The sequence below is a fragment of the Anarrhichthys ocellatus genome, unplaced genomic scaffold, assembly GCF_004355925.1.
Source record: "Anarrhichthys ocellatus isolate YVR2014 unplaced genomic scaffold, GSC_Weel_1.0 scaffold11, whole genome shotgun sequence".
Lineage (NCBI taxonomy): Eukaryota > Metazoa > Chordata > Actinopteri > Perciformes > Anarhichadidae > Anarrhichthys > Anarrhichthys ocellatus.
In genome coordinates, this window is record NW_022280041.1 from 12,501,017 (window position 1) to 12,638,905 (window position 137,889).

The following is a 137,889-nucleotide window of genomic DNA, read 5'->3' on the forward strand; positions in this document are numbered from 1 at the left end:
TCTCTTAATGGAATTAAATACCCACAATACAAGCTAACAAGTTATGAAAAAGGGCCTATAATAACAAGTACTGTACAGTCACGATAACAAAGTAAGAATACAGAATGATGTCTTATAGGTTGTTTTATACAACTGTGTCCACATTCTTTACAAAGTTAAACCATTTGTTATACAGCGATTAATCTCTATGTTAGGTAGGGTTCTGGACATCAATACAACAACTTCTATAGTGTCCTTGTGGAGCCTTTTTCCCATAGACACCATGTTTATCCAGAAATACAAAGTACAGATAAATCACTCAGCATCACTCAGCATTTTGGACTAAACAGGGATGCTGAGTATCCCTGTTTAGTCAGACAGTTACACCCTGTCTACACCAGCAACACATTCTCACTCTATCAAATACCAATGTTTAGTCAGTGGTCCTACGATTCAAACTGTGACGCCCTTGGTACCGCTTTACGTCTTTTCAAAATTAACTTCAGTTTTCACAGGAAACAACTTGGTTGAGTTTAAGAAAAGATTGTGGTTTGGATTAAAATAAGCATTTATGTTACGTAGTATAGAAGTCTATGTTATCTTCGCGCTAAGTAGTAATGTTACGTAACGTAGTTAAGGGGGCAACATTACAGAAGTGGTAAGTTTAAGTAATGTAATGTCAAAATAAGACTTGGTTTCACACTGGACACGTCCTAACCCAGAATAGATCATGGTTAGGGTTAAAATAAGTTTGTTTTGTAGTTAAGTAGGCTATGTTACTTTCACATAATGTGGTAAAGTTACGTAACATGGTTAACCCAAACATATGTCTCCTGGGTGAAAGTCCTGTGTAACAAAATGGCTTGGTTATGTTTAGGAAAAGATCGTGGTTTTGGTTAGGTTGTTACATAGGCTACGTTACCTGCACGAGATGTAGTAAAGTTACATAACCTATGATACCTAATGAAGTAGGCTACGTTATGCAAGTGATGTGGTAATACTACTTAACATTGCGTAACTTAAATTAAGTCAATGTTGACTTTTGGTTTCACAAGGGACCTGAACACCTGTTTCCTTGGTGAAAGTCCTATTTCATTTGGACCCAACCCCCTCCCTATGCAGACTTTACCACTTCCTCCTTTACTCCTGCCATAGCTATGGCCCCGTAGAGCATCATAGTTTGATGCGTGGGGTCACAGACCAGGCTGCCGTATTTGACGAGTTGGGAGTGACAACGGGCTGACACCAGACATGTTAGAGTAGAATTATTAAGTTGTTCTTCTCAGAAAAGTCTTCCATTTATTTTATCATGTTGCTATCTACGCTTGCTAAATACTGGCATGCACTTCTGTGGCAGGTGTAGACTGCCATATTGAATAAATGTTTAAGCATTGCATTAGATGTGTGTGAGATAGATGGCGGAAAAATGTAACTGAAACCTGTCCGGTGTGATGTCGTAGAACTGCCCGTTCTGGTTCGGAGTGTTATCAGCATTGCAGCAGCACTCAAATGATGCTGTTGAAGCATTTAGCAGCCAGGGTAGTATGTTATTGTTATTTATCTTACCGGCATGACTTGTAGAATTGTCCCATGTATTCACAAATATGAGGTAAAACCTGTGTTCTAAAATGTTAAAGATGCTAGATTTGCAAATAAATTTTTATTTTCAAAACCTTTCATCATTTTGTCACTTTTTTGGACAAATTGGTAGGATTTTACTAACGATCCTTCTCCAAGTTCACCTCTTGGCATTTCAGTGCTACATTGCTGTTAGCATTTTCAACATGATTATTTTTCTCCATGATGATTTCTTTAACTTAGTCATGCCACTGTTTGCCAAGTAAAGTACGCTGTGTGCACCTTGGGTCCTGCCAGGCTGCTGGACACTGTTTCTTGTTGTCTGGTGTTAAGGGCCTGCTCTTGTGCTTCATTTTTAGTGACTTGGTACAATCCTGGTCCAGCCTTCTCCTCTATCGTCAACTATCTGCCAATGGAACACTCTAGACCCGTCTTTAACTTGCTCTTCCATAGCCCCTACTTGCTGTACTCAGGTTTCATCCTTCGAAGGCACCATTTAGATGTACTCATAGGTGGTTCTCAGGACACTCGTCTTGATAGTGGTCTTGCCCTACCGTTCTCCTTCCTGGGGTTGCGCAATCTCCCTCGGAGTCCATCCTTCTTGCCTTGTTTTCCATGACTTGATGTTTGGAGTTGTCCCACCTTACTAGACAATGGATATACAATTTCTGGTATGTCTGGCTTGGATCTACATATTTCTGTTGATGTGGCATTTCACTACAGTCTTACACTTTCTCTATGACATCCTTGATTCAGGGCCCCATTTTGATAGTGAAATGCTTAAGGATAAAGCTGCCCTGCGTGTATGTGTGGCCATCTGTTAGTTCAAGCCATTCAGTCCCAGTAATCTTCTCTCTTTTTTTCAACCACAATTGGCACATGTGGTCCATGGAGGCTAATAGTAGTCCTATTCTTGAACTATATTCATAATCACAAAACAACTGGGAAGGTTGAAGCTAATGCAGAAAAGCAGAAAAGGATAGGGCACTGCCTCTGTATATGGCACGATGGATGCTACCTTTGGAAAATAAGTGTTCTTTACTTTTCTTGATGCTTCAGATAGAGAGAGACTTTAATGTCTCCAAGGATGGAATTTGTTTCCACAGTATGTGGACGGTATTCTGTATCTGTGTCTGATTGGGAGTAGCATAAACTATTGGATGAGGCGGTGACCAAGTTTATGTTTTATGGTAACAGCTATAAGTGTGATAGCTCTGGTATTGAGATTCACAGAAGATCACGTCTTAAGCCATTTTCTCATATCAACTCCGGACAAACACTGATTTGGACTTTTCCATTCTCACATACAGCTCCTCTAGTATATTCAGTGTTGCAGTGTTCTATTGACCGCCAGATATTGAAGATGTGTGTTGCATCGAATTAAAAGCTAGCTTGTTGCCAATTAAGGCACTACTCGAGACTGGTGTGGTTGGTCCTATAGTTGTTAGTTTCAGTTTTCCTTCACGTATTGACACTTGCTGTATATCTATTCAGTAATTGGATAGCTGGATGGTGGTCTTTCTTTGCCATCGTCTTTTGTGACATTGGTCACTGCTTTTATGGTGTGTTATTTTAGTCTGGCTACCAGTTAGAAACCCCTGTTTAGCAGTCTCAAAAGCCTCCATTATGGACCATCAACTGTGCGACTGTCTTTGAGCTAGCTTACTGAACTCTGTGTTGGACTTCAAGTACAATTTGCAGTCTCCTGCTCATTATACTTGTATTGATATCTCTCATAGCTAGGGCTGGGTACCATTGGAAAATGTTCATCATCATCAGTGCCAATGCAAAACCTCAGTGTTGCAGACAATATCAAAACATTACTGTGTCTGTTTATGTGCAGTTGTGGCACAGGGGTGAAGTTCCTGTCCAAAGACCTGTGGTTCCATTTAGAGTACCAGTAACTCCAGCTTGGTCTTGTGTTTCAATGAACACATTTTGATATGTTCATGGATGTCCATGCCAGTGCACTCCTTCTGTCCGGTTGGGGCACCTGCACACTGATGTCAGAACCGGAGGGGGATAACGTGAATCATCCATGCTTTACTCCCTCCCAATACAATGCATAATTGGCAGGTGAAAAGAAGCAAAGAAGAAACGGAATCACGTTAACCTATTTTTTTTTATTCAAAACATTCAATCAATGGGGGCAATTTTCAGCACTTCACATCTTTTGAAATTCATGTCAACAAAATGTTCCCAAAATTCAAAAACTATTGAGACTCTATACCCAGCCCTACCTATATGTTATTGTATGTTTTCATATTTTGTTGTATATTATCATATTGTATCACTTTTTTTGAATGGCTTCTTATGTTATGTTGCATGTTTCCTTTTAGCACAAGCTTGGTTTATTTAATTTGATCACACTGTACTGCATCATGTATTAATGCATTGTATCTAAACTTAATTAAATGCAAAGATCTTCATAAGAGCAAGCATCTTGTTTTTGTTTTCCTCGGTGCAGATCCCTAACACCTGGCACCTTTAGACTCTTGCTCAATATTATTAAATATTAGTTTGATTTGGTTAGAGGTCACTTTTCTGCCAGAACACTTGCGGAAGTTTGTGCACTCACTCCAGTGATCTTCACCCTATCTGATTACCCAACACATGTAGCATTTTATGTACCTTGATGTATCTTATTTGGATGTAGTTACTGTATTCGGCTTTCAGGGCATATGAAACAAATGTGTTCAAGGCGTTCTCCATTTGATCTTGTCTATTTAACTCTGTGAATTCTTTAGCCAAGCTCAGGACAAATGCCAATGTTTGTAATGTGGAGTGGGTATCAGAGGGTATTAGTGTATGGATTAGGGGGCTGAGGGTATGGATTTACAGGATTTATGGGAAAAGACTTAGGGATCAAGATAGGTGCCAGTCTTCCACTTCCTGTGTCTGTTGTCATTAATCTGTTTTTGGCCCAACTTTCTGTCTGTTTCTGCCTCTTCAGCCTGTCTCATCTAGTTTGTTTCCCTCTGTCTTGCATTTCTTTAGCTCTTCTGATTCATTCATCCAGCTTCCTTTGCATATACAGTATCTCTATGCTTTCTTCCTTAGGGCGCTCTCACAAGCCAAAGTCTGTTTGGCTAGTCCGAATCAGAGTGAAATCAATACTATTGGTTTGTTTTCTATTTAGCCTGATTCAGTCTCACACTGCACAAATTAAAGCGGACCAAATCTCAAGAACTGCCACTTCAATGTATGGAGTTGCGGACTTTGACATGTTTTTGTAGACTTCATCTGGCATATTCTGTATGTTCGGTTGAGAAGTCAAGCAAACATTCTGCAGAAGTCCTAGTCAGTCCTATCACACTCATGTTGTTTATCTGTACCCATCTTAGTAAATGCCGGCAGCCTGCGTTTTGGTTCACTTCCTTTTAATGGGTCTAATCTAATCTCACTGCAATCGAACCACACAAGGGTTTGCTTGGAAACTGTCCAAGACCACCTCTCGCAATAGGTTTTGGACCGGTTATTTTGGTCTGCCCCAGAGTGCGATTACTTACTCTCACTCACAACTGCCCAAACAAACCGCACCAGAGTTACATTAAAATGGACTTAAGGTTGACTTGAGAAAGCGCCCTTAATCTAATTCAGCTACATGGCACGTCTCTCTCCTGGCAATCATCTGTGGTCAGTTCTTTCAGATTGATTCAAAATGTAGTAGTCTGTCTTTGTGTTCATGGTTTTGTCACCTGCAGTTTTTTTCTTCTCCTGTCCTGCTAGCTATAAACAAAAACAACTGTTATCCAGGCGGCTATATATCTGAAGAAGCTTGTTTGTTGCTTTGAATCAAAAGATGTGCACTCTGTGTTTCTGCACCAACCAGAATTTGCCTCCTGTAAGGAATTCCTTGGTTAGAACAGTTCTTGAGCTCAATCCTGGTTTAAGAAAAATAAATACAATCTACAATAACCTCTCCCCCACTTTGTATCTCATCAGTTATTTCAAGATGAAGATCGATACCAGCCTGACTATGCTCCAGCTCCCAGAGGCCCTGTCCCAGGCAGGCCTTCAGTTCTCTGTGGCCACTGAGGAGGATTTTGATGAGATCATGGCCATGAGCCAGAACATCTATGGTGGCCTTGATTACCTGCCCACTCGATACACTGACTGGCTACAGGAGACCAACCGCACAGTCATACTGGCTCGCAAACAGGGAAAAGTGGTAAGTTCAATGAATAGCATGAACATATTTTAAAGTTATGTGTTTCAGAAAAGGCAGAATTGTTATATTACAGAAGTCAGAGCAAGTATGAAATTATTGAGACTAGATTTGTCTCAATGTGATGGTAAGGAATTTCATGACTTCCGGTTTGAAGGAATTAAGAAAACTTTGCAGATGCATGAACTGGGCAGATAAAGCTGAAACTATGTTTTCTGTGTCCATTTGGCCAAGATAGTCGACGTGATGTCCAGTAAGGTAGCCCAAGTGTCCTTCTCTCCAGCTTGTCTTGGGGTATCCCAAAGTATTCCAAGGGCAGATGGGATATGCAATCTCCCCAGCTTGTTCTGAGTTTCACTGGGTTCCCCTCGCAGTTGAAAATGGCCAGACTACAGCCAAAGGAAGGTGTGGAGGAAGCATCCCAATCAGATGCCTGAAGCGTATCTGAATCCTTTTGACAGCTTTTGTGGTTCTTCTCTGAGCTCCTTACTCAAGGGTGAGCCCAGCCGCCCTGTGAAGAAGAATCATTTTGGCCGTTTGAATCCGAGGCCCCATTCTTTCGGTCATCATCCAAAGGTCATGACCAAAGGTGAATTTTGGATTGTCCCAGTGTGCACTGGGGGTCTTGACCTGATGGCAACAGCAAAACCACATCATCTACTTTTTGCAGATGATGTGTTTCTTAAGTTATGTTGCTTAGTCTGCTGCCACCGCAACACAGATAGACACAGGAAATGGGATCGTGCTCTGTGCTGAAATAAATATGTTTTTGTCTCCTAAATCTCGTAAACAGGTCATGCAGCTCTGCCCCAGCTACAGGAATGATATAAAGTTCTAAAAAGGACATGTCAATGTGATTGTTTCTTTAGTCCGCCTTCTTCTGTGATACTCAACAGATTGCTCTGGAGTCTGTGTGTGTGATTGACGATGGGGAGACTATGCTGGTGGAAGGTCTACGTGTCGCCCCTCAGGAAAGGGGAAAGGGTGTGGCAGGAGTTCTGCTTCGCTTTTGCTGCGAGCTGGTCAAATCCAAGTACCCTGATGTTAAAGTAAGCCGCTTGACCCGTGATGATCAGCTTGGACCCAAGGACTTCCAGAAGTATCGTCTCATAACCAAGCAGGTACCAACAACAAAAGAAGACATTCTGTGTTTTGGTCTGTGCCTATGGTTTATGAATGTTGTTAATGATCAACATGCAAAATGCTATAAGCTTGCTTTCAGTCAGTGTGTTTACTTTTATGGTACTTTGTGAGCTCATACATTGGCTTTCTTCTCACAGGGTATTCTGTTGCTACGCTTCAGAGCTGAAGACCTCAAGCTCCGTCTGTCTGAGCTTGGTCAGGGTGGAGACATCCAATCCTCTCTGTCCACCTCCTCCAACCTTCCTCCATTGCGTCTTGACCATACAGCTGTCCACCGGCTGTATCTGACCACTGACCTGATGCATGGGGTTCTTCCTAATGCCACCATCATTCAAGACTGGCAGCCTTTCAAGCTTCTGCCCAGTAACATGGCTATCCTACTGAAGAAGGACATTGACTGGATGGTAGATGATGTGTCCAACCCTACTGTGGCCAGCCTCTGTACCTTCCCTTTCAGGGTGCCCATTGGAGATGACTGGTAATTGTTTTTTTTTTTATTCATAACTGTCCATAAGAAAGTATACAATAATGTAGTGGGGTGCACTGCTTTCTGCCATAGCATCTTTTGATAGTACCATGTGGGTGCCAGAGTTGTCCATTTATTAGGTACTACACATAGTGACTTTAAGATACTTGTAACTTTAAAAAATTAATAGTTATTCAAAATAATACATTATTTTCACTGTAACATTTTTGTTGAACCAGGTATTACCTGAACATTGACATGTTCGGTAAAGACCTGGACCTGGTTCGGCAGCAGTTCTTGTGCCACCTGCAGCGCCACACTGCCACCCTGAAGGGTCACGTGATGTGCCAGATGTTCCTGGACCCACCACTCTGGAAGTCCATGGCCGAATTCTGCCACAACACTTTGAGCGTGGAGCTGGTGAAGGAGTACACCGTGCAATGCGTGGTGGAGTCAGACGTCGTCTAGTTACAGAGGGTGGATGGAAATGAGTAGAAGATGAAGGAGCCAGAAAGGAATGAAGACAAGGGTCTAGACAACAAGGAATGGACACAACTCAATTACACTTAACATAAAAACACAACCCTCTGTACAGAGGAAATAGAAACCAAGCAAACTAAATGTAGTTTCTACAAAACAAAACAACTTCCAAGAGTGCAGTAAGATTTAACAATACACAAATAAATACAGGGTGTGGACATAAAACCATGAAAAAAACATGAAATCAATAGGTCTGTTACAAATACATTTGTAAAAATGATAATATTCAATTGGTGTTAGAGGTGTTGATACAACTTTATAGTCATTTTGAAGTACCATTTTAATGATGTAATTTTAAGGTGTACATAATATTTTGTACCCCTAATGTATTTAAAGAAGGGGAACTAAATAACACAAACCTCCGTTAGGAGAGGTCTTCACAGGTCAGCACTTTTGTACTGGATCAAAAACAGACCCATGGAAACTATGACCAAACCCAAAGTTCCTCTTTTTTTTTGACTGATCCAAGAGCAGTCAGACACAAAGTCAGTCAGTGTAAATTTTTTTTTGTACCAAAACATCACTTTTATGAATGCTGATATGACTGGACCCTAAAGCAGTCCAATGCAACAACACTACAAACTATGGCCTGAAAAGTGACTATAGAGTTGAATCATCACCATATTAGCTTATCTTATGATTTATTACAATGATTACAGGTTTCTTCTTTATTATGTCCACCCTCTGTATGTTTCATGACAAGGGAAGATGTAAAAAGAGTGATGAGCTTGGGGAGGCTTTCTCACAACGGTAGCAGTGATGTAACCTAAAACCTAAAAACAGTCAACATGCAAATGATATTCTTTAAAGACAAAAATGTAAGTACCCTGAGGGCATCTCAAACCTTTCACCTTTGTTCTTTCTGTAAATACGAACCTTCTAAATATGTACACAAGCTGAGTTGGGTTACTAAATCTGCACAACTCTGAAGGCACTTTATTAAGATTATACAGACAGGTTTTGTCAACGTTAGAATGAAAAGGAATAGTTCAGGATCAAATAAGGGTAATTTACAGATCCCATCCCTCTTATGTTGAGGGTTGCATCTATTAACTAGCATTTCCTTCGGAAAATCAACAAAAAATCTCTGCAGCAACAACAACGTTATTGAAATGAACATGCTCAGTCACAAAATGGCTGACAATTTATCCTTTGTTATGGTCAAGCTTTTGTCTTAGCTTTTGTCTTTTTATTATTTCAAATATTTTATTGTATATATATATGTTACTAATTTAATATGTTCACTTAAATGCTGCAAAAAGATTTTAACAGAAATGATTAACTTCTGAAGCTGTAAGTGAAATCTAGGCTTACTTTTGTAGATTGCTAGCATAATGCCAAACAAAATGCAACAAAATAGTGTTCTCTATGACTATACAAGAGCAGTGTTAAGAGAAGCTTTGGCCTTGTTAGAGCAAACTAATCTCTAGTTTATTGTCCAGACATGAACAGAATATTGTGGATTATACCATGGCCAACTGGCTAGTGTCCATTCAAATGATAACTGCATAGCTGTAGGGATGGCGGTTGGTGTAATGGTCCACCACTTTTTTCTAGAACAAAATATCTTGACAACTACTGGATGGACAATATGAAAGGCCCCCGGAAGATCAATCCTAATGACTTTGTTAGTCCCCTGACTTTTTACAACGCCACTAGTAGGTTCAAGTTTTTATTTATCCAGTCAAATGTCGCAACATACATGAATCGGAATAGCCCACAATTTAGTCCAAAATTAGTACACACATTCATGTTCCCCTCAGGATAAATTGTAATGACTTTGGTGATCTTCTGACTTTTCATCTAGTGCCACCATCAGGTCAACATTTCCATTTGTCAAATTTTTTGAGTTTATGACCAAATACCTGCAAAACTAATGACATTCCCATCTGCCTTAGCTCTAATTTTATTTAGTAAATGCTAATTCAGCATGCTAATATGCCAAAGTAAGATGGAAAACACGGTAAACATTAGACTTTCTTGTCATTGTTAGCATGCTCACAACGACAATGATACATTAGTATTTAGCTCAAAGCATCGCTGTTGCTACTACAGTCTCACAAAGCTGCTAGCATGACTGCAGACTTGTTTTTTTTGCTAAGTGGCCATGGTATAAGCACAATACCAAACACTGTTGTGTCTCCATTTACAAAATAAGGAACTTGGTGGAGGAAACGATGCTCTACTCCACACTCTGTCCTCCACCTTCATGTAGTCCATTATCACCTACATATTAACCTCTACTAGTGGCATCATAGCTACGTCTGTGTACTGGTATTTGATACCTTTTAAGTATCTACCAAAATAACCCAGTACCAAGTAGTATCAACAATGAGTCAGACCTGCAATTGATACTTATTGTATCGTTTTGCTCGCAGCCAATCATCAGGTGTTATTAGCCCACTACTGCAGCAGCTACAACCCATACAGACAGGATTTCATGCCTGCACACAACTATGAACACAGAGATATCTGAGCTGGCAGCAAGTAGCTCACGGTGCTAACAGTGCTAACAACGGCAACAGGCTGACAGAGCTAACAGTTACATTAGAGCTAACAATAACCTGGGGAGGTGGGCATTACACTTTCACAGCAACATGGTCCTGCCACCGTGGGTCGGGGGATGGCATTATCAGCGGTAACCGCTGAGCAGGCCTAAAACTGTCTTTAACATTTTTTGAGTTTTCTCTACTAATTAATTGCTCATTTGGCATTAAACTGACACCATATTGAGCAAACTTAGCACCGCACACACACCCGTTACACTCTAAATCTCTCTTTAAATGCCCATGTAGAGGGTGGGACACCATTAGTCTGATTAGTCTAGTACAGAAATATCTTGTATGAAAAACATCTCAGTTTGTACAAAACTATTTAACCTCCCCATTGCCTGGACCAGTTTGTATCTTGACTTTAACCCCCTTCTTCTTCGGGTATGCAATTTTCTAGGTGTGAGGATGACTGGGCCTATTTTCTGAAGAAAGCTAAATGATGAGTCAAATCCTTTCAAAGTTTAACAAAAAGGAACTAAATGATTAAATAGATTCAACTTTTTTAAATTATTAATATTCAAGGAAGGACCTATTAGAGTGGTCATCATCCTCAACATATACCACGGAGCATAACAAAATAGGATGACAACTATCTTTTCACCCTATTGTTTGTAACCAAAGAAAGTCACCACTCATCTAAACTGATGCCCTTTCATTTGCTGCCAGGAGTAAAGTGAAGATAAGATAGATTAGAGGGCAATGGGTGTAATTATTTTTACAGCTAGTTTTTTCATGATCGCAGTATATTTTTCGTAATCTATTTATAAAAATCTCTTGTTTTATTGTGAGCAAAGAATCATTATTTTGTGATCTTGACATAACATAACCCAAACTGTGTTCTCATGATTCTGATTCTGATATAACTTGTGTAATCAAGGACTGCCACAAACATTGGGCATTAGCAGATAACACTATTAGTTATTAGTGCACTAATTGCAGGGTTTACCTACTAGGGGACCCTGGTTCTAAAATATGCAGCTGAGCCCCTACTAGCCTGAAAGTACGAGGGTCTATAGCTGGATTTTAGGGGTCCAAGGCAGAACCTCAAGATTAAATAATATGCTGTCTGATCATGTCAGCTGATATTCTGCTTTGGTAGCTCATATTCTGGAGTACCCCAAAACAATTTAAATTACCCTAATTACCCCTACAATATCTTCCCTATAATATATCTACGTATATTTGCTTGATAGTGTGCCCATGGTAGTAGATAAGTAGAGTAGTTTCATTAAACATTCTATCCTATAATATCCCTAATAGTATCACTAGTTGCAAAGATAGTTTTCCAGTGGTAGGAAATGGTTTACAGTATAGTGACTTTGTGTCAGCTGACAAATAATTCCTATCTATCCATCCATCCTGGTCGCAGTGACAGCTGGCTAAGCAAGGTAGCCCAAACATACCTCCATTAGTAACATCTCCCAGCTAGTCCTGGGGGTTCCCAAGGCATTCCCCAGTCTGATGGGATATATATTCCCATCAGTATGTTCTTTGTCTGTACTGGAGTCTCCTCCTAGTTGGACATGCCTGGATACCCAGTAAAAAAAAAGGTGTCCAAGAGGCGTTCAGATCAGATGCCTGAACCATGTCAACTGGCTCCTTTTGATGTGAACGAGCAGTGACTCTGCTCCAAGTTCCTTCCAGATGTCTGAGTTCCTCACCCTTTCTTTACAGTTGAGGACAGACACCCTGTGAAGAAAACTTGTGTATGGCCGATCACATTCTTTGGGTCATTGCCGATCATTGAGGGTTGGGAAGTAGAGCAACTCGTAGATGAAAAGTTTTGCCTGAACCATGACAGTCCGGTACAGTGCCGACATCACAGTTGATGCAGTACTGATTTGCCTGTGGATCTTGTGTTCCATCTTGTCCTCACTTATCCACAGATAAGCCAGTCAAGAGAATTCCTTGATTTTCGGCGGTAACACTCTCTCAAGCTAAAGTAACCAATGACCATCATGACAGTTGAGGTGAAGGCTGGAATGTAGATGAACCGTTAAAACCAGTTCTTGGCTTTCAGGCTCATGTCCCTCTTCACCAAGATAGTTTAGTAAATCCATCTTTCACTCACTTTGAAACAAGACCCCAAGCTACCTGATACTCTATTTTTATGCTGGCAGCTCATCACTCCCATCCCAGAGTGAGCAATCCGACATTTTCCAGTAGAATACCATGACTTCATTGGACTTGGAGGTGCTAATCATAGTTGAATTGCCACACATGAATTTCCCCCATTTTTCTTCTAAATGATCATCAGAAGTCAGTTTGGTAGGTTTTGTTAATTTTGTTGTCAGGAAAAAACAAAGCTTGTTCATTTTGATCTGTTTCTTGTAATTTCAAGAGACAGAACAACAATCATCTTAAATGTGCGTTACTGCCTTCTGTATGAAGATGGAGAAATGTACATATGCAGCCCTTCTCCAAACACACACACAGTCGTGTTTTCATGACTTTTGAGGACATTGCATTGACTTTTATTAATTTCCTGGAGACTTACCCTAACCCTAACCACAATCGCTACCACCTTAATCCTAACCTTTATCCGAACTGTAACCTTAACCTTACTTTAGCCTAACCTTAAACCAAGTCTTCACCCTAACATGTAATGATTTACGTTACAGGGACATGCATTTTGTCCCCATAAGGACACACTACCAGTTAGTAGAGTTAAATCTAACCAGCTGAGTAATCTTTGAAACATACTCTATACAATTAGCTAGATACTTTCCTCACAATCAAATACACCCTCTGTTAAGTTTCACATAACCCTAACATAGCAAGTAGGAGTATCCTTCAACACATTATGATAAATATACTCATTCAATTATTTTTTTTGTCTTGTCATAATATGTAATACATGTAAATACTGTAACTTTTGCTGGAAAGTCACTGGAGCTTGTGAGAGGCCAGAATGAAGACTTAATGTTAACACTCAAATGGCCAAAAAGCGTAGGATGGCCTCATTCAGAGGAAACAAACAGTGGCCAGTCGTGAATTTATCTCTGAGAACATGTCAGCCCATCAATGATCACCTTACTTTTTATATGAATAAAACTTTCTATTTTCAATGTTCACTCAGTGCGCCCTGCTGCCACTTCACTTTGAGCACCATTTCAGCATGCGCTCTCTTGAGTCCTGCTATTATCAGCCTCACAGCAGGCAAAAGACATTAGAGATCTGCCATTTGTCCACTAATCTGGTAGATGGTTCAGGTTTTAAGATTTCTGGCCTTTTTCTTTGTAATTTATTCAGTCGGGGGAGGGGGGGTCATTGTTTCTAGACTTTCTTCCCCATCTACAAATCAACAATGCCTTGTGAAACTTTCATCCATCTAAAGGCCTCAGTATGCTTCAAAGAAAGTAGGTTGTACTAGAAAAGTGTTTATAGCTGTAACCAATTGCCACACCTGAAGGCGGGGCCAAAAAGCCTGCCATCATAGCATCTCTTTTTAATAACTCTGTCTTTTGCGTGTCTTTGTAGTCTGGATGTAATGACTCATATAAAAAGCTATACGCTTAACATCCCCCCCGGTCCCACCATCAGAAAAGGGCTTCCAGACACTTAAAAAAGTAATTTCTTTACAGCATACTGAGGCCTTTAAGTTCAGTTGACTTGTAAATCCATGAAGTTTTTTGTGTACCAACACACTTCTTTTTACCCCTCAAGTTGCTAGGGTCATGGCAATCCTAATAAATTGGCCTGGTCAGTTTCAATCAATTTGTGCTGCCATTTTGAGTTTTGTCATTTTTGAATTTTAGTACTTAATATAGATCCATTGTTGTTCTCCTTTTCCAGCAGTTGACTTCATCACATGTGAAAGAAAGCATCTTTTGGATGCTTTTATTATCAGCATTTTGACATTCCAAACCATTTGAAATGAATCTGGCAGAAGCTGTACCTTTTGTTTCTGTGTTTCTTTGCCTTGTTGATATTCCAAATTGTTCATTATCACCTACAAGTCCTCAATGCACATGCTTACATAATTCCCTCTAACACCAGAGCCAAAGGTGATGAGACTCCTTCAAATGTCTGAGGTCTTTAACTGGAAGTGCTTCACATATTAGAACAAGTTTTTGCCACTGAGTTCTGCAGATTGAGATCAATCCAACAGATGTGGTTTGATGAATTTCAGTGATCAGCATTTTAAACTTGAAACAGTTAAACACACAAAAATGAGCTCATTCAACCCAAGGCTTAGGAGTTTATGGCAGAATTGTGCTGAATGATTTGTACTCAGCCTTATGCATGTCTGCTTAGCCCCCAGATTTTGACATAAAGTTTGAAATTGGACTTGGCATAACTGCAGTGTGGTTTTGTATGAACGAACAACACATAGGCCAACAGAGGTCTTGAATTAACCCTTTTTAATAAGATTTATTTTTTAAAGTCATACTTTGCAAAGCATTTACAACATTTAAACTAATAGTTTTATTAATGTTAATACTAATTAAGTATTCTATTCATGCCTTAAAGGTCATTTCTAAAGACAGTATTTGAGGGTTGGGAAGTACTGTCTACAAGGCTACAAGATTGTGAAAAAACAATATGGTGTTCATCCTTCAGCATAATATATTCTTGATTTTGAAATAGCTCTTCAGGACTCAACGTATATTTTGGTGTGGCATAGTATTAAATCTCAATTTATTAGCAACTTGATTAGACTTGATGGTTTTATTAGAAGGTGAGGGCTGAAACACACTTCTCTGGGCTTTGGTTGTTGTGTCTTTTAGACTGATTTTGGGTATGTTAACATGTTTTACCTTTCCATTTCAGAGGCAGTGGCGCTCTTCTCTGCTTAGATCTGCAGAAATCAATGGTGTTTGGTTAAATGTAGGCACAGAGACTACTTGGTTAGGGTGAAAATATTGCGGTTGGGTTAAAAACAACTACTTCGTCAAAGTGTGGGAACTTTTTCAAACAAAGAGAAATTTGGTTTAAAGAAACAAGCGTTAAGTTTTGGTAGGGAATGGAAATGAACAGCGGTCACTTGTGTCGAAGCCAGACACTTTGTTGCCCCGCCCTCTACCCTAACCTCCATACCTCCAGGTATTGAAAATGTACAATAACAATAATTAAATGTACCGCTGCCATTGCTCCCGTACAGTCATAATTCACATGTTCAATAGATGTCCTCAAACGGTAAATATTGTATTAAGCATTTGAACAATTTATGCGGACGTTTTTACTGGGAGGACAGTCTTAAGGGATTTTTCACAACCTGATAATCCAAAAGTCCTGTGTAGAAATGTTTTATTACTGCTTTATAAAGCATGTATAAGTGATTTATTAACCATTAACAAAGCCATTAGTGACAACTTATAAAACTGCACCATTGTCTAATAGAGTACCATTCATAAGGGGTTTATGCTACCATACATCTAGAGGGGGCACGCATCACCAGCATGTACAAGTGAGGGATTCTAACACAGTGGATGTATTTGATGCTGAGGAAAAAAAGGTTAGATTAAAAGGGTTCGAAAACTCAGTTACAGACCCCAGTAGCGCCACCCAATCCCATTAATCAGGGAAAGTATCTTCAGCCATGAAGTCTCAGACGTGTTTCCACATTTCGTGTGTGCTGGATGCTTACTTCTATATATTGACAATACAGCACACAAATATACAATATGTTCAGTAGATACACTGGATTTATGCATAATATTTCTTCACTGGATGTTGATGCATTGTGTGCTTGAGGGAAGCTCTAAGAAGTGCCAAATTTCATGACTGCTAAACTTCCATGTTTGTCAATTAGCTCACGAATATTTATGAAAATGCAGCAAATTTCTAGAGTTTTTATTTGCAACATTAGCTTTAGTTGGAAAGTTGGGTTAAATGTTTGTCTTTTTTTCCGTAGCCCCACAGTACACAAAAATCAAAGGTGATATAACCAGTGGTTGAATGTGAAGCTGAATTGAATTATTGAGTTTTTGGGGTTACTTATAGCACTTTGTTTGAAAAATGTTATCATTGTATACGTTGTATACAAGTGAATAAAATGCTAACACATTGTGCTGCAGACCCTATACGCATTATAGGGTCAAGTGTTATATTAATATATGTTTTATGACTCACTGTACAAGCCATTGAGTTAGTGGGTAAAGCAGCATGCACTTTAGTTGTCTTTGGCAATAATAGATATAGCTCCCATCTCCTGTAAAGTAGCATTGACTTCAGTGAAAAACCCATGTTCTTGTCGCACATCTTGATGTCCAGAAACAATCATCCAGTGCCATGTGAGATAAGCCTTTCGGTTTGACAATGTTTCTCCAAAGCTGAACCATTTGACAAATGACATGTAGAGCAGTTTGTACATCAGTATACCGTGGCATTGAAAATAAGACTATATTTTAACAACTATAAGAAGTTGAAATGGCTGTGTTCTGAGGGAGTAATGCGGCTTTGGGTTAGTTAAGCCAAGAGATGATTAGTAATTTAGTATACTGGTTTTTAAGTACTTTACTTTATGTGAGTAATTCCATTTTGTGAGACCTTATACTTTTACATTTTAAATGGAAATATTGTCCTTTTTACTCCACTACATTAACCTGACAGCTGTAGTAACTAGTTACTTTAAAGACTAACGTTGTTACATGCAAAATATAAATAATATACACTGCTAGAGATTAAACTAGCCAGTGTGATGATAGTAATGTGTAGGCTTCAAAGATTTTATTTTAATATGCACTCGGTGATGCAAATCTTTATCTCTGTACATTTAATCTTTCTCTGTGCTTGATTTGTAGTGATTGCTTTATCATGGCTTGAATGGTAATGCCTTGGACCTCCAGAAGGGGGAACATGAACAAACCTTCCTCATTTGTTGTATTTTAAGTAAAGACAAGTGACGAGTCTGTGTTTTCTTTCACGTTATTTTCCTCCTTTTATAGGAATTGTTCAACATTTTTTGGAAATACTCTTAATTGCTTTCTATCCGAGAGTTAGCTGAGAATGTATAGGCCTATCAATATTACGTCTGTGCCTTAAAGAAATGGTTCAACTCTTATTTGCTTTCTTTCAGGGAGTTACATGAGAAGAACGGTATCAGTCATCTTTGTCATCTAACATCTTTGTGTTAAGATGGAGCTGGGTTCAGGGAGTGGTTAGCGTAGCTTAGCATAAAGACTGGAGGCAGGAGGAAACTGCTAGCCTGTTTCTGTCCAAAGCGTAAAAATAAACATTTCTGTGCAGTGCCGGTTAGCTCTGTACAGCCACAATTAGTGGTGTAATGGATCATAAAACAGTTTGGATCGGATCAGCACAAAAGAAAAAAGGGAGCATATATAACTTTTAGAGATCCCTGATCACGTTTTTTTGCCGCTGATACTAATCGTTGATCATTGATGACCCATATTGGATATACCCATATACAGATCCCTTTGTTGTTTGATTATAGGAGCTGGTCTACACGGTTCCATCCGTCATAAAAATCATTTGAACTGCTCTCTCTCTCTCTCTCTGAATTCTAAAAAGTTATCCTTTTTTACTTTGTTATCGTCATCTATAGTGTTTTTTTCTTCATAAAAACACAATTTAAATGATTAGAAAACAAAAGATTGTAATTTTATGGATTAAAACAAATCTTGTGATTAGTAGTTTTAGTGATGCTGCTTAGAGCTAGTGTAAATAGCTCATAATTAATCTCTAATATCTATTTATGTTGTTGTGAAAACATCTCTCAAGTTTCTCACAAACATTACATTTGACAAGATCACATGTAAACACATCATGATAACGTTATACTTTACCTCCGCCCAATACTCAATTTCACTGAACAGAGCCTGAACGCATCATGAAGTAACCGAACGGAACCTTCGTTCGTTAGCCGTTAGCAATGCTGACAACCTTACTAGCTCTTCTCCTGTCAATTTAAACATGGATTGGTTGTTTACAGTGTGTGTTCTAAATGCCGATGTCCTGAAAGCATATTTACTGAACGATCATCAGTAAAAACATTATTTCACACTGTGATTGTTAACCTTAAACTGTGTAATTAATCCGCGGTTCACATGAACAGTGAGGGGCAATTCGTACGGCTCACGGATCGACAGTGGTCCGTTACACCAGTAGCCACAATGGTACTAAACCTGGCAACCTCACAGACAAGTAGGAAAGCTGCGAACACTCGCTGCGAACACTCACTGCACCCGGCTGTTTTACAAAAAATATTTGCCTCGAAAAAAACACATTTTCTTTTTAATATGACTGTTTTTGTGCAAATTAAACAATCAAGATACAACATGTTAATGCGTAAACTTTAGCGGTCTTGTTAGGCTGAAGTGTTTTTTTGAATTTTGAACTGAGGCAGGCTCCATTTCCTCCTCCTTCCTTGTGCTAAGCTAAGCTAACAACATCCTGTCTCCAGCTCAGTACTTGACACAGACATGAGATTGATATCAATCTGAACATCCCACTCACTGAGAGAATGTAAATAACTATTTTCCAAAATGTGGAATTATTCTTTTAGGTAGGCCTACAGGGTCGTGAGTCAGGACAGGTTTAGCCTAGCTTAGCATTAAGACTTGGGGCAGGGGGACAGCTTGCCTGGCTCTGACCAAAAGTTAGACATAGATGAGTTCCTTAAAAATGTTGAACTATTCCTTGAAGGGTTTGACACCAACAGTATGTGGAGAAATGAGACATTTACAGAAACAGGTTAGTCCTAATGCAACAGTATTATAAAAATGTGAAAACACTCATGAGGACCCCTGATATTTTACTACATTTGATACTTTTTACTTGCATAAACTTCTGAGTGCAGTATTCCATTGTGGTACTGGTAGATTTACTTAAATAAAGGATTTATGTCCTTTTCCACTACTGTTTATTCATTCTGTGGCTATCGAACATAGTTTTCATGATTATAGTTTGATATGAAAGTATTTTTGTAGCACAACACTTGGATTGTTGTGCAGTGGCATGTGTATTTATAGAAAATATCCTCCCAAGCATATCAATAAATTTGAAGTCACAGAGAAAACTGTTCCTATCCTGTCCTACACAGAACAAATGCAATTCTCACTCTTTTTTTTCTGCAAATACACTTCACCTGAAAGTGGTGAGACCAATAATAGGAGTCTGTATGTAGAGAAATTTCTCACAAAAGTGACGAATGCAATTCATTTTGGTTGGTATTTGTGGATAGGAAGACACATTTGTGAACTCCACAAATTATCATATATATTTGCTAGCCACGCTAGCTTATCACTGAAAGTTAATGTTACTCTGATGGGCCGTGTTTTTTACCCTAACTTTTCAGCTAGTGCCAGCATCAGGTTTACATTTTACCTGCAAAACTAAAGACATTCCAATCAGCCTCAGCTGTACTTTATGTTTATTGCTAATAAGCAAATGTTAGCATGCTAACACACTACACTAAGATGGTAAACATTACACCTGGTTAACATCAGAGTGTTAGCATTTCAATTGTTAGCATGTTGACATTAGCATCGATCTCAAAGCCCTTTTGTGCCATCCTCAAAGGGCTGCCAGCATGGCTGTAGACTGTTCACACTACGAGCGATAGCAAGCTACAAGTCATTTTCAATGGAAGCCGGTGACATGAAGCTACAAACCTGATGCCTAACCTCGAAGTGTGACCATAGCATGAGTCAAGTTTTTTATGGACTCGCATGAGAGACAAAGAGAGAGAAAGAATCCAATGATTGGAACTATTTTAAAGGCTTTGGTAATGTCTCCTTTGGAGAGCTATGCAACGTCTGCAGCTAGTTTTATCAGTTTAATGGCATTTTCAGTTGCATAATGATGATGAATGGATGGACAGATATTTTCTCATAGCTATGCCTATTGGACTTGTACGGAAGACTAGTAATGGAGAGGACTCAAATGGGCCAATATACATACTCTTTATTTATCTCTTTCTCCAACAACTCAGAAACCTTTTAAGGCTTTTTAATGTGGACTGGAGATTGCCACGTAAGTAAAGGTTGGGGAAGTGAGGATCCAAACCCGTAATCCCTAAGAAAGACCCATGAGAAGGTGGTCTACAAACACAGAATAAGGGTGAGAGGACAGTTCGAATGCAAAAGATGCTGAACGACATCGGTTCTCTTGCCGGGATGGGATAATGCACGAGGGGCAGACCACCTTAGGGGTGATTGGCATGATTGTCAGCCTTGCCCATCAGTGGCAGGTGGGAGAGGCTGTGGGTGAGGTAGAGTAAGGCCCCGGTGGTTGGAGGGTGAAACAATAGTTTGTGGCCAGGCGGCAACCTCCGGTTCTGCCGAGTGAAGCCGATGCGGAAGTGTCTTAAAACTTACATTCTCTCTACTGATCAGCAGGTGGCAACTCCTCTGGTTGCAAAATAAGTCTGATTGTATTGAAGTCTATGAGAAAATAACCCTACTTCTCACTTAATTTGGAGACAGCGAAGTCACTGAACTCAAGGCTTCTTAACGGCAGTCTACATAACAATGGGTGACGTCAAGATTACTACGTCCACTTCTTATATACAGACTATATATGGGGCAAATAGGAGCGGTGTGACCTAATATCTCAGAGGTGCTGCTGGAAATGGCTTGAGCATCTCCTGCGATCAGAACTAGTAATTGGGACCAGTTCAGTTGAGTGAGAGAAAGTTATAAAGATTTGTGGTGTGGGCAGAAAATAATCCATCCATATTTCTGACTTAGCTCGACAATCAGTGTCAAATAAGTACCATTTTCGTCTACCCCTGGATAGACGCAGCAGAATATGTCATGGTAGATACTAAAGGCTTCTAGAAACTTACTGATCAATGAATCCCTGCTTAACCGGGGATCTGCAGAATGACCACTGTGATTCCCCATTAGCAATTATTTTTTGCTGGAAGAGACACATTAGTTTCTGTCTTTACTTTGCAGGATTTTTAAACTTAGACGAGCAGATATATTTGCTGCTTGAGGTTATTGGCCTACCTACCGGTGGGACAGGGTTGGCAGAGGCCAGAGAATATCGCTATGATGAGGTGGAAGCTGAAATATTTTCCAGGGGTTTCATGGCATTCATCAATGGTTTGGATGGAGTTAGCCAGAGACGGCATATCTCCTCTTTGGCCAAGGAGCTCGAGAAGGACCTGATCTCTTGGCCCTTTTGCTGCCACTAGCAGGAGTTGGGGGGCAAATTAAGCAGATGTGTCCAGGAAGTAGCGAATATTCAGCAGGATCAGATGGCTGCTTGATCCGCCAGCCAGCTCATGGAGACAGGGAGGCCTGGAGCTGGATAAATGCCGCGATCTTGGTACTGAGACAGAAAACAATCTGTCTCGTCGGTAGGGGAGCCACGACGCAAAGTGCTCCTGCTTCTCCCTTTTCTGTTGTCACAAATAGAATAAAGGTTTCACGAAAATGTTCAAAGTCTGTTTAAAGACTATTAGGTTTTTACTAATTAAATCTTATCACAGCCCATCTTATGGTGCCCAAATGGAGAATTGGTCACCTAACATCTCATATAGTTTTTCTGTCTGTGTTTTCTTTCATATCTCGAGTACGACTCATCCATGAGTATTGCAATTTTTTGCACTTTTAACACGCCACTTCGGGGCTCTACAGTCCAACATGTCATCGGCAGAGGTCGACCCGGGCTCAGTTTACTTAGGCTGCTGGATGTTGGATTTAGCCTGTAGCTAATGCTACACGAATGCCAGATAACTTTACAACCGTACTTTTCTTAATTTCCAAGGAGTCAACGAACACGAACGGATAGCCTCACAGGAATAGGGCCACTCTGACATTGCCATTCAAATAGTGTACGTTTTTGCCAAACAAACAACATTGCTGCCACCTTGGCCGATTTCAAGGCACCCCAACCACGACTGTTACCACGGAAGTATGCAAAGCAATGCCTGGGCGGGTTTCGAGGCACCCTGTAGTGGTTACCACAACTCTCTAACCCTAACCACTCATATTATCCCAAATTCTCAACTAAGTCCAAGCACAGGGCAAAGTAACCCTTGCAACAGCTGCAAGTGGTACTGCAGCTACCCTTCTGCCTAAAGGAACAACCTTTCATAGTAGGACCAGGTGCTCTCTTATTCTCCACTTACAACTTGAGCGTAGATAACAGCACTGCGGCACACATCAGAATGACACGTCATCATTCGTATTAATGATGTGCATTAGAGGCTGCAGGGTTCAGAAAAGCCATTTGGTGGCATCACAATGGTAATCAGCGGTGACTATAGACGAATCCTGACCATGGTGCCCCATGGTAGCCGCACTGAGATAGTAGGAAGATGCTTGAAAAGCTCATACTTCTGGAGGAATGTTGAGATTTTTTACATTACCGAAAAAAGGAGGATCACTGGAGAGCAACAGAACGAAGCAGATTTCCCCAAATTCCTGCTTGACCATGGCGAGGGAAAGATTCCTGTGATTCCAGAGGAGGGTGAATTTGCTGTTGAGCTTAGCGAATCGCTCACTCTATGCGGTGAAGCCTCAAGGATATCGTTAGTTGGGTGTATGAGGATATCCAGATCAACATTGCCGAGTGCAAGTGGCTATGTGACCGTGTCATTCTGTGCCCAACCAACTCTGAAGTTGACATGTTCAACGAGTACATGACAAAGATATTTCAAGGCAACGAGCATTTCTGCAGCAGTGTCGACACAGACGAATCGGACTGTCATCATGTGAGTGACCAACCTGAGTTTCTACATACCCTCTGCCCATCTGGCATGCCTCCCCATCGCATAACTCTAAAAGTAGGAATGACGATCTTGCTACTGTGAAACTTCCACCAGCACAGTGGAAGCTGCAATGGGTTAAGGTTTACGATTGATCAGATACTGCCTCATCTCTTGATTGCAATATCTTTGGTTGGTGTCTTCCCATTCACTCTGCAGCTTTAGCAATTTCTGGTGAATACCTGGTTTCCCATGACCATGAAAAATAATAGGGTCAGTAGCTACATGTGGGCTTCTGCACAAGAGACTTCTTTTGGCATGGTCAGTTCAACGTGCCAGCAAGCAGGGTTGGCAGATCAAGCAGGCTTTGCATTCTTGCTCAAGATGAAGAAACAAAAAAGAAGCACCGCTTTCTCAACAATGTTCTTTACGAAGAGGTGCTGACGAGATAAACGTAAATCTAAAGGATTGACAGGTACTAAATCATTGACATACGAATCCTGGACTCAACTAATCCTCCTGAGCAGTGGCGGCTGGCCAATAGAGGGCGCCGCACCCCCTTGAGCCACAAAAAATAAAGAATACAAATAATAATGATAATACATTATACAAATTGTCAATATTTGTGTTTTTGAAATATGGAATGCACACAGTAATATGTATAAAATATGATACCTGCGCAAAATATATTGCTTCTCTAGCTGTACACCAGAAAGGTTTGGCTAGCTGGATGCAGTCATGCTAATTTATTATTTATTTAGCTTTTTAAACGGGGACAGATCCAGCACGGACAGTTACGGGAGTGAGGGACGTGAAGCACCTGTCTGAGGAAGTTAGGAAACATGAGAACACCAGGGTACACATGGAGAACTCTGTCAAGATAGCCATATAGGCAAAGTGAACATCTTCTTCTACATAGTTGTCCTCAGTCTAATTTGCTTAACTTGGTCATGGAGGCATCAACATTTAATTGAGATGGTAAAATAACAGTGAAAACTCATCATAGCTTAATTTAACGTCAGTATTCCTAATTACACTTCATGTTTACTTCTCCTGATCTTTACCTCCCTATTGGTTTCCCAACAAACAAGGTCCATAGGGGCATCTCAATGAATAAACATGTTCTGTTATATTGTATTATATATATATATATATATATAATATGTTTTATATTATACTGAATATTATTATATGATATACTGTATATATTATTATATTATACTGAAATGCCTGTGAGGGTGATGTCCTGACATGTTTATGTTTATGTCTATGATGAAGTTCTGTTACTGCTGTTTATGATTTACAGTCCGCATGAACGGAAGTAAATCATTGACACAAGAATCCTGGACTCAACTAATCCTGCTGAAGTTCTGTTGCTGCTGGTAAAGATTTACAGTCCGCATAAACGGGAGCATTGGCAGAAAAACCCTGGACTCAACTAATCCTCCTGGAGTTCAAATGTTACTGTATTTTCTCATTAAGTGCTGATTTTTTGATTGCAAAGTTCTTACATTTTGTTAAACTGTGACATGAAAATGTCTGAGACAGTCTTAAATCATCTCGCTGCCCCCTGCACTCACCCTGTTACATGAAGTCTTTTAACATCATGTGTAAATACTTCTGTATGTTGTTTAGGGTAATATAATTAAGTGTTTTATTGTAGCATTTGTGTTCTAAAAAACAATAAAAACCAACTCTTGTGGTGTAATAGTAACACATCCGTCCATTGGGTGGAAGATTCCAGGTGCAAGACCTGGCAAGAGTGTGTTGGTTGTTTGCCAGATCACAAATGGTGTAATCAGTTAGTATGAACAACAATTGGCCAACTTACTAAGATGTTTGGCTTGTCATTTACAGTATCTAGTCACATGATGTTTTATTTGTGTTTGTCGTTTGCATTATGCAACATAACGTTTGATTTGTCTTCCTTGTTGTTGATTGTATTCACATTTCAGATTTCTTTCTGGTGTACATGACAGAGGGTCCACGTTCTCTGGACACAGTGTGCCTGTTTGCTCAACCCTTTCTGAACAGGCATGCTTTGAACAGGCATCTGACAATTTCTTATAAAACATATTCATTTTAGTTTGCTAAATTTCAGGAAAAACGTGCTAGGCTGTCTCCACACACTCCAATAGTCAAGTATGATATTCCATTTGATGTGTTTTGATGGTGCTATAGAAGTAGAATTGACATGACTTGACTTAAACATTTGTGCAACTCACAATGCCCCGGTTTTAACATTGCACCAATTATTAAAATATATATGGGTAGTTGCACACCTTTTATTTTTAGGCAAGGCAACTTTCTTCAGCAGATGAGATGAGAAGTAACCCTGAATCTAAAGAAAGAGAGTTTAATGAATGTATAGATTGCAGGAGGGAGAAACCAGATGTTCTGAACCTGAAAAATAATGGTTCAAACCAAATTTGGACTTTGTAATATGTAGCAAATAGGCGAGATAGGAAAGAAGAAAAAGGAGAGGATTATGTTACTTTTGTATAACAAGGGAAAGAAATGGAGTATTCGGTAGTGGGAGTGTGGGTTGAAAGAAAGTATTTGGTGGTGATGAATTATTATAATCCATGTTTGAGAATAGAATTAACAAATTGGAAGAAATAGAAAGGCAAGATAGGGCAAGCACAGTATGGTGTGGGGACTTCAACGAACATAACACATTATGAGGGAGTGCAATAACTGATGCAATGGTCAAGCCACAGAGGAACTACAGTATTAGATGAAAGGAATTCAGTCTGCCTAAAGGATGGAAGTAAAACAAGGATTGATGTCAATACAGGAAAGGAGTCTGTACTTCACCTAGCACTGGTTTCTAATAATATTGTCCTGGTATGTGACTGGAGGAACCATAAGCAGTGATCATTACCCAGTATTCTGTAAAATAAATATTCATGCATCAGTAACAGAAGTAGACAGGGGGGGAAAGGACTGGAAGAGGTTTAAGGAAAAGAGTGATGGTCAATTAAGTAAGATTAATGATAATATCGAAACCATAGCTCCTCCGCGAATCGCCACCTTAACGTGGTGGAGGAGTTTGAGTGGCTCAGTGATCCTGGGAGCTATGTTGTCTGGGGCATTAGCCCCTGGTAGGGTCTCCCAAGGCAAACAGGTCTCGGGGGAGAGCCCAGACTAAGAGCGGTTCAAAACGACCCTAATGATAAGCAGCCCACGGACTTCAGCCACCTCGCCCGGACCAGGGAAACCTGGGCACCCTCCCGGAGCCAGACCCAGGAGGGGAGCTCGTCGGCGAGCGTCTGGCGGCCGGGCCTTCGCCCATGGGGCCCGGTCGGGCTCAGCCCAAATAAACAGCATGGAGCAGCCACCCTGTGGACCCACCACCCTCAGGGACAAGCATCAGGGTCGGGTGCAATGCAGACCGGGCGGTGGGTCAGGCGGGAGGCCTGGGCGAGCCGATCGCCGGCAGCATAGACTAGCTCTAGGGACGTGGAACGTCACCTCGCTAGCGGGGAAAGAGCCAGAGCTGGTGCAGGAGGTGGAGCGATACCAGGTAGATATAGTTGGACTCACCTCCACACACAGTGCTGGCTCTGGAACCAAGCTCCTGGAGAGGGGTTGGACTTTGTCCTTTTCCGGAGTTGCCCAGGGTGAGAGGCACCGGGTGGGAGTTGGGATACTCACGAGCTCCCGGCTGAGCGCCGCTGTGTTGGAGTTCTCCCCGGAGAACGAGAGGGTCGCCTCCATGCGCCTACGGGTTGCGGGGAGCAAGGCTCTGACTGTGGTTTGTGCTTATGCACCAAACAACAGTTCAGAGTATCCGGCCTTCTTGGAGTCGGTGGGAGGGGTCCTGGAAAGCGCGCCGCCTACCGACTCCATAGTTCTCCTGGGGGACTTCAACGCTCACATGGGCAATGACGGAGAAACCTGGCGGGGGGTGATTGGGAGGAACGGCTTGCCCGATCTGAACCCGAATGGCGTCTCGTTATTGGACTTCTGTGCTTGCCACGGTTTGGCCATAACAAACACCATGTTCGAACATAAGGTGGCTGATAAGTGTACCTGGTACCAGAACACCTTAGGCCGGAGATCAATGATTGAATTTGTAATTTGATTTGCGGCCGTATGTCTTGGACACTCGGGTGAAGAGAGGAGCAGAGCTGTCAACTGATCACCACCTGGTGGTGAGTTGGATCAGATGACAGGGGAACCAGTTGGAAAGACCCGGCAAGCCCAAACGTGTAGTGAGGGTGAACTGGGAACGTCTGGCGGAGGACCCTGTCCGGGAGGTCTTTAACTCCCACCTCCGGAAGAACTTTTCACACATCCCGAGGGAGGTTGGGGACATGGAATCCGAATGGACCATGTTCAAAGTCTCTATTGTGGACGCGGCCGCTAGGAGCTGTGGCCGGAAGGTCATCGGTGCCTGTCGTGGCGGCAACCCGAGAACCCGGTGGTGGACACCGGAGGTGAGGGAAGCCGTCAAGCTGAAGAAGAAGACCTTCAAGCCCTGGTTGGCCCAGGGGTCTCCCGAAGCAGCTGACAGGTACCGGCAGGCCAGAAGGGCTGCAGCTGCGGTGGTCGCGAATGCTAAAACTCGGGCATGGGAGGAGTTTGGGGAGGCCATGGAGAAGGACTTTCGGTTGGCCTCAAGGAGGTTCTGGCAAACCATCCGACGGCTCAGGAATGGAAAGCAGGGCTTACCCCAGGCTGTTCTCAGCAGGGGGGGGGGGGACTGCTGAACATGCCTATTACAGGCATGCTGGGAAAGACAGAGAGTAACAAAGTTTTGGCAAAGCAACAACAAGAAGCCTGGGAGTTTCTGACTGAGAGTTTTGCCCTACTGTCATTTGGCCAGTAACTCCTGTTAGGTTGCTAAAAGATCCAGAGGTAGATATGGAATTGCTGCAATTTAAGGTAAGACATAAAAATGCAGATTTAGTGAAGGAGTTCTACGGGTATACAGATCAAAATTACATGTGCATGTTTTTACCGATGGATCAGCTACGGACAGTACAGGCTCTGCTGTTGCAGTACCTAGTCACAAAATTGAAATATTTAAACATACTTTGAAGTTTTTAGCTGAGTTGAGTTGTATGCAAATTTGTATGGCCCTACAGTGGGCAGAACAACACAGACCAGACAAAGTCCTTATTTGCAGTTATTCCATGTCTGCACGCTCTAGTCTGAGGTCAGGTGTGTCCAATATCTGTCTTTATGTCTGCCCTCCATGTTTATGTCTTTTTTTTGTCACATTACTTAACCAATTAAAAAAAGAATGGAAATTAAAAAGTGTACAAACTAGCTAAACAAGCACAAAAGAAAAAATATATAGACATCTGTATGAAGTTATCCAAACCAGAGGGAAAGGGCATCATAAGGAAAGAAATGTCAACAGAGTATGGCAACAGCTTTGCAATAACAATTACAGATGTACAATTTCACAAATTGTCAATGGGAAACGGCAAAATACATACATTCAAACTAACATGCCAGGGGGGCAACCGCAGAGGATAAGAGAGATAGAAATAAAAGCATAATAAATAAAAATAAAAATAATATAAAGAAAGAGAAAAAAGGGGACACTAAATTCTAATTGCGTAATTACATACGTATATCACAGACATGGAATGCATGTTGTTATGGCCTTGTTGGTACAGCATTTAATAGTTTATATACAGTTCAAACTCAAAATAGGTCTTTAGCTTGTAAACTTACACTTATGTTTATAGAATTAAGCAAGAAAGAACAATAGATGTATGATATACGTATGAGAGGAAGAGAGCTAAAGAATGTACTGGAGTGGGGCTCAAGTCATCTGAGGAGAAGGTGCTTCACCAACTTCTCGCGAGAAACGGGACCAATGGGGAACGTTTAGTAGGTGGGACAACAAAGGAACTGACTGAAACCGGAAGAGTTAGACACCACAGATGAAGAAGAAGAAGAAGAAGAAGACAAGATAAGAGGAGGCACCTCTGGCACAGTTACGAAACCTGGACTCGGGTATATTTTGACAAGCGGTATTAACAGGGAAAGTTGACACTGAACTATAAGGTAAGACTCAACGGAATTAGTTTTTTTTTAGCTGACATTTTAATAAAAACACACTTTAACTGCTGATATAACGTTAAATGGCCGTGTAACGTTAGTGTTTACAGTTTATTTAAAGCTACTACGTAACACAACCGCTAACTGTTTATAAAGACGTCAATTCTTCTTCTATCGGAACATTAGCGCTTTAGCTAACGTTACGTTCATATGAACAGTGTGTAACGTAACGTTAGTGGAAAGAAAAGACGTGTCACTTCAGTGAGAGTTTATAGTCTCTGTGAGTTTATCTCACTGGGACACAACAACCTGTCTGCACAGACTTTTCATGTCTTACCCAGAATTTCTGTTTAATAACTTGACGGATTAAACGCATTCATAAAGGTAATATTCCCCATATTATCAGCTATATTACTAAAGGTCTTGTTGCAACTAAATGTTGTCACGGAGACGCCCACATTCTCAAACTAAATTAAAGTTATTAAGATTGTTAGAGACTGTGTTGTACGGGTACTTAACTAACGGATCTGAATTCTTCTTCCACCACTGCTCTCATCTGATTTCTTCCCAGAGAGAGCAAAGTGCCTCGCGGTCCGGCATAGTGAACCTTTTCGGTCCGAACACCAGACGATGGATCATGAGGTGGCCGACCTCCCCAGTGGCCCGCTGGATCTCTACAGGAAAAAGGCCTCTTTCAGCTGGAAGGACATGCTCCTCTTCTTAGATGGAGAGGACATCCTGGCATTCAAGGTAGCTGTCAGCATCAAATGCTCTCTGTAGTTGGGACTATAGCTGCAGTTTCTTTGTCATTAAGTTAAATAGTTATGCAAATTACATTTTTTAGATTTCTTTTGAAGGGGCATTTACAGATGACAGTGTAGAGAGGCTGTAAATGGAGAGAGGGAGAGGAGGGGTAAGACATGCGACCAAAGGTCCCGAGGCTGGAAATCAAACCCGCGGTGATGTGGCACGCACTGTCGCCAAGCTGCTCCTGCCTCTGGTTTAATGTAGTTCATTAAAGCCCTGCTGTTAAGACCCCCACTGGTAGTATTTTAATAAAAAAGACACTGCAGCAGGTTAGCCACCAACACGCGGTTAACTAATCTAAACGGAACCACTTCTGAACAAGGTCGAGCTAACAACAATACTTTGTTCAGTTCAGGGCCTGGGTTGAAATAAGTACGTTGGTTACGTAACTTAAGTTACGTACGTAAGTAATGTGATGTTCCTGACAAGCACCTTAACTTTTACTAACGAGCACATTTTTGGTGCCCGAATTCATCTAAATGTTCCTCGACACATATCCTGTACATTTCTCTCCTTCTCTGTGCTGCAGCAACGCGTGTTAAAGACACTTGAGGATGACCCTCTGTTTGCACGTCAGCCCGGGGAAGACGTCCCTCTAGAGAAAATGAGAGAGCGGACCTTCCTCAGGTATCATCATACAGTAACATTTTACCACCAGCAACATCCTCTGTTATATATCGCATCTTCTTCTATATAATGTACACGGGGATAAAAAGATTCTGATTAAACATCCGCAGGGTGAAGCAGCTCTTCCGCTACGATTTCCTGACAAGAGACGAGGTGATGGCGAACCCCTGGAAGACTGTGGCTCTCAGTGACTGTCTGGGCATGTATGACTGGGCCATGTCGGCCAAGTACTTCCTCAACAAAGGGGTGAGTTTGCATTTTTTTGAGGTGTGCAAAATGAGCAAACAACCTGTCAATCACTGTGTATCCCCACCCTAAAGCATCCCCTGCTTTATGGTCTGTTTGACTCTAAATGGACCATCATTTACAAAATGAACATCATGCTGTATTGAAGAAGACTTGAAACTAGAGATTGAGACTATAAACTCATGTTTACAATGTTTACTGAGGGAATAAATCAAGAGAGAAGTAGTCATTTTCTCATAGACTTCTATACAACCAGAGGAGCCGCCCCCTGATGGCCGGAAGAAAGAATGCAAGTTTAAGGCACTTCCTCATTGGCTTAACTTTTCAGAACCCTTATCCTCCAACTGAAACAACAAAACTGGTTGTAATTGCCTTTATAAATAATCCATCTCACCTTTAAAGCTACTTAACCAAGTTTTAGTACAATTAATGCTAAATTAAGATGGTGAAAATGGAAAAATCATCCACGAAACATTAGCATGTTAGTGTCACAGAGCTGCTAGCATAGCTGTTGACTCCTAAATCTGTGAATATTTAAGTTGACTGTCCATTTTCTTCTTTTTTGGTGTGTAACGAGCATTACAGGTTCACTTCGCTGCTAGCATTGTCGGAGTATTTTTTCCTTCCCTTTTCATAGTCACCATCTCATCCCAGTAACAGATGCTAACATCATCTTCTGTTTCAGATGTTCAGCGCGATTATTGCCAACACAGGATCGGGAAGACACCGCAAGTATGTCGAAAGTACCGAAGACATGACGGTAAGAGTCCCGCACAGCTTTGCTCCGACAATAGCTCCACCTAATCTCACTCAGGTGACATTCATCATCATCACGTATGTTTGTAGACGTATGGTTGCTTTGCACTGACTGAGCTGAGCCACGGCAGCAACACCAGAGCCATGAGGACCACGGCAACGTATGACCCCGCCACCCAGGTCAGCACACGCGCACACATTCCTAAATGTCCGGCTGCATCCCCGGTTGCAGTCGAGCTTTAACTTTCTCCTCTGCAGGAGTTTGTGATCAACTCTCCGGACTTTGAGGCCGCTAAGTTCTGGGTGGGGAACCTGGGCAAGACCGCGACCCACGCCATAGTGTTCGCTCAGCTCTACACCCCGGACCAGGTGCACCACGGCCTGCACTCCTTCATTGTGCCGGTAAGACTCTTGACCTTCGACTCCTTCAACAAGTTACAGCTGGTTATTATCAGAATCTAATCTGATGTGATGTCACACAGCTGCAGATTATAAAACAGTGTTACCCAAGTCTGCGAGGGCAGTGCAGTGTGACAATGGGGAAAAATACATTGTACAAAAAAGTATCCAGAGAAGTCGACCATTTCTGGACTTGTTAGATAAAGTGTGATCGCTGAAAGCAGGTGAAGTGTTTCAAAGTAATGAAATGACATTTGATGTAACAAATCAGCTGAAGTTTTAAGTCGAGTTACAATTATTGATCCAGTTTGAGAGCTGCTGTGATACTCAGACCTGGTTCAAAGGTGAAATGCAAAGAATTCCGATGCCTTTAAAAAAAGATTTTGACCAATTTTAAATAGATGGCTGCTCAGCCGCCAGAAGTCATATTGGGGCGGACATCACTGTTTTACATAGAGGCTCCATTCACATAATGAGCTCCTCTTTTGCTGAAATGATCTCTGTTCATGGGATTAATAACTGATAATAATCTAAACAACTGTTACCCCATGAAATGACACTCGTATGCGCGACAGTCTTTGAATCATTCAACTGTTACTTTAGCTTCAGTTTAGCTTTCTCTCTTCCAACTTTACTTTACTTTATTTTACATGTAAATTTAATATGTTTCTACTTTGCACTGTTGATTGTTGTGAAATGTGATGCACCTCCCGTCATGTCAAATTCCTTGTATGTTCAACATACCATGGCAATAAACGATTCTGATTCTGATTCTGAAATAGTCCGGACACAAGAGTTCTACTTAAGCATTAATCATGCGCCCTACACAACAATTTGAATTTATTTTTGTACAGACTGACTTCACCATACTTAACCGTTGTACTGCAGGTGAGAGATCCCAAGGCCCTGCTCGCTCTGCCTGGTGTGCTGGTTGGAGACATGGGCAAGAAGCTGGGCCAGAACGGACTGGATAACGGGTAGGTGAGCGCAGAGGGAGACATCGGGACCTCACCAACACAGTCCTTCTTAAGTGGCTTGCACAATGATTTAGGTGTTGATCATTATCCTGTCTGACTCCATAGCCCAACATATAGTCTTATATATTGTCTTTTTAACGTGTGCTTATCGGACACTGTTACAGCCTATGTGTTACAGGGTTCGTACGGTCATGGAAAACCTGGAAAAGTCATGGAATTTTAAAATGGTTATTGGAAAAAAATAAAATCCCCAAAGTTTTGGAAAAGTCATGGAAATGTGTTATATTCATATTTTCATGTCGTTCATTTACGGTGAGTTGTCAGCCAGCGTTTCTCAGATTGGAGTGAGACGAGGAGAAAAGGTGATGTCGTGATCTTCACAATAGAACATCTTTGATGTGATGAGTCTTGGCCAATCAACGTTCAGATGTCTACAGCGTCTTCATTTCCCTCCGTTACAGTTTAAGTTCCGTTATGTTCTGTTAAAGTTCAGACTTGCTGGGTTAAGTTAACGTCCACTGCATGCCGAACTTTGTCGACTGTTAACGTTCATCATTATCGCGAATTAGAAGGAAAAAACGTAACGTGATGAAACATGCAACCCCCCCGTGTTCCGGTTCAGTTCACGCGGTCACTCGTTAACGTTAAACCCGAACACCGGCGCATCTGGTTGCAGGTTGTTTGTTTTAACTCAAAGTAGAATGAGGATGATTTCGTGGTCAGAATAACTTTCATGACCACGAAACATGAGGCCCAGATACTGATGAGATGATGAGGTCAAAGAGCTTAATGAAGAGGAGGCTGTCTGTGTAGCGCAGCTTGATGCTGAGCTGTGAGTGGAGCTGGGCCTGGATAAAGGTGGAGGTCTAAACAGACGTGAGTACAGCTTCCTGCTGTCACAGTATTTTAAATGCATTGGTAAGGCAGGGTATGCTAAATGTAGCCTCTGCTCCAAGGAGATGAACTACAGCAACAAGGGCTCACATGCCCTCTCATCACACTGTACACACTGTTCACTGTGATGACCACAGCCAGTGTACTAACAGTCCCAACAGTCCCACGTTGCTCTCAAGAACCCTGAAGTAATGAGAGGGTTAAGGTGCCTGTACCTTCATTTCAGCGGGTTGCTAATACAGAGGTGTGTATAGATCACAGCTATTATTTTACTCTTGATAAACTACCATAACCAGGGTAGATTATCATTTTAATTTAAATAATTGAACTGGATTGAATGCATATTAATTGCAAATAGAAGATGGGCCACAATTCCAACAGCTGTACAGTAACAGTGGGAGTTGATATTCAGCCATACAGTAACAGGGTCCAATGAATAATTTGTACTACAAAAGGGAAAGCAATATGTGCACTAGCTGGATGCTACTACCTACTAAAGCTCTTATTGATGTGTCACTTATGAATGCCTGTCAACCAGAGTATATTTGTAAATGTTTATTCTTTTAATCAAACGATTGTCTCTCATTCGTTTGTGTCATTTAAGGTATACTGTATGCTTTGGAATTCTCATTGTTAGTTTAAATACTACATTTTCTCACTTTTTCATGTATACACTGAGATTTCACAAAATGTTTGGTCATGGAAATTTGGTTTAGAGTTATGGAAAAGTCATGGAAATCCATTGGTCAAAATGTGTATGAACCCTGGTGTTATGTCCAAGGGAACACAAGGACTAACATAACGCGTTAAAACAAAACATTTACGAAAATGGAACCAAAATAAAGAGTAGGTTGCTGGAACACTTTAAAAGTAACGCTAAACATTTACTGACAGAAAATTGATTAACAGAAATAAAACAAATACAATCGCTGAAGTGGAGTGAGTGTCCAAGGCCAAAATAAACCCCTACACTAACTAGGTAACAAACAGAAAAACAATACCATCAGACAAGTGGGTCAGAAATCTTCTTGCCCAAAGTGATAACAAAGACTTCAGTTAATTGTCATATTTTAACAGCTTTGCTCTCAAAATTGCAGCAAACTGCACAATACATATGAGAAGAGAAGAGATTGCTTAAGTTTCATATTTAGTTTATCGATGGCGCACATTTAAAAATACAGTGAAGTTCACCAAAGGGCTGTACAGTGGTAAAACAACTATCCAATGTAAGAGAAGGCTCACTCCTCAGTTCATTCTGGGCAGGTGAGTTGCTAGATTTACCTGAGGTGATGTTTTACTTGCCCCCAAGCAGGCAATCCTTATTGTTGAGCTCTGAGGTGCTGAGGATTGTTTGTTTATTTAGTTACTCTGCTGTACTGTAAATGAGGTCTCTACCTCAGTGTAATTCCATATTTAAATAAAGGTTGATGAAATGATGGGGGGCTGTTGAGTACAAGACAGTATTGACTGTCGGCTCGTGGTGACCCTTCTATTATTAGCGAGACCTCTGGATCTTTTCTTCTAGATATTTCATAGCTCACTCATTTGCGTTCTCTAGCGCAGGATGCCCTCTGAGATCCAGATCCACACGCGTCTCTTCACATTTTTCTTTTGAACCAGCTTCCAACACAATTTTACTGTTTAACTTTTCCGCTGCGTCTTGCTTGAAGCACCATTTACTTCCATTCATCGATGCAGAATAGCTTTTGGCTCACGGTGTGCATCAGCCATGATCTCGCTCAAATGGGAACAGTTCAAGCCTTCAGTTGAATGGTCGGGTTTTACAACCCAATTTACTTAGTGGGTCCGACTTGATCAATAATTTACAAATTATTTATGAATTTGCAGAGACAAAGAGGCTCATGCGGCCATCTTGAAACAGCACTTATGCTTCTGTTATAATTAAGTGCTGTGGTTTTATCCATCCTACACACGCCCCTCCCCTTCTCCTGGTCAGTACCTCAGTGAAGCAGCTAGGTGGAGCTACATTCAAAGTTTAAAGCAGAGGAAGGTCACTGCAGGACACATTTGAGACCGCTACTAAAACATGCAGAAAAGCAGTTTGCTCCATTATATCTCATCAAACGGTCTTATACAGTGTGGGGAAGTCATTTATACAATTCAAATATCTATTGGGTCAAGCTTCTTGAAAAGTCACAGTAAATGAGGCTGGTATTAAACCTCAGCACTTGTTCTTCTACTGATACTTTGTCAGGTGATAAATCAGAAGATGAATATAATTATTTTTTTGATGTAATTTGAACGTCTTCTGTTGTAGTTCTATATATTCTTGGGTCGTTTTGTGTAAAGAACTTCTGAATATTGCTAAAGAAATACTATTATTATTATTATTATTATTATTATTATTATTATTACATTTTGCTCAATGCTGATAATGGTCAGTTACCTGTTCCTGTAAATAAAGATGTAACATTATGGTCCCTAATGTTGTCCTCGAGGTGAATTGCAATTTGAAGCTTTTTGAAATATGTATCTCCTTTAGTGTGCACCTGGGCTTTGTCTGCTGATGCGTAGACACACAAAGTGGGCGATGAGTTGTGTTCTGTTTGAGCTACTTGAAGGTTTAAAGAGGTTTCCAGCCCTGTCCTATCAGATCCTGTCAAAGGTCACAGCAGCTTTACCAGGTTGTGACATTGAGGATGAAATTGTAACTGTTTTATTCCCTTAGTCCCTGGCTGTCTTTTAACTTTGGTTAGGTGTCCTGCTTCATTTCAGTGTTTTGGGCCAACAGCGTTCAGTAGCAAAGTACTATTATAACACTGACACACCTCAAGGTTTATTTACTGTCGTTCTGCAAAGGGTTGCACAATGAAATGAGGAAAGAAGCTGCGCTGTTGTCTGGTGGTACGGCAGTGGAGAAAATTTGCCTTAATAAGTTTGCTTTAGAAATACATTGACATTATAGTGGTTCTGTATCTCCTGCTTTGGTGTTACGCACATATTATCAGTATGTTTTTAACCAAAGGCCTTTCCATCTTCTTCCCTTCAGGTTTGCTTTGTTTCATAATGTGAGGGTCCCTCGGGAGAATCTGCTGAACAAGACTGGAGATGTTACTCCTGATGGCCGCTACGTTACACCGTTCAAGGTTAGTAAGATTTCCACTGGTGGCTAAAGAAACTCGGTAAAGGTTCCAAGCCTTTTAACGGTAGTTTAAGTGTTTATTCCCTGGCAAATGATCTGTTGCCGAGCAAAGACACCGGCTTGCTTTGCAGAGAGGACACAAACCCAACAGGCACGTTAATTACACATGCGTGAGGCTGAGGTAGCGATGCCGCGGACGCTTACAGCAAGACGAGAGAGAATGAAGTGGAAGTGCTGGAGAAAACCTCAGGCAGAATATCAGGAGCTTCTCCTACAGAATATTTCCGGAATGGAAAGATTAGAGATTACTCAGTTTAAGGCATCGGGAGGAGAGAAGAAGGATGAAGCTGCCAGCTCATCAGGCAGTGTGTGAGGAGGCATCACCTGGATGCAGTATGGAAAGCAACCAAAGACTCTTTCACAACTAAACTAAAGATATGCAACCGAAAATTCACAAAATGACATTAAGATATCAGAAATGGATCAAGAATACAAAGATGGCTAAAAATCTTTTCTTGCTGAATAAAATGATATTTGGTTTCTTCTCCTCAGAGGTTTGTTCAGAAAGAGGTTTTGTTTTTATTTAGGTTGAGAAATAGACAATGAAACTTATTTCAGGAACAAGAAGAATAGAAAGAATAGAAATATACTTTATTCATCCCCAAGGGGAAATTTGTCAAAGTACTGTTATGCTTGAAACTCATAGACGCATTATTCTCCCCACAACAAGCCTCTATCTGGAACAACACGTGTGCTATGTAATGGCAAATCTCTCTACTTGAAGCATTGCATAGACTTATGATAAAATGTTAATAACAATAACTGCAACCTGTCCCATCTCTTTTACCATTGAATATACTCGGCATTCTGGGAGGATTTGGAGGACTGGCTGACCAAAAAAGCCAGTTAATGAGTGTCGGGCCTTAGTGACGGAGAACATTGCTGAAGAACTAGCAGACTGAGGTGGACAAAACATAGTGAAGTGAAGAAAGGATGCGATTTGGTTTGGCTTCATTTCAGCTGATACCTGTTCATTAAAATGCACCCAACTTTACAGCCTGAGCCACAGCTGGCCGGCTCAGCCAAGGCAGAAGTCTCAGAGATGGAGACCTGCACACATAAATCTAAAAACATTGAAGCAGTCCAAGTACGAGTGAAACGCTTTTTTCTTTTGTTAATTAACTTGTGTTCTCATTTGTGTCCCTCTAAATGAGGTCATTGTATGTTTATTTCGTCTTGGGAGGAAGCTGTGGGAGTGGAGGGATCTGTTATGGAGAGACAAGGATTTAACTGCAACTATTCTGTATGTAGATTTTGGGATTTATGAACTACAGAATTGCAATAATCAGAAGTTAAAAAAACTCTAATACGCATGCATTTTCTACAATGCTTATTTCGGCCGCAAATCCCAATTACTTCTTTTTGCAAACGCATGCAGGCACAGATGTGCATAAACGAATGAAGTAGACAACCTTTGACCTTTGGGCAGTCAAACGCTGTCTTCACATTATGGCTGCTCTTTCACTGCTGCAGTGATTTAATGAGCTCCCACATGAACGTTGTGAGAAGATGCTGGTAATGACAACAGCCCTGGACGATTCCTCTGGTACCTCATGAGAGGAGTGAATAGCAAGGACAGGCCAGAGGCTTGCACCACCAAGCTAGACAAGTTGGTCAGCCAGCTCTCTTGGAGCTGAACATAATCTGATGACCCGGTGGCACCGATGATGAGCATTGGGAATAACCATTTAGAAATGGACAATCTTCTTGTCTTGTTTACTTATAAAGATCATATTGAGGGATCAGTATTAAATTGAGACTGTACAGATTATCTTGAATGTCGTTCCCTGCTTCCGTTCACACATGAGCGCATGCAGGGAATGTTCTTGAACATTTCAGGGATTGCCTGCATCCCAGGGAAGGGAACATCCCACCAGGCTGAGTAAACAAAGACAACATCATTTGAGTAACACCGTGGCACACCTGGACATGGAAATGCTGTTGGACAGGCGAAAGAGCAACAGTCATTTTGTTGTCACCAAAATCTTGTAGGCTTGTGATAAAACCCAAGGGAAATTGTAAATATTGAATTTTTCTCTTTTATTCTGTTGTTCCTCATGTCTCTACGTCGTATCTTGTCTCTTCTTCAGGACCCCAACAAGCTCTTTGGGGAGTCTCTTGGTGCCCTGTCAGGGGGCAGGGTGTCCATCACCAGGATGGCTCTAGTCAACCTGAAGCTGGCTCTGATTGTCACCATCCGCTTCTCAGCCACCAGGAGACAGTTTGGACCCAAAGACACGGAGGAGATTCCTGTTCTGGAGTACCAGTTACAGGTCAGGATGCGAGGGAGTGGATTTGAATGCAACTGTACCTTATCAAAGTAGAGAGTACCGTGTCAAAGTTACAAAAGGTATCTAAATCTATGTTACTTATGTACATCCCTCAGTTTTGAGTGTGACACTTCTTTTTATTTCTTTATTTTTTCAGCAATGGCGTCTGATCCCGTACCTAGCAGCAGCATATGCTCTTGAACACTTCTCCAAATCCATCTTCATGAACTTCGCTGAGTTTCAGCTTGGACAGATGATGAGGGACAAGAGTGAAAGACAGGTGAGTTAAGATGAGGTGCAATGTGTGTGTCCATATCCAGAGATGTCCCCCTGTATGAACTATGGTCTCGTGTGTGTGTGTGTTTTGCAGGCAGAGATGGGCAGGGAGATCCATGCCATAGGCTGCTCCAGTAAACCACTGGGCTCGTGGACCGCTCAGAGGGGGATCCAGGAGTGCAGGGAGGCGTGCGGTGGACACGGATACCTGGCCAGTCAGTCTATAACACACATGCACGCACGCGCACACACACACACACACACACGCTCAGAGACCTAACTACCGTCTCTCTCTTTCAGTGAACCGGCTGGGTGATCTGCGTAATGACAACGATCCAAACTGCACATATGAAGGAGACAACAATGTGTTGCTGCAACAGACCAGCAACTACCTGCTCAGCTGGCTCCATGCTAAACACCGCGGTCAGTCCACCGTACACTGAGGGATTCTTACAAGCCTTTAGTGTCAGTTGGAGAGACGTAGAGGATCATCTTAAAATTGAGTTCTGTTCAAGGGTTGAATGGTGATCACTTATTGGTCATAAGGGGTGCCTCACTTATCAATGATATTGACATGATTATCTCCCGTTGCTGGTGCTGATGCGCCTGTTAAAGGGATAGTTTGAATGTTGTGTGGTTGTACTTCTACATGGTCAGTGTAATACTTTACACTAGATGGAGTTTGGAGTACCAGCACGGGAGCAAAGCAATGTACTGCTACGGACAGACAGCAGCTACATCTATTTCAGATACCTAAAAATCAGTCAATATCGGTTTAAGTGTACGCTATATTTAAAATACTTTCTCTGCTTTATCTTGCCCTCAGCCCTTTTAAGACGGTAGGTGAAGCTGTTATCTTCATCTATAATGTCTCTTTCAAGCCACCAGACTGCTTAGAATAGAAACACGTCATTCTACCTCACAGAACACTGGAGTTCTGCTGTATCGCTGCTTCGGTTTGGTTTGTCTTACTGTGCGAGTTTCTAAACAATCCCTTAAAGACACAATAATACAGGCAGCGGTAGACCAGCAACTCCTGTGTTCTTCATGGTAAAATGACTGTTTGCTGCCATTTTGGTACTCTTGTCTGTTCTCCGAATGTGGCCTGCCATAGTTTCCTGACTGAGCTCTGAAGACTCAGCTGCTGTGTTGTCTGCTTTCAGACGGTGTGCGGATTGAGTCTCCTCTCCACACTGTGGATTTCCTGGATGATTCCCACACGATCCTGGAAAGCAAGTTCACGGCAAGAACAATGGAGGAGTGCATGGACTCTGCAGGTACTCCTAGAATTCAGAAGGGGTTATTCCCTGAAGTCAACAGGGTTTCTAAATCTACCTCAACCAGTTATCTAAATATCGCAGATACAGTGGGTTCTCAGTTTAACCTCGTGAATATACTGTTTTTTTGTCACATCAGTGCCACTGGCAGCTTATAAGTGGCTGGTGTGTTTCCTGCTGGAAGAGAGCCGGGGGAGGCTCGAACAACAGAGGGCCTCGGGGAAGGATGATTTTGAGGCCCGCAACAACAGCCAGGTAAGACCCTCACACCTCCCTCCTTCCTTTGGGTTGTCTATCGCGTCCGATGTTTGTTAGGAGTCCTTGATGGAGTCCTGCAGAGTTTAACACGGGACGCATGCTGTCTTCTCCCTGGAGCATTGTTATCAAGCTGTGAAGACATTTTATATATACAAACACCTTTTTGGATGATTTGGTTCTTTATTATCTCATGTGTATTTATTCATTTCCACTATCCCTTCTTTCAAATCTACTAGTTTTCAGGAATTATGAGAAGATAAGACACAATGTTTCATGTCTCCAGACCAGCTGATCAGAAACAGAATAAATGGTGTTGAGCTAAACGGGAGAGTTTCATCTGGTTTGCGTTATTATGTCACAAATGAATATGCTGCAGGCTGGAGGTCACAGTGTCAGACGGGCGTGTGTGTCAGTCATTGACTTGTTTTGGTTAGCATTAATATGACGCGCGCTCATGCTTTAATGTTCATTGTAGAAATGTAACAGTTTCTAGAGAGTTAAGCATTCAGTATGTTGGAACTCCTCCACAGTCCAAATGTGGTCACTGGTTTGCTGGTTGCAAAAAAAACAAGATGGTGATTGCCAAAATGTCAAATTTGAGGCTTCAAAACAGCAGTCCACAAACCAATGGGTAACGTCAGGATGCTACGTCCACCTCTTATGTACAGTCTATGGTTTATCCCACAAAGATCTTGGACTCGTGGAATACGGTTTCTGAAAGCAGAAATGCAAAAACAACAATATTGCATGTTTTTATGCCTCTGCGCTGGCAACAGCTTCAAATATTCTGTGTGTGTGTGTGCGTCTAGGTTTACTACTGCCATTCCCTGGCCATCGCCTACATAGAACACAACTGCCTCCAGAGGTTTCATGATCTGACCACTGATGAGGACACACCTGCTGGTCTCAGACCTGTATTGAGCAAGCTGTGCGCCCTGTATGGGCTGTGGAGCCTCAGCAGACACATGGCCACACTTTACCAGGGTGCGTACCGTACTCCACACACCGCGTGCATCCATCTAGATAACGCATTGCATTGATATTTGTAACGTAGTCTTGTTCCCGTACAGGTGAGTACTTGAGTGGAAGGAAGCCCTCAGAGTTGGTCCAGATGGCCATTCTCACTCTCTGCACCCAGGTACAGAAACACTCCATCCTCTTATACTGTTTCATGGTGTGTGTTGTTATTTGGCCTCTTTCTTGTGTCCTTCTATACTTCCTACCTTTGTAAAGTTATGGCTCTGGTAGATTCTGCTCCTCTACCCGACATTCAGCTCAACCTAAACTGCTCTGTCTCATCCAGCTGAAGGATGATGCCGTAGCATTGGTGGATGTGTTTGCACCTTCTGATTTCATTCTCCACTCGCCCATAGGCAACGCTGATGGACAGGTAAAGACACACACACACACATTAAGCCTAATTATATTATATTAGACATTAAGCCTGATTATAGCTCAGTATTTAAAGTCGTGAGCATAAATAATGGAAGAATTGTCATACCATGACATTTTGAGAGCTTTGACAGGTGAGAGGGTGCCTGTGTGTCCACAGCATCTATTTTGTGGTTAAAGGAGCTGCCGTAAGACGGTGGATAAAACCATTTCACTTTCTAAGAATTCTTCACGATAAAAGTTATTTTTGCTCCTTCCTCTTCCTCCCTGCAGTACGAGTAGTCTTGTTTTATTAAAAAATAGCCGCTAATTCGCTGACAAAACGCTTTTCTATAAATTCTCCACAATAAAAGTAGCCTATTATTTTGTTATTTAAAGGCTTTTGTGTTAATATAGCAAAATCAGGAAATGTTTGTTTTTCATCCGCAGTAATTTAACAGAAATCCGAGACTGAGATCTGAACTTGATACAAGCCAGACCACCTCGGCATGTGGTCTAGGAGCGTGCAGACTTTATATTTGATGACAAAAGTCGCATTGCTGAGAATATTATTGTCCGATAAATAAATTAAATTATTATGTTTCCGATAATGGAATTTATTCTATTTTTCTTTCATATGATTATTACAGACACGTTTATATTAAATGATTGTATTTTTATTGTAGGTATGATGAAGGCTCTAAATACTGTTGTATTAGAAAAATTAACTTGTCACTCTAAAAACACACACACACACACTGACCCACTCTGAGACACTAAGTCACTCAGGTTAGGTCACATTACTGGAAGAGGACAGCAGAGCTTTGGCTGCTGTCTCTCCCTCTTCCAGGAAAACATATACAGCGATGAGTTTGCTCATGAATTGTCATTGACTGTTGTTGACGGCGACCTGCTCTGCACTTCCTTGTTCACACAAAAGGCTCAACTGAGGTTTGTTTTTCCTGAGGGATGAAGACCCGCTGTGTATTCTGTTCCTCAGCCTCAGGGTCGCTCACGTTTATTTTTATAGAGAAATTGGTTTCTAGATGTTTCATCTGTAATATTTGGCTAGTTTGACACAGTTTATAGTTTAATAGCACTGACTTCCTTTCTGTCTCTGCTGTATTACTTTCTACTTCATCTTCCTTTGAAAAACATTTCTGCATGTGTGCGAGGGTCTTCATTATGGGTAGGTCACATATGAAGCAGAACTAAGTAGAACAAACATCACTAGGCAGCATAAGGTTTGAGTCTCACTTTTTAATTATCATGATGTTTGAATCGAATCTTGTTCAAATGTAGTTTTCGGCGAGAAATAATCGGGTTGCTTGATTTGAGCAACCTGTTTCTTTAATTTAAAGCTGTTACCAGAAACCAACTGTTGCACAATTAACATGATGCCTCTGGGTGTCTGAGGCCTTAAGGTAGCTGCTGGCTTAATAATGCAGATTGCTTTGGATATGAGTCATGATAAATCTTAATTAAATCTAGTTGCTTCCCAACAGCATAGGGGGAAATCCAATTACACATAGCCCAGCTCTCGGCCATGGTCATGTGTCATGTCTTCCTGTAAACTTATAACAATGTAATGATCAGAAACACCATCACGTTAATCCCAAGAGATAAACGGCGTGAAGTCAGAGTTACTCAGCCGGGCGTCCTGCTGTGAATCTCCGGATTAATTGAAATGTAACCACACAAACAAACTTCCTGTTCAGCTGCGGTCCGGTACAAATAACATAGCGAGGCTCCGAGCCATAATTCATCAAATCTGTTTGGGTTGTTTGTCTGACATGTGGAAGGGGCTAGTAGTGTGTTGACAGTGTCCTTGAGATGACCGCGGTGCCTTTTGTGGTTAATGCGGATCCAAAACGATGCTTTGATTGCATGTCTGGTTAGACAGGAAGTGATGATGGCGGCTCATATTAAACAGGGAGGATACTCTATCAGATCAAGACAAGGTTTGAAACAGATGTACACCCACACTACAATCCCCTTATGTGTTCGACAACACCCATCAGTCCTGTTAGAAAGGTGGATTAGGAAAATGGTTCCAGTTCCAGAGTTCTTCTGCTGAGATGTTTGGATCAGGACATTTATCAGAGATAAGAACCTTCTCTCCTTGTTTCTCCTTCACGCAGCTTTACAAGAATCTGTGGGCGACAGTGATGCAGGGCAGCCAGGTGCTGGAACGGCCTTCCTGGTGGAAAGAGTTCTGCTCAGACAAGCCCGTGGTCGGATCCCTCCGTCCGAAACTCTAGAATCCACTCATGACTACGACTACTGTCTGAAGTTGAAAATGTGTGCTGCCCTTAAAGAGATTCCAACTCCTGCAGCAGATAAAATCAAGACAGCACTTTAAATCACGTTGAACCAAACTTTGAAGTGTAAAAAAATAAATTGCATTTAAACCAGTTTTTGAGCAAAATAATCAATTTCCTCTAAGAAAGTTAAAGGACAGACTCAACTCATTTGAGTTTTATGATGCTGATGCTAGTAGTGTTTATGGATTTTAATTAGCATTATTCTAATTCACCATTTTTAATTGTGCAACAGAGAAATCTCCATTTTAAACTAGTTTAATGAAATGAAGTAATGCTTTTGAATGAGCTACTAAACAAGCTTTTGGTAATTAAAGAATTCCGATAAGACATTTTCAAATCATTTGACACATTGTTCTGTCAGTACAAAGAAGGGGAGACTTTGGGTTTTCAGTTGGAGGCCACACTTCATGGATTAATATTTGTGTGTCAAAGAAAGTCGATCACTAACATTACCGATCATCTGTTCTGTTGGACGTAAACTGTGATTATGTGAATTCTACATGTGAATAATCACTTTTCCACATTTCTGTCCTTAACACAGCAATAATGCCATTCCAAGGATATTTATGTATATTTTAATTTGATTTCATATTGAATGAAATGATGTAATCTAAACAGTGTTGAAGTGATAATTGAAGATAGATTTTGTCAATGACTTTAAGACGGATCACTTAAAGTCTCACCTTTGAGCCCTAGATTTTGGGGCAACAGCAGCGAGGTTTATTCAGCTCTCGGCAGCTCTCCAATTAACCCGCAACACCAGAGCAATGAATAGATGTTAACAGACTCCGCATTGCAAAACGAGGAATGATGTGTTGTAAGAGTCGCAGCCAACAATGTGACTCATATCAGATTACACACACTTTCAGTTATTGGTGCGGCCCCTTCTTTCAGAGCCTTATATTATGCCTTATAAAAAGGTAATTATTATTACCTTTTTAGTCAATTTGATAAGGGGTGTAAAAGGAAGGTTATTTACTTAAAACTGGTTTAGGGCCAATCACATAAAACATGCAGCTCGTTTCCCCATCATGTTTATTGTGGGACATGTGAGTTTGGATTGCTTTTACCAAGGTTATGTTTTCGGTTTGGTTTGTTTTTTTGTCTTGCGGACAAAATACTGGCCCGATTTTCATGAAACTTGGTGGAAGGGTGACGCATGGGGGCCAAGGAAGAACCCATTCACTTTTGGAGTGTTTCGGCTGTATTTACACAGACTTATTGACATATTTATTAGACCCCTAACAAAGGCAACTCTTAAAAAACTGGCCCAAGTATTTCACAAATTGTCATCCTGTCGTTTGGACAAATGGATCCAAACTGAACCACTTCAGCTATTTCATCAGCAAACTTTGGGTGCTTCCCCCACATGACAGATTTTAGGACAAAGTCCATGGTTTTGTGGCTCTCATTGCCGCATAGCAGCAGATGGAGCTCTACAAAGCACAGTTCATCAACACTACCATAAAAGCTGGTCTACATATGGGAGTAACAAAAACCAGTTGCCTTTAAACATATTGGACATATTTTAGTTTCCTGCACTTTGGTTGGATTTGCACAGCTGTCCAACATCGACTTCAATAGGAGTCACAGAAAGCATTCCACGGATTTGTTTTCACACTTTCACCAACAGAGTCAATAAATGAAAACAGACTTGAGATTCATCACCAACCAGCAATACAATAACATGCCTATATTAACACCCACTGAGTCAGTGTGGTCAGCTGGATGTCAACATATGCACAGTTAGAAAACCCAACAATTGACACTTCCAGCCCTCTTGTTCATGTTTTTATAGATCGTAGACGTTTTCACTGTTTCCCATGTGTGAGTGACTTTCTTTTTATGCAGACGAGAAGAGACAAATTATCAGTTTACTTCATATATTTATTGGTACCCAGCTGTTTTTAAAACGGAGGCCGATTGCTGGGCTCACATGAATCTTAGCCACTGGCAGCCAGTGTGAAAGCCTGTTATCATGGTCTCATGGGCCAGCACTCATTCATTTCTCTGGCTGGTGACATTTATAGCCACTGTATCGCCACATAATACCCGTTTGAACCTACCACAGAACGAGTCAGCACAACCATGTCTGCTTTCCCCATATTGAGGTTATCGTCAATGTTTGAAACTGTGTTTTTAGACCCAGCTGAATAATGTGGTCTCTAATTACAGGACGTTTGCTCATGGAAACAAGGATGGTCTTTACTGCTAGGGAGACGGCAGAAATAGACTTTTAGACTTGCAAGGTCGCTCAAATGTCCCAATTCATCCAGCTCCTTCTAGGGTATCCTGAGGTGTCTTTGGGCCAGATGGGATATAATCTCCTCAGCATGTTCTGGGTCCTATAGTTGCACATACCCAGAATACCTCCACAGGGAGGTGTCCAAGAGGCATGTTGATCAGATGCCTGAATCATCTCTACCAATTCCTTCCAGTGCAAAAGAGCAGCAGATCCCTTTTTCGGATGTCCGAGCCCCTGACCCTACGCTTGAGCTCAGACACCCTGCAAAGGAAAGTCATTTCACCAATCCACCTTCTTCCGATTGAGTACCATGGCCTCAGACTTTGAGATGCGCATCATCACATCTGGTTGCAAACTGTCCTGGTGCACACTGGAGGTCACAGTTTATGCTCGCCACTCCTCAGGTACATCTGGGGGTTCTCCCAATGATATTCATAAGAGGAACAACCGAGGCAAACTCCAACACCCACAAAGAAAATGTTTTTTTGGTTATACAAGAACTGGATAGAGTATCACAGGCTACCCGTATTTGCGCGGTTCCCAGTGGGACACGATCACACACCTACAAATAAAAAGGTATGGGACTGGATGGGCAAATTCCCATGACCAGAGGTTCCCTCAAACCTGGAGCTTTTTAACAATCTCAGTGACTGCCGCCAAAGTTGAGATCATTGTGACTGTTTGTTGGTGGCTCAGTGAGAGAGCGGGTCGTCCTTCAATAAGAGGATAATAATAATAATAATAATTGATATAGCACCTTTAAAAACTGAGTTTACAAATTGCTTTGACAGACAAAGCAGCAAAAGCGAGGCGATAAAACAGAAAGCTCAACAAAGCATGAAAAGGTAAGAGTTAAACCCGGGTAAAACTTTACAATAGATGAAACGAAAGAAAAACAGTCAATACGATAAAAATACACTAAGAAATAAATAACAAAATAAAATAAATTTTGTAAAAGAAATGTAGTAAAATCTAATAAAAATAAAGCAGTAAAGCGACGACATCGCATAAAAGCCAGTCTGTAAAAATAGGTTTTAAGAAGTGATTTAAAAGAGATTACTGATCCTGCGAGTATGAATGTTAGCTGGTCCTGATGAACAGGTGGCACCTTGAATGGTAGCCCCGGTCATCGGTGTATCAATGATGAATGATGACATGTTGTGTTGAAGCGCTTTGAGTGTTCGGAAGACTAGAAAAGAGCTATACAAGTACAAGTTAATTTACCATTTAGGCTTAGTTGTAAATATCTTAACTCCTTGCGTCAACTGCCAACACTCACAACTGCCTTCTCTTGCTCCGAAAAACTCACTCAGTGTGAGGTTTGTGGGCTAACAGCATACTATACTACAGAATGGAACGGTGGAAGTAAGATCTATACCCACCAAACATCTGAGGAATTGATTAGTGGGTTGGCCTTCATTGCCTCAACAAGTTGCTGCTTTGTCTCGACATCCTTGCTGTTCTTGCATTCTGACTTTGTGCCAGTCATCTGCAACACAACTCTATCCAGGATATAGGTCAGTGTTACTCCACTCTAATGAATCATACTGTGAGTTTCTCACAGTTGTACGGCCTTCTGCAGGACACACTTCAGATGAGAGTTCTGTACTATACATATACTGCAGCTGTAAAAGTTCATTTCAATGCTCTGATTTATAATTTATGCTTTTCTTACCTCTTGCGAATGATATCTGTAATATTTCAGTAAGAGCAGGGCCGTAATTATGTTTGAAGGCTCCGAGGTCTGGCCCTTGGTACTCAGCTCTACAGAGGAAGAGCAGCACTGGCACAAACCAGCAACTGTGGCAAGTCTGAGAATAATGTCATTATAATTCAAATACCAAAACACACTAATTACATACACTCATTTCTGTATGGTAGAGAAAATGTCTTTGACGTCTACAAAACCAAAGCAGAGTTCTATACTATGACATTTTCATTGCATGCTGTAACAGGATTGTACGGAGGACACAGGAAATAGTGCCAGCACAGCATTTAGAGGCAGAGTCAGTTCTGCAGTTTTCAGGATCTTTAATGAAATAAACTCCAAGTAACACAAAAACTGAAAAACCTAGCTCAGTCCAGAGCTCTAGCACAAAACTAAACTGTTTCAGCCGGGCTGCTAGCCGGCCTACCGGTCTCAATCCTCTCCAATCGGAGACCTTAGGAAGGCGTGACCCTGCTCCTCCCGCAGCATGCTCTCCGCATGCTCTCTCTGATCAGCTTTCCTGCGTCACCTTTATTCATCTCCCTGATGAGGAGATCAGCTCCAGGTGTGTTCCTTCCCACACCTCATCCCAAAGCTCTCCTGAAGGAGTGGGTGGAGCCTTCTGGCTGGAATGTATACGCCTCTAATTACCCTGGAACTCAGCCCCTTACAATACCTTGAGATTTAAAAAAATATATTTTTCATTTCTCCTTATCACTTCTTTATGGCTTAAAATATGGCTATGACATATGACAGGTTGCAAGGCTGAGACAGACAACCATTCATGCTCACGTCACCTACAGGCAATTTAGAATCATCAACTAACCTAAGCTGCATGTCTTTGGACTGTGGGAGGAACCCGGAGAGAACCCACGCTGCCACAGGAAGAACATGCAAACTCCACACAGAAGGCCCGTCTACCCGAAGCCTGGCTCCTCTTGCAGTGAGGCGACAGTGCTATGTTATGACTATACTATACATATATACTATATTATTCATTTGATCACATACTCGTTATGTAAACATTTTTTAAGACCCAAAAGCAGGACTTGCAAAAGCTTGCAATTTGAACATGGTTTGTTGATGGTGGAAGGAGCAGGCAGAGAGAGCTTGAGCTGTACTACTATGACATCATTTTTTATGGCACACTAAATGATGTTTATACAAAACTTTTATGGTATACTATACAGTGAAATTCTTTATGATATTTTCATGCCATACTATATTTTTTATATTATGCCCCACCCATCAGGACTTAACTAAGCATTCACACCCACACGTATCCGAACACATGTCCACTGAACGAGCAGTTTGCAGTTCAAAGTTTGCTCAAGGACACGTAGACATGGACTGGAGGAGGCGGGGATCGAACCACCAGACAACCCAATGTGTGAAACATGTTGAACTTCTTCAATTCAATGTTGTTGAAATGTTGTTCTGTTTTGTGAAATGTGTCGTTTCCTGAAATGTTGCATTTTTTTGTTAAATGTTGTGTTTTGACACTCAAACCCAATGCCAGTTGATCGGGAAAAATGGCAAAACAGGAAGTGACTCAATTTATGACATAAAATAATTAATTTGAATATAAATTAAAATATTAATATAAATTGAATTAATATATTTTGTAAGATTGTAATTGCCTGTCGCGTGAGTACTGAATATATTTAGGATTCCTACATAAAAGGTATTAATGTACTACATTAGACATTTAGAATAACAAAGACAGTTCTAACATATTGAGTTCAAAAGTTGGTCTTTTTACTTTTACAATGAAACAGAAAATGTTGGCCACGTCGCTGTGCGAGACTGCCCACTGTGTTAAATAAAGTCATGACCTGTCGAGAGCTGCAGGAAAGATTGATTGTGTCTGAAAATGATCACCGTCTGTCTGCAGAGACTTTATCTCTGAACCCCAAAAAGAGTTTCCTTCCTGTTTTCACCCCTCTGCATTCCAGCATGGGAGGCTTGTTTCCACTTCGGAATGTTTATGGCTGGCCATGAGGAGAGCTCAGCCATGTTTCCACACAGTGAGGTATTGTACTACTGTGCTGCAAAGAAAGTCCCATGAGTCATTGCCTGCGACCTAGATTTGAAGGCTAAATGATGAGGAATTTGGAATTCTGCCCCTTCAAGACTACAGATAATAATAAAACACTTTTGCTTTGTGAAAACTTTATTTGGTGGAAAAAGCAACTGCCAAAAGCTGATATAGAGAAATGCCTTGTTGGCGACGTACATGTAAACATTTGGTTTCATACTAAAAGCACAAAGGGTCATGAACCAGAGCAGCCGCAGTGGTGAGACTATGTCAAAAAATCTGCTCACATTTTCTGCTCTTCATTCCAACAGAGTACATCGTTTAAACTTAATCAGCACATGTGGTTCACATTTGGTTATGGAAGGACAACTTACAGCAATAAAGAAACCTGCCAACCAACAACCATAGATAACATCACAATGTTTAATATCTGCTCGAACACTCTCTCAAACTTACACGTTGAGTTCACTGTGGTACCTGAAAATACAATTTGACACAAAGCATCAAATTTGGCAACTGCACTCAAATTAATATTAGTGTTTTACAATTTGTAATTCACCCTACTAAATGTTTACCGTGTGTTTATTATAGAGGCCCAGCAGCTGTGGTGCAGTCTTTTGCATGTGACAACGTCATGGAAAATGACCCATTCCCTACTTTCGGTAACATAAGGGGACATGCCTTTGTTGGCCAACAATTAGACAAAAGTTCAATTTCATCTCTGTGTCCAGTACGGAGATAAGTCTGGGATTATTCTTAGCTTGAGCACAAACAGTCAGTCTTAAAGCTATGCTAAAGCAGTCGTTCTATAGTAAAATGGATCAAATGAGTATATGAAAGAGGTCACTCCTAGTGACGGATCCACAGAGAATTAACACTTGTACATCTCCTGCCCAGCACCAAACTAAGCACTGTTTTCTTTCCCCTGCCTCCTGGTCCAGCCTCGCTCTCAGGCTCATTCACATGAATGGAGGAAGGAAGATAACTCTGGATTTGGCAATTAGTGTATTTTACAACTTTTAGGACCTGATCATTTAAATAATGGCTGTTCATTTGTTCGTACTGGGCAGTTGGTTTACCTAAAAACGTGACGGACCCGGAAATTGTAATTCCACCATTTGGCCACTGTGTAAAATTGCTCCAAAGCCTGGTGCTTCCCTGGAGGCTTGAACAAGTCAAGCTCACTGGGGGTCAGGTAGGCCCACAACCTTTTGTCCTCTCATCCTCAACCAGAGGGGCGAGACATGATGTATCATTCAAATGGAGAAAACGGCACAACCAATCCTCAAAGACATCCGTAGTCTTGTCCTCAGTTGTTGAAAGGTGACTCACATATTTAAGTAAAAATGAAGAAAGGGGGCTTGAGGGAGAATTTCAAACCCTGCCCATACCTATATGAATTGTTCATACTTTTACAGCCCACCTAAATCATAACAAAGTTGGGGGAAGATGTTTCAGGCAGAGGTGAGACCAAGTCATTGTCTCACAAATCACAAGAGTGTCTAGTCTTTACACTCAAGTCCCAAGTCAAGACAGGCAAGTCCTGAGTCAAGACTGACAAAGCCCTAAACTTTGAGTTTTGAGTCCTAAAGAAGTCCTTATGTGCTCTTCGCCCAATGAAATGCCTTTTTAACAGAGTAAATGGCACCAACTGGTGCTGTGTAACGTATTGTTAGTTCTTCATGTTTTTTCCTGCAACTTGTTGTCGGATTGGTTAAAAACAAAGTGGATCTGGGGAATTAAGTGTCAACTTCTGGGAATGAATAGTGTTAACGTTAGTTGATTCACTAAATGAAGGGAAATGAATTGATTCGTGGTGTAGAGGATTGCCTATTTGTTCTTGGGGTGCTAGCCAGATGTTCATCCAACAATTTCATGTTTGAGATTTTTTTTATGGTTAATCCCCCACATCAATACATGAATCATGGCCCCATACAGCTGCTTCTCTGAAATCAAGTAAAACACTATATCAGAATGCACTCAAATAATCAAGCAGTAATCAGAGCCACAATGCAAAGCTGTACCGGAGGTATAATGTAAAACCACACCCTACAAAAGTCAAGTCCTGATAATCAAATGCAAGTCCTAATAATATTCACTAAAAAACGGAGTCTAGAGTTGAGAGTTCTTTTTCGGGGATTTGGCAATACACACAAAAAAAAGTTTGTTTAGTTATTTCTCCGTGACTAAATTATCGTTCCAAACAAATCAAGTAAATTAACCCAACATCTCCGAAGCAGTCAGAGTCATCTACCGGTACCGGGAAGTTGATCAGTTTCGTGCGCATGCTTTTTAAATAACATCATCTTTCATCTTTGGGTTTGAGGGAAGTTATCCATTTTCAGGTGACAGTGAAGTCACTTGGAGTCGTTGGTGTTAATCAAGTCGAGTTGAAAGTCTTTGTTAAGTCATTTTTAAAGTCATCAGATTTGTCACTTGAGTCTGACTCGAGTCCAAGTCATGTGACCCGAGTCAACGCCTCTGGTTTGGGGACTGTTAGATGATCTGACAAGCACAACATACTGATGCCTCAACTTCCAAAGAAGTGTAAACTCAAGTTGTTAACTGGTAAGTTCCATGATATGCAGGTTTATGAGTTGTCATACGTTGTCAACATGATGGAACATTGCCAAAACAAATATTAAATCGAGGAAGCTATGCATTGCCTGTCTCGCATGTTTTTGTCGGATTATTTCTTTAAGGGTTTTTAGGATTGAGACCTAGAACAAGGAAGTCCATTAGAACCAATGTATTTCAGAGGTGATACAACTTTAGGGCTCAGATTGGATGGATCTGAGATACACCTTCATCCAGCCACACTCAAGCTGTACTACAGCACTTTGTTTGGGGCTATAGGAACTTATCTTCCAGCAAAAGATACAATGCAAGTCATCGTCATTTACAATAAAGGGTTTTAAAGTTTTGTAATGAAAGCTGCCTGGCCTAAATTCATTATCTTTTAATCAAACCTAAAATAAATCAGGTTTCATTGCAGGTTTCCCCAACTGTTAAGCAAACCCCCCCCCCGCAGCACTCTGTAATGGTTCCTCTTAATAACACTCACTCGTTGAGGTCAGGGTCCGTCCATCATATCTGCAGTGGACCACACTGGCTGATGATTAAATGCCAATATCGACAAAACTAAAACTAAAACCCTTTCTTCCTTTTTTTTGTGAATAAATGGTGCAAAGTGTAGTCCACTGTGCAAGACACAAGACACTTTGTTAAGAATCATCTATAGTCAAATGATAAGTGATGAAAGCAGAGTTGATGAAGGTGACTGAATTGTTAGGATTGCACTACGTTTTTAATGTATAATGACTTGAATACTTTGACGTACACAGACTTGATCTTATTAACCTCTATCATTCAATACAATTCTGTTTGTTCATTTGAAATTGAAGTTGCCATTGGTGCATTTATTTTTGGGTCAGACTGGCAATCACAAGCCACACCCAGTGACTCTCAGTATCCATCCATCCATTCAGCAAAGTAGTACAAAAACCAGTTCTGATGGGAAGCAATGCAGATTCTGGATGGACACTAGAGGGGTCATTGGAGTTTTGTGGACTTGTATTTATTTATGGAAGCTTTTGACCATGTCTGCCAGTCAGAAAACTGCTTTAGAGCAAATTCACCATAATCACCATCGTTTTAAAAATAAAATTATGGGAAATTATCAATTCAACTGTACATTCATCAACATTGCTTTTATCTTTTTGTGATGTGAATGATGTGAATGTGAGCCATGATTGCTTCATATGAACATCAGATTTCTGAGATACTTGTACAGCAAATGTGTCTACTGGTTCAACAATGTATAATCAAAGTGAAACATAACATATATTATAGGGTTTGGGTTTATGCCATTCTGTAGGGTGTACATGGACATGTTCCAACGTTGACCTGGTCTGAGCAGATGGAAGGCACAGCTGTACATCCTGGATACCAAAACTGCATTGCACCATGGGCTTCTTTTACTTTGGTACCGTTAATAGCCAGTTCCCAAAGTACCAGAAGAAGTGTGCGCTTGACAAAAGTTCCACTGCACTGATGCAGAGCTTCCACCATCCACCGTGTTCTTACATGTTGATCTAACTCCACATGAGAGAGGCGCTTCCGATGTCTACTGCATGATAACGTCAGGTTCGATGTTGAAGAGCAGATCATCATTGTCCCTCCTGACCTCCAGCAGAAGGGCTGTCTCCTCCTGCAGTGCCCCCTGCAGGTCGGCCGTGGCCATCAGCGGTTTGCCATTCAGTTTCACAATAATGTCACCATCTTTGATCCCGCCTCTGGAGACAAAGAGAGGAGTGAATAGAGCCTGTTACAAGTAAAGCATTCATTTTACTTCAGAAATGAGTAACAGACTGGATACTGCTTTGGTTTGAGGAATGAATATATAATAAAAACCTACTTCTGTGCAGGTGAGTGAGGTACAACTTCATGAACATAAATCCCACTGGTAACATCGGGGAAGTCTGGGTTCTGTTTAAGCTCTTCAATCAACCTGGAACCAACAAATATTATTATCATTATCATTCATTTCATTCATTATCATCTAAACAAAGTTCAGGAACCACAAGGTGTATAAATACTAATACATACTGTGTCTTTATTTAACCTTTATGTATGAGAGCCTCATTGCCTTGTTTTCAAGTGTCAGAGTCCTGACTCAGACTGATAGATAACACAAAATATGAATTTAACAAAGATAAAAAATGTTTGACAACTAAATTTTCAAATTCAACACATAACAGATTTAATTATAGGAGCGACCCAGATGGCACCCTAAAACCACCCATACTTGTCCGATCTAAAATCATAAACCAATGAATAGCACGAGTCTAAAACACACACAATTCAATTTACACAGAGAGAGAAAATGTTGCAATTTAAGCTAACCTCTAAATACAGACAGTTTCGGCGAGAGGCAGCGGTATACATGAAGCTTTTACCAAGTTTACAATATACAGAATCAAAGGCACGTAAGCACTGAAGAGATGCATGTAGAGTGCATCCTCATGGTCAAGCAAAGACGAACAAAATGGCTGAAACAAGCTACCATTAAGCTGAGATATGCCTGGTTTCAAAAATAAAAACTGAATTGCCTGTGAAAGGAGAAACATTCCTCATAGTTAGCCACGGCCTGTTACAGTGGTTGGGTGGTCCAATAACTTCAAGAGCTGTGGATTTAGATGCTGCTGCTGTAACCTGCTGTGAGCTGGAAACCTGTGGTCTATTATGTAACATACTTTGAAAAAGGGCAGCAGTTGAGTATTTTGACAAAATTGAAAATTGATTATTCAATTAACAACATAAGATGCCATCACTCTATTGTTATCTCTTTTCCTATTCACACAATAGTTGTCATTAGTTTAGACTTACGCTGGTGTGATGGTCAGCATCCTGATTCCAATGAAGCGTTTCTTTATTGACCTTACATCTGAAAGAGACTCCAGTTAGTTTCTGTATATTCAGCGGGACACTTGAAGATGTTTAATCCTGGCCCAATGACATCACTGTCAGACACACCTTTGCTGTGCTTGTCGAGTGAATCGTTGAGGAAGCGAGTGATCCTGTCGGAGGGAATGGCAAATGAGATTCCTGCTGCAACCTTCAGGGTGTTGATGCCAATCACCTCCCCATCCTCAAATACAGAGACGCAGCAGGACAAAGTCAATGACCATTTACATTTTCAGAATGTTAGGGTAATTTTTTTATCTCAAGGCAAATTACAGATAGTACAACCGTAGAAAAGGTTTCTTAGGTTGGTGTGATCGAGAATAAGCTGTTAGTGCAAAGCCACCAGCACGAAGCCAAATGCAGTGGTTGTGCAATTTGTATTTGAAGTGAACAACCAAACCCAGGCGAGAGAGAAAGGTATTTTACAGCAAACAAGCTTTGAGGTAGGAAACCAAAAGCTCACCAAATTGACAAGAGGTCCTCCTGAATTCCCATACTGTGAAGGAAAACACAAAACAACAGTACTGTAGTGTAAAAACTGGACAATCTCACAACGTACAATATGGCATTTTTACAACTTACTGCACCGCTAAACAATCATTTTGACTCAAAGCACATGTTTTCTGCCTTGCTGTATTCTCACGTTGATTATAGCATCCGTCTGGATGTAGTCCATGTCGGAGTCCCTGAGGCCCAGCTCCTTGCCGTCTCTCTGGGCGGTGCTGACGATGCCTGTGGTGACGGTGTTCTGGAGGGCGAAGGGGCTGCCAATGGCAACCACGAACTCCCCGGGCCTCAGGTCTGCACTGTGGCCCAGAAACAATATGGGCAGTTTCATCTGGGAGGAGGCACAAAGGGTAAGATAACGCTGTAGCAGGATGTAGGATATTAGTTTCAAGCCTGAAAGCTAACCAGGTACATCTCGCTGTAAATAAAATAGCGGCGTGCACCTTGTTGAACCCAGAGGTCAAAACCAGAGGTTGCACTGCAATGTAAAAGACAATCATAAAGTATTATTGAGGCAATAACTTTTAATGTTCACCTCCATACGCAGTTTTTGTTTTTCCGTCTCTTCAACATTATTGGTCATAAAATGTGCATGCTTAGAGAGCAAAAGTACAAAAATATAATACTGCTTGTGAGAAATTGAACTTTCCGTTAATCTGTGCTGCATTCCTCTTTCACAGCTGCTCCTCTGCTCATGAATCTTCCATACGCAAAATGACACAAAATGACCTTGTGCCAGAAGCCTGTACATTTACACGTTTCACACTCAGGAAATACAACCCAATGTGTGTTAAAACAAAAACTGCAATGACTTCAGTTTGTGACAGACAAAAGTTTTAACTGCTAATTTAACAGTTCCAAGAACCCAGTGTGCAAGTATAGCAAATAGAGGTTATAAAACCTCACATGAGCAACAATCTGTCTGGAACATGAAGACAAATTAAATGAAGTATGGAAAACCATGAATAACAGCCTGATGATGATGATAACGGCTGTAAAACATACACAGTCAATAAAAGCACATCTGTAAAGTCCAACATGACCTTAAGTATCACTATGCAGCAATATACTGTGCGATATATACCAAAGAAAGCAGGTTGTAAGGAGACACAGGGAAAAGGGGGAGGGGCTATGACGAGAAGACGGGAAAGGGAGAAAAAGGAGCTGAGTAGAAACACATGCTGAGCAGACAGATGGTGTGACTAAAGGAGAGGAGGAATGGGCAGGAAGGGTTGCTTTAAGGTGGAGCACTTTTGGATCGTGTTTCTCTCTCTCACTCCTCCCTGTGCTGGTCCCGATCCAGCTCTCTCAGCTCTAATGCAGAGATGTCAACTGAGGTTCAACTCATATTGGTTTTCGAAAGCAGATATTTTTGTACTGGATAACCCACCCATCGGTGTCCTTACCTCTACAAACACATCTTGTGTGGCGAAGAATTGTCCAATGATTGTTCAGTGATGTATATATACATTACACAGTATATATATATATACTGTATACACGGTATACTTTCACTAAACTATTGGAACAAGATGATAGGGTGATCAAGGTGGAACCGATTAGAATTTGGTTAGTAATTAGAGATTTACTTTTACAGCAAAACTATATGCAGGATGCAGTCTTCAAAAATATTATTGGAAAATTAAATAAATATCTCACATGAGCATAAGATGCAGTAAATCAGCAAACTAATACAATTTGGGAATTGAGCAGACTAAGAAAAAAGCCTATAATCCCTGAGCTGGTGCGAGCTGTGGGTGTTGCTGTGCAGTCTGCTGGAAGTATTCGGTGTCACCTCAAGGGTGCTTTGGATTCTGACTGTTGGTCAGACACACACTGTAAACACACATATTTAGTCTGCTGATGTTGGCGAAATGCCAGAAAAGTCTCATCACGCTGCTGGAGTTCTACATCATTTTAAACAGACACTGGTTTGTTTACATCCACAGTTTATCCTTAAAACTACAGTTGATAACTTTAATAAAAATAACTTTTGATCATATTTGGTCAAGCTGTCACTATGTAATGACAGTATTACATGAGACAGATATTCCTTTTAATGCTCCTAATGGCATTAGCAAGTATCCACCACGCACAGAGCTTGTGAACCTTTGTGAACTCTGGTCAAACTGTCAAACTAGGCTAATCATATATGAATAAAGAATCTCTTACTGCATTGCCTTTCTCTCGCCTCAAATGTTTTCTGAAACATATTCTAGTGTTTGGATGTAAAATGAAATAGTTGGCTCTACTGGGCCACCATGTTGAAAACAGTCAACATGATAATTATAGGAGATCTAAATACATTTTCAGCCAATATATAAACTTCCCTGCTTGACAAAAATCCTGGAATCACTGGTAAATAACCAATGCAAAGCATTTCCCTCCAAATATCCTGTTTTGAGCCCCCAGTCTAGTTTCAGATCTATAGTACCATACCTCTGACTCTGTACAACTTGCTGTTGAGAACCTACAACTTTCCTTTAGTGCTTTTTAAAATACAATAGTCCATTTTTAGCTAGTCCTTGATGCAGGCTAAACAAAGCTAATGCTTATTGATTTGAACAATTTTCACCTATGCACATTGATTGGTAGGAATACTGAGAGAGTAGCAGAGTATGAATCCCGAGGTATTTTTCTTGAAGAATCATTTACATTTAAATACATTTACATATCCTTTTAAAAATCTCATCAACAAACTCGGTCAACAACTTAACATCAACAGAAAGAGATCCACCTTCCTATTGAAGTGCAGAACAAAAGTTGAGACAGTCTCAGTCAGCGGAGATTACTATTGGTCTGTCCTCTCTGGCAAACAGGCGTAATCGACACCTGTATCTTTCCATCTATATGTCCCTTATTGGACATTCATCACCCTATATAACGTCCATGCTATGGAACATTTACCCTGATGCATATCCCCACTTTACCTCCACCAGTACTTTTTTAGTTGAAGGTTCTGTGTTGCTTGTTTATTCTCATGTGAGTAGATGGTCTATCTCAGAGCGGCAGCAACACTATTTCATTCCGTTCTAATCTATTGCTAGTTGAGAACATCCCATAAAGCTGTGCACTTACCTGTGAATTGATTTTGATGGTAGCGATGTCTGACTTCTTGTCAATGTCTTTGATGTTGGCTTCATATACATCACCATTATGCATCTGGACCTGCAAGGAAGAACGGAAGAAATGTAACATCTCAAATGAAATCTAATTCATAGAATAGGATTTGGTTTGATTCGTATTTTTGAAGTTAGCTTTGTATCAGATATAGTATTATCCAACACTCAATGTTCTGCAGTGCCCTATGCATCTTCTAAATAACCGAGCTAAATTGTGTTTGAGCCAATGGTGGTTCAACCAGATATCATCTTTTAAGGTCATTGCCAACATCTTGAATTTGCAAATAGCCAGTATTTGGTGCCAATGTTAAACGTTGATATATTCGTCCATTTGAGTGCTAAACATTGACAAGTATTGAGGATTTAACATCAAATTGTTAACCCTGTTACAATGGATGAATCCACGAAAGAAACCTGAATAACAATTTAAAAAACGTGCATTCTCATAATTGTTTTCTTTCTGAGAGTTAGAAGAGAAGATCCATATTAACGCCTTGTACAGAACTAGAGTCAGGACGCAGTTAGCCTAGCATAGCATAAAGAAGTGGAAGTAGAGGGAAACTGCTGGCCACTAAGATAAACTGATGTTTTTTAAGAAATAGTTCCAGCATGTAACTCCTCCTTCAACCAAAATGTGTCGTTTTTACATTCCTGTTTGTGTGCAGATTACATAGAAGATACAACATGTTCATCAGTGAGCCTTAGAGGTATTGGTAGGTGTATCTTTTTACTGTGGATGGAGTCAGGCAAGGCCGACCATGTCCTTACTCCAGCTCTGTTTTTTCTAATTCATCCTCACAGTCTTCTTTTCACCCAAGGATACTATTGGCAAATCAATTTCAATACAACTTGAGTTGACTTAGTAAGGACTAAGCATGTGGGAAATGTGAGCATTTAAAGTGAAGCATAAATGATTAAAACAGTATTTCATTACCTTGAGGTGCTGTTGACCGGACACTGGTGTGGTGCTGGATACTACGTGGGCGTTGGTAACAATCAGTCCGTTATCTGACATCACAAACCCAGATCCACTAGAAAGAGGGATGTTCCGACCGAAGAGAGGATGCCTGGGGTGTGAATAAAACAATGGTTTGTACTGAAATGCTAACACAACCCCTCCAAACACACGTACACACAGCCAGTACCTGAGGAAGAGTTCGATGTGGACCACAGCAGGGGCGATTTTCTCCACCACGTCGGCTATGAAGTTGAACTTGTAACGAGGACTGGCAGCATGTGAAGGACCTATACTGGCAAGAAGAATTATGTATTTCAACACTTTGATATAGGGATAATCAAATAAAATGAAGACTGGTATAAGCAAGAAGAAAGCCTGTTCCAGTAATCTAATAATAATCATGGGTAACTTTCTCAATGTCGTGAACTGGAAGGATTGATGTAAAGGTGGCAGGAAATGAGCTTTTTGTGAACTCAAACATAAACACAAGTCAAAACGGAGTCCTAAATTCTTGCACATCGGCATTAGATGGCTAGATAACGGAATGTTTTGACAATAACAGTAGAAAGATTAGCAAAGATTAATATCTCAGATTTGTTTAGGTTCATCCAGTCTACTGAAATGATTAGGATTAAAAGAAAGGCACACCTCCAATACTAGCATGGGAATCAAGGACTGACCCCTGCGCTACTCCATTAAACACTGGGTGGACAGTGTAGGAATAGTTACCAATCATGACAGAAACCTTCATGTCAGGTGAAGTACACCGAGTACGATTAGAACCACACCACTGACCCACAGCACTTAAATGGAACAGCACTTCCCAGAATGTTGCATCCATCAGACTGTCATAGTGGCACAAAGCAGTGTTGCTTGTGTTGTACGGTGATGTTGCCAGACTGACATTTTAAAATGAATTGTTTGATTGTATGTGGTTCCTAAGAAGCTGCTCAGAGAGAGCTGCAAGAGTCGTGAGCCGATTCGGACCAATAGTAATAACTTCCGTTTATAAAGTGGAATCCACACAAGATGATACATACTAGGCAGCTAGCTCATTTTGACCCTTTAGGGCCTCCATACTTAACAACCTCTGATGGTGGCAACTAAACCCTTTTTCACGGAGTTCTCTGGCTGACTTCCTGATGTGCAGTGAACACAGTCGAATGTAAGGAGAGTTAATCTGGGTCAGGACATTGCAAAGCAGTCCCCTCTGTTCCACGACCCAAACAATAACAAACCCACCTGGTGGCACAAACCTGGCAGCACTGATGGAAAACCAAGTTAGCTTTGCCAGGATCATAACCTCCTTCACTGCTCCACCAGTAATGATGAGTTACACGTTGTTGCTAAAGTACTGTACACTGCTGAGCCAAGTTGGCTTTCAGGGTTTGTGATTTTAGACTGAAACAAGATTCTCAAATGACAGACAGTATCCAAACCAAATGCTGTAGCCAGTGGGTTTATGTTTTTGACATAACTGGTCTTTAGGATTTCACATTTCTTAATACACAGCCTTTAAATATCATTCAATCACCATTCAAATATTTTCTTCAAAGGGAAAAACCTAATCAATTAATAAATCTCCACAAAGCTAAACTGCAGAGTCTGCGATTATTTCGCTACAAGCCTTTCATCTCACACGCAGTCTTTTGATCCACTGGTATTAAGTGCAGCTTCAATTTCCACATTGCCGTAGATCCCCATGGCAGGAGTAGAGCCCTGCCCCAAGTCAAAATGTTTGTTTGTTTCCATTAATAAGGTAATGTTCACTTTCATAAGAAAGAGAGAAAACACTGCTGTTGCTGCTGGTAGAGAGTTCAAATAAATGAGCAGAGGGGCGGGTGTTTAAAACAACACATGCGAAAACTGTCATGACCTGCAATGGAGTTAGAATCACTTACACGAGACATTTGGGAAAGACCCAAGAATACAACTGTACTAAACACATTTAAGTTGATTAATCGAGGTTTTAAAGCTCCGCTACTGATTTGGGGGACAAACTTGCTTGGTAAAAGAAAATGATGCTGAATGATTTACCACAAGCGATTTGGGAGTTGGGACTTGCAGGTCAGTCACCCATATATTTTTAGTTAGCCACGCCCGTAAGCATGCAACGCTCCAGTGACATGGTGTGTGTGTGTGTGTGTGTGTGTGTGTGTGTGTGTGTGTGTGTGTGTGTGTGTGTGCCAGCCACATACCCTTTAAAACCTTGACAAAATAAAGGGTTTGTGATCAAAGGGAAATGTAAATAGAGTCTGCCACAACTCTGGGCTGCAGGGACTTCCTGTTTCCTCAGTTGATATCTCACATTGGTATGTGTGTGTGTGTGTGTGTGTGTGTGTGTGTGTGTGTGTGTGTGTGTGTTTCAGATGATTGTAACCCCTTGAGCAGGGGATTGTGGGGATGATTGTAACAGTCAGCAGCAATCTGTTTCATTCATCAGCACCGAACAGACGGTCTGTCCGTCTGTCCGTCCAACGCATCGTATCCTGGCCCGACATGTACTGTGGCTACGTGTTGTACTTAATAGGATGCTTCCAAATGTTTTCTCTGACTGTTCCTTTAACGTCAGCATCAGGCAAATGTAACAATTAATTACAACACATAGCTACGTTTTGAACAAAAACATAGACTATTGCCTGACAAATTGCAGGAATTAATCAGCTGATGATGATCACAGAAAGGAATTTGATTTTATAACTCATTACATTCGTATGTGTATTACAACGTGTGGAGTCAAACTGTAGAATTCTCTGGGGAATTCAATGTTATTCAATGTAAGAAAATACAAGCTTGACGAGTGAAGTTTGCGCTTCGTCTTTTAGCTTCAACACACTAAAGCTCGTAAATGTAAAAGACAACAAAACTGTCTGCAAGTGGCCTTTCACAGTGTGCAGAGCTGAACTCAGTGGCTGGAGGAGATGAAACTGACCCTCTCCCTTTGTTTGGAACAGTGTGGTGAATGTATTTAGCTGCAGTCTGTGAAACGCTTCCTCCAAGCAGCCGTCGTGCTCTACTTTTACAAGTTAAGCTTGTGAGAGGGAGAGATGGTGAGAAAGTGAGACAAACGAAGAAAGTAAAACATGTAGTGAAGGAAGGATGATTATTTAACGGCCAGTAACTTTTCTCCCCGCTATGTTTTGAATGGTGACGGCAGTCTAATAAACTGGAGAGCTGTGGGTAGGAGCCTGTATATCAGTGTGACAGAGGAAATGAGGAACATGTGCAGAAGTGTGGACAGGAGAATGACTGTAAAACAGCAGATGCTGGAACTGGTCCACAAGATACTGGCCATGTGTGTGCTTGTATGTGTGTGTGTTTCTGCCATCATGCACACCATATTTATTATCTCTGCCAGGTCGTAAGCCTGTGGGGAGATTATGCGTTCGGTCATGTGTGTGTGTGTGTGCGTGTGTGTCTGTCAACAGCTAATCTCCCATACTGCTGGACCCATCAGCCTGATATATATTTTTTATGCTCCTTTCAAGGCCCTCTAATAGTTGTGGTGATTCACAATTTTTGAAAAACATTTTATTGACTGTTTTATACCGTCATTGGCTGCTGACTCCTCACTCCTCTTAACCGGCCGGTCGGGGTCGCAAGTAATAAACAATCGCTTAGGTAGCAAAAGGCATTTCCTGCAATCAGCTCGGTTAAAAACAATAGTTAGGCACAAATTGGTATGTATAAATCTGCAACTTTTCAGTGCTAATTAATACTGGGAGATCATCGAATCAGATCAGATCATCTTTAAGTTTCATCCTCTGGGGACAACCAGTCTATGTACAAAAGTTCTTGGCAATCCACCCAATAGCTGCCAAGATATTTTACTCCAAACCAAAGTGGTTCGATGTATCAACTGACTAATATTGCTATCCATTATAAACTTCTAGAATGTAGATCTGGTTGCCCCTTACATGAGGAACGTTGTTTACGGAGAAAGGCCTGTACATGAACTCTGTGTTTGGGTTGAGGGAATTATCTAGGTCAGTCTCCAGGACAGACGAACATCTCTTTACAAGAGGTGTGGTTCATTCCAAATAACTGGTTCTGGGCCGCTTTAACAGGCTGTTAAACCTGCACCTGCCCTCTAACCAGTATTTATTGCTGCTGTGAATCATTACTCTGGTGACCTTATTAATCTGGCTCTTATTAGTGTGGAGACAGGGCGGTTTGTTGAGGTGGGGGTTAAGGCCCGGACCGCACACTCTACCGATGAGTCAACATGATTGTGGGAAACACATTTCGACTCTAATGACAGCAGACTGAGGCTCACTTTTGGCCTCAGAAATAGCAGCAAGTAAAAACAACTGTTATCGGTGAAGTGCTAAAGTGCAGAAGTTTTTTTTTTCTGGTGTTTTTTGTTCCCAAACAGAGGAGGGCCAACCCTGATGTACCACCAACAGAGACTTACGTATGTGGCTAAGTGTAAATGAAAGTGTCTTAAATCTCATTTGGATTTTATCCGGATACATTTAAGATGACGGATGGATTGGCACATAATGTTTCTTTTAACGGAGACATAACATAATTAGTTACATAAAAGTCAACAGGTTGTCTACTCTACTGGGAAGGCCAAAGCTCTGCTCTATTGATGCCCCAGTGACTTATTGGCAAACAAGGCAACTGTTGTACTGTACTTTGATGCAAACATCGAACCATCAGAGAAGTATTGGACGAAGCATTTTGGTTTCGTCACCAGCGATGGGAAAATTGTTGGAGAAGGTATTGCTGTTTTTCTACAACATATATTTTTATTTTTATTTTCTCCTTTTTGAAATAAAAGTTGGCTTATTAATATAATTGCTCGGTTATTTTATTTTATTACATTGTATATATTGTGCATTTTCTACACTTAATATTTTTATTTTATTGTGTAACCCTGTTTGCTGCTGCCACAGACAAATTTCCCCTTGGGGATGAATAAAGTACTATTCTATTCTATTCTATTCTATTCTAATTTATTTCTGAAGATAATATAACAGAAAATCAAAGTAGTTTTTGTAAAGGGCTCTGCTTAGGGTCCTACAAATATCTGGTCCGGCCCTGCAGTGCTTCACCGACTGTCTGATTAACTAAATGATGCCATCAATGCGTAAATCGTACCTGTGCTGTTCTCACACGGTCCCTTCTGGACCTGGGTGATGCCCGTTAGTCCCTGCTGCAGCGCCTTCCAGCTGTTCGTCTTCAGCTGGCACACGTTGCCGTACGTCTTCCCGTCGCTGCCGCACACGTCCAGGCGGAACCTGCACCGACAGAAGCCCTTGGAGAGCCGCTTGCCCCCCGGGTGTTTGCACTCCAGTCCGTCCCCACAAGGCAGGTCGTCCTTGCGTCCGCACATTTCTCCCTCCGCCTGGGCGCACACCAGGCAGCAGTTGCAGCGGTCCGGCACGTAGCCGCTGGGGCAGCCGGGGCTCGGACAGGTACTCACATCGCACCGCGTCGGACACTTGTCTTTTGGCTGTGCGCCGGCGGACTCCTTGAGGTACAGGAACACGGCTGTGTATAGGAGGACTTGCATTCTTAATGGAAGATTTTCAGCGGATAGAGACGAAGAGAAGAGAAGTTTACGCGGAGATCACAATCCCTGGCTCCGCACTGCTCATCACTTTCTGGGGACGTTGCAGAAAGAAATCCACACACACGGAAGACAGAAAGACAAACGTCCCCTTAGTTTTGAAAAATACATCAGAATAAAGCGATCCTGATATTTAAAATTGGACAGTGAGTCTGTTATTGTTATTTTGCAGCCGTGCGTAATTGCGCGTCCAGCGGCGAACCAGCTGTTGGTAGAAAGCATCCAGTGAAGTGAAACTGGGTGTTTTCTGTCTGTCCAATGCACATCCACTCAGTTGGCAGGAGGAGCGCCTCTAGCAGCGAGGCTGGAGAGAGGGAGGAGATGTGGGAGGGAGCTGCGCTCTTGGAGGCGTGGCGAAGGAGCTCCGATGTTACCGTGTATGACCTCAGAATCATCCTGCCGTCATACATTTTTGGCAGGTCTAGTGGGTGCAGTAATGAGGGAGGCTGTTGAAGTTCTGAGGTCCCCTTAATGCACCAACGATTTTCTATCAATTTTAATAGATTTCATGTATTATGTTAAAATAGCAATAGCAAAGTTTTTTTGCTTTAACTTCTCATTATGAATTACCATAGAACATATTTGTATTGCCTTGATTGTTTTATAGTGTTTTGTATTCAAAGTTGTGAGAAACTTTTAACTGGTTATGAATCAGTCTCAGTTTAATCCTGATCCTCTATAAGACCTCCATCAGTAAATGAGACCATGGTCTATTTCTATATAGTTATTATTAATTCTCGTCATCGGTGACACCGCGTCAGATTCCGCACAAAATCAAATGAAACTATGCAGGTTCACCAGAAACTCCTCCGGTCCCCGCTGGTAGCCAACACCAACACCACATTGCCAGAGCCCCAGGCCGTATTGCTGGACCTGCTGGAGGGAAGGGAGGCACTGGGAGAACCAGAACCAGGACTGAGCATGGAACACTGTCAGACATCCTGCAGTAAAATGAGAGTTTTTCTAAAGGGAGTCTGGTGCTCAAAAACACCACCATGGGGACGGCCAAATATCATCAAAAAAGGAAAGTTCCTGGTAGTAACTTTAAACTTTCCATAAATGAGGAAATGTAATTTGTAGATTCTAAAAAAATGACGCAATATTGGTAGTTAGTTAGTGGTTGGCGGGTCAATGCACCGACATACATTATTTTCCTTTAACCCCAACTCCAGTCATTCTTTTGATGGATCGTCTGTTCAGGAACATTTGAGACATCCTTAAATGTTTGACGTCAGCAGCCCATGTGAGCCAAATTATGGCGTAGAACTGTAAGCCCTCTCAACCAATGAGTCGGCTCCACTACACAGACCCTTGAATCCCAGAGACAGAACTCAGCTTCATGTGCTTGCTGCTTTTCTTTTTTCCCCCCTTTTTTTCCAAAACATGAAGCCATTCTTGGGTGCAGACTGGGGATATGTGGACGACTGGACGTGCTTTCATACTGTCCCCTTGTAAGGGCAATTTAAGACGACCAGACCATGCAGTCACACACAAGCACACGCACACACACATTTAAACCTACTTTTAAAGGTGCTGGTTCACTCCAGAGGTGATTCCGACTTTTGTTTTTCTACTTCCTGTGAGAAAAGGAAACCTAGAGCAGCTGTGGCTAAACCTAAAGTTTTTCATTTAACATTACAGACCGTTATCCCAAGATAACAATGTAGCTATCTTGAGTCAGAGTTTGATGTGGCGTGAAGGTCAGTGGTGCTGCCACTTTGTGGCTTATATACTTGTAATGAGATGGGGGCCCAAAAAGCATTTTGCCCATAGACCTCCATTATAAAAAAGACATTTGTAAAATTGTTGACAGCACACCAACAGCAAACAAAAACATTAATATTTATTTTGTATTACCATTCAATGTGTGCATCATGAAGGTTTAGTGTCATTAAAAACTTTACAGACACTAGAAAAACAACAACCAGGAAGAGAGAAAACCCTTTAGCGTATGTATGGACTTGCAACTTCAATTGGAAGAAATGGGTGCCATCTTTGAGTCCACCCAGTCCTCAACATACATCCATGAATATGACCACAGGAAACGTGTGGTCTGGTAAAAGTACAATGTGTTCGACATTTATTCTCATATCAAAGCCGGCAGGGGCGTGGCCAGCTCAAATAAAAAAAGGCCATGTCACTCGTTATGGCCAGCTTAAGAATCATTGATTGGGGTCACGCAATACTTCCTTTTTAACAAAAAAAAAGTTTCTCTTTCACAACTTAATTCCACTTTGCTGTCAATGAAATTTTTAATTTCCATCAGAATTTTATACATAAAAAAAAACCATCTCGGGCTGGAAAACTTTTACTTTGAAACATCTATGTTGAGTTACATTGATGGTCGCATAACATCGAAAACCGCAAAAGTGACAGGAGATAAATAGTCAGTCAGAACATCATTTTTGTTACAGGAATAGTTTGACGTTTGGGAAATATATTTTATATACTTTCTTTCTCGTTGGTCAGATTTCTGGTCAGAATAAATACATTTGTTACGTAGTTGAGTAAGTTACCTTGCATTCACGACATTAGGTAAGAAGATTGCATAATGTAACGTTATGTATTCGTGACTTGAACTTCGACTTCAATTTAGTGACGTTTCAGATAAGACACCAGCAGTGGTCTACTGGGTTAGCGTATTTCCCAACTTTTCGAAATATTTCTTAAAAAGAAAAAGGGTTCTCAGCAAAGCGGAGAGTATGACCGGACTGTTGTTGTACTGATGGAATTAAGGGTTGTGGAAATGTACCAATGGGCAGAGTAAGGCTGTAGCAGCAAAACCCCTGAGTGGATCGCATTTAGCAAGGGTGTGTTTTATTGCTTCTACTCCCAAGAGAAATAGTGTTATTCCTATTTTCAAAAGTTTAGTCAAAAGTTTCACTTAAAGATGGGTTAGATAATATGTTTAAACTGTTTTTTCAATTGCCACGTGCACTCTGCCTCACAGAGTCATTGCGTAAATGAAGGTAAATGAAGCTGATGTTTTCAGAGCAGCCAAGAACGACGGTCAAAACTACAAAAACAATACTTAGGTTATAAAAAAGATAAATGTCCCTTGGTCCAAAATGACTTCACTTAGAAAAAATGTTGTTTCTCTCGGGGACTTTAAGCTGCTTCTCACATGGATAGCAGTATATTGTCCGAACCCTCCCATCGACACGCTCTCTACAGATGTGAGGCTGTTTTTAATTCTTGCTTCCCTCCGACAGGCTGACGGTCACGGAGGGGAGGCTGGCTGTGGATGGCTCATATATACAGAAAGACGACCGTCCAAGTTTGTTTGGACAGACAAGAGGGGTGTCGATGGAGACATGTGTTTCTCACCCAGCCGTGGGTGTGTTTATTTGAAGCAGTCACCTGAGAGAACACTGAGCTCCTTATTCAGCAGAAACACACAGTTTATGAAGGTCATGGAGGAATGCATACAGCACTTGGTAATATTTATCCGGCTATTTGACACATTATGACTCATTAACTAAGCACTTCAGGTGATCATTAAGTGATCATACCAAACCAATAATTCAATACTAAATAATAAAATACAAAAACTTAAGCCAAGTCTTCTGGTATATTTTTTGTATCATTGTCACGACTCGTGGAACCACAGGGAAAAACAGGACTCAAACGCACGACCCAGACAGCAGGCTAACGCTACTGTTTCCATTTTAAAACGCATGACTTTTGCTACATTTACGCCTAGCATCCACACTACTCCGGAGTTTTAACCCCCAAAAAACAGAGGGGTTTGGAAATTCAATTGATGCTAAGTTAGTTTGAAAACTCCAGGGTGTACTCGTAGTGAGGACCGTGGAAACGTAGACCTTCAAAAAACGATGGTGTAGAGTGTTTGCTACTTGATTTGGTCTTAGCAGTCATAACGTGTCCTTTCTGAGAAAACAAACAATAGCCTTGATTATCGATCAACATGGAAAACAGATTACAGGCATTGCTGAACTTGTTGTCTGTACTAGCAGCTATTGTGCAGCTAAATGCTATATTTTTTAAATCTACTACTGCCAACATGCAGAGGAAGCCTGTTATTGGAGCAACGTCTGAAGTCACAGTTTTCTTCCTTTTCTTATTTATTGTGAAATTCACAAAGAAACTAGAAAGGAACAAATGCACAAATGCTTTCAAGTACAACAGGGACTTCAGCCAGCCGCGGATTTACGAGTGCGAGAACAAACAACAATGAAATCGATGAAGTCTTCATTTTAAAGTGAATTTAATGTGTGTGTGAGTGAGAGAGATTGAACAAGACCTGCAGCTTTGTAACCAAGTTTGAAAAATATTTTTTTGTTCCACGAAATTTGTCCGTTTGAGTATATAGAGGAAGATTATAGAGGAAGGTCTTAAGTATCAAGCACGACCTTTTAATATTAAATAAAACTACAGCACTCTGTAACTAAGCAACCAATCTACTTCCTGTTTACACCAACACCCGCATGCGCAGTGTACGTGAATAATCATGTGATATTGGTTGTCAGGAGTGCTAGTATGGATGGAAATCATTTCGTAAAACGATGGTGAAATGGCCGTGTGCACGAAGATGGTTTTCGTTTTAAAACCTGGGTTTTAAACAGAAATGTATTAGTGTGGATGTAACCTAAGGTGGATAAAAAACGGTCTTTATTGATGAAAACAGGTTCAATATGCTGGAGATCCATCAGAATATCAGGCAAGCAATTCAGGTAGGGATGAGTCAAAAACAATGTCAGATAAAAAGAGGAATATGAACACTAGGAAATCGCTGGACTGCTTGACACAGAGGACTGAGACAAACTGGCACAGAGACAGGAGGACACAGGGATTAAATACACTGGGGAGGTGTGGATGATTAGGCACAAGTGGAACCAATCAAGAGCAGGGCAGACAATCACAAAGGTGGGAAACATACAAAGGCAGGACGCGAAGGCTCTCAAACAAGAGGAGAGGTATGGAAATGCTGAAATGACAAAATAAAGTAAAACAACTGGAGGAACAGGACGAGACATGACAACCATGAAATATTTCTACTGTTTACCTGGCTATTGCTGAGACGAAGGAAAAAAAGATTGTTGCCTGGATAACTTTCTTGAGTCTTGAGAGGTTGAGAAGGCTTATAGTTCTACACCATGCTGGCTGCTGATGTCAAACATTACAGAATGTATAAATTGGGACTGGATTTATTTCTTAAAATACATGATTCTTGGGCAAGTTCTGAAGTGTTTTTTCTATGATTTCTAAGCAGATTTATGGACGTTGTTACGATGTTATGGAGGTCAGATATATTGATATCCTCGGCAAGTGTAAGTCACATGATTGATATCCATTTTGTTTCATGTCTTTGTGTCCTTGCTTGACTGAGTTATGACCTTGTGAAGGAGAACGATTTTTTGACTAGAATCAGATCTTACGCTAAGGTGACTAAGGTCGGGTCAGTATGACCAATGACAGCAGACTGTGAATCCATTTTGCTGCCGGTTTTCCAGCTTACCCTCTGCAGACAAAAGTGACTTCACATTGTCTCATGGCCAAACACGGACGCTGCAGCAGACTCCTCGACTGATTTGTGGCCGTTGATCAACATGTTCAGCGGTTCAGCTGTCAAATTCTTCCAGATTAATTGAGTGAAGATTGTAGTTATGGTCATCATAAGTAAGTCTGTCATTAGCGTTGCATAATCCTGTAATGATTTAGCCGTCCTCTTTCAAGAGAGTAGACCCACATCTGCTCTTATGCTCGTTTATAATTGTGTCTACAACCTAGAGCAGACACTTGTTTGTTCAGATGGTTCATGCTGAGACAGAAACAGACTAACATACACAGCAGGTACGTATCATTCTATGTGTTGTTATTCAAAGGCAGTAGTGAAGAAACAGCATTGTTGCTCTTACAGACTTATTCCATAACTTCAGCTCAGAATAATATGAACATTTGTGATGGCCTTTCGATGAGAAAAACTATAACACACTGTTAATCAGCTGCTGGTAACTTATAAAATTTCTGAAAAAAAGACCATATCCATTATTAACTTGTCTTCTCCTCCTTCAATGGCAAGAGGAACAATCTTATCAAACAAAATAGCAAAAAATACTAAAACTATATATTAGAGAAGTGTAATAACTTATTTTAACTTTACATTTTATTACGCGGATAAAACCCTGATGAACTAATCTGCTCCTCACGGTTTGCATATTCAATGTATTACAGGCGTCACAAAAATGTCTGAAGACCTCTTTTGAACACTGTAGTCATTGAACTCAACACTACAAGAGGGACACTACCAGAAATCATGAAGCATTTGACTGTATGGTGTGGGAGTACTAACGATGAAAGAATTTACTTTGGGAATATTTCCACTGATTGAGTCAAGTTACACTGTGCATTTCTGTTTTTATTGCCTAATGGTTGTCATGTCAAGTACAGAACAGGGTTGTGTCCTGTCTCTTACTTTTTGCTTTCAGTCAAGCCTCTAGAATAAATAACCAGCTAAAGGGAATTCAGACAAGTACCAGAACATAAGATGTCATTATATGCAGATGATGTACTATTGTTTATGAGTGATCAGTTGTAATCAGCAGTTCTTTTTCTTGTTTAAAGAATTACAAAAAAGAAACTGAAAAAGTAGAAATCATCAATGACACATCTATCCAATCTTTAAAGACAGTGACTGTTTTCTGGTTTAGTACATTTATCTTTTCCCTGTGAATATTCAGAGGCCTGAGTAAAGTTGAATCGTGAATTCTGAACACACAGTTTCACAATGCAATAGATGAGTTGATTGGACATCTTGGGCACCCTGGTCCCTTAATTATCTCTTCAAAGTAAAGTCTTAAATATGGGTTTTCTGGGAACAGTTGAATCAGTTCTGTAGTCTTAATGCTTAAGGCATAATAATTCACAAGGCTTCTCATGAAACATACATTTCTGTACCAAAATAAGATTCATCCAGCCATTCAAACATTCATCCAGCCATCTGCTGAAGTTTTTGTTGCACTAAGAAAAAATACATTTTTTCTTGTAAAACAAATACTTGGCTTCCCAAAGTGTATGTCCTATTATCCGGTGCTCTTGTACTGTTGGGTGCTGCTACACTGCTGATCCGGTGAGATATTGATCCTCCTCACGTTCAGCTCTGCAGCAAAGGCCCGAGCCTTCTGGTAAAAGAAGAGAGAGAGCTCCCGGTCTATTAGGAAGTTGTGGTAGATGGTGGCAAGGCGGGTGCACAGCTGAAGCTGAGACCTCTTGTTGCCCAGATCCATGGCTGCAGCAAGAGCCAGGTGGTAGTAGCCTGCAGCATCAAATGGGTCCTGTAGAGATAACAGCAAAATGTACTTCCCCTTAAAAATGTGTAATTTAGTCACAAGATAAAATAATATACAACCACCTGTTTTCTGCTTCCTTAAGTGAACTCATGTCTGTACTCTAAAATATGTTATAACTCTGGACAAACCCAAGGTGACTATTGGGTGTCTTGATAGCTAGCTTTCAAGCTAACAAGACAATAGTCCCCTTTACTACAGCACCACAGCAGCTCATCTCAGGAACTAAACTAGTAGTCCCCTTTGTGCGTTCCCTGATACTTGGCCATCAGAAAGCACAAACCCCACAAACAGGTATTCTTGGGGACAAGGAACCATGGCTGGTGAACTATATTAAGACCATGTTTCCTCCAATGGAAACTAACTAGAACATCCAATAGAGCTCTAATTCAAGTAAAAATAACAAATAAGAAATGTCACATATTTGCAAGGATTCAAAATTAAATGTTAAGAAGCTCAAGAGCAACTATTTTCAACTGATATTCTAAGATATATATATATATTTTTTTTAATGTTTCACATAATGAGGGCACTACCTCTGAATGTCAGTGTCTGTGCGTGTCACATTGTGCTAGTAGTAATTAACAGATTGACATATCTATCATTTAATCCCTTACCTTCAGGTCATAGAATATGATGTCCCCCAGCGTCTGGTACACCCTAACATAGTACAGTGTTTCCTCGTCAAACAGCAGAGGTGTTGGACAGAGGGTCAGGGTTTTCAGGTAATAGTGTTCAGCCAGTTCATACTGGTCCAGACAGTGGTACAGAGAGGCTAGACGATGGTAAGCCACACGCTCATTCAGATACTCACCTGTATGTACAACCACACACAAAGATAGACACAGTTATTCTGTTATGGCACATGACTTCAAACTCATCAGGATATCTGGAAGTTCAGTTATCAATTTGCCTGTGCACCACTGGTTTAGAGCAACACATACCAACAACTACTAGCCAGAATACCATGACATTTCATACTGATGTTTATGGTTCAGAGAGGAAGATTTCTAAAGGCTCAAATGCACAGAAAGCGTCTGAAGTGCACGTTTTGAAATACACGTATTGTTTTAAATGGCCAAACACGCACCAAAAGCTAGCTGGTTGTGGTTGGCAAATTTTTATTTTTAGGAAACTAAATGTAATCTAATGGGCAGGAAATTAGCTAAGCATGGTCCCTAGAGGATGAACCAGTCATGAACTTTCCTTTTGCATAAGATATCTTATAATTATTTTTATGAATTGCCATTCAATCTGTTGATCGCATTCGGGGCCCCAAAGGACTGACCCTTTAGATTTTCTTTCTGCCCCACCAGCAGGATACACTTGACATTTTAAGTTCCACTGTTGGCAATTAGCTAAATCATCAGTATGTTGTTTATTCCTGAAAACGTAACTGTTGTGGACTGTTGGTGGATTTTATTGGTGATTTAGTGGACATTTGAATAGGTCTCCCCGACATGGAAACATAGGATTGAAAAATAAAAATAAAAATTCCGATTTTTATGAAACTTGGTTAAAGGGTGTAGCATTGGCAGAGGAAGAACTCATTAAATGTTAGAGCAGAACCAAGTCACAGGGCGGATACATGCATTCTGTTTTACTCACGGACACAACCTTAGCAGGGATCTGCGCTTGCCGAGTGTCCTTCTAGTTCATTAATACTTTTAGGGGCGCGTTCACAAGCCAAAAGTCCATTCAGCTAGACCGAACAGCGTGCAATTGATACTTTTGGTTAATTTTCTATTTATTCTGGTTCGGTTTTACAATGCAAAATTTGAAGCAGACTAAATAAGAAAATAATTTGCCACTTTCTACGCAGGGAATCGGGACTATAAAACACTGCTGTCAAAGTTGTTTCACTTTGACTCTTCACTGATCTACTTTGCACATGTATCCCTCTCCAGATTTATGTCCAGTGACTTTATAAACCTCACCAACTTTGTGGACTTTATTTAGCACATTCTGTATGTTCTCTTTGACCCAGATGTCAAGCAAACATCGGACTTTTGCAGAAGTGAACCGCACCACAGTTCCATTAAAATCGACTAAATGTCGGCTTGTGAAAGCGCCCAAAGTAGGTCTTTCTACAGATAATCTAATGTATTACTGATGGATGACAGTAATTGGACCATGTCTTCCTTTAAAATAATATCCTGAAATAATATGTAAAAATCAAAACTTTGTGTTGGAGGTTTTCCGTACCCAGAGTGATACTGATGTCCAGTGCAGTCTGAGCAAACTCCACAGCTTCCTCATAAAGCTTGAGACTGAGCATCAGTTCCGTCAACTTATTGCACAACCTCAGCCTGGAACGTACATTGCTGCTCTTCACTGCGATGGGCAGAGCACGGTCCTACATGGTGGATAAACAAAGATGCACAGAATATTTTAGCAGGCTTCTTACTTTCTTAGTTTTGACCATCATACCAAACAATAATAGTAATACTGTGATAGCACAAAAAGGCCATAGAGTGTATGTAAGAAGTGGACGTAGTCACGATGACATTGGTTTGTTGAATGCCATCTTGAAGCCTTGAGTTCGGTATTTTGTACATGGCCAACTTGGGTTTTGGTTGTCGCCATCTAGTTTCTTTGCAACCAGAAGTGGCATGAGAGTAACATCATTTTATCTTCCATTCAATTAGAATTATTTTTGGAACCGAAAGAGTCGCCCCCTGCTCTAAAACATGGATAAATAGTCCAAACCTACATCCAAACTAACTTGGATTCTGATAAAGGATGCCGTATTATGCCGCCACTGGAAGATGAGACTAGTAGATGTGATTGTAAATTGTAAGGTAACGATAAAGTAACATGTTTAAATATTTGTATCGACTCAGTGTTTTATCCAGTCCATACCCTGTAGAAGGTGATAGCCTTGTCCCGGTCTTGGCTGCTGTTGAAGAAAATGTCTCCTGCAGCTTCCAGAAGCTTCAGGATGAACCCGGTGTCTCCTGTACTCAGAGCGACATCCTGAGCTACCTGACAATGAAATCGACAAAAACACATTTAGTTTATCCGTCAAAGACAGCACAAAACTGAAACTAACTGAGCAGCCACTTCAATAGGGCACCAAAAACATAAATTACAACCGTGACAATCTCTGAATCTTCGAGCAGTCGCTGAGACTAGAAAAGTGCTATATTAATTTAGGAAGCATTCATCTACTCATGGACAAGAGGCTCTTGCTTGTGACGTAAACATTAATGGTGTCATCCTCAGCTGAGCTGTAACGTTACCTAGCTCAGTGTGCTAGGTGAGCTAGCCTCATCGAGTATAGATGCACGCTTCCTTCTGCACGGTGATATGGTGAGTGTCGTTTGGTAGAAAGAAAATAGTTCCGAGATGAAACTGCTAACAACCAGGTTGACGATTGAGTTATACAAGTTTCGTAGATTGTGCCTCAACTGATAAACACGATCACAATAGTTGCAATGCCTACACAGCTGCTCTCAGACCTGAACGTAAAGGTCCACAAGTTCAGTCTGGTCCACCAGGCGGTAGATATTTCCCGCTTGCAGCCAGCCGTACGCTTCCTTCTCCCTGCAGCCCAGGTCGATGAAAATACCCAGACTGGTCTTGGTGTAGTCGAGAGCCGCCCTGTATGCCCTGAAAATAGTCAGAGACTTAGATTAGTCCTGTAGGAGCCAATATGACTGTGCATTTTTTTTATTTTTACATTTGTCGCCTATATCAAGTGTGACCACAGGTGGCAGTGCAGATTAGTGTGGCAGGTGAATTGTAAAATGGTAAACTCAAGTTTAAACTCGTCATTAACAATGTCAAACTAACAGCTGAGTTTCATTTTCATAATGGTTGCATTTTGAAAACACAAAGTCTACTAAAAGATAGTGGCTTAAATGCTTACACTTTTGTATACTCATCTGAAAAAACAACAGCATTGTATTTAGCTGTTTTATTGGAAAAACCCTTTTTGACAAGGGCAAATAAGAGCATAAGTACATTTTGTATTGGATCTATTCCAGCTACACACACACACACACACACACACACACACACACACACACACACACAACCCTATATACCAAACCCTATATACCCTAATCTTTGTGAGGAAACTCATTGACATAATGCATTCCATAGCCCCTTACCCTAACCTAATCCTAATCTGAACCTTAAAACCCTTTGAGGTAGTGAGGACTGACCAAAACTTCCTCTCTATAAAAAATGTCCTCACTCTGAGGGTGTCTAACGAACACTGGTCCTCACAAAGATAGATGTACAGGTACACACACACACACACACACACACACATATACACACACACACACACACACACACCTTTCTGTGCCCAGAGTGAGATAGAGCTGACTGATGGCTACCAGTGCTTCTCCCTCCTGTCCTCTGTCTCCTGTGTGTCTCAGCAGCTGGACCTGGTGCTGGCTGTAGATGATACACTGGGCCTGGTCTGGACTCTCACACCCATACAGATGGCACAGGTGTCTGGTTGCAGTGAGCTGGCCTGGCAATGAGTGAAAGTCCAGTCCAGTTCATTGAGAGGAGCTCAAGTAATAAAAAAGACACACAGTGTGTAACTTACATACTTACAGTCTAACAGGTTGGCATTGATGGCCAGCAGCATAGCCCATTCGTAGCATCCTTTCCCAAAGTCCAGCTGGTGCTGCTTCACATAGTGCTGACCCAGCTCCAGCAGCACTGTGATGAAGTTCGCCTCGTGACCTTCTTCGTCCAGCTCAGAGAAGAGCTGCACGGCCTCAGTCAGGTGTCTCTGCGCCAGTCCTTTAGCTCCAGCCTTTAGACATAACAGCCCTTCACGAGGAGGAAGTAGAGTCATTTCAGAGGACTGAAGTTCATTGGAAGAATCATGAGTTAAGGGGAGACACTACAGGTGAATAAGGTAAAAAAACAACAACTAATAGATACCACCATGAAACTTCTCCAGTTGATTACTTGCATTAAGACAATATTTTTTGTATCTTTAGACATGCAAATGAGGCATTATCTAAAGTTAACTTTTTGGTGAATAGAGAAGAAATTTACAGACGCAAATAGACTAAAAGTAGTAAAATAAACACCAAACTGTGTGTTTTTGATGTTTTCTTTCCACTAGTCTTAAAGAAGACATGTTATGGAAGCAAAATTGACCAGTGCTTGAGAAACAATGTTTTGCCAGTAGTGTCTCCCTTGAAGAAGCATTTATTTTCTTACCCAGGTTAGCCTGAGCTTCAGCCCAGTTCGGTATGTCCTCATACTCTTGGCAGATGTCCGCAGCAGCCTGGTAGCTCTCTGCCGCCCTCCGGAGGTCACCCATGCACCGAAATGCCACGCCACGCATGTTGAGGACCACACCTTTGGGTTAAATCAAACACATTTACTTTAAGCGTTATGAAATAGCCTGCTTTTAAATCAGTTGTTGCCTGCCGATCGACACAGATTATTGTATTTCAATCAATCATATGTTTACATCTTAAAAAAAGTTGGCCAATTTCTTCTGTTCAAACATAGTCCTACCGCGGCCTATATAAGAGTCAAAATAATACCAGAGGCACCAGTCATAATATGTTGAGCGTTGAATTAGGAAGTAGTTCAATTAACATTAATAACAGGCAGTTAGGTAACAACTTTAATGTTGGAATTATTTACTTTCAAATTAGTAGTTTAATTTCTTAAAACAGGAAATCTTTTCCAGGGACCTTTTCTCAGACTGGCTTAGTTTGTTAGCTTATCAGTGAACATGAAAAACCAAACATATATATTTCAGTCTGTCAAATACAGTTACGTTCTAAATGAATAACAATAAAACAGCCGCACTGCAGTTTGGAGACAGCCGAAAGTTTTCAGTGCCCTTTTCCAACTCTGCTTGTCTCTTTTAACGCTCAACAGTAAATACAAAAAATGCACATGACGTGTTGAAAATTGCGCGTCAAACAACATTTTTTGCCTAACTGTCAGATTCCTAGATTATTGTCAGTAACGGAAATGCAACCAGGAATGCCCAAATTAAACTTGTCGAGTATTTGACTTTAATTCCTGTGGCTCATGATTAGTTCTTGGAAGTATTTGCTTTTAAAACACTGTAACTGTTATTCTTTTTTTAACACAATCAAGCCCACCGACCTTCCTGAGGGGTAGTGCAGTGTTCTGGCATGGAGGCGAGGACTGAGTCCAGGATATCCAAAGCAACATCCGGCTGCTTGTTGTCAATGTGAAGCCATGCCAGCCAGATGAGGGTACCGTTTCTCTCTGGGACTGAGATGGGGGGTCTCTGCGAGGGTGGATTGCTGTCGATGAGAGTATGCATGTGGCCGATAGCGCGTCCAACCATTCTGTGCTTGCAAAAGAGTTGGCAGAGACAAACAGTAAGCTGGTGGCTCAAAACATGGTGCTGATCAGTTGCTCCTCCTTGAGCTTTGTTAGAAGAGAGGGCTTGGTGTAAATAGGGAGCCACTTGAGGTGGGATAGTGGCTTCCTGTTCTGCGATCCCATTCAGTCTGTTGACATTGTCCAAAAATAGAACCATGCTGCTAAGGCAGTCCGTCAGTGTGGCAGAGGGCTGCTGAGAAGCTCTCCTGGCTGAACTGACACTGAGGTGGGGAAGTTGGAGTTCAGTGTAGAGCCTTCCCAGGGCGAGGTATTCATGACTGGGAGAGAGGCCCCATGTTCTTTGAGCTTCAGCGCAAAGAACAAGCAGTCTCTCAAGATAAGGAACAGCTCGTACTCCTTCAGCACGAGTCCAGTGGTGCTTCGCCAATAGATGACAAGCCTGGGCCTCTGCCATCTCGTTGTGGGACAGAACAGCTTTCTTGAGGATGTATTTAAGAGCAGAGTTGTCCTCTAAGCATTCCAGGCAGTCTGGGATGCCCAATAGCAAGGCAACAAGTCGCTCTGTGAGAGCAAAGAAACTTTCTGTATTTTTCTGCAAAAGGTATATGGTGACCAGGTTGGAGTAGATGCTGGCCAACAGCCTGAGGTCCACGAAGCCTTCTCGTGGCACGCTGAGGGCTTCTTCAAAGTAGACCCGGGCCTGGCTGAACTTTGACCTTCCAGCACAGAGCTTACCCAGCAGAAAGCACAAACGAGATTGTGACCAAAAGAGTCGCTTCTTCCTGGCTGTTTCCCTGGCAACACCCAGGAAGGCAATCAGCTCGTCCTCGTCCGAGTGACCGGTGAAGGCGGAGGAGGCCAGGAGTTCAGAACTCAATCCATACAGGGTGCCAAACTCTATTTTGTAGTCTTGTCCCTCCAAGAAAGAGAAAAGCACAGTGAAGATTTCAGTGTTGTTTTCTCCTTCTACAACCGGGTGAACAATGAAACAGGGAGGACTTTTTGCTTCTGAAGCCAGGACAGAGTCCTCTAGAGACCCATTCACGGTCCGTATGGAAGGTGGCAATGCGTCTTTTCCTTGATCAAGAAACCTCTGAATATTTCTCTTCAAGTCAGTCTGCTGAGGTTCAACTTTGCTTGAAGAGCTGACTGTAAAAGAATAATTGAAGGAAAAAAGTTATGAAATATATAACACAGTTATTTGATATTTACCATTGGTGCCAATACTTACGTGATGTTTCTTTCTCAGAGTCTTGGTAACTGATCATATCTGAGATTGAACAACACAAAGTGCAAGACTGTGAATTAGAAAACACCCTAACATCTTAACAATTGGTAATTAAAGCAAGTCAATGTCAATCTGAACGCTGTGCAAGTCGTTCTTGCTGTAAGCTTTATATGCATGGTATTAATTTAAGCTACTTTTCTCCAGTTAGACTGTAGCATTAAGTGTTCTAGTTATGAGTTTAGAATAGTAGGTCGGGATGGATGGTTGAATCAACAAAGCTAACACAGGAGACTAACACTATTTATGTTGTGATTGTCATGGAAATCTCTACATATATTCATGGTGCTCAGTGGAGGAATTCCACTGACTTTGGTTTTCCTCTAGTGGCACGAAAAGATTGACATTTTAGTTTTTTTGTGATTGGACTGGTTGCATTGAAATTTTATAAAGATGTCCATGATACCATACAATGATGAATCGTAATTTGGTTATATCTTGACTATTCATTTAGCACCATCAACAGGTCAAAGTTTTCACTTATTCACTTGACTTTCTCAACCACTTCCGGATGAATTGCCATGAAATTTGGCGCACACGTTTATGTCCCCCACAGGATGGATTGTAATAACTTTGGTGACCCTCTGACTTATCACCTAGCGCCATCATCTGGTCGAATTTCAGTTTGTCAAATACTGTTTTATGACCAAATACCTGCAAAACTGGTGACATTCCCATCAGCCTCAGCTGAGTTTAGTGCTAATTAGCAAAGTTAGCATGCTAACACGCTAAACTAAATTGGTGACCATGAAAAATATAATACTCGTCACATGTTAACATTGTCCTTGTTAGCATGTTAGCATGTTGACATTAACATCTAGCTCAAGGCACCACTGTCTCTAAGTCGAGCCTAACAGAGCAGCAACAGAATATTTTGTTTTTATAACAAATTAAAATATATTTTGTGATTTAGTTTGGATAACTTGTTGGATTTTTTGGACACATGGCACAGATATGTATAAATCAGTGTGACCTATGAGTCCTTTCTGTCTCACCAAGTTTGTAGTTTAGACCAATATCATTTTGAGATTTCTTCTTCAATAAGGCATTTGTTTCCTCTATGACTTTGTCCTCTTGCAGACTGATGAATGTCCCTTCCTCTCCGTCCAAATAAATATCTGCTGAGCTGGAAGGGTGACAAGAGTAGAATAAGATACAGTAATTACATATACTCTATTGAAAAACAATTTTACACACAGTAATATCAGTGATACACTCACTCATAACTGTCAGCGGACGGTTTCACCAGGCTTGTCTTGACGAGACCCACTGCTCCTGTCGCCTCCTTCCTCCCTGTGAACCAATCAAAACAAGATACCAGAAGTCCCACGATGATGATGCGATCACCGGGTGCCACGCTGAGCTCATCTGGGCCCTCAGCATCATACTCCACTGTGACCAGACAGGTTCCTCTGGCTGAACAGAGGAAAATGATAATATGAGACAAGATGTCCCACAACTTTCAGTAAACACTGATCACAAAATATCACTAGGGAACTTAAAGGGGTGTTGTTTACAATAATAAAAATGGTTGAGATGTCAGCTGGGTTGTAATTACTGAAAGCAGATAACCTCTCAGTTGAATAATAAGATGTAGTGTACATACTGAAAATGTTAAAGTTGTGGCAGTCTAAAAGAAAATACTGAAGAAAGTTGAAGTGGCAGTAGAGCTAAAATAATTTGAATATTTTCTTTATTAGTGAGTTTCAATTGAAAAATTAGCCTTCAACATTTTCTCTTATTTGTATGTTTCTGAAATTCTTTCTGGGTGAAACTATCCTCAATAGATTTTACTGCACTTACCAAACTGCAGAGGGAATCCACAGGAGGGTTTGCCATCACCAACTAAAATGCTCTCTGCACAGGATTTGAGAAACCATCTGTGGACAGATGGGATCATGTGAGCACCTCATATTTTCTACTGTAGGGTCTCGGATCAGAGACACCAGACCTGTGTGTGGATGGGACTTACTGATGAAAAGGGACAACCGGCTCTAGACCAGGTTTGGGTGCAGTGCCTCGGGCTCCATCGGCCAGGCAGAGGACGGTCCACCCTGAGCCCAGGAAGGGAGGCTCAAACTGGGCTATGTCTCCCTGTTCCAGGTACAGGTCACCTCCAGAGGTGGAGCTGTCAAACATCTGGTTGGTACTACAACTAGCAAACAATGAACCTGAGGACACAGAGAGAGAAATGTCAGCATGTCAAGTATTCTAAAATGTATAGTTTTTCAGTTATTTACTAGATCATTTTGAGGTAATGATCGGCAGAGGTGGGTTGTAACAAGTTAAATTTACTCCGTTACATGTATTTAAGTAACCTTCTTGAGTAAATTTCTAATACTCTACTGCGTTCTGTTGTAATGTAAATAATCAAGCTAGCGGTGTGCAGTTAGCTAGTCATGCTTTGTGTAGCATGAGGTAATGTTGCAACCACTGATGGTCTTCCTCAGGTCAAAGTGAAGAAGTGAAAACACCTGTATTTAATCGGTAATCAATATTGAAACATCACAGCCTGTATGAGGCATCTGATACGAGACATTCCCAGAAAGCTAAGAGATGATTTGTCCACTTCTCTAATCGAATTGTATTTATGTGACTGAAGACATGTTGACACTCTTTACTTTTTGACATTACAGAAACAATCTACAAACGTACTTATTTTAACCTAAATCCCGATCTTTCCCCAAACCTAACCAAGCAGTTGTTGCCTAAACCTAGGCATATGTTTGTTGTTGATTCAGCAGTGGTCTTACATTGGGGTGGGACTTCCATCAGCTACTCTTGTAACTAGAGACAAGGAGGTACAGCAGAAAATATAGCTGTCCACGTCCTTCATACCTTCCTGCATGAGAATGCCTTTGTAGATCAGGTTGAGAGTGTCCTCCTGAATGGAAACCTCGATTGCGATGTCCTCCTCCAAAGAGCTGAGCCAAAACTTCTGGTCCCACAACAGATTCTCCATGCACTGACCCAGGAAACCTGGAGGAGAGGAGATGTGAGTGAATCCACTCCTATTCTGAACTGTAACCACTGGCATCATCTTTACAGCAGCAGCACTAGCAGTAGTAGCAGAAGCAGCCCTATCCAGTGCGCCATAGCTCACAAAGTACATTCCTGCATTCCTTCCTGCAGAAGTTAACTACAATACCCAAGAAAAAAACTATGTCAAAGCTATTTAATTATACCATAATATCACTAGAAATGTGCACTCAGTAGAGTGCAGATCTCCGCCAGGTGTGACTCCCACGACCACTGCTGTATTGTCCATACAAAATATAGACGCAGTCTCTGCAACTCGCTTTTGGAGCCAGCGTGAAGTGGCCATTTGAAGGACTGCTGGCTTCATTTCTCAGCACCGGTAATTGTGTATTTGAATGAATACAACCCATAATTGGTAGCTGGGGGTCAACGATGCACTAAGCTGCGTTATCACCAGCGGCCCCTATTGGCCGAGGGCCGGTTCAGAGTGGTGAGTGGGAAGTCAGTAGTTAATGGCAGTATAAAACAGGAAGTAAAAAGTGTTTTGAGAAAGTGTCACCACACAGCATATGGCTGGCCATTCACAATAGTATGCAGTTTGCTGCAGCACAATGTGAGATACACACAGACACACAGGTGCACACTCACTCACAGACACACACACGCGACTGATGGCATAATCCTCCTGGCAGAAATAATAATACAATTATTTTATTTTGCTTTTTTGCCTTATTGCAAATACTTAAGTTCAAATCCCACTGTTAGTGACAACTACAACTACTACTGTGATCCAAACCTACCTATTGTGTAATATGTGGTGAACTTCCATATTTCCTCAAATGTTTTGAATGTCACAAAAATAACTTTGTCTTCACTGTTGATGGAGATGAGATGAGTAGACAGCTCCTACAAACAGAGAAAAGAACAGAGTTTCATAAGTTATACTTCTAAAAAGAACATTTCAAGCTTTCATTTTTATAACATCTTTGTATTATTTGTATTTCCAGAAAATAACACATGGAAGTTCTGTGTTTTTTTCCTGATGCAAATAAATGATTAAAATTTGAACACAAACTTTATTCTCATTAAAGAGCCTGTAACTAAGCATCCTTTTAACCTTAACATAACTACTTTTAACACAACTTTAAGCTGCTTGAATTCTGGCTACTAGAATGCAGACAGACAGCTTTTACAACCTGATTCATTCATAATTCATGGAGGAAGTGGACTTTGCTTAAAGCTCGGAGCTGAATTTAGGCCTGTGTGAGTGTGTCTGTTTGTGTGTGTGTGTGTGTGTGTGTGTGTGTGTGTCATGAGCTGTACCGCGAACAGAGCGTTGACCTCGGTGCCGTCAGTTTGCAGAATGCGCAGTTTCCCTCTCAGCATTTCCTGCAACTCCTCGTCTGCAGGAAGACGCTCCGGACCCCCGACCACATCGAGCAGCAGCGGCAGAGCTGAACACACAGAACACCATCACCATGTGAAATGTACCATGTTTGTCCTCCGGTCAGTTTGAATTGTATGACAAGTCACATCACATAGTGTGTAAAGGTGTCTATGTGAAAACAAAGGTAACTTTGGAGGATTTGGGGCGTTATAACGATGTCAGAGACTTTATCATAACTCTCTTTACTTCATTTAAACACACAACATGTCATTGTCTGCTGCTAGAGGTCTCTCAATCAAAACAAAAAGTTTGGTGATGTGGTGAAGTACAGCTTGGGATCATGGGAGTTGTTGTCTTTGGTGCAGTCATCTTCTCCCGGTTAGGATTCCTTAGGATTCAGTAGATTATTTTACCACAGAGGTCTCCTCCTCCTCTCCAAAACAAACGGATCCGCTGATTAAAACCAGTAAAAACACTGAATAAAGCAGCTTCACGTTTAAAAATATGTGTTGCTCAAATGCTGTGCGAGCCGAACATTTGCTCGGCTTGTTTCTCTGATAGATCAAAACGTGCAATGTCTAAAATCCTTAATCTGCTTAAAATATAAAGTTAAAAAAACCACCACGATCTAAAAAGTGAATGGTACAAATGCAACTTAAAACTAATTAAAAAGTCAATTTATGATCAGCTTCTCACATGACTAAAGGGGATATGGGTGACCGAATGAATCTCACCTTCATTCGTTACCTTCATTAAAATGACAGATTTCTTTAATTTGAAAATTGTTGGAATCATTTGGGACAATGTAAGCGCACAACTCAACGAAATATATAAGGTCTAGTCTGTTTCAGACATTTGAATGCGTTACACATTAAACCTTTAACTCGCAGTAGCCTATAATATAGACTATATTATTAATATATTAATATATACTCCATGAGTAGAGTCATTTACTATGTTCCTAACATCACAGGCCGTTAGAGGACACTACCTCTCTTTGTTAATGTTTGCTAAAATAAAGAACGAGCGGAGCAGTTTCTGCTGCTGTGGTGAAAACACTTAACTAGTGTTGGAAGAAAAGATGGTTCTGGTATTTGTAGAACTGAGTTTTTACTGACACCAGGTGGTCCTTTATCCCATAAGATACAGTAGAGATTGAGGACAGAAAGTAGGAAAGAGAAAAAGAGAAAAAGAGAAAAGAATGCATCACACTGACAATGATGTTTCATTATGTGGTGAGTTTGATGACTGCTGGGACGGATGTTGGGGTTTGACACTGAGCTCCTTCTGATCATCAAGTAATCAGAGTCTATGACGGCAGCCTGACCGACTCACAGATTAATAAGTGACTTCAGAGGAACTCACAGGTTCAAGGTATAAAACATCTCCCACATGACTTTCCACTGAGGTCAGGTGATGTGACGGTGCAACTAAAAGCAATATTTTACGAGGCATTTCTTTACTCTTATTATTTCCTCTCCAAAATAACAGGAAGGAGCAGCTAGCAGGACTTCAGTGGCCCTGTTTGTTCTATAAACGTGAAATGTTAAATATTTAGTAATAACCATAGACTGTGTAAATTATAAATAAATCTTCATCTTGACAGCTTAGCTACTGGCTAGTCCAAAAACAGGCAAAGCGGTGGATCGTTGGTGAGCTGAGGCGGGACCAGGGGACTCAGCAGACTCCTAGCTACCTGAGACGGCACTCACCTCACTCAAAGCGGCCATGCCCTTAATTATTCAAAACTATAAATCCTTAATATCATTAAAACGGGTGAGTTACATGAAAATTACCACCCACCCTATAAAGTTGTCATGAACGGGGAAATTACCTATAAAGACCAAAACCTTTTTTATATACTAGGCTACAAACATTTATGCTGTAAAGTTGGGCATTTTAGCCATAGACACTGTATAAAAAGTGGACGTAGTTGTCGTGACGTCACCCATTGGTTTGTAGAGTGTGGTTTTGAAGCCTGAAGTTTGGCATTTTGACCAGCGGCATCTAGGATTTTGGCCTTCGCCATCTTGTTTTTTTGCAACCATGTACTTAAAGTCATCATATTCGGAATGCGGAGAAGTGACGTAGGGATGCCGTATACAGCATAGCTACCTGTCAATCACAAGGTAGTCATGCTCTAAAGCATACTTTACTCTAAATATACCATAATTTACTAAATGAACATCATGCTGTATTGAAGAACACTTGAAACTAGAGATTGAGACCATAAACTCATGTTTACTGTAAAATGGGGGTCTATTGGTTTTGACTTGCTTTTGAAGCCAGACTCAAGCAGCCATTGGCTTCTCAACACCGGAGGTTGCTGCATGGTAGTAACATTAAAAATAACATTTATGGCACTGAGAGGCTCAGATTGTTATAAGTGTCTGACAACATTATGGAAAGAATCCTACAGAGAACTAAAACCTTTTAATTTACATTTCTCTTGATCCTGTCTATTAGATGTTGTGTGTCTTTCTGGTAGAAGTCTCATTCTGAAATCTTGCTCGAGGCTTAGGCCTCATTCCCACTGTCAATATCAGCTAAATATTTAGCCATGACATGGAAGAACTTTTAGATAACACTAAGCTATGCTTTCTGAACCCCAACACAACAAACCCTGACAACACCGGCAAAGAACAAGAACTTTTGGAGTTGACCAAAGTCATTGGGATTTATTTTCTCAGCACCATGGGTATACTGTATGTACTGAATTGTACGTCAATGCCGAATGGTTACAGCCCCAACCACATAACCACGTTCCCAGTCTGCCTTTACACTTCCATCCGTCCAATAAAGGCCAAAAAAATACATTATTTTAAACTCATCTCAAGCAGAAGAACAAGTTACCTGTTGGGACGTTTTCCTCACACGTTGACACAGTTCTCCTCAGACTTGAAGAATCTCTGGCGAAACCACGCACTGTTAAAAACATGAAGAAGCTTACTGTCATTTAAAGCACGATTACAGATCGCACTTTGGGAGATTTGATAACAGTCAGGTGAGATCGTGCACATCTTTTTGATTCAACCTCCAACTTTCCCCCCCTCCATGTCTCCTCCGGGTCTTCATAAGTTAGCTCATTGATAATGATGTAATTTAGATATTCTAATGTGGTTTGAATTGGTTTATTTTCACATTCATCTGCTGAAGGAGAAAACCTCAAATCTCAGGAACACGTGGACGCAGCAGCAGGATTGGTTCAATTCAATTAAATTCAATTAATTTTGTATCATAAATCAAAATCATAAATCACAAATTTGCCTCAGAGGGCTTTATAATCTGTACACATTCAACATCCTCTGTCCCGGGACCCTCGCATTGGAAGACATAGGGAACATCACAACTGGTTTGGAGCCAACTATGGTCTACAGTCCAGTATGCAGCAGTGGAACCTTGAAGCCTCTAATGACACACTGTATCTTGTGGCCAGCAAAACCAAAAACATAAATATTCATTAATTCTGGATTTTTCAATGAGGGAGTATTGGAGGGGATGACATTTTTAGATTTTTAGAACAGGGTAATTTAAATTGATTAGACTTTTATACTTTACAGAATATATTTGTCTTACAGAATGTCTAGAGGGGATCTTTAAGATATTATAAAAAATAAAAAAAAAGTAATTAGAGTGGACATTCAGGGATGGCTTTCATGCTAATTTGGTGCATTTGTTACTGTAAAAGCTCCTGAAGCAGAGGATATACCTATAGTCCATCAATCTATATGACCCTTTTCAAACAAAACAAGATATACAGATACTTTTTTATAGAATAAAATATTTTATAGTAATAATACGTTATTATATTATAAAATAATATAGTTTTTTTTTTAAATCCACAAAATACTTTCATACAAATATTAGGCCATGGCTTCAAAACGACTTTTATAATTTGATTTATTGAGACATTGATATCATATCGCTGTGGCTCTGAAGTTCCTAGTATTATAATATTAATAGCCTCCATACCTCTTCTGCTGTGTCGGTTGGATTTCTCTGCCACCTGCCGGTGCTGCTGGCCGTCTGTAGAGATCTTTCTCCGGTACCCGCAGTCTCGGTCCGACATGTTCAAAACAACCGTGGAGTCTCCCCCGATTCCCGGTGACCAGTCAACACCTCACCATCACATGCTCACTGCGCGGTGCGGCCAACAGAAGTCCGCTCCAAGAACGAGAGACAGGAGCGTCAAGCTGACCACAGCAACTGTCCTGGAGTGTCTTTTCAAAGTAAAAGTCCCTTTGATTACAAAAAAACCGACCTCGACTGAATAAGCCAGTGGTTTGCGTCCGAGGTTTCTAAAAAAGACAAATTGCACGAGATCAAAATTGAAACACCTCTTTGGTGAAGGATTTTATAAAATTAACAAGTTTAAAAAATAGATTGTTTTCATATATTCTCTATATTTACACAACTACTAACAATGGAAAAACAAACAAATGAATAATAGCCACCTCTTCAAAACACTGTGAACCTGGAGATTCAGTTTATTAAAATGTGACCAATAATTATTATGTTTTATCAAATATTAGTTATTTTCTATGTATTTATAATATTATTAATTCAGTCTAACAAAGTTATTCTATCTGTATTTATGAAATTGCTGTATTTTATTAATTCACACTCTTAACTGTCTATTGGGGTTTACATTGGTGGAAGTTGATATTTTGGCCTTTTTTATTCACCTGTTAATTTATTTATTTATTTGTATCTTTATGTATTTGTTCTTTTATTGATCGGTATGTATTTACTCAGTTTATGAAGCTGGCTATGGACTTAAGTAGCACACAGATTTTTGGCAGCAGCAGTTTTGTGTGTGCCGGAGGGGGAAGTTGCATTCACTGAATTTCCTTGTAATACTCCGGTTAACTTGACTCAAACTCTTTACTGTGATATCTGAAGCACTACGGGCCTCAACACTTATCAATACAATCTGTTTGTGGTATTTATTCTGTTGGTGTGTTTTTAATTCATATTCATGATGCAGGTTGTATATCTGCATATCCCTTCAAATAACAAGATCCATTCTTTACTTTTAGGTAGATCCAAGTATGAAACAGTTCCTAAAATCCCTCCTCCAAATCCAAGTGTGCAGCTTTCAAGTTAATAATCACTCACTGAACAAATAAAGCTCAACCTCTAAATGGGACTGTGGGGGACACAGAGCTTTCTATTCATGCTCATACATAAAGACCAGCTAGAATCATTTCCCACACATAACCTTGTATTTTCTTACTCAGTCTATCCTAAAAGTTCCCCCCAAAGTTTGCCTCTCTGTGTGGCTGCTGTGTGTGTGTGTGTGTGTGTGTGTGTGTGTGTGTGTGTGTGTGTGTGTGTTTTCCCTTAAACATCCCAGGAACAGACTCAGCATTTCCTTTCCTCCAGTCAGTTCCTCTGTCAGCTCAGCAATGCAGCCGAGCAGCAGCGGCGTTGCTCTAAAACTGCAGCATTTATAACAGCAGACAACAGAGAATCACAGGGACGGAGTCACAAGATACACGATGGCTCAGCAATTAAGTGATACGCATTCTGCAAAGCGTCATATAAAATTTACTCCTTTTATTATTTTACTCCACACATAGCAGTTGTCAGATGACTGAGTGGTGTAAAGTACAGCAGTCTTTATACGTGAGTGTAAATCCCTCAACGAATGATCCCTGCTTCACTTTTTAGACACCATGGAATGAGGTGAACTTTCACTGACTTCACAAATTGATCATTTACTTAAAGCTGCATCATCACATTTTCCAGCCATGGAGAAAATGTCAGCAAACGGCCGCCAGCAGACACATTAGCATTCATTTACAGTCATTTTTGTGTCCACCTGATGAATTTAAGGGAAATATTCTCTCACTTTTTGCTCTGTTTTTGGTCTCCACCAACTCCAGAGAAAAATATCCATCTCTTTAGCTGCTAAATGCTCCACGATGTTCACGATGTTCACCAGCTATCCTACAAAGCCGAAGTTATACTTTCTACACGAGTACGTGATGGTCCGCCAATAAGAAAAAAAAACTTTCAGTTGCCAGGTTGTTAAAAATTGACTGGTTAGACCTGCACCTGCAGCCACTCTCTGCTGAGCAATCAGAAAAGTGTATTTCTTTAGAATAAATTTGCTTTTTTTTTGTTCATCATTGATTTCAACAGATAGACAAATTATTTTTTGTTTTCCTGATTGTAGTTTAGTTGTCTGTGTATGTCTTTGTGTTACTTATTTTGAGTCTACAATGGTCTATATATATATTTCCATTTGTGTTCAGTTTATGAGGTTTGGTCTGTTCAGTTCCATTCAGTTTACGATCAGCTGTCATGACCTGAGTTCAGTTCTGTGTAGTTGACCTCTGTTATAGGCTCCAAGCTTTTTGTTGCTCATTTTATAACTCCATCTTTACAATGTATTAACATTTACAACTGCAAAATTGATGGTTCAAACCCACAGTTGGTTTCCTACTGTATACTTTAGGGGGCGCTACCTATGAGAACCGATCTAACTCTGCCGAATCCAGCCATCACTGCAACTCTGTTGTGTATATGTCAAGTAAATTGGTATCAAAAACTATACGTCCTTTTACGGTTTTCAAAATAAAAGTCTCATTGGCCAAGCTACGTCTGGTCAGTTGTTTGACATAGCAATGCTTTTGTTTCGAAGCCAAGTTTCTCCTACATCCGGTACTACTCTGACAAACATAACTACTGTCTTTCAGCATCAGCCAAACATTAGCTTGTAGAGTAGCTTTTAGCTAACCAAACTCAGAAAATAGAGCTCCTAGCCAAGCTAATTTATGAGTCGCAAACGAAACCACAGTTTCGTCGAAGCCGGCCTGTCCCCTGAGCTCCACGGCGCCTTCATGGAGCCCCCCGGGTCAGCGAGCCGAGCCGAGGGCGATTTCCTGGAGCTCGAGCACGACGAGGAGCTTCTCTGCTCGGTCAGCGACATCACCGAGCACCTCGGCAGAAACATCGCCGCGGTGCTGGAGACGGCGCTGTCGGAGATCCGCAAAATGGTCAGCATCAGGATACGAGTCCTGAAGATGGAGCTGCGCGAGAAAACCGAGGAAATCGAGGTGTTAAAGGTGAGACTGGATACAGTCCAGAGGGACGGCAGGGACCCTTTCCCCGGCGTTGCGACCATGGAGCCGTCTGCAGATGTTGCCTTCAAAAAACATGACTTCGGCTCCGGCAACAAACACAATAGTGTCGATCCAAGGAGAGCCAAGGCTGTCATGCCTGGTGTGAAGAAGGAGAATATAGATGCTATCTGCGACTATCTGATGAAAGACAAGAACTCGAGGGGGGGCGCTGACATGGACGGAGACCAGAGCAGCCAAGCCAGCGGCGACAGGGAGACTCACCCAGATCCGGACACGCACTCCCTCAACCTGTGGCCGGACGGCAGCATGGCCGGCTCCGGGCCTGGACACGGAGACTCCGAGTCCGCCACCGATGACCTCTTCAGTATGCTCCCCTCCGGCAGCAAGCGGATGTACGACTACGAGTGGATAGCACCGATGGAGTATTCTTCAGACCTGAAGGGTGAACACAGTGTTACTACACTCTGAACACATACAGTGTTTATACCTATAAACTTTATCCTTATTACACACAATACCAAAACACTCATCTCATCAGAACGTGGATTATGTTTTTATAGTTTAACTCATTAACGCTTTTGTAATTGGTTTTACACAAAATATTTCACTTACAGGTAGACTAACGCAACTTTATAGGTTAAATATTCATGAGATACTATTTACTTTTGATATACATATATTTTGTGCTCATTCATAATTTGGACTTCACTCATTTTGAGTTAGTATCTCATAATTTTTGTTTATTACACACACACACACGCGTATATATATATATATATATATATGTACATATATATTGTTTTGCGCGTGTAAGTGGCCTCCATAAAGTGCCACTAAGTATCTGATAGAATTGGAAAAACACAAAGAGTAAATTCATGCAGTAGTAATTGTGATGTGATCATATTTTCCCTCAGTCATGAAGGAGCCCGAGTGTGAGGACATCCCGACTGGCGAGACGGAGGAGGATGATGAGGAGGAGGATGAGGAGGAGGGAGACGTGTCGCCGAGGAGGGAGGCGGGTGAACTGGAGCAGGCCCAGGCCCCGCTGTCACACGTCCAGCCCTCTGAGTTCAGCATGGGGCCCCAGAGCTCTCCAGGGGAGGGAGGGAGTCCGCTGGAGGGCAACACAGACCGGCCTGTGGCAGGTTGGTAAGAACATGACAAAAACAAGACCGGATTAATGTGTTATACACTTTTTTTTTTTCCATCTCCCACTGGATTCCAAAGTCTACCAGCCACTCAACAGGTTAACCATGGTGTATTATGGCTGGTGATTGAAGTGAATCTTAGAGTGGTTGAGGAAACTCAAAAAGCTTTTTATAAATGCAAATCCATTTAGACTTTTAGCTGAACTCAAAAGAAACTCTTTGTAAGAGTTATTAATACGTCATTGATTTGAGGGAGAGCTCTTTATTGAACGCCAGCTAAAATGGAGACATTTTATCCTCGAAACCCCGTAGATTCAAGGTCAAGAAGACGTTTAGTGAGGATGCTGCACAAAGCTCTCCAACTAAACACTGTAGCTATGGAAACCAACTAAACGAAGCAAGAGGTAGCGGTTTAAATGTTTCAAACCCTTTGGTTGATCAGAAGTCATTCTCAAACATTTTCAGCAGCTGTTATTAACCTCTTTGCCTAAATAAAGTACAATAATAAAGTACAATCCTATTTATGAAATCAAGAACTATGTGTTCCTAGAAGTAAGTAAGTAACTTTGGGGCCTTGATGTCACAGACACATTTCTATTGATGTATTGAAGTAATAATCACACGTGAGCACTATAAAGCTGCTCAGATCCCCTCAGTCAAAACCTTTTATTGCTCACATCTCTAACATAGTACGTTCTACCCTACACTGTCATTCATGCACCGCACCTTCCTTTATTCTACATATATTCTTATTTTACTTAGCATGTACTATTGTATTGTACTATAATAGTTTAAAACATCAACTCGGAAAGAAAGTTCCTTGTTGTAACATTAACAAATATGAAAGAATGACATCAAATTAGAATAACAATTAAAAAAGTGTCGTCAGTTCTCTGTTTTAAAATCAAACTCTATTTATTCAGTTTTGATATATATATATGAATACTTTTATATATATATCTCTTCTTAAATACACCATGCTTTATTTACGCCTGTATTCATTCGGAGTTCCTGTTATATGTTGTTTAAATTATTATTAAATAAATTATATTAATGCTCTTTTGTGTCATTTCAAATCTATGATAATCTTTAAGTCACGTGATTGATTGATCGACTGCAGACACCACTCTGAAGACCAGAATGAAGCACGGTGGAGCAGAGTTGTGTGATTTGTAGTTTTGCTTTCATCAGCTGCTGAAATAATGTTTGTTTGTGTTTCAGGCCAGCAGTTCCCTGGCCACACCTATATCTGCTCTCTTTGCGGAACCTTCTGCCCCGACTCCGTGTTCCTAGAGGAACACGTCAAACTGATACACTCGGACTCCGCCGGCGCCCAGGCCCTCCAGGCCCTGCAGTCCACCTGCTCAGCCACGCCCGCCATGGAAGACGGAGGCCGTGACTCCAGGAGGAGCGGAGGGGACCAGGACCAGGACGAGGACACAGCAGAAGGGGCTGGTGCGGGAATAGGGGCTGGCGTGGGCCTTGGGCGGGGAGCGGGCGTGGTGAAAAAGGAGATTAAAATCGAGGGTGGGTACGAGTGCGGGGACTGCGGCCGCCACTTTAACTACCTTGGCAACCTGCGGCAGCACCAGCGTATCCACACGGGAGAGAAGCCCTTCATGTGTCCGGAGTGCGGGGAGCGGTTCCGCCACGCGGCCCGCTTAAAAAGCCACAGGCTGGTGCACAGCGGGGCCCAGAGCCCCTTTCCCTGCCCCCAGTGCGGGAAAGGTTTCTCGGTGCTATCGGGACTCAAGAGACACCAGCGGGTGCACACCGGCGAGAGCCCGTACGCCTGCCCGCAGTGCGGCAGGCGCTTCAAAGAGCTGGGCAACCTGTACACCCACCAGAGGATCCACAGCGGGGCCACGCCGTACTGCTGCCAGCAGTGTGGACGCAGCTTCCGCCACCTGGGGACTTACAAGAGCCACCGCTGCACCCCGCCGCAGTAACGCCGCTGTGCTTCCTCCGCTTGGACTCCGAGGCGTGGTGGGGGGGGTGGTATCCTGAGATGATTTTGTGTTCTGTCACATTCATGGCATTTCACACCTGCATCAAGAAAAGCTCCGTAATCGAGCTTCAGTTCATTCTTGACCTCGGAAACGGCAGTTTGACGAAACAATGTCAGCTCCAGGTCCACAGCCCATCGACTCCTTGTTAGAGTTGCTCCGATACCGATATCACAAAGGCCTCCGGTACAGCCTGAAACGCTGGATCGGGTATCGGCGAGCACATGCACCAATCCCATATTAACGAGTACTATTATAGCTAACGAGTGCGCCGTCTCGCTTCTTTCCCATCTCTGTCGAGAGTTGCACATGCTCAGTACAGATCGGTCAGGCGCCAGCAGAGCCGGAGCATATTGGCAACACATTACATATTTTAAAAAGGTGAGCAAGGCTTTCTTTGTTGTTTAAACACTCTGGTATCAGATTGGTACAAGCAATCGTCCGATACGCAAGTTCAGGTATCGGAAAGGAAAGAAATGGTATCGGAGCATCTCTACTGCTCATCGGCAGATGGAATTTGTTCAGTCGTCATGGCTGCAGTCATGCATGTCACACTTTCCATTTTTTCAGAAGACTTTTAGGACTTCTTGTCCATGTTAGTAGAAAGTTAGCAACTTGTTCTTGACATTGGAAACTTTGGAAATGACAACAGAGCAAACTCCATCCGCTGATGGTATCAGAGGCCACCAGGCACCACATGGAGCACGTGAGAGGTGACGTCTGACTGGATGGCATCAGTGTGCAGAGGCTCGTAAAAAGGACCAGTGGTCCAAAGGAACATTCATGTTTATTACAACTTGGGTTTGTAGTTGACAGACCCATGTTGACCTGCTGCACCTACTTTCAATAATTAGTGCCATTTCCTTTGCACTGTTTCCAGAAGCAGCGTATTTCAGTGTGAAACTCTGAACAGACTTGACGCTGGCTTTAGCAGATCGGTAATCAGTTAAAAGAAAACATCACTGGATTAACTGCATGGTCAGTGGAGTGATGCCGCTGAGATCAGCACAGTGTGAGACTCAAATGTCGGCTTGAGTAGCAGCTGTGAAGATTCAGCAGTTCTTCTTCATGAAGAACTGTAGTTCTGCCAACCAGTCCATTGTTTCACCGCAGGGCTGATCTGGTCTGAACCAGTCAGGGATGGGAATCAAGAACCAGTTCCAAATTGTGGATCCATTGAAGTTGTATCACCTCAGAGGTTTCATTCCCCTCCATTGATGCTGGCTTTCTTCTCTGCCAGTTGTGCGTTGCTGAAACTCATCCGTCACCATGTCGAGCTCCGCGCTTAGAATGATGGAAACCTGCAACAGGAAGGAGTAGGGTTTCCCATTCATATTCAACCAGAACATGTTAATACTACATTTATATATCAGCGAGTGGGGTCCACGAAATCTGCCCAGGGGGATTCAACTCGGCAGGTCAGGGGGCGGCCGCTCGGTGTGGGAGGATCCCCACGTGAGACCTTTACCCACACTTCCTGCGTGTCTAGCAGGTCGGCTTGGAAAGGCCCTGGGGGAACGTGGCTTTAAAGCACCCCTCGCCTGAACCTCGCCACTTCCTGTGGCCGTGGACTCTTCCTGCGGCGAGGGACGGACTATCTGTACTTTGCTCAGACTCACAGATCATAACACAGCAGTGATGCTGGAAACCTTTGTAGGCCTACTTTTTCAGGAATCGATAAAGAACCAGGCCGATTAGCTGAATCGATGGTGTCAATAACATGTTATGGATTCCCATCCCTAATCCAGCCATTGGGGTGTTTGATGCCACACCCACATCAAATCTGTCACCTATTATCACCGTGTTAGGTGTGTTGCTTATGATGGTCACATGACGCTTTAAAACAACCTTTCATACAGGTTTATTAATGAATTCATCATACTTTAAGTGAAGTTACTAAACTAACACTGAACATAATGCTGACACAACTACTTTTTACTATCTCAAATAAAAGTTCGATATAATAAGGAAGTAGGAGTTACATTGATCTTCGGGAGCGACTTGACTTGTGAAGCAATGAAAGTGCTGACCACGTGTACGGGTTTGAATCCATCCATTCATTCATCCATTCATTCATTCATTCGCCTTAACCTGCTGAGCCTCCAGGACACGCTGCCGTCTCCTGGCTCTGTGGTGGGACACCATCGCCCACTTGTGGACTGACTGTGTAACTCTCCTTTGTCACGCTTGTCGTTCATCATGGCACCGCCGTGGTGCTATGTGTAGAGCAGGAGCGTTTGTCGTCTCATCTTGAACCAGTGTAATGTAGGTTACAGAATACATATGTTGGTTATTTTATACATTTGCCTGTATGACCATTACAATACTTACAGAAAGATAACTTCCTGTGCGTCAGGTGTGATCACTGAATTGATCCGATTCAGTGAAAGCCCGTTTGAGGAATTGACCTCAAGCTTGTCTGTAAGATGACTTTTAGCTCTTAGCACTGTGTGCAAGACTAAGAGCCAGAAGACAACTAATCCAAACCTGTGAAATTGAAACGCTAAGCAGTGATAATCTGCTCTCTAATAAACAGTTGTCTGAATGTCATGAACGAGTGTGTGTGTGTGTGTGTGTGTGTGTGTGTTTAATGAATAACTGGTGGAATTCAATCAAGTACATCAACTCCTGCACTTACAGGAAGTACAATATTTAAGTACAATACTTGTTTCCATTTTATGCCACTCAATACTGTACCAGGTGTCAGAGAGATGTGTTGCACCTGTGCTGTGTACTGTGTACCCATCTGTATATAAACTGACTACAACATGCTAACACATCTGTAGTGATAATCGAATTATATCATATATACTTGAATAACTGGTCATTCTGCCAAATGGGTAGTATAACTTTAAATCATCAGTACATTTGGCTTACAATAACTCCATATTTATTCACAATTAATCGCGTCAATATTTGCTTGGAAAAGCTCCCAAATGAAGATATTTTCACTCAAAAACATCACCAAGTAAAGCTATGAATAGAAATATCAAAAGGGGAATTAGAAATCAATAAATTGTTTAAATTTCAATATATGTCTTATTAAACATACGCTTATCATTTTGCCTAAAATGTGGCCAGAGGAGTATTGTTTTAACTATCTGACATAATTAATGAACTGACCGCTTGGAATTGTTAATAAATCAATTTATTTAACATTAAATAATATATGTGTTAATTTGCATTTTTAAGGCATTCTTTTTATAATGAACAGAAATGAGTGCATTATTTTGACAGTCCTAACGGGAAGCTTTGCATGATTTCATCCTTTTCAAAAGACTTTAGATCGCTGTTCCATCTGTTGGCTTCCATACAGTGTGAGACTTGCTTACGTTGTATAAATCATCATAGAGAACATCATGTCTGCATTACTTTTTATTACATAATCAGATATTGCAGTGTGTAGACTGCATTGCCACATAAACATGTTCATCGTATCCTCATACGATACCTTACGAAAAAGTGACTCATCTTCCTGCCATGGATGACAACAGCCTGGCCTGTTACTTTGTCCAAAGATGAACGCAGACTTGATGTCTGCCGCAATGTATCACACGACGCTAGCAAGTGTGATACATTGATTCTGCAGCGCTGAACAAACATGAATGTGTTTCAGTGGAGGCAGATCACCTGCAGACCGTTGGTGCTGGCTTGGGTTGCTGCACGACTATGGAGATTAATCAGAATGCAAGCATATGGAAAGCTTTCATTTGAAACTGCACAGGATGTATATATTTTCCTTATCCAAATATTTCCCCCAGTTGACATACTTGCACTACAATATAGAGAGTTCAGATTCAGTTTGTTGACTAAGACAAAAACAGTTTGGTGGACCAACGTCATGTGAGTCCATGCAAAGTTATACTTAAAACCAACACAGTGATTAAACTTACCACAGAACAAACCCTAGAGTGGTAACGGCATAGTGTTACACTGATGCTGTTTTCATTTTATTCAGGCAGTAATTGCATCTTAAGTTGATCTTAAATGTTGACTTTTTATAAACTGACATTCTGTGGACACATGTATTTGGATATCGGCGTCTCTGTGTACAGGTACATCGTGGTCCTTTCACATCTACTCTGTCAAACCTTGAGGAACAATCATCAGCCGGATTCCAGAGGAACACTGTTGCATTTTCCACGCACACATTTAATTATATTCTTTGAGTCAAGATGGATGGCCAGAGGCCGAGGGGTGTTAAGAATTTATTCTCTCCCAATTTCATTTTCTGTGTGGATCCAGAGCGGTGTGTGAGCGGTGTGTGAGCGGTGAATGGGGGGGCAGACCGTGTCTAAGAAAAGGGAGTCATAACTCATGTTGTTATCCTTCTATAGCTGTTCTCTATGATTAATTGCTCCTCACACTGCCAGTACTTTACATTTGCATCTCAAGTTCTTAGAGAAAATGTGCATTTCTGTGTGTACCAGATATCCCGGGAAACTAAAGGCCGTCTTGTCTGGTTCGTAACATCAACCGGAGGCGCTCTGTGACTTTCATCGAGCTGTATTCACTGTGTCTAGCAAGCCACACGTCGGCTGGTTTACTAGTATAAGCCCAAAATAAACTGATTTTGCTGAGATTTAATTGCAATAAACCGACAAAAAGGGACTCCGAAATAACTACATAATTGTAAAAAGTCTGAATTCATGTTTTGTTAGTTCTCTCCTCAAGACAACAAGCAAATAACTTTGAAATACTTTTTTTTTTCCTCTAGAGTCTTGTGGTTCTCCAGGAAATGGGATTTTGACTTTTGCTGAAAATGAAAATGTACAGAGAGCTTTGATGGTGTTGGACTCATCCGAAGCATCGGCCGATTTGTCATTTCACTGTATGTAAACGTCAGTGTGTAACAGCTTGATTAATGAAGTTACTTTGCCACATCTCCCTCTTTCAATTCTGAGAAAACGTGTTTCTATCCCTCTGCTGCATGACGGCCACAGCTACTAATTCAAGTCAAAGATAAAGACATACATTCCACATTTGTTTGGTCCACATGCTTCGGTAGGCTAACCCCTGATCATGAGATTATAAAACTTCATTCGAGGCCCACAGTTCATTTTTCCACCTGGAGGGTTAATCCAGGTTTGACGGTGATGCTATAATTTGTGGCTCCATGACTTCCCGTTCCTTCATCCAGCATCTGTAACAAAGCAACACAGATGCATCGGCCCTGTACAATTTTTAACGCAACTCAGTTGTTTTCCTTTTCCTGCATTTATTATAATATTGTATATTTCTATGTTTGTCATTTCTAACATTTGTAGCACAGATGCACCTTCCTTGTACTCTTGATTTATTGCTTGTGTCCCTGAAGGTGTCACAGGAATGCAGTTGTGGCAGAGTACTGGATGCAGAGCACCTGGTCCTGGAGCACCAGGACAATAAAAGCTCTACTCCAGTGTTAATCCATTAAGGTGTCCATTAAGGGCAGTCAGTCCTCGTCTTTGTCTTACTGTTTCTTATGAAAACAAAGAATCTCACAGCGGGGCCACAATGATCTTATAGTTCCTGCCTGACGAGCCAAGTATGAAGTCTTTACATCATGGGTCATCTCCACTCTCACCTGCCCTTAATGGATTCTGCTCTGATGGAAATGAGATATCAGAGCGGCAGCTCTCTTCTCCCTGGAGACTAATGCATTGGGAGAGTCAGTGGTTCGAGTGGAACGCTATCGGACAGCGAGGAGGAATGGCCTCGTGGGGAGACGTATCGATGTAAACGTTTTCCCAGCCCATTACCAGCCAGGGCACCCGGCACCCAACCAAACCTGTGGGCTGAATTCTGCACCAGACAGCGGACGTGAGGAGAGCTGAGTTTTTCCAGGACCGCTGTCTATGAATCACGTTCTGTGCAGCCACAGGCCTGAGGGCGGTGAATAAATATGTTGATGTCTTCCCTCAGGCTAGCCTTCAGTAGGCGAGCTACATACATGAAGTGAGGGGTTTATAAAAACACAAGCCAGTCAGGTTCTGCTCCAACGATAAACTCTGATAACAGCAACAGAGAGCACAAGTCCTGACGTGACATCCGAGCTAGCTGCTGTTCATACTACCTCCCACGCTCGCTTCCTGAGGGGGTCTCCAGTTATTTTGTTTGTTAAATGAAAGTTTCTGGGGTTTACCCAGTAACAGGACAACAGCACTTCCTATTAAATTCAAGTGTTAATACAAAACTGTAATGGAATATAATACAGTATATATTACAGTAAGGCTCCCAGGCCTTCTGTATTGCTTTCAAGCATATATTCTCCTGTAGATCCACTTTTCTCCTTTAATGTTATCTCTGCTGAGTCTACACACATGTAGTCATGATTAACTCTGACCTCTTCAAATGTGCAAATGGAATTAATGCATTTCAATGATACATTTATTAATTTTAATTTATGTATAAACACCTGGACTTTAACATCTCAGATGAGCTTCAACATAAATTTCTGTACATCCAAAATGTATCCCACATATCTTTGAAGTTGAGAATAAAGTAATTCAATGAGAATAAAGTCGGGCAACGGTTATGGCAACACCACACGCAGAACTGCAACAAGAACTACTTGGTTTGGGTTTGTAGAATATTGTGGTTTGTGTCTTTAAAGATGCTGTTTTTTGTTTTTACGGAAAAAAGTCTGATTTTATATTTTAGCATACAAAAAGCTTAAATGTACGATGAAGTTTGGCAAATAAGGCACTACTTATATTAAACACCAGTATCCAAATGGTGTTTGTTAAAGCAGTAGTTTCATATTTTGGGGATTCTGCCGAGAGTTCATGAGGAGGTCGATACCTCTCGTGTCTTTCCGTTAAATAGATTCTGCAGCCAGCTGCTGGTGAAAACTTGAATCCTCTGGAGAGCACGTTGTGTAAATGTCACTGATTTTTGCCTGTTACATTTTTATATTTCCTGTGCAGATCTGATCGATAATGGCACAAGATGAAATGTCCGAGGGTCATCACAAACTTTCGTCATCTGTGGAGCATGGACATCCACAGCGCATTTCACAGCAAACTGGCCTGTAAATGTCAGGAATAAGCGGGGGGCCTCCTGACATCCACGGGCTTCAGGTTCTGTTTGAGAGAGACCAGCTGCCCCTTTTGCAGCAGTTTAAGATTATTCGGTCTCTGCTCCATCATGTTGTGCTCTTTGATGTCTCCTTTTGGTATGTTGGAGTAACTCTTGCATGAATGGGGTTAATGGTGTAATCCCTCACTGAATAAACTGACTCATGGCTATAAATGGAAACAATCTGTTGGAAGCCTCGTGGCCAAGAACACTGACAATCTCCAAACAGAAAGTCCTTTGAAACCCACAGTCGCTGTGATTCAGCTTCAGAGCTGCAGATCAGACTAAAGACAAAACCAGCTGCTACAGACGGTTTCATCTCCTCTGCTTCGAGGCAGTCTGACCGTCTGAGCAGTCGGAGCTGGACGGACACATCAGAGTCTCTCATTCAGCTATTGTGCTGAGTTCACACAGGCAGCTGCAGCATGCTGCCAGAGAACATCAGCAAGTTAGTTAAACTGGTGGGATCAGCAAGAATTCCTCGCTGTAAAAATCTAGTTCCAGGTCATAATGTCAATAAATCAGCTGTAGAAAATGACAGGTGACAGAGAGGGGAAAACTGGCACTGACTTAATAATTATTTTTAGGATTAGGCTAGTTTGACATTTTGAGAAATTGATTTTCTTGCGTAGTTAGAGGAGACAATTAATTAAATAATTAAGATTAAGCAAATAATTATATTTCCCAAAATGTTGAAATATTCCTTTAATCGTTGAGGGCAGTTGGGATAATTGTTCAAATAAAGCAATTTAGTCTGAATATCGGGCTTACAATAACCTACAATAAATGAGTTTTTTAGCGTTTGGTCAGTATTACTGCGACGTATCTGAGACTATGCGAATTTGGTCACGTGTGCCTCATTTCGGCACGAGACAACCGCAGTTACAGGAGTGTCTCCAGCCTCCAGCCTATGGTAACTGATTATATCATAATACAGCGGGACGAGATATAACGGCCACATAACCTCAACTCCTTTAGTGGCCAAGTGGGATACAAAAATGGAAAGTAGGCCACATTACTCAACATATAACTAGATTGTTTACTCGCTCTTTGTATATTTGAAATGAATATGGTCCAATATGCAGACTTGTTCCATGGTTAGCTAATGTTAGCTGTAAGCACCCAGTCATCTTGCTAACTAGCAATAACTTGGGTAGTTGAACAACCTTTCCTGGCTCAGTAAAATATCAGTAAGCATAAAACGTTAAAGACAATAACTACATGGGTGGCAGAGCTCTTCCTTCATACTCTCTTATATTTATGTTTTACCACTAACTAAACGATTTTACAGGGCATGCGGAACCAAGTTCACAAGCACGAATTCTGCCCGCTTACTTAGCTGCACCACCGTTAGCAACAGGTGCTGCTGTTAGCACATGAAGCTGCTAGTTGTTAGCCAGAGCTAACATCACTGTGCTGCTGGAATACTCTCTGCGGGCTCCCGGTTAGCTACAAGAGCAGCTCTGCCATTGTATCGGTGGTGAATCAAACTAATACACATGGTATCAAGGTTGATCAGTGACAAACAATCAAACCAGTGCCCAGCTCCTTATCCCTGCTGCTTTCCTGGCAAAAGCAGAACAGGATATAACGATTACAAAGGTAATTCATTTTTTTCAACAAGCTCATTTCTACAGTAAATTTCGTCCACAAAAACAGTTCATTGTGCTGAACAAAAACAGTAATTAAACAAAGTAATATAATTAAAAGATATTCAGTACAAAGTACATGAAATCAGACATGCTCAAAACATAGTTGCTCAATCATAGGCACATGAAAAGAGTTTTAGCCTGAAAATTGCTCCATTAGCTGCACTTCTAAGATCATCTGGCTTTTTGCTCCAGTTGCATGAAGCTGACATGTATATTCTAGTTGCCTTTTTAAAGTTGCTGATAATTAGATATGTATTATAAAGTATAAAATATAGTTATAAGTACAAGCAAAGAAAGCAAGAAAATATATCTGTGGCTATTTTTGAGTTTGGATTGTGTTGTCGCATACAAAAACCTGGAACGAAATAACTTCAAATACAGTTGGAAATTAGGGTCATAATCTGTAGCCCTTCTATAATTTGATTGTTTTCAATGGAAGTGCTGCTTTGTAAATGATCAGTAAGCATATATCCTAACGAATGAGACGGCTTCATGTGGCATGTGTCTTTTAAAACACATTCTTTCTTTTTTTTAAAGGAGGTTGGAGACAATTTTAAACCATACACACTCCTGCAAGAACAGTGTTACAATATGTGTCATGTCAAATGTTACAGTGATGAAAGCAGGGTTAGATGATGCTAACAGTAACATCCTTCCTCCCACTCCTGTAGACGGCAGCAGTGCAGCCATGAGGACAGTTGCAATGCGGAGTAAAGCCAGGCAGCTTCTGCACAACAAGTTTGTGGTGGTTCTTGGTGGCTCAGGTGAGACATGAACAAGAAGTGTGTTCAGAATCAGCTTTATTGGCCATGTATGCATACATGGAATTTGGGGGGGGCCAAAGCGCCCATACTTTTTTTTTATAATAGCGGCACCGGGCTCTGTCGGTGTGCTGGAGGGGAACAAACGGTGGTGCCGGTCAGTGGAGTGAGTTAGTGACACAGGTAGCCGCCTCATATGCTAGCGAGCATCTGTTTCTGCTGGTGGGGAATGAGGCCAGTCAATGCAACACGAGCAGTTTTATGTGGTTTAGGACCGCAGTAGCACGTTGGTACAATAGTCAACAGGAAGACCAATTATGATCAATAACGTTGTACACCACGGCGTCCAGACCTTCACTCACTAAAACGTTAACTGTGCGTCAAGCTAACGTTAGCGGAGACTGAAGAAAAGAGCACTTTCAACACAAGTATGTTCAGTTTAAGTTTGGAAGTGAACTACAAGACTTAATTGTAATTACAGCGAGGTAGATAGCTTAACGTAGGAAGAGCATGGATGTATTAAGAAGGGGCAGACTGCTGTGGTCATCACCGCCCATCTGCGTTGCTTTAACAAGTAAAGCCAACACACAATGAGGCATGCATCATTTCAGTGGAATTCTATTGGTTGGGGAATCTTGACAGGTTTGTTACACCAAAACAATCCAAGAGCAGAGTATAAATCAGAGCAGACGTTTCACAAGCACACAGAGCAGCCTGAGTGTGAGGAGCATTACAGAATGAAATCAGTGTGAAATCAGTGTGAAATCAATAAGTCATGCTCTCAAATTGAAAGAACACATTCTCGAATAAAGATATGAGAAAAAAAGCTCCCTTTCAATTGTAAAATGTTTCCTGAAATTGTTTTGGAGAAGGTGCCAGCTTGGATTTAACGCCATGTTCATTATTTATCAGACAGAATCTTACAAGAGCTTCACATCTTGGCAACTATCTGCACCCATTAAAAACCTCACTTCTCCAAGTTCTTTCTCATCGTAATTAATTTAATTCTTTGAGTAAAACCTGTTGCATCGGTCTTTTGATTTCAGTGCAGCGCTCCATAGACCTGCATACAAAGACCTGGTGCTGCTGCTTCAGAGGGATCAGTACTTGACTTTGCCTCAGCTCAAATCCAAAGTAAGTCTTTCCACAAGCGTCTCGTTCACATGAAAAAGCACCAACATACCTCGACTCCCACTTTTTTCTTCTGTCGACTCAAAGGCCTTTTGCTCAGTCTGACTTGCATTCCATCTTTATCTACTGGAAATAAATTGTCTGTCAATGAAACAAAGGCTGCCAGAACAGAAAATATGAAATAAAAAGGATAAGCCGTGATGTTCACCAATATGAACACAAAACTGTCTATCCTTTGCTTTTCTACCATTTGAATAGACCATCTTCCTTTATAGATTATGTAGTTTTATATATCCTATGACAGGAGGGGTCTGGATCCGCCCAAGGGGTCACACAAGCCCCACAATGAATAATTGGATGAAAATGTGTTCTGCTACAATGTTCTGAGTAGTTGTACTTCATACTGGGCCATATTCACAAAGCCTTCTACAGACTGAAGGTAGCTCTTAAGTTGCTGAGTTAGGGGGAAGTCCCTGAACCCTCTAAATGAGTGTTGCTTCTCACTTTAACTCTTACTTTTAAAAAGTAATTGATGAAGCATTTAGGGCTGTACAGTTTTCTTCTGAATCAGTCAGAAGTTAGAGGCTGAGTTACTAAAAGTGGAAACTTGGAAATTCCATCAGTCTGCCTGCATAACTTCTCAGACCATATACTCCTCTTCTCACCTCAGTTAGTTTAACTGTTCCTTAAAGCAGCTATCGATATTTTCACATTAATGGAAGGACATCGTGAAAGGTGACGATGTGAAATGAGTTTCTCGTGATGAACCAACAGAATTATCTGCAGCTCCCCTGTGCTTTATGCAGCTTTACAACATTGTTTATTACCTGATAAAAAATGTATAATTCTACAATTGGATATAAAACAATATCCTAATATCAATATGTATATGGTGTTTGATATAAAATATTATTGGATTACACTATTAAATCAATATACAGTTTCATGTATACAATCTGCAACACAGCTTCTGTTACATGAATAAATATTGATCTATCAATCAAACATTAAATTGAATATGCCTCCATGTTGACTGACACAGACCTGGTCCCCTAACTAATCACAGAAACATGATGTAATCCTTAAGAATGGGGTTTATTTTTAGACGAACCACTGACCCATGTCTTAAACTATGAAATGTGCTTGTGTTCTGGAAGAAGAAACACTGGTTTCCTGTGCTGGCACACTGGAACGTAATGTCTCTCTGTCTGTGGTGCAGGGAGAGAAGTCCTTTGAACGGGACGTCCTGGTGGAGGGAGGTCAATTAGGACCCATGACGAACGGCACAGAGTACAGAGAGGTCCGACAGTACTGCTCCGGCCACCACCTGCTGCGTTTCTACTTCCTGACACGGATCTACTCCTCGTGCATCCTGGAGGACTTAAGTGCATCCAGGATCCTCGTGCATCCTGGAGGACATCCTGGAGGACTTACCTGGTGATGTCCTGTGGGACATCACCAGGTAACCAATCCTCGTACGCTTTCTATTCTATTCGTTAACTCTTTGGTCAGCAAGTATGGAACTTCAGTCAGGTTATAACAGGTGGTTCTATATGGAGGAAGATGGTTACCTTTGTCTTTGGTCAAAGATGGTCTCTGGTGTCACATGGGAATGTCCATCTTTCTCGGACATCCACCTCCCTGTGGATGATGCGAGTGGTTTGGATCTGGTGATCACAGGCGGCTGATTAGCTGTCCTTACATGTATGGTTGAAAGTGTGACAAACTGGCAAACTAGTCGAGTTTCAAAACGGGGCCTGAAAGAGGTGTATGCCACTTCCCACACTGAAGTTGAGAAACTTTGTATTCTGATACAGACACATGAATAGTGATGGTGTTCTCAATCATTTATTATAATCTTGAGGGCAAAAATAGCATCTCCACAACTGCAGTCTGGACAGGGGCTCAGTGTGGGATACAGCTCAGAGTTCTAGAGATGCAAGCCACAGAAGAACCTCTTCCTGGGATTTGTTCTGAAGTAGAATAAAGATGAAATTAGTCTTTGAAACCAATGGACTGTGGTATATAATACGTTCCGATCAGGACTATGAATGAGTCCACTCACCAGACAGACTCCCTGAGTGTTGAACTGCTCTGCCAGTGTCCTCATCTCAGCATCCCCATACTGTGCACAATCTGTCTAGGAGACAGTCTAGAGAGCCTTTCCCTGACACCAAGTATGCAGGATGTCATCCTGCAGAGGCTTTAGACCAGCATCTGATTGGGGCCATGCCTGCCAGCGATCCTCGACTATGCTGTGTCAGGGATGTTGCCAGCACTGTGACCTGAGGTCAAATGTGACAGCGCGGCTAGGAACATTATTCAATTAACAGGAAAGTCAAGGACTGTGGTATTGATCTCATGGCTCCTCCTCCACCTGGGAGAAGAAAAGGCTTCTCTTTTTGGAAAACCAAAACCTGCCGGTGAATCTTCACATGCACAAGTAACATTAGGAACAGGGCAAGGGGGAAGAACTGATCCTTTACAAAGGAATACATTCCTTGAGCTGCTGATCGCTTATTCAAGGCTTGGAGCGAGAGGTCTGCAATAAAAACTGGCAGAATGCAGCGCATCACATCTGTTGCTTCCTTATTTGACTCCCACCTGGTTGGGTTCCCTCTGACAAAATGTATTGAAGATCTTGATAAATGACAAAAAAGCAACAGTAAGTCTGTGAATAATCTCGCACTGAAACCTGCAAGGAATAGTTAAAAATGCTTTATGTATTTACTAAATCTTTATCTTAAAATGTAATATGGCATGTTTTAACATGTAATCAATGATTTTGTTTATTGTAAATCATTTTATATGAACTTTCAAAAGCCCATTAACAGTGTAGTCATTAGCAATGATGACTACACTGTTCTACTAGCATCAAAGTTCACTGACTGTAACATATTCTGATTACTGGTGGTCACATGACATAACCTCCTGTTACCGACTAGTGCTGGGCGGTATGACCAAAAACGGTATTTTTTAAGATTATGGCGGTTTTACGGTATATCACGGTATTTCATTTTTTCCTTGACTGTTTTTATATAGGTTTATAGTGGCTTACTCTACTGTCAGGAGTACATAGAATATAAAAGCATGTTAATGTCATCATGTATGAAGGCTTTGCTTACTATAGGCTGTGCTCGTTTGTTCCTATAATGTTGGGATAGCAGTTTGGATGAAGTATTGTCGCCCCGGTAAGACTACCTTGAATCCAGTGTTTTAATCATTGCTCTGAGTCTTCCTCGACTGTCTGTAGCGGGACCATGTCCTTGCATAGATGGATCGTTATTGCGTTCGTAATGTCGCTCCACCGCTTGCTTTTCTTCTCATATGCTGCCTCGAGCAAATGCCTCTTCAAGCGATGTCTGACCCTTCGGCTTCACTGTTTCACTTGCGCAAACGTTACCGGTTGACGACCGAAATCACACTCTTGGTATTGCAACACATGTTTGTTTTTTTTGATGGAGTAAGTTGCTCGTGTTACCACCAGCTGCAACAACAGTGGCTCGACAAACTTGCAAAACGTCGAATTGTTTTAAACCAAAACACTTCCAAACAGCAGACCCAGCTCCTCTCTTGGGCACAGACTCTATCGGTGCATCTCCGGTCTGTCTTTGTTCATCCTGCATCGGTCTGTTCTGTTCTTTAATGTAACGTTACTGTAGAGACGGAGCCTCTCCCAGCTGTTAACAGACTGTTGGGCTAGCGAGCTGTACCCAGCATGCCGTTCGGTGTTGTAATTTTATAAATGTACAATTATTAGTGTTACAAATTGTTTGTGTCACAAACTGTTGTGTCGTGGTGCTTTGCCCTGTTAAAGAGCGTTAGTTGTGGGTTATTAATTGTTGTGTTATAACCATGACTAGAGGTCCCTCTCAATACAGTTAAGACAACTATCTCCGACTGTAGCCTTCTTAGCGGTGAACAATATATTCTGCTGCCTGTTGAAGAGTGACAGCAGTTGTTTCTGTGCATCGGTATGACGGTGTGTGAAAAATTCATATCATATGGGAAATTAAAACCGGTATACCGCCCAGCACTAGCTGACACCCTGTGATTCTTAAAGTGACCAGAACAATATACAGATGCACATCAATAGACTTTAGAGGGGTGTGCGTGTGCAACCAGGCAATCAAATGTAAACGGGGAAAAAAGTAGATTCAGTGCAGACATCGAATGAGGCGGGAAATGATGTACTTCCTCGTAATTAAAAACCGCTAATATCAACCGTCTGTCGTCTGCCTCTGTACGTTACTACCACATCTACTCTGCTCAAAACTTTACTAATGGTTAAGTAGTAAAGTTTGCCTCTTGCTCAATTTGATTTGGCTGCCTGGGTCCAGTGTGACACTGACGAGCGGTGGAGACTCTGGAAAAACGTGAGAATCACAAGAAAAAAGTGCACGGCAGGCACGCCATACAAAAGAACAATGGTTTTGTGGCCAACGCGTTAATCGGGGCCTTAATCACTACGTTAAGCAATCTGAATTAGGTGTGTTTTGTCTGGGCAGAGATAAAATAGGTAGGTTAATAACGGTGTGTTTACAGCTTAATTGTACTGTAAGCTTTATTGTGTTGTAAATGTAAGATCGACAAGTCCTGATCAATGCTGCGTTGAGACGACCTTATTTATTGTGCTTGTTTTTGTGTTAAACATGTTACATTGATTGTGTTGTCCCAAGCTGTGGGCCCCTGCTGGTGTATGTTTCTGCCACTGTGTGTGAATCCAGTACACTGCGTTTTATCAGAAGACCAGCGCCATGGACGACGGAACCAAGTTCACTCGCCGGGTTTCTGAATGATGAGAGGACGGCTGTAGTGTCTTTCTGTGGCAGTTAGGGTTGTCTTCGCTTTGGATGCCTTCCTTTCTTTTTTTCTCACACACACACACACGCAATACACGCATTAATGAGAAATAAAATGAACTTTTTTGATTTTAGCAAATGGCTGCAATGAAACAAAGAGTGAAAAATGTAAAGGGGTCTGAATACTTTCCGTACCCACTGTATAACTCGGCTTTGCTCCACATCAGTGTGTGTCACAGACCTGTAAACCACGTCCTCCATTGTACCTCACCTCTAACTTTTTAGGTGTCCCCACAATCAGGAACCCTGTGACACGGCCATTCACAGGATCACGTCTGCCATCTTGCTCCCTCTCGCTCCTCCCCCTCCCACCTACACACACACACACACACGTGGGCCTTCCTGCTTGTTATTGTAGCTGTAGAATAGATGTTTATTGTATGTTCTATTAATTATTGCTTCAGTCCAATAAACTTTACTGTGCCTTTTTTAAAGAGCGGTTGTCTGATTATTTTTGCATGTGTTGTGATGACAGCTGGTTGGTTATTGGTCCCTGCTCCCAGGGGGTCTCGATATTCATGCTTATTGATCATTTGAACATTATTAATTATATTCAAATGAATAATTACTTTTAAGTCATTGACTTTGTTGATCACCTGACTTTTCCTCTAGATTATCAGCAGGGCAAAATGTACAGTACATTCATGTTCCCCTCAGGGTGGATTATCATTTGTTTTCAAACAGCACCATCATCGGGTTACATCTTTAGCATGCTAAAGTAAGCTGGTGGGCATGGTAAATATTAAACCGCTGACTGTGAGGATATTAAGCATGACGATGTGACCACTGTGCTAGCACAGCCTCAGTGCTGCTAGCATGGCTGTAGACTGTTCTTCTAGTGAGATCATTCATCTGTCACTGCAACAGGCAGCACTGAGCTCTGCTCAACGTTGCAGTCTAAACCACAGCAGCACTATCATGAGCTGGATCCACATTATCAAGCACTATAGCTTCACCACCAATATGTTGCTATCGGCACATGCCGGTTGATATACACTGAAACTATCTGAGTACATGTCTTGGGTCCAATAACCAAATATGATCAGTTAACCTCATTTATAGGATCAATATAAAAGATCTTTGTTTATGTTTAAAAAGAATACCAGTTTATCCATCAGCCAGTTTTGGTCCTCTTGATCGTCAGTTCTAATTATGATGTGGTCAAAATTCTTATGCACTTTATTGTGCTTGTCTGGATCTATGGCCGCCACACACCATTGGTCATACGTTCATTTTATGCAAGCATGGCACGTGGCTGTCCACCTCCACTAGTCTGCTGTGGAGTTGGCAGTGACGAGGACTGCTTATCAAGGGAACGTGACATCACAGTTTACGACAAAAAGTTAACATATATTCTATAGAAATAATACATTTCAAAGACATTTCTAGTTATGACAAACTAGAAATGGCAGCTTCATTTTCACATATCTGGCGTCTCGTTTTTATATCCCAGGTATGGCCTGGAGTCTCTTGGACAGTACAAAGAGAACCTTCACAAGTTCTTTGGCCAGATTAAAGCCATCGTTGACCACGAGTGCCTCATCGTGTGGGCTGTGACTATGCCGATAGGCGAGAAGATCAAGGGTGGATTCTTGGTGCCTGAAGTGAGTATCTCTCAGCTGCAGCATTTCATCCCAGCCAATCACCACACATCACATGTCTTCATCCACAGAGCAGGGGAATGAGCAGCTTCACATTGACATTGTGGAATTAGAAGAGCTTTATTTATTTTGTTACATATATTTTTTTCTTTTCTTTTTTCTCCTCTTCCCTCCTACTCGCTTGCCCCTATTCTTTTAGATGTGTGTATGTTTGTGTGTATATGTTTATGTACACTGTGTGCGCAATTATTAGGCAAGTTGTATTTATGAGGATTCATTTTATTATTGAACAACTACAGAGCTCTCGGTCAATCCAAAATGTTAATAAACCTGAATATTTAAGAAAGTAAGAGTGAGGTTTTGGCTTTCTCAGGAGAGTATCTATGTGCACAATTATTATGCAACTAAATGAAAAACGAAAGTTTTCCCATCTCACTTGTTTGTTTTCATCTGTCAAAGTGAGAATAATAAACAAACAACTCAACATTTACAAAAAAACATTCCTGACATTTCAAATAAAAAGTCAGTGACCAATACAGCCCCTCTTCTTTCCAATAACAGTAATAAGCCTTCATTCATGGATTCTGTCACTTTCTTGATCTGCTGACGATCAACCACAGGTTGATGTTTTCCTTCACTGTAATTCTCCTGTTTAAGAAGAGCCCTCAAGTTCTCAGTGGGGTTTAGGTGAGGAAGGGGGCCATGTCATTACTCTTTCATCTTTAAGGCCTTTACTGGCCAGCCACGCAGGGGAGTTTTGGATGCATGCGATGGAGCATTGTCTGCATAAAAATCATGGTGGTCTTGAAGAAGCAGACCTTTTCTTGTACCACTGCTTGAAGAAAGTGTCTTCTAAAAACTGGCAGTAGGTTTGGGAGTTGATTTTAAGTCCATCTTCAACCCGAAAAGGTCCAACTAGCTGGTGTTATTAAAGATGAGCTAGTTGGACCTTTTCGACATAATTTTAATGCACAACATATCCATCCATTTAATCAGTTTAAATAACAGCATGTGGTGAAAAACGGCCATCCCTGTGGACTAGTAATGGGTACCGAAGCCCGGTATTAAACGGGCGCTGGTGCTAAATATTAAAGACTGTAATATTGATAAGCTCCACTATTATCGGCTCTTTTGTCGGTACTCTTTAAAGGAGCTGTATTTATTCATCAAACAACTATTGGCTATGTAAAGATACAGAAAGCAGGAAGTCACTCTCCCTCTGCGTGTGGTGGTATCCAAGCTTTCCTTGCTTTGTTGACATAGCCGGTCGGTCCACGCATGCTTTTAGTGCATGTTAGTGCATGTGAGGGTGCCCTACTGTTAGCTCACAGACACCGCTCTGCACTGCTCTCATCTGTGATGTCTCTCTGCAGAGTGAAGCTGACTGACCCCCCCACACATATGCAGGTCTGAGGTTGTACTCTCTGGTCCACTGGCAACTGTCAAATTCAGTGAACTTGACTCTTTGGGCCACCAGTATAACTATCGTCAAATAATTAAAACACATGTGATGTAACATTTTTATTTCAATTTCCAACAGAACAAGGTTTCCAGCCAAACCTTTGATTTAGATTTTTAATCATTAATGAATGTGTGTCCCCATCTACTTCTGTTGTATGTGAATATTAAGCTTAGTTTGTACTCGCTAGAATTAGAAAAAGACGTAATCACGGCCTGCGTGTCGTGTGCGACGCTCGGTCATCACTCTGAATTCCTGTTACTAGGCGTGCACCATCAGATAGGCATTGTGGAGGTTGGTTTATGGCATTTTGCCTGTTCCGCTGGTTGTCGTCTCGCTTCTTCACTATACATTTGTTTGTAGGCCCTCTGGCGTTTTGGAGAATACTGCAATACTGTTCGTGGCTCACTGTGTTAAGAGGGTTGTCTGGGAACCGCAAGGTCAACGGTTTGATCCTCGACTGGGACTGAACCCCTAACGGCTCCCTGGGCGCCTGTCATTGGCAGCCCACTGCTCCCTATATACAGGGATGGGTCAAATGCAGAAACAAATTTCCCCCTGAAAGGGATCAATATAATAAAATAAATTTAAAAAAAAAATAAGAATTTTGTCTCAATAATACATGTCATATGCAGAGATGATGAATGATAATATTGCATTATTTACCACCAAACACAAATCTAAAATGATTGATGAACCTGTGTGGGTTGAATCACCTGTTCCTATCATTGAATCACTGCAGGTGAGCCACTTGGCTCCCACGCTGCGTTATGACATCATCGAAGCCAACTTCTACAGCGGTCGACTGGCGGAGGCCTACGGCTTGGATGTCCTCGACCTGCACTTCCACTTCCGCTGCAGCCTGCAGCACCGAATGCCAGACGGCGTCCACTGGCCCATCGACGCATCTGGCCCATCGACGCATCGATGGGCCACACGCTGGCCCATCGACGCATCAGCAGCCTGCTGCTGCAGCACGCCACTGAGACCTGGGGAGTCGACCTCTACGACCCCCCCTCTCCTGCAGGAAGAGGCTGGTGCACACACAGCTGATTGATATACTGAGTGCTGACTTGTTATTGGTGGAGCATGGTTCAGTCCAGTGGCTGCTGTTAGGACATAGTTGATATTTACTGTGTACCGCTGATCAAAGTGGTGCTCTATAGGAAGACTTTTCCTGGAGCTGATTGATTCTGCATATATTCGTATATATGTCACCCAAAATGTGCTTCATTCATGTACTACGGATAGTCATGAAGATTTCTCTGGCTTACAGTAGAAGTTTTTCATGCCTTCTCTCCTAATACTGTTTGAAAAGCTTTTACACCAATCAAACTCAATACTTCATACAATACTCCTGAGAACGGTCTGAAATAAACAACTACTCTCTTCAACAAACTGTATCTGTTTCACCCGACTGGCAAAATGGGTTGTTCCAATGAAAAGGATGTTTTCTATTTCTGGAAAAGCAGCCCACACAACATGAAAGAAAAATGTGTAAAAATGACACCAGCTGCTGCAAAAACCATGTTTTACCTGCAAGAGGACATGTAGAAACAGACACAAACAGAAAATGTCAAGAGATTATCATCAGCACATCATCTATTGATCTATCTGTTGATATATTATGTATATGCTTAACTGACTGTCTTGTCATACATCTCTGCATGTTTAGTGCTCCAGGGTTATAGAGAAGACTTTGGACACCACAGTTTCAGACCTGAGAGGCCTGAAAGTCCAAGGCCCCTGATGGACTCAGGTTGGTCTAATCAAGTTTCTCCTATTGTCATTCAGAGGTTTGGACTCAGTGGCCCCAGTTTAAATACTGAAGAATGCAAATCAGCCTATAGTGCCCAGTACTCCTATACTGTATACATATTCATATACATGTTATGCCTCTGCTGTCTGTATCCCTGACTAAGGTGAGTCTCACCAAAGCTGTTACCAGAGTTTAGATCAGAATGTCTTATTTTTCAAATGAACACAAAGAAGAAAGTTAAATGATTATGTTAAAGAATGTCACTTAGAAGACTTATACACAGTTACGATGAATAAAATGCTACGTTTTTCTACATAATGTTTAATAATGATAAATATCCTGAATAATGCTACATTCGCACATACAGCACAGTACTGACACATATTGCACGGTCTATAGTAGAGAGTTGTGCTGTGATGGTCTGAGGGTGAGTGTTTAGGCGTCGGTTGGTTGTGGTCCTGATGGAGCAGAAGCTGATGGAGCTTTCTGAAGCGGTAGCGAGCCGGTTGTGATTGGTCAACCAGTATCCTACCGGCCCGCTTTCTGCACCTGTTCACAGGATGTTCTCCAGTCTGCGTTTGTTCTGTTGTCAAGTTCCTCAGCGGACAGGTTATGAACTCAGACCAGAAGAAGACCTACAAACTAACATAACAGAGGAGGACATTACCCACACAGTAGAAACATTACATTTATGCACCAGGCCAAGGGGACGGGGTTAGGAGTGGTAAGAATTACAACGGAGAGAGGAAAACAGAAATAATAGAAGAAGAATGTTGACAAAAAAACCTTTCAAAGTGTTTTGTGTGTGCTCTCAAGACCATAATTATATGAAGTTGTGAATTTTATAATTTATTTTTAATACACGATATGAAGAGACCCATTTGTCCTTGGTTGGTTGTTGAATGCCTTAATGTGGGTTTTTCTAACAACGAATGACAAACATCTGTTGTGGATTGAACGTCAACCTAGAGCTTTGTGTTTATGTCTTGTATGTGGACAGAAGACAGAACCGTGGACAGAAGACAGCCGTGGACATCAGACCGCTGCTCTCCGCTATAGAGGTGACTGATTCTTTATCATTCTCTCCACAAGTGTGGACTCCTGCCTCCACACACTGGCAGCTACAGACTTTCCCATTTTAAAAGATCCAGCAGGTTAAGGAGATGTGCTCAAACTGTGTGTGAGTTGTATTATTGACTGTCACACGGAGCAACAAATAATAGTAACACTTTTAAACCTTTGCAGCTGTCTGCTCAGTCTGTACTGCCACACATTTACTGTTCTTCATTATTCTCTACATTACATCAGTAAAAGTTAAATGTGCTTTCAAGATAAATGTTGAGTGTTTGGTAATTCTTGTACATAAAGAGACACTCCTGCATTATGTATTAGTTTTTCTAAGAGATTAGACGGAGGAAGTAGTGACATCTGGTGGTGAGTACCAACAGTTTCCAGCCTCTCATCTAAACTGATGACTTACTTCAAAGTAAAGAATGTTCTCATCACGGTCTACATGGTGGTCATCATCCTCTCCCAGTCACAATGTTCTGACCCCTACTACTGTGGCTCAGTGGTAGAGCAGGGTCGTCCTTCGATCCCTGGCTCCACTAGTCCATGTGGATGTGTCCTTGGGCAAGACACTTCACCCCAAACTGCTCCCGTAGACTGTTCCTGTGGTGCATGAATGTTGTGTGAATGATTAGATAGTTCTGATGGGCTGGTGGCACCTTACATGGTAGCCCCTGTCATCAGTGTATGAATGGGTGAATGATGACATGTAGTGTTAAGAGTTTTGAGTGAAAAAGAGAGAAAGTACAGAGCATTTACATTGTTGGTGAGCTGAGGTTCAGTGATGGCCTGAAGGTTACAGTGGTGGTGATGAGATAAAGAGAGATGACTGAAGAGCTGGCTGAGCTCAGTGGACAGAACCCTGTGCTCTGATGTGATGAAGACTGGTGGTGAATGGGAAAGAAGAGTCCGTTCTTATTAAAACGGTAACTGACAGCAGAGAGGAGAACAGCGTTTCATTGAAGTTAGACAGCAACTATATGATCGGCTAAGGCGGATCGTGGAAAAATACAACGTGCTTTAATTCAGACTGAACCCCATCAGTCAGCTGAAGGAGTAGAGAAGTTTGAATGAATAAAAGCGCAAAGAATCTTCCGGATTGAACTTCCGCTAAGCTTCATTTACGTCCCCTGACAGGCGAGATCAACCTGGATGGGGAGAGTGACAGAGCCACTCGCTCACTACCACCACTGAAGAGCACATAATAACCCCCAGCTGCTCCAGCAGAGCTGCTCAGTGGCCATCACATCAGACTGTGCTTGTACTGGGCAGCTTCCATGTGTGAGTGCAGTCAGGGAATCCCTGCAGAAAGGGGCGTGGCCTTCAACTGGGACTCCCTAAATAAATGAGGGTTAAAAATGAGGAAACGTTAATAGAAGTGTACTGAGGGACACGAAACTGCAATCATAGCAGTGGTGGTCCATCAGGGACTTCAAGGCCTCTGCTGGCCTAAACAGAATCACAAAGTTATAGCTATTTTATAATTGAATTATTTTTCATAAATACAGTATTTTAAGTATTTTTTCCTCATTATCTTATTTTCTCATTGCACAGTTACTGTCTTCCTCAGTTGCTCTGCTTCCAGTGCAGCTTGTTTTAAGTAGAGCTTTTATCCAATCAGATTTCACCTCTGTGTCTCTAGGTAAGAAGAGAGGCCCGAGACCTGCAGACTCACAAGTGAATCCCTTTGTACTTTAAGTGAATGGGGACGATATTGTTGATTGTCATAGTGTTCAACCAATCAGATCTTTAGTTTGACATGTTGGGTGTATTCTTTGACGTGTCAGAGCCTGCTAGCTGGCCTACAAGTACGTCAGCATTAACGTGCAGCTCAGTTTTCAGGTGCAGCTCTGCAGTGAGGTGCAGCGTGCACTGTGATTGGTCAGTGGGCGAGCACGTGACTATTGTGAACCGAAACTTAACATCAGAGGCTTAGTCGGAGTAGTAAGAGTTCAAATTGAAAGATATGGAAGAAATTATAACATTTTTAGTGTTTTGCTTGGTGTAGTTTATTTATTTTTTACCTGCTTTGTTTTTTTAACACTCAATGGCTGAATAAGGAGGAGAAACGGATTTAGTGGCGGAGTTACTGACAACGCCTTTCTCAAGAAAGGACATTTCAGAAAAAGCTGGACATCGTAAGAAATGGTCAGTCAACCCCGCAGCTGGCAGCCCTGACTCAGGGAAAAGGATTTGTATGAACGGTATTTCTGGCTGACAGCGTCGGAGAAGCGTTGCACATTTTATGTCTGGGAATGTGTTTCATTTTAACTGAGCTCTTGGTGTTTGGAGCTACGCTATAACTTTGTGTGTGTGTGTGTGTGTATATATATATATATATATATATCTATATCTATATATATATATCTATATCTATTTCTATATATATATATATCTATTTCTATATATATATATATCTATATCTATATCTATATCTATCTATATATATCTATATCTATCTATCTATCTATCTATCTATCTATCTATCTATAGTATGTCTTTCCAGGTGAAGGTTTCAGGTTCTATCCTCATTTCCAAGCAGATGATCCCTGTATGAGGAGGAAGGGGACTCACTTCAGGACTCACCCGTACCCCCCTCACCTTCCCCGGGTGACACCCAGACAGCCTCCATATGGACGGCGAGCTGCAGACACAGAGCCATGACAGCAGGGACAAGAGGAGTCTGGACTCAACGAGAGTGGAGAGATGTCCACAGACGAGGATCACTGTTGCTGCAGAGGAAACTCACTTCAGTGGAACCAAACAACGTTTTGACTGCCAACGTTTACATTGTTGATGGAGGAAATAATATTGAAGAGAAAGAACTTTCATTGTAAAAGGCCTGATATTATCTTAGCTCAAACTTTCAGAGCAGACCTATCTAAGGGAGATGAGTTTATTCCTCTCTCCCCCTCTACTGCAATAAGAGATCTGACATTACTGATATACAGAATACACTATATATAAGTTCTATTTTGGTGTCATCTGACCATATGACATTCTCCCAATCCTCTTCTGGATCATCCAAATGCTCTCTAGCAAACTTCAGACGGGCCTGGACATGTACTGGCTTAAGCAGGGGGACACGTCTGGCACTGCAGGATTTGAGTCCCTGGCGGCGTAGTGTGTTACTGATGGTAGCCTTTGTTACTTTGGTCCCAGCTCTCTGCAGGTCACTAGGTCCCCCCGTGTGGTTCTGGGATTTTTGTTCACCGTTCTTGTGATCATTTTGACCCCACGGGGTGAGATCTTGCGTGGAGCCCCAGATCGAGGGAGACAATCAGTGGTCTTGTATGTCTTCCATTTTCTAATAATTGCTCTCACAGTTGATTTCTTCACACCAAGCTGCTTACCTATTGCAGATTCAGTCTTCCCAGCCTGGTGCAGGTCTACAATTTTGTTTCTGGTGTCCTTTGACAGCTCTTTGGTCTTGGCCATAGTGGAGTTTGGAGTGTGACTGTTTGAGGTTGTGGACAGGTGTCTTTTATACTGATAACGAGTTCAAACAGGTACAATTAATACAGGTAACGAGTGGAGGACAGAGGAGCCTCTTAAAGAAGAAGTTACAGGTCTGTGAGAGCCAGAAATCTTGCTTGTTTGTAGGTGACCAAATACTATAATCGATGTCTGCACTAGCGTCTCAGCTTTGTCTCCAGGTCTTTATTTAGTGAGGTCCACGGCCAATACAAAGGCACAGGATAGATGCATGTATTTACACTGAACAACCTACAGAGCAGAGTGTGTTGCTCTCTGGCTGCTGCTTGTAATCCAACAGACTCTCCCTTCACCTTTGCCCAGTAGCTGGGAGGCGAGTCCCTAGAACGTTTTGAGTATTGAGGAGTAGCTTTGAGGTAACCTCCTCAGCCAATCGGCTGCAAGTCCTCATATAAGAGACTTTATACACATTTACCACTAAATTGAACTCACCAAGCTGTAAGCAGCAGAGCGGCTGTGATCTACTCAGCAGTGTCCGTTAGACGGTTAGCATCCGTTAGATAGTTCCCCGTCCAATCAATCAGATCAATCAGCTGTTTGATCACATCAATTCAATGTGCATTGATTATTAATATGTACATTCTTCCTTTAAAGCTGGTATCTACGCTGTTGTAGGAAAGCATAAATCGATTAGAATAATATAATATTGGCATATTTGAGCATAGTGTGAATTCTTGAATACAAGCCAGTGACGTGACTCGTTTTTAATTAGATGTGTGGAAATGTCCACTCGTTTATCAAGTCAACCGCTAAACATGACAACATGGAGGCTTCTTACTAACATATGATGAATGGTGTTTTCTCCTTAAATATAAATAAATAAAAGACACTATTTAAGAATTCCTAATCCCAACTAATGAACTGTTTTACTAAGTAAAGCATTTCACTTCATGAAGTTCCCTAAATGTGTTTTTTTATATTATTTTCAGCCAAAACTGAGCTCAGCAAAGTGTCGACTCAACGTGGAAAACTTCATTGCTGCTTGTCGCAAGCTGGGCGTCACTGAGGTAAAGAGCCGGTCTCATTGGGTTCTCACTCTCTGTCCTCTCAGTACAACACAATGTTCTTCCATCAACGCACGGTTCATAGCAGTAGTACGTAGGGACGGGGACCGTTACTAGTACTCTTCTCATTAATATCGGTTCGGTTCCTTATCGATACTCTTATTGCTTCTTTTTGATTATTTTGTGACAATTTAGAAAAGACGTCGCTTTCTTACTTTTGTGTGTAAACAAACTTTCTTGAGCAGCAGTACAAGAAGTTCCAAAATCCTTAAAATACATTCCCATTAAACAATTCTCTTAGTAATTATCTTTCATTGATTATCCTGTTCGTCTGATCAAACTGCGTATATCATCACTAACGTTACCTGCAGTGGCAAACAGCCTGATGCTTGTTGGCTACATGTTGTGATGAACTGCTGCTGTTTCCTCTTACTGGTTAAGGTTTCATTGAGTTTGTTCTCAGCCTCTACTGGAGTCAAATGTAGCCGCACTTTAGATCTTTTTCTTCTCTCTGACATGGTGTGAGTCTCACGCTGTACTGAGCGTGTGTGTGTGTCTGAGTGTGTGTCTGAGAGTGTGTGTCAGTGTGTCAGAGTAAAGCACAAAGAGACAGAGAGAGGAGGTTTGAGACGAGGACATCTCACTCCAGAACTTCTAAAGTAGCGACAGCAGAACCGTTAACTCTGGACCGCATCAATACTCCGGGTTTTTACTCCTTTAGAACCAGGTTTGGGGGCATCCCTACTAGTCAGTTGGAATAGAATTCTCCATGTGCTTTAAGCTCAGTTGTGTTGCTCCATTATTCCTGTCAGGGTTGGACTGATATATGGGCCAGATGATGGCTTCAAAACACACTTATCAGTCCAATCCTAACTGTTTTGTCCCTCTTGTCTCCTAATATAACTCCTTGTATTTTCCTCCTGTGTGTGTGTGTGTGTGTGTGTGTGTGTGTCTCCTGTCCAGACGGACATGTGTGCGTGCTCTGATGTGCTTCTGTGTAAGCTGCCCGCTGTGCTGCGCTGTGTGACGGCGCTGCTGGCCACCGGGGGGGGGGGAGCCGGGAGAGGACCGATCCCCCCGCCACTCCGCACCTTCGTGGTCGTCCTCCTCGCTGCTGTCCACAGACTTCCTGCTCTTCTACTGTGCGGCCATGGACCTGCTCTACGTCCTCTACTGCTACCTGCTACTCTAGAGGAGCAGCGCAGTCCTTTAACAGTCACATGACCGACGAACTGCTCTACACGCTCACTGAACTCTCACACACACAGCTGCTCCCACAGAGTGTGTGTTGACACTCCACAGCTGCACTGGTTGGATGTCTGAGCCATATAGAGCATGCAGCCGAGCACCTTTTAACAAACAAAGAATACACTACAGCACGTTTAGAGCAATAGAAAGCACTACACTGATAAAGATAAATACTACATGAGAGCAGGTGAACAGGGCTTACCTTGTGACAGCACAGAAGGAGGGAGAGCGGGCTGAGAGTGCGTGGAGAGGCGGAGGAGAGTGTGGCGGCATTAAGCAGCTCGGAGATCAGTGGATGCTGACAGAAGCACAGCTGCTGATGGGAAGAGGGAGACAAGAGTGTCAAACAGAGCCGACGCAGAGGAGGGGAGCAGATACACTGTCCACGCTCACCGTCACGGTGATTGGGATGGGAGGACGGCGGCGTCTCTGCAGCTACACATAGGCGGTAAGTTACCAGCACACACCTGCAAGCATCACAGTTTATCATCAGATTCAGTGAAGGTCAGTGCAATGATATTTCAATAGGAGCCTCAGTGTAAATGTGTTTTTCTGAGATGTCAATATTCTCTGCAAACGTCAGACCAAACTCATATTCAAAATGAAGAAACAAATATGGTTGTTTTGTAATTTTTACGGCCGATATTTAATACATCATTCCATCAGTGACATCTCATAACTGCATGTCTACAACATCTTTGTAATTGCTGTCAAAATGCTGCTATAATGCTGCATGTAAGACGAGTGTTCGTTGAAGTACAGAAAATAACAAGTAAATAATAAGTTATTGATCATATTTATACAAGGACATAGGTTCCAGGGGAACACAAACTTAAAGATGTCTTTGTCTGTGTGTATAAAAGTCATTCAATCAATTTGAATGTGTAAATATTACAAATGCAAGGCACACCGACAGTACATCTGTATATAGATACATTCATCTTTCAAATCACATGTATAGCACCATGAATCTTGCCCAGTTGAATGAGATGTAAATAAATAAATTAGGCTCTGAATGATGTATGAACAAACCCCTCGGTAATAGCCTTCAGAATATAGATAAGAATTAAACCGAAAAGTTTGGCGTATGTAAGTGCTGCTGAAGTGTAGATTTCAGTCTCAGAGTCTGAGGAGAAAAAGATAATTTAGAGTAATTAGAAACGAATAGATATCACCATGAAACCTCCCCAGAAAGAAGATCTGCTATTTCCAATAGATATAATACAGTTAATAAATATACACAGAGTTGCAGTCTGATACAACAGCAGTTATGTGTTGAAAGAATCATTCCGGAGGATGTAGTTTGTGGTACTGTTGAACTGTATTGCGTTATGCAGAGAGGTGTTTCTGCTATTTAGCCTTCCCTTGTTGATATAATTGGAGCGGACAAAATAATGGAAACAGGATTTATTGCAGGAGGTGTATAACTACACCCGTGTAGTGTCGTCCCTCCACCAATAAGGTGCGGACTGGATGCAGCGCGACAGGAGAAACCCAGGGTGGATGAAGCACTCGCTGGGCCACTTGCTGTTGCACCTGAAGCCTGTTGCTGTCAGCTTCTATCCTTGTATGTGTGTTATGGTGGCTGGACAGTACGGGAAACATGTTCAGAGAGTTTATAGTGACACTCCTCACCGCTGAAGGAAATGAACGACTGGGAAATAAATTCATTTTGTCAAGCAAAAATGCTGAATAATCCCCATTTCCAGCTTTTCTTTTGTCTGATTCCCAGAAAATTTACAAGAATAAAACCTTGGATATATTATTTATATTAGTGTTGAACATTAAAGGAAACACGTATATGTGTCTTTCTGACCTCTTGTCAGAGTGAACATTGGAAACAGTATTACGGTATAACAGTATTACGGTATAACAGTATTACGGTATAACAGTATTGCAGTATTACGGTATTACAGTGTTACGGTACTATGGGATTGTGGTATTACGGTATAACGGAATTACGCTATAACAGTATGAAGGTATAACAGTATTATGGTATAACGCTATTAAGATATACTGGTATAACGGAGTTACGGTATTAGGGTATAATGGAATAATGGTATTACAGCATACCAGGGTATTTAGAAACCCTGACGGTGTGATTTTCATGAATACGATGAATTGGTTTGATACTGTATTGATGTGACGCATTGATGTGCATGGCGCGCCACCAGAGGTCAGTCTCTGATGGGGGAACAGGGAGCCGAGCGGAAAGATGTGGGGTGTCAAAAAAGAGGATTGAGATCCCAGGAAAGCTGCCTTAAATGAAGGAATACAGTTCGATATGAAAGTAGGATAAGGGGACACAAAGCATATAATAAGTAATCATTTTAAAGCAAGTATGTATAACATAAGGATAATGAAGTGATTTAACAAATGTATAACTGAGTAAGAAGTGACGTCTGTGTGTGTGTGGAAAGAGCTGATGTAAGCAGGATGGGGACCTTAAAGGATGAGATCATAACAGATGGTGGGGTGATGTCCGAACATGCCCAGAAAAGAAGGAAGTGAGAGTATCGACACACAGAAAGTTAGGGCGTTGTTCGCAGCACACACACATATAATCAATGATGTCATGTAAATCACATGCCGAGGGGGGGAGTGTTGGGGAGGAGGGAGGGGAGAGAGCTCCAAGTTATAAAAAGGAAGACTTGCAGATAGCAAGACGGGATTCAACGCGGGAGCCACCCAAGTGCTCCACGGAGAAGACACTGGACCTCGCTCAACAAACCGCATCGGAGGACTTCGTCTCTGTTCACGGAAAGAAGACAGCCGTTCCAGGACAAAGATTGAAAGACGGAGATTTTCCTCTCCCCCCTGTTTGACTTTAACAACCGGACAACAGAGGGACGCCGCCGCCCTAAAGACTTTGTACTGAGTCTGAGAGAGCGCTGAATGGACCTCCAGCTCCTGAAAACCCCACAAAGGACTTTTTATTACATCGTGAATCCAGCTCCACCGAGCCGCCTCGGCATCGACAATTAATGAGTATAACCTGAAAAGAAATTGTAACCTGATTGAATTAAGTATCGTATTATATTATGAAGAGCTGTAGCTGTGCCCATGCTAAATATATCCTGCAATAAATATCTAATCTGCATTTAAAGTAAAGTTCTCAAGAGCATTCATTTGCTGAGGTAGTAGAAGTTCCTCATGGCAGTAAAAGGGTAAAGCTATTGTATGTTAACAACAAGAGTTCTTAATGGTTATCCTAGTGACCGGTCCACTTAACAGTCCCTTACGGTTTTAGTTGTAATCCTAGCCGTTAAAACCTAACCTGGCAATTTACCAAGAGCCCAGATCCAAAAGAGGAAAGCTGCCATAACTGACGCGACTAGGTAGAAGCGCCCGGCCAGGGTGGCCCCTCGGCCGAGTGCAAGTTACCAGTGGAAGCAGGGTAGACGTCAGGAGTAACGGTAGTTAGCAGAAGCCAGGCGAGTTTCCTCGACAGAACACCAGCTCGACAATCTTTTAATAGAGAGCTGAGTCAGTAGGTAGCCCCGTATCGGGCCAGAGAACACCCGGATCTAACAGGGGATAACGTGACGAGGCTAGTAAAACACGTTCTCCAACAATAGGAGCCGCTTATAGCCACATTTTACAACAAATTTAATTTTACAACAGGTCAACAGAGTTTTCGCTCACAAATGTACAACTTTGTAATCACAGAGAATATTCAAGTTGTTTTCCTCATGAATTTGATTTTTTTTTTTTTTTACCACTTTAATCTCAGAGTTTTTTTTCAGAATACTTCCCCTCTCCCCTGCCTCCATAATTCATTAATTCCTGAATGAAAATAATCGTGATTTGACGCCCTAAATGAAACCGCTAATTGATTATCAGATACTCCGAGGTTATATATCTCGCCAAATCTTCAATCTGTATAGCGGCACAATCATTACATGAATCTCGTGATCATTTTCTACCCACTGAGGTATAGTAACATCAGGCAGCTGCTTTTAGGGGGTTTGGATAGAAATTCAACACAACAGCATCAGGTAGAAAACACAGCAGAGTTACACAGCAGCTGTTCACCCTGAGCAGCACCACTGAGTCATTTTCAAAATCTCTGCACTGCAGGCAGAGAAAGCAGGCAGGTCAGATGTCACAATCATCTTCTGGAATCTGTCTGTCTGTGGTTGTTAGAGAGACAGTGGGTACTCCAAATCTCAGGCAGTGCCAGTGCTAACTCAACACGTGCAGCATGGCAGTTAGCTTATTGATCAGCTGATCACTTATATTGACAGACTAGAGTGGTACAATATATACAGCACTGTAAATATCCAGCGTTTTCTGCTGAGATCTTACGTCTCTGGGATCCAGGACTGCAGCCAGCATTTCACTATTACTGAGGAGGTGGTGAGTCACGTCAAATTTTAGTCAAAACAAAAGAGACAGTTATAGGAACATCCCCAAAAAAGATATGTTCATTTATGAGTTTCTCTAAGTTTCCTATTAAAAGAGCTGTCGACCACCTGCTTTCAGTGTTATCAAGCTATTGAATGGGTTCCTCTCTCTACCAGAGGTACCTGCAGGCAGTGAATCACATCAGAGGGAGGAGAACAGACGGAACACAGAGGACAAAAGGAATGACTGACGTCTGTGTTCGGCATTCTTTATAAACTTCATATTTGAAAAATTCAATTCTAGTCCAGTTCTGAATTTAAAGACGACCTGGCTGACCAAGGAAATATACAGCTTAAATACACACTTCAATATTTGTCTATTTATCGTAAGTCATATTGTCATGGAGTTATTGAACAATGTAATCGCATATCGTAGATTTTTCTAAACCTAACCAAATAAAGCTCTAACGTAAGTTCAGCCAGGAAGACTATCCTTGCACCTTTTGGCTTGTAGTCCTCTGTCTCTAATACGACTTCCGCACTCTAGCGGCACATTCTCAATTCCAGCTGTCATTGTCAGAAGCGTTCGGGCTGATATCTTCCCTCACAATCGGGATGCTGACATAAATGAATCGGCTTCCATCTCATCTGCAACTCGCCGCAGCGCTAGGATTGCTGCCCGACAAGAGGAAGCCGGTCCCGAAATACTGGAGATGCTAACTGCTCAAGGCATCAATCCGGCTCTGGGCTTAGACCTCTCGCAGCCTCAAAGCCTGGCTAACGAAGTGGGTCATGGATCACCAGCCCGCGACGAGCCCCCACCGCAGCTCACGGACGCAAACTTGCAAAGAAAACGCATCATTCAGCTCCTCAAGCTAAACGCAAGGCCGCCGCCACCAGATCTGCTCATCCCGACCAGCCTCTGGCCCTCTCAGCAACCCTCCAGTCTCTGGTAAATCTAGGCTATAGATGCCCGCCTCCAGTCTCTAGAGAACAACCAAGGGTCATCTTCCTCGGCAAGGCGCTATGCCTCTCAAAACCTGCAGTTCATGCACCAGCACCCCAGCAAGCAATCTCCCCCACATATGGCCTAATCATACCTCAGCATTCCCTGGCCTCTGCCATCCCTACTCCCTTGCCAGGTACGCCATATGTTCCCTCTGAATCTAACACTTCTCCACGCTTAAGATCAAAAATCTTGCAGGGAAAAGACATCAACCTCATCAGCCTCATACTGACATCTCCCGACTGTGAAGGTAAAGTCACCCCTGGCGAGAATTTCACTGCGCTCATTAAGTCTGCTAACAGAAGATTGTCAAGAGACATGGCAATCGGCGAATTCGTAGTCGCTTTCGGCATTTTTCGCGACGTAATATGCCGCGTCTACCTTGAACGCTGACAAGAACTGGACTCTTATTTAGCGCTGATTGGCAACCTTAACCCGATTTCATGATCTGATATTTCCCTCAATGACTTTTATTATGAATACAATTAAAGTCAGAGAGAGCTGGAGAGATGAAACACTTTTTACATCATCTATCATCATTTCATTCAGTCACAGACTACAGAGAGAAACACCTCTACAGTGGTGATTACTGTGTCTTTATTAGTTTTTAGTATTATTAGTTACTATTATTAAGTACGGTGATCATGTGAACAGACACAAACTTCTCAAAAGTCTCTCCAGCTGTTAAATCTGACTGACAACTGATCCAGCTGTGATCATCAGCCACCGTCATCAGAAACAGACGTCGCTTCAAGGACGTCTCATGTCTCTTAAAACATATTTCCTCGTTTCCTCTCTCCTCGCATGGTTTCCTTGCGTCTCTCCATGCATCCCTGGTGGGAGGGTCTAAGATGCAAGGAAAGGACGCAAGTGAAGGAAACGGGGATGCAATTAAGAGACGGGATGTACCCTTAGGCTGTTAGGTACTTATTTAGATGTACATTATTCATGCATTTATATATATAATGGTTAGGGACTATGTTAATATATGCTTTATAAACGCGTATTAAGACTGCAATTCATGATTAATTCATGATTTATTAAGGTAGTTACTACTCCTTAGTAAAGTATTTTGTGTGACCTCATCTAAAGTGAGGACTAGTTATGCCTTACAAAGCATTTATAAATGACATTGAAAGGCCAGCAGTGCCTCAAAACACATAGCTTTTGAACAGAAAAGGCAAATAGACAAAACACAAAGTGATCAAGAACATATCAATATTTATTGCAAGATGGAAACAATATACTGTCAAATACAAACCTCTCAGCCATTAATTCATGTAAGAAACAAACAAAGACATTCTCCTTCAGGAGAACATGGCTGGATACAAAACATTTGTAAATATACGACTGGAGCTAACCAGGAGCTTTGCATATTAGTTTACATTTACTTATTTAATTATTCATTTCATACCAAGCATATCGATCTAATTCACATCCACTCCACATATAACAGCTAGTTAGCCATCTGTCACCTGGATTGCTCTATTTACAACGGAGGTGACGCGTTAGCGTGCGCCTGTCTCAGGACCTCTAGTGTTAGCTGGAAGGCGAGCTGGATACTCATCCTCCATAATGTCTAACGTTACGTGCCAGCAAACTAAGAAACAAACAGACGGGCATTGGAGGCCCATCAGCAGTCATTCTTTCTGGCCCGGATCCGCGCGTCCTTTCAACTTAGGTCGAAGTGCACTTCCGTATCAGTTCCTGAGCGAAATGTTTGTCCCAAAAAAAGTACAATCTTTTCCGTCTGTACAATCTTTTCCGATCGTACTGTAAATGGGTCATAATGTGTGGAGTTTTGTGAAAACTGTGCCATGGAAAACATGGTGATCACTGAACTAGCAAATAGTGAATTCATAAAAGAATTCTTAAAAGAATTCATAAAATAATTCAAAAAATGCCATTAAGAATAGAATGGAATGCTGGATGGAACATGCATGTTCTGAATAAATTAGAATGTTGACGTGTCACAAAGACTAAAGGTCTTTGTGACACGTCAACATTCTAATTTGATCTTGAAAATCTTGCCTCTGCCTTAGTTGTGTCAAATGCAAGATTCATTTCCCAGGCGTCTCGGACCGTGACGGTGAGCATTTGAACTGTCAGGGAGAGACAGTCGCGTCTCTTAAGTCCTGCATGGTGGCATGTCGCTGTGTTGGGCTGCCGTTTCAATAGTGTCGATAGTGGGTGGTCTGTCTTCAAATCATGTGCCAACATGCATTAGGGTACTTCGCATTTACTGAGTTAAGTACAGTACAACTTAGAGAGCGATATTTTTGAAATATAGTATTTATACACATACAGTTGTAAAATAATTAACTAACTGTGTAAAATGTTGGGATTTACTCTAACCTCCTACATTAGGACAGTGTTTGTATGCTCTCGTTCACTCACTCTCTGTGCTTTCTCTCCTCACAGGTTTCTATGGATCATCGTTATATCTGGACGCTGGTCGTGCCTCTAACGTAGTTGTGACATATGCAAGAGTAATTTCCCTGGTTATCCTGATCGTGACAGTGAGCGTGAACTGTCGGGGAGAGACAGTCACGTATCTCGCTGACTCTCGAGAGACAGTCAGGTGTGTATCTCCGGCGAGAGTCCTGCACGGTGACATGTCGCTGTGTTGGGCTGCTGTTTCAGTAGTATCAAAAGTAAATGGCCAGTCTTCAAATCATGTGCCAACATGCGTTAGCGGTACTTCTGGTGTCCGATGTAGGATGATGGGGTAATATACTCTCACCAAACTCCTGTCGTGTAAACCAGTAGCATATCTGACCTGTAACATTGGATTCAGAATAGATTTTGTCCGTTAGCACTTTTCGTAATTTGGCTTAGTATGTTTGGTGCCACCATGATAATTTAAGGATTATCAAATCCTTTTTAATGGATTTTTAATGTTTTTTATGCTCTCAGTCTCACTCTTTGTGCTTTCTCCCCTCGCAGCTACCAATACCATTAACGCACATTGCTGACTTTGCTCCTTCACCGGAGTCTCTGTGCTTTCCCACCTCGCAGGTTTCCATGGATCCTGGTGATACCTGGACCCTGGTCTTGCCTCCTGCAATGGTTCTGTCATATGCATTGAATGTGTTGTAACTCTGTAAATGGTGTTCATTCTGTACACATGACATCTATTGCACTTCTGTCCATCCTGGGAGAGGGATCCCTCCTCTGTTGCTCTCCCTAAGGTCTCTTCCTCTTTTCTCCCCTTAAAGGGGATTTTGGGGGAGTTTTTCCTGTTCCGATGTGAGGGTCCTGGGACAGAGGATGTCGTATGTGTACAGATTGTAAAGCCCTCTGAGGCAAATTTGTGATTCGTGATTTTGGTCTATACAAAAATAAATTGAATTGATTTGAACCTGCCCCTACTGTTTTCAACAACTCCACAGAAGACACCTGGACAGCTCTGAGGCAATATCTAATTTGCGCTATTTAGTGCCATATATATATAGTAACAACGTCTCTGTGTAGTCAACAACTGTCAAATTAAATAAAGAAAGTACACATCAATTATATTTTAACAATTATTATTCTCAGTTTTCCAATTTAACTGGATGGATTATATATAATACTATATATAATCGGAGTGCCTACCTCAAGCGAAGGAGTTCAAGTATCTCGGGGTCTTGTTCACGAGTGAGGGTAAGATGGCGCGGGAGATCGACAGACGGATCGGTGCGGCTGCAGCAGTAAAGCAGGCGCTGCACCGTCTTGGTGAAGAGGGAGCTGAACCGGAAGGCAAAGCTCTCAATTTACCACTCGGTCTACGTTCCTACCCTCACCTATGGTCACGAACTCTGGGTCGTGACCAAAAGGACAAGGTCGCGGCTACAAGCGGCCGAAATGAGTTTCCTCCGTAGGGTGGCCGGGCTCAGCCTTAGAGATAGGGTAAGGAGCTCGGTCATCAGGAGGGAGCTTGGAGTAGAGCCGCTACTCCTTCGCGTCGAAAGGAGTCAGCTGAGGTGGTTCGGGCATCTAATTAGGATGCCTCCTGGACGCCTCCCACTGGAGGTTTTCCAGGCACGTCCAACTGGGAAGAGACCCCGGGGAAGACCCAGAACACGCTGGAGAGATTACATCTCCCAGCTGGCCTGGGAACGCCTCGGGATCCCCCAGAATGAGCTGGAACATGTTGCCGGTGAGAGGGAGGTCTGGGTCGGCCTGCTTGACCTGCTGCCACCGCGACCCGACCCCAGATAAGCGGAGGAAAATGGATGGATGGATGGATGTCAAACAATATACTGTTAAATACAAACCTCTCAGCCATTAATTCATGTAAGAAACAAACAAAGAAAGACATTTTGTATGAATTTCTCGTGTTTTTTTTCCATTTCCAGGTGCTGTACTATGAACTCCTCCTAGGGAATTAATCCGATCAGCTTAGAATTTGTTCAGAACAATCTGAAGACCTTAGCGATCAAAGTTACTAAAAGCTTGAGGTTTCATCCATCAAGCTGTTGTAACTCGACTGTACTTTGTCAAAGCTCTCCCAAACTTGACATGCTTGATTATGGTCATGACTTTAGGACTTCTGCATGCCAATATTAACTCATAGTCATAGCGCCACCTACTGATGACCATGGCTGTAAGCAGGATTCTATAAATACAGCGGCCCAAACACTGAAATTATTAAAAGGATTTGTGGGCACACCATGAGAAAAAGACTTCTCTGATCTAAATATGTGCAAACTAAGATGCTTGGAGAGCAAACGTTAGATAACAGTGGATTTTCAAACCATGTCAGTGGGCATTAGTATAAATGATCTGTCCAGAGCTTCTTCATGACAATCAGGTTAAACGTTACAATGAATGCTCCACACTACAATCTAAAGTTACAGAAGAACTTAAAATGAAAACAGTGTTAAATTAAAGTGTTCAAATAACAGCAAATGGCACTACTGTTTTGTTAACTTTCATGTAAGTCCAAATACAATCAGCAGGACACTGCAGGGAGTTGAACCCCATCCCAATAAACTGACAGTCTGTTATGTTACAAACACTGAAGCACATTCACGCACATTCATTTTCTTAATGATCTTTAAAGGCTTACATTTATGATTGTATCGGAGGTACACTCAAAACATTTGAGGCTTAAGACCTGGCAACATGATCTTGCTACACTGCTGCTCTACGCAGGAAATATCTCACTCGTGCACGCAGAGTGTGATGGTCACAAAAATTCATGGCCGCGTCATCCAGAGTCCTGCCAGTACCAGGAAATACCGTTTAAATCGTGCACGCAGTGTATGATGGTCACAGAAATGCATGGCCAGAGTCCTGCCAGTACCTTCGACGTGCGTGAAGTTGTGAGGGCCCGATCGATGCTGCTCGCAGCTTTAATTAGGGCCCGAGCACCGACAACGTCGGGCCGCGAGGTCCCTATTGAAACTGTAGGAATTATTATTATTATTATTAGGGCCCGAGCATCCCCACCTGGAGGGAGCAATCCACCGGTTTCCGGCAGAGAACCATGGCCTCAGATTTGGAGGTGCTAACTCTCATCCCCACCGCTTCACACTCGGCTGCAAACTGCCCCAGTGAATGCTGGACGTCACGATCCGAGGAGGCTAACAGGACCACATCATCTGCAAATAGCAGAGAGGCGATCCTGAGACCCCCGAAACTGACGTTCTCCGCCCCCAGGCTGCGCCTAGATATCCTGTCCATGAAAATCACGAACAGGACCGGTGACAAAGGGCAGCCCTGGTGGAGGCCAACACCCACCGGGAACGTGTCTGACTTATTGCCGAGAATGCGGACACAGCTCCTACTGCAGTCGTACAGAGACCGGATCGCCCGTTGTAACGGGTCCGGCACCCCATACTCCCGCAGCACCCCCCACAAGACCCCCCGAGGGACCCGGTCAAAAGCCTTCTCCAAGTCCACAAAGCACATGTAGACTGGTTGTGCAAACTCCCAGAACCCCTCCAGTAGTCTTGCGAGGGTAAAGAGCTGGTCCACTGTTCCACGGCCGGGACGGAATCCGCACTGCTCCTCTTGAATCTGAGGTTCGACAAGCGGTCGGAGCCTCCTTTCCAGCACCCTGGCATAAGCCTTCCCCGGGAGGCTGAGTAGTGTGATACCCTGGTAATTCGAGCACACTCTCCGGTCCCCCTTTTTGAAGATGGGAACCACCACCCCGGTCTGCCATTCCATGGGCACTGATCCCGACCCCCATGTGACATTGAAGAGGCGTGTCAGCCAGGACAGCCCAACTATGTCCTGCGCCTTCAGCATCTCAGGGCAGATCTCATCCACCCCCGGCGCCTTGCCACCAAGGAGCTTTTTAACTACCTCAGCGACCTCTGCTAATGATATGGGTGAGCCTCCCCCTAGGTCCTCAGGCACTGCCTCCTCTGCAGAGGACATGTTGGTCGGGTTTAGGAGTTCCTCAAAGTGCTCTTTGCACCGCCCGACGATGTCCTCCGTCCGGGTTAGCAGTTCCCCCCCCTGCTGAGAACAGCCTGGGGTAAGCCCTGCTTTCCATTCCTGAGCCCTCGGATGGCTTGCCAGAACCTCCTTGAGGCCAACCGAAAGTCCTTCTCCATGGCCTCCCCGAACTCCTCCCATGCCCGAGTTTTAGCATTCGCGACCACCGCAGCTGCAGCCCTTCTGGCCTGCCGGTACCTGTCAGCTGCGTCAGGAGACCCCTGGGCCAACCAGGCCTTGAAGGTCTCCTTCTTCAGCTTGACGGCTTCCCTCACCTCCGGTGTCCACCACCGGGTTCTCGGGTTGCCGCCACGACAGGCACCGATGACCTTCCGGCCACAGCTCCTAGCGGCCGCGTCCACAATAGAGGCTTTGAACATGGTCCATTCAGATTCTGTGTCACCAACCTCCCTTGGGATGTGTGAGAAGTTCTTCCGGAGGTGGGAGTTAAAGACCTCCCAGACAGGGTCCTCCGCCAGACGTTCCCAGTTCACCCTCACTACACGTTTGGGTTTGCCGGGTCTTTCCAACCGGTTCCCCTGCCATCTGATCCAACTCACCACCAGGTGGTGATCAGTTGACAGCTCTGCTCCTCTCTTCACCCGAGTGTCCAAGACATACGGCCGCAGATCAAATGATACGATTACAAAGTCGATCATTGATCTCCGGCCTAACTTGTTCTGGTACCAGGTACACTTATGAGCCACCTTATGTTCGAACATAGTTTTCGTTATGGCCAAACCGTGGCAAGCACAGAAGTCCAATAACGAAACACCATTCGGGTTCAGATCGGGCAAGCCGTTCCTCCCAATCACCCCCCGCCAGGTTTCTCCGTCATTGCCCACGTGAGCGTTGAAGTCCCCCAGGAGAACTATGGAGTCGGTAGGCGGCGCCCTTTCCAGGACCCCTCCCACCGACTCCAAGAAGGCCGGATACTCTGAACTGCTGTTTGGTGCATAAGCACAAACCACAGTCAGAGCCTTGCTCCCCGCAACCCGTTGGCGCATGGAGGCGACCCTCTCGCTCTCCGGGGAGAACACCAACACAGCGGCGCTCAGCCGGGGGCTCGTGAGTATCCCCACTCCCGCCTGGCGCCTCTCACCCTGGGCAACTCCGGAAAAGGACAAAGTCCAACCCCTCTCCAGGAGCTTGGTTCCAGAGCCAACGCTGTGTGTGGAGGTGAGTCCAGCTATATCTAGCTGGTATCGTTCCACCTCCTGCACCAGCTCCGGCTCTTTCCCCGCTAGCGAGGTGACGTTCCACGTCCCTAGAGCTAGTCTATGCCGCCGGCTATCGGCATGCCCGGGCCTCCCGCCCGACCCACCGCCCGGTCTGCATAGCACCCGACCCCGATGCTTGTCCCTGCGGGTGGTGGGTCCACAGGGTGGCTGCTCCATGGTGTTTATTCGGGCTGAGCCCGACCGGGCCCCATGGGCAAAGGCCCGGCCACCAGACGCTTGCCTACGAGCTCCCCTCCTGGGTCTGGCTCCGGGAGGGTGCCCCGGTTTCCCTGGTCCGGGCGAGGTGGCTGTAGTCCGTGGGCTAACTATCATAGGGGTCGTTTTGAACCGCTCTTAGTCTGGGCTCTCCCCTGAAACCTGTTTGCCTTGGGAGACCCTACCAGGGCCTAATGCCCCGGACAACATAGCTCCCAGGATCACTGAGCCACTCAAACTCCTCCACCACAATAAGGTGGCGATTCGCGGAGGAATCGCCACCTTATATTGTTTGCATCTTGCAATAAATATTGATATGTTCTTGATCACTTTGTGTTGTGTCTATTTGCCTTTTCTTTACCTTTTGTAAGGCATAAATAGTCCTCACTTTAGATGAGGTCACATAAAACACTTTACTAAGGATTAGTAACTACCTTAATAAATCATGAATTAATCATGAATTGCAGTATTATAAAGTTTATAAAGCATACATTAACATAGTCCCTAACCATTAGTGCAGTGGTCGCCAACCCGTCGATCGCGATCGATGAAAATCTCCAAAATAAAATAAATTCAGGAACACATTGGGCCTCATTCTCGAACATTTTCTGAAGTGTCTTCTGAAAAGTTTTCTTACGGACTTCGGAAGACCAACGTCAGAAAAGATCTCCGCCTGATTCATGAACACCTGAAAATGGGTTGTTACACAGCCGAAGTGTTCTCAGCTGTGCTCCCCCGAATGAGGATTCTTAAATTGAACGCGCGTTCTTGTGCACCTGTATTTGCATACAGAAACACCCCGCCAGCTCCTTATAAGGGCATGCAACTGAAGAGACGTGTGCACAATCAACAGACTCCACAGGCAACGCGAAACCAACTTCAGACTAGGGCTGGGCGGTATGACCTAAAATGCATATCACGGTATTTTGTAAGATTCTGGCGGTTTCACGGTATATCACGGTATTTTTTTTTCCGCATTAAAGCATTAATTAATTAACGCTGAAAAGAGCCTGCCGGCCAACTGGCCAGCGAGCGGTGAACAGCTGTTTGTGTGGTGTGTCTTCCGTTCCGTCACTTCCTGTTTCCTTCAAGTGTCTGTTGTTATACAAGTGTCTCAATACACTTAAGTTAACTAGCTCTGACCATAGCGGTCACAGCGGTCTATTGTCTGATTAATACTCCAGAGCAGTAGGTGGCAGTAATGCACCAATAAGATGGATGACAACCGCCGTAAAACTAGAAGAAGAAGTAGCGCTCACAGCGGCGAACAATATATTTTGCTGCCTGTTGAAGAGCGACAGAAGTTGTTTCGGCTGTGCACCGGTATGACGGTATATGAAAAATTCATATCATACGGGAAATTAAAACCGGTATACCGGTTGAACCGGTATACCGCCCAGCCCTACTTCAGACTGATTAAAATCATGTCAAAGCGGAAAGTCCTGTCCGGATCTAGTCCTGTAGTGTTTTTCTCTGTACATTGTAAACCTAGTTTGACTTGATTATAGTGAATGCATTGGGTGCCTTCCATTTCAAAATCACACTCTCTGATTGAACCAATCTCTGAACTGTCTGAAACAATGGATTTTCGAGGCCCCAAATAGGCCCCCACGCGCGCAAACATGACACGCTCCCCTTGGGGCTAAGCCCCCCCTTTCTTTGAATCCTAGAAACGCCCCTGCGTACAATTTTGGCATCGTCTTCCAGGTCTACCAGGCTCTC

The 137,889-nt window shown here is 42.0% G+C and overlaps 6 protein-coding genes across 9 annotated transcripts in view; 4 read left to right on the top strand and 2 right to left on the bottom strand.

Annotated features, from left to right (window-relative positions):
• Positions 1 to 17,277, top strand: part of nat16 (N-acetyltransferase 16) — a 35,369-nt gene extending 18,092 nt beyond the window's left edge. For 3 of the 4 annotated variants that reach the window (XM_031850805.1, XM_031850806.1, XM_031850804.1), the window contains 4 exons: positions 5,503 to 5,728; positions 6,622 to 6,846; positions 7,006 to 7,346; positions 7,574 to 17,277. In XM_031850805.1, coding sequence (XP_031706665.1) covers positions 5,503 to 5,728; positions 6,622 to 6,846; positions 7,006 to 7,346; positions 7,574 to 7,802 — 1,021 coding nt within the window. In that variant the 3' untranslated portion in view covers positions 7,803 to 17,277. Of the gene's footprint in view, positions 5,402 to 5,502; positions 5,729 to 6,621; positions 6,847 to 7,005; positions 7,347 to 7,573 lie in introns of all 4 variants that reach the window. The other variant, XM_031850807.1, reaches the window with a different exon arrangement.
• An 11,688-nt stretch (positions 17,278 to 28,965) lies between these two features.
• On the top strand, positions 28,966 to 47,083 carry acox3 (acyl-CoA oxidase 3, pristanoyl). Its single transcript, XM_031851228.1, has 19 exons — positions 28,966 to 29,075; positions 29,641 to 29,819; positions 30,406 to 30,503; positions 30,614 to 30,749; positions 31,435 to 31,509; positions 31,596 to 31,685; positions 31,764 to 31,907; positions 32,793 to 32,881; positions 36,786 to 36,882; positions 39,029 to 39,211; positions 39,366 to 39,488; positions 39,579 to 39,699; positions 39,785 to 39,907; positions 40,648 to 40,761; positions 40,901 to 41,016; positions 41,829 to 42,003; positions 42,090 to 42,157; positions 42,323 to 42,409; positions 44,532 to 47,083. Exons 2-19 carry the CDS (start codon positions 29,700 to 29,702, stop codon positions 44,649 to 44,651), a joined length of 2,079 nt encoding a protein of 692 aa, XP_031707088.1. The 5' UTR covers positions 28,966 to 29,075; positions 29,641 to 29,699; the 3' UTR covers positions 44,652 to 47,083.
• A 3,965-nt stretch (positions 47,084 to 51,048) lies between these two features.
• htra3b (HtrA serine peptidase 3b) lies at positions 51,049 to 66,595 on the bottom strand. Its single transcript, XM_031851025.1, has 10 exons — positions 65,865 to 66,595; positions 60,946 to 61,045; positions 60,735 to 60,867; positions 59,757 to 59,846; positions 56,815 to 57,009; positions 56,635 to 56,667; positions 56,241 to 56,355; positions 56,094 to 56,151; positions 55,123 to 55,215; positions 51,049 to 55,000 (listed from the first exon to the last, which is right to left on the bottom strand). Exons 1-10 carry the CDS (start codon positions 66,277 to 66,279, stop codon positions 54,832 to 54,834), a joined length of 1,401 nt encoding a protein of 466 aa, XP_031706885.1. The 5' UTR covers positions 66,280 to 66,595; the 3' UTR covers positions 51,049 to 54,831.
• A 4,150-nt stretch (positions 66,596 to 70,745) lies between these two features.
• Positions 70,746 to 90,077, bottom strand: sh3tc1 (SH3 domain and tetratricopeptide repeats 1). Its single transcript, XM_031851475.1, has 19 exons — positions 89,576 to 90,077; positions 88,457 to 88,528; positions 85,540 to 85,670; positions 85,017 to 85,122; positions 84,076 to 84,216; positions 83,210 to 83,408; positions 83,041 to 83,117; positions 82,458 to 82,653; positions 82,233 to 82,363; positions 81,184 to 81,222; positions 79,746 to 81,101; positions 78,837 to 78,977; positions 78,216 to 78,437; positions 77,949 to 78,129; positions 77,105 to 77,255; positions 76,506 to 76,628; positions 75,849 to 75,999; positions 74,261 to 74,457; positions 70,746 to 73,631 (listed from the first exon to the last, which is right to left on the bottom strand). Exons 1-19 carry the CDS (start codon positions 89,670 to 89,672, stop codon positions 73,380 to 73,382), a joined length of 3,963 nt encoding a protein of 1,320 aa, XP_031707335.1. The 5' UTR covers positions 89,673 to 90,077; the 3' UTR covers positions 70,746 to 73,379.
• Positions 90,078 to 92,284: 2,207 nt separating this feature from the next.
• znf16l (zinc finger protein 16 like) lies at positions 92,285 to 96,234 on the top strand. The gene is made up of 3 exons (XM_031851538.1): positions 92,285 to 93,136; positions 93,609 to 93,839; positions 95,064 to 96,234. Exons 1-3 carry the CDS (start codon positions 92,386 to 92,388, stop codon positions 95,789 to 95,791), a joined length of 1,710 nt encoding a protein of 569 aa, XP_031707398.1. The 5' UTR covers positions 92,285 to 92,385; the 3' UTR covers positions 95,792 to 96,234.
• A 9,028-nt stretch (positions 96,235 to 105,262) lies between these two features.
• Positions 105,263 to 121,640, top strand: LOC116385483 (PC-esterase domain-containing protein 1A-like). Its single transcript, XM_031850977.1, has 9 exons — positions 105,263 to 105,323; positions 106,372 to 106,454; positions 107,671 to 107,888; positions 112,767 to 112,917; positions 115,116 to 115,271; positions 115,310 to 115,406; positions 116,049 to 116,132; positions 117,133 to 117,193; positions 121,625 to 121,640. Exons 1-8 carry the CDS (start codon positions 105,263 to 105,265, stop codon positions 117,189 to 117,191), a joined length of 909 nt encoding a protein of 302 aa, XP_031706837.1. The 3' UTR covers positions 117,192 to 117,193; positions 121,625 to 121,640.
• Positions 121,641 to 137,889: the final 16,249 nt, after the last annotated feature.

Coding starts and splice junctions, on each gene's coding strand:
- acox3 (XM_031851228.1), top strand. CDS start 29,700: ATGGATCATGAGGTGGCCGACCTCCCCAGTGGCCCGCTGGATCTCTAC. Junction 29,820..30,405: donor AGGACATCCTGGCATTCAAG/GTAGCTGTCAGC, acceptor TCTGTGCTGCAG/CAACGCGTGTTAAAGACACT. Junction 39,489..39,578: donor GGGACAAGAGTGAAAGACAG/GTGAGTTAAGAT, acceptor TGTGTTTTGCAG/GCAGAGATGGGCAGGGAGAT.
- htra3b (XM_031851025.1), bottom strand. CDS start 66,279: ATGCAAGTCCTCCTATACACAGCCGTGTTCCTGTACCTCAAGGAGTCC. Junction 59,847..60,734: donor CCGGTCAACAGCACCTCAAG/GTAATGAAATAC, acceptor TCTTCCTTGCAG/GTCCAGATGCATAATGGTGA. Junction 56,668..56,814: donor AGACGGATGCTATAATCAAC/GTGAGAATACAG, acceptor TTTCCTTCACAG/TATGGGAATTCAGGAGGACC.
- sh3tc1 (XM_031851475.1), bottom strand. CDS start 89,672: ATGTCGGACCGAGACTGCGGGTACCGGAGAAAGATCTCTACAGACGGC. Junction 83,409..84,075: donor AGGCATTCTCATGCAGGAAG/GTATGAAGGACG, acceptor CTGTGTCCTCAG/GTTCATTGTTTGCTAGTTGT. Junction 83,118..83,209: donor CCGGTTGTCCCTTTTCATCA/GTAAGTCCCATC, acceptor ATCTGTCCACAG/ATGGTTTCTCAAATCCTGTG.
- znf16l (XM_031851538.1), top strand. CDS start 92,386: ATGAGTCGCAAACGAAACCACAGTTTCGTCGAAGCCGGCCTGTCCCCT. Junction 93,137..93,608: donor GTATTCTTCAGACCTGAAGG/GTGAACACAGTG, acceptor ATTTTCCCTCAG/TCATGAAGGAGCCCGAGTGT. Junction 93,840..95,063: donor CACAGACCGGCCTGTGGCAG/GTTGGTAAGAAC, acceptor TTTGTGTTTCAG/GCCAGCAGTTCCCTGGCCAC.
- LOC116385483 (XM_031850977.1), top strand. CDS start 105,263: ATGCGGAGTAAAGCCAGGCAGCTTCTGCACAACAAGTTTGTGGTGGTT. Junction 115,407..116,048: donor CCCCTCTCCTGCAGGAAGAG/GCTGGTGCACAC, acceptor CTGCATGTTTAG/TGCTCCAGGGTTATAGAGAA. Junction 116,133..117,132: donor AAGGCCCCTGATGGACTCAG/GTTGGTCTAATC, acceptor GTATGTGGACAG/AAGACAGAACCGTGGACAGA.